Raw genomic sequence first — 144,179 nt, forward strand, 5'->3', positions numbered from 1 at the left:
GATAAGACAGTGTTGGCGAACCTTTTTGGCATGAGCGGGGGGGGGGAGCACCAGAAATTGGAAGAGCAGTTCCCCAATGCGCATGTTGGGAAGCTGAGCTCCAATTTCCGCTATGCGCATCGGTCACCTGATCTTCCGGTTTGAAGATCAGCTGACTGGCACGCATGCGCATGCCGGAAACCAGAAGCTTAGCTTCTCAGCATGTACATTCATACCAGGGAGCTGCTCTTCCGGTTTCCAGTGCCCCCATTCACACGAAGACCACATGTCTTTGCGCACGTATGCGCTGGAATCCAGAAGAGCAACACGCAATGGCTGGCGAGCTCAGAGAGATGGCTCTGCATGCCACTCCCAGCACGCGTGCCATAGGTTCGCCATCACTGGGATAGGAACTGAGTATGGCAATGTGTTCAACTCCAGTGAAAAAGGTCCCATAAAGATGCTGATCGCTGCTGGAATGAAACTATACTGTCCAGGATAGCTTTGGGCAAAGACGCCTCTGCTGTGTGCAGTGGATTTAAACTCTGCAGCCTGCTACAGCCCCATCCTCACCATGGGAGTTTGTGATTATTCTAACGATTATTAGAAATATTGTTTGGCAGTTGGTCCAGCTATTCCATCTCTTAGCCTGGGGGGTGAAATTATACGCCCCACAGAGAGGGTTCGCAATTTGGGAGTCCTCCTGGATCCGCAGCTGACGTTAGAACATCACTTGTCGGCTGTGACCAGGGGGGGGCCTTTGCCCAGGTTCGCCTGGTGCACCAATTGCGACCCTACCTGGACCGGGAGGCCCTTCGGATAGTCACTCAAGCCTCGTCACCTCAAGACTGGATTACTGTAATGCACTCTACATGGGGCTGCCGTTGAAGAGTGTTCGAAGACTCCAGTTAGTCCAGAACGCAGCCACGCGAGCGATTGTGGGTGCACCTAGGTACACCCACATTACACCTATCTTCCGCGAGTTGCACTGGCTGCCCACTGGTCTCCGGACACGCTTCAAGGTGATAGTCGTTACTTTTAAAGCCCTGCATGGCATCGGACCTGGCTACCTGAGAGACCGCCTCCTGCCGATTACCTCCCAAAGACCGATTAGATCACACAGACTAGGCCTCCTCCTGATTCCATCTGCCGGCCAATGTCGGCTGCTGACTCCCCGGGAGAGGGCCTTCTCTGTTGCAGCTCCGGCCCTCTGGAACGATCTCCCGTTGATATCCAGACCCTTACTACCCTTCCGGCCTTCCGTAAAGCAACTAAGACCTGGCTGTTCCGGCAGGCCTGGGGCTGTTGAATCATCCAGCACCATTTTAAGTTATGAATGTTGCTGTAATTTTAAATTGTTTTATTGTTTTATATATTCCCACTCCCTTTTTTATTGTAAGCCGAGTCTTCCGAGAGTGGGTGGCATACAAAACTAATAAACTAAACTAAACTAGTTGTTGTTGTTTTAATAATGCTATGTGGCGCCAGAGAACTGGGTAGAGTAGAACAACGGACCTAATATTTAAAGCCGGGCTCATTGAAACGGAAGAAACGATGCAGTCTCTGACTACGTTCAAATTCTCACTGGGGAACTGTGGAGATTAAGGCACCTGACCGGAGAGAGATGCGGCATCCCAGCTCGGCGGTAGCCCGGCCCTTCGCGCTTGCCTTGCAGCCGGCCGACTAATCCGAGGCCTCAGGAGTCCGTCACGAGTCAGCGACAAGGGCGGCTCCGCCTCTGCCACCCGGCGGCAGCGGCGCTATTCCAGAGCCCTTGCCAGCCAGACGCGCTTCGGCTGGGAGCTGCCGCTGTCCTCGCGTGAACCCGGCTCGTTGGCTGCCGCAGAGGGAGCCGGGGGCGCGCAAGGCTACGGGAGAGAGGGAGGGAGGGAGAGGAAAGAGCGAATGAGCGAGGCAAAGAGGCAGATTGGCAAACGCCCCCTCCCTCCTTGGAGGCATATAGAGGAAGGGATGCTACGAGCCTTGCCTTTCCAACCCCCCCGCCCCCCCCCGTTTGAAGTGGGGAGGAGGGAGGGAGGGAGCCCTAAATAATCATTCCGCAGGGAGAAAGACAGGCAGCCGGGAGAGGTAAGAATCCGAGGGAAGCAAAGGAACTAAGGGGAGGTAACAAACCCAGACAGAGGGGGGAGGGGAGGGGGGAGCCCTCGAAACGAGAGGCGTCGAGGAGGCGAGCTCAGGCGGCCCGATCCCACGCAGAAAATTACTTAGGCGGCCTCAATCAGATGCATTTCCCCAGTAAGTAAAGGCAAGAGGATTGCCAACTCGCTCTCGTGTGTTATGGGGAGGGTTAACACTGCAGAGGTCTGGCCCTCGGGGCGCCCCGGCTTTCAAGTGAGCGGGAGCCGAAAGGTGAAAGGAGGAGAAAGAAGGGCTGGGGCTCTGTGGTGAAGAGCCTCGAGCCCTGGCCTCCTCCGCGGGACGCTTTCCGCCACTTTTCGATTAGGCTCTGGGCCAGACTCCTGCTGAAAGTGAATGGAAACCGGATTTAAAGAAGGAACACTTCCCCCTCTTCTCTTCTTCTCCCCCCCCCCCGCCCAGGAAAGCAAAGCCTGAGCCACGCAAACGAGCGCGCCGGTATTTTTTGCTTCTCCTCCGGGGGGAGGGAATGTGGAGGTGGAGAAGGGGGGCTGGTACGCCCTCTTTGTTCCCGGTGTAAACGAGTATGTTTCGAGAAATGAAGGCCCTCTGGTCACCCTGCGTCAGTGTGGAGCAGGCCGCATTCCCTTGGCCGAAAGGTGTAATTATTACCTAATGATCTAAACAAGCTTATCCCCGATCAACCATGAAGAAAGGGGGGGGGGAGGACCGAAGCGGCTGGCGCGACGGAAGGGGCGGGGTGGCAGGCGTCAAAGCGAGCGGTTCCCTCGCCTGCCCTTTCCGCAGAAGTCGCTACTGTTGCCTGTTCGTGCCGTTTCCATCAGGGCAATGGCGCTCCGAGAGCGCACACCCACCCACACCCCGAAGAGGTTTCTCGAGGAGCCCCGGCCTCCTCCCTTTTTTTCTCCCCTCGGGTAATTGTGTCAAACTTGCCCTTTGTGCGTTTCCCTTTCGCGAGACTTTGCGGCTCGTCCTCTCTCGGTTGCCTCCGCTCATTTCGCGCGCTTCGACTTCCACCTGTTTAACTGCGAGTCATTGCAACAGCCGGTTCCAAGATCCTCCCGACTGTGGCTCGACTTCCAATCTCTTCCGGCTTGTCTTTTGAACGCTGGCGCGTCGTGCTAAGCGCCGTTTTACCGGAGAAAGTGACGCAATCCCAGCAGTCATCTACACACGGAGGACCAGATCAGGGATGCTGGATAATGAAGAGTGGCCGTGGGGGCAATTTGGAACTGATGGATATTTCTAACCTTTTGTGTAGCCCTTTCATTGGGAATGGTGCTTTCCCTTAATCTAGCGTTTGATACTGGGGAAACACAGATAGATGGGATGATAAAGAGATCTAGAAAGCCTGTAGGAAGCAACCCTAGGGGTTAATTTTGCTCATAAGTAAATATCCTGGTTCCAACAGGAAGCAAGTGGCATAGGGCCACTTTTGGGGGGGGAGTGTAAGTGGCCAGTTAAGGTGGGCCTAGGCCCTAGTCTAGCCTGTGAATCTTGGATGCCTACAAAGAGTTTTTTCCTTGTATTTTTGCTGTCACCTAGAGGTCGACCTGATTCTTACAACCTAGATAAGGTGGACCTGGTGCAGCAATGATTTGAATCGTGAGGTGGTACCGTACTTGCTTGGCCAGTTTTCTCACTAATTAAAATTATTTATGTTAATATCTTCCTGCTGCTGCAAGAGCTTCAGTACGCAAACAGGCTCAGTAGAGACAGTGGAGCAAAAAGATTTGAAATTACAGGGACATGGGTGCGCCAACTCTTCCCCAAGAGAATAAAACTCAACAGGAGCTTATGAGGAGGGATAAAGGTCATTCTGTAGTGAAAAATTAAAGACATTTATTAGGCATAATAAAGAGAAGCATGAGAAAAGCCAGACATGTCCTGGATCTTGATCATGTGGTCAAAGACGAATAGCACTCCTAAATCCCATGACTTTCAGTGATGGCTAGTGAAGCCTGGCTTAACAATTTTTAGCTGCAGCTTCAAAGTTATTAATTTATTTAAGAGTACCAATAAAATAAATATATTTGCAGCTCAGGGTTGAAATGAGAGGTCCTTGATGTTCTCTGAGCTTATTTTCTTGCAGACGTTTCATTAACCAATTTAAGTAACATCATCAGCGCTGATGTTACCTAGTTTGGATAATGAAACGTCTGCAAGAAAACAACCAGTCTCAGAGAACACAAGAAACCCAACCTTGTTCAAGAGCACGCAACTTTTTTCTGTAACCCAAACTCTCATCAGCACCTTCCACTACAGGACAGTTTGCATTAATATGCCTTGCTCTAATTTTGGCAGTACCATTAAGAGGTGAATATCTTCCACAACTCCTACAGACCATTTGGCAACAAAGATTGTTAGTGTGCATTCCGCATCCCATAAACATGGAACCCTATGCATAGGATTGCAACCACTGTATCCGAGGCATTGCATTTGACCATTGGGTTATAAATAGAATGCATGTATGTGTAGATTGGCATAAAATAAACTTCAATAACCATCCAGCAGAGATCTATGATTCTAAATTGAATTATAGGGAGTATATCCCATCCCTGGTCCTGCACATGTCTACTCAAAAGCCCCATTGAGTCCAATGAGTCCCACTGCTAAGAAAAGAGAATCAAAACACGCATAGACCCAATATATTAGCCTGCCACCCGTCTAATTTCAAGGATAGAGTCTTAGGTTTTTTTTAATCGTTCCTTTAGTTTCCTGAGACAGACTCCCCCTCCGCCGCCGCCGCCACTCACCCCCAAGCCCACAGATGAGGGAGAATTGCCCCCCCTTCTGTTGGGCAATGCTTACTTGCAAGGAGTTAATCAACATTAAGCTTGAGAAATAATGCAGACTGTCAAGAGTCCTGGCTTGCTCCGCAGGGAGAGAAAAATTGACTCAGCGGCGTTGCAGCCTCGGACCGCCCCTGCTTGCGAAGCGGGAGAAAGGAGGCTGGGCGAGAGCCTACGTAGCTCTGCCTGGGATTATAAGGACTTTATCCTCAGATGACTCGGTTGCCGCCTCCGCCTCCTTCTCGCCGCTCTTATGTCTCGCTCTTCTCCTGGGGCGCTCGCGAATAGGATTTTGAAACTCCAGCTGAGCGATGTCTTGAACCGCCGTGTTTGGGGGAGATAAGAAGGGGATTTTTTTCCCCCTGAATCATTTCAAACCCGTCCTGCCCCCGTTTCCTTTCGGCCCCCCACTCAGCCCCGCTCCCACCCCTCCCCAAAACCCCAGTCCCGGGTTGATGGAGAAGCTGGACTCCTCCACTTCTAACTCTCTGGGAGGGGAACCGGCAGCTCGTTTATGTTTAGAAGCGGATGAAGCTTGTTCAAGTCGCTTCAGGACAGGCGCCAGGCATCCTCGTTCCCCTATGTTTCAGGACGAAATGCTGCGCGAAGTATTCATATATTCCGCTTCGGCGCTGCAAAATTCCAGGGTGGTTAAAAAACTTGCATGCTTAATAAAATCGGAGGGACGCATCCAGTGATGCTCCAGCCTCCCGACACTTCAAGCCGAGAAGTGTGTAGAACCTGTTACTCTACCTGGGAGTGAGATTCATTGAAATCTATAGGGTTCACGTCGGGTAGATTCCGAGGGTGGATTTTTTTACCCCTCGGCCAACAGTGCCCGATTCTTCAGGTGGGATTTTGTCTTGAGCGCCGTGGCCCTCACGCTTTTAGGCTCTTACCTGCGGCAGCGCAGCAAGCCCCATTAAGACCAACGGACGTTATTTCTGTGTAGACAAGAATAGATTTGCAGGGGCAAGGTGATATTTAAGGACCTAACACGCAGCGCGATCCTGTGCTGTTGCTCGTTCTCTTTCCCAAGTCAATCATACTTGGGCCTAAGTAGCTGCAGCCTTATTCCCAGGAAGGAACGTTTAGGATCGCAGCTTTATTTTGGGTTGGCAAACACCGATATCTTCGGGGGTGGGTGGGAAAGGTTGCTTTGGACTCCGTGAGGTCGCCGCGTTGAGATGAACTGGGCGCAGTGCCGGGAACGGGAGAGAGAGCAGAGGCGAGGAGGTCTCTTTAAAAGCTCGGCGATTCGAGAGTTCAGCTCCTCTCTTAGGCTCCGAGGTGTTTAGCCTCCCCGTTCTCATCCAGGGGAATTTCTTCAAGCTAGGCAGGAGGAGGAGGTCCTATTGCCACCAAAACCGCAGGGAGAGTCATCAGAAGTCGAATTCGACTTTGCTTTATACCCAGCCAAATTTGTGGGCCTTTTTATAGCCGCACCTGTGCAGCTAGATAATCACTACCCCGGTTCCTAACCATTTCCTTTAGTTCACGTTCCCCCTTTTCTAAGGATTCTGGGAGGGAGGGAGGGAGAGGAGGACTGGACGTCCTCTCCACATAGTACACATACGCGCACGCGCGCGCATTCTCCCCGCCGCGAGGGAAACAGATGCATCTCCCCCAAAGGCTTTGTAGAGTGTGTTTGGCATTAGGGTTATGTTCGACATTAGAGAAGGCTCAGCTTCACTTCCTAAGGGCGGTTCCTGAAGGCTGGTCCAACGGCCAGAAGGATGGGAGTTGGTTGATTTAGCTTGATCCCTCCCACCCCCCTTCCCGGGAAATTTCCCGAAAATTCGGGCCTCCGCGGGAAAACCGAGCGGCAGGTTTTGTGACACTTGGCGTGTCTGGGAAGAAGTAAGGAGTAACCGCTACCTGCATACCACCCGGAAGGCAGGAGCTGCTTGCTGGCAAAATCAGTTTCTGCCAGCTTGAAACCTAGGAATGAAGTATATTATATAGCATCCGATTCAGGCTAACGCCAGTTTTTCGCTCGTAGGGGCCGTTCTAAAGGACACTTCCGCAGCCCGAAATTTTTGTTTCGGGACTGAGAGGAGGAAGAGGACAAGGACAAATTTACAGAAGAGTTCCGATCTGCTCCGCGTTGTTATTTCTGCCCGGAAACTCGCTGTGCCCTAGTTGGGAAACTCGTTCTGACGCAAACGCGTTCAATAAACAGGGCATCGAATAGTTCGCTTCAACTGCCAACAAGGGATCCAAGAAAATTGCGGGGAAGCCTGACTCGCCTCGCATTCACCTTGCAATTGAGGGACGAGCAAGATAGGGCGCGGTGGGAGGGGGGGAGTATAAAAGGCTACGACCCTGAATAGGCTACCCTACACACGTCGACAAGAACTACATTCAGGGAAACACCCCTCTGAGGGCAGAGGGTTAAGACTAGCCCGCTCTGAGAGCCCCTGCTAAACCACCTGTTTCTCTTACTCCCGGTTTTTAGGCAAACCGCTATATTGGGGAGAAGGTTAGCTCCATGCAGCAAAACAAACGTCTACAGGGTGTGTTGAAGACAGATACCCAGTTCACTCTAGCCCATTTTTACTGTACTGGAAATAAAGCCTGTTTTTAATTCCCAAACGAAACCCTGCAGTATATAGTCTTATATGCGCCTTTACAGCGGAACTGCCCCCCCCCCTCCAAACCGCCTGAGTAAGCGCTCTGAAGAGTTTAACCGTAGGATGCTACGCCCTTTTGAAATGAATAAGAGCGGGTCACACAATGCATCTGTTATGTGTTTCATGTGTGAGTCGCCGCGGTAATCTTCTAAAATCTGAAGTCAGGATGACTCACCACAGAATAAAAGTATTTTGCCGCTGCCCGGAGGTGACCACGGGTGGCCACCCCCACCCCTTCTCGACGGCTGCTGCACTCGGACATCTAGTTAACCGCGGGTTGTGTGTGTGTGTGTGTGGTGCGGAATAACTCCGATTTAACGGTGTCCTCTAAGGAGGATAGGGGAGAGGGGAGGGGAGATTCTGGCACATGTTTTCCCCCAGATCTCTCCCTAACTCCTCCACATCCCTAGGTGTGTTTTGTTTTGTTTTCTTCGGTCAATTTATTCCGTTACTGGCTTTCCCCCCCTAGCCTATTATGAGTGCTTTTCACCCATCCTGGCATCCAGTGCTGATAACAGAGTATGCAGGTCGGGTCAAAAGCGGATCTGTTCCGAATCTATGTCGGTCATAACCACAATATACCTGGAGCAGTAATATTTTATGCCTGGGACTCGATTACCCAACGTTTGCCCGACGTTTTCCGCAAATATTGGCAGACAGGCCTTTCCCCCTCCCCCTTAAAAAAATTCTTACAAATCTTAAAGTGTTAATAGGATCCGAAAGAAAGCAGGGAAAGCATCCAGCGAAAGGAAGGGAGTGGGCTAGATAAGGATGCCACGGGGACAAAATACTAGGGACGATTCTTTTTTTCCATGTAACTCTCTTGAGATTTCCTCGTGGTCTCCCATCAGGCAAGACTAGACGCTAGGCAGGGCAGGTCCGAGTGTGGCCAAATATCTACCTCCTAGGAATGAGAAAATCAAACTGATTCTTGCTCTACTTCTATCTTCACGCTAAACGATTTGTGTGGCAAAAGTTTGGGAGAAGGGACGTAAAACAACGGCTGGCTTTCTAAAATAAAGAGAGTTATCAAGTAATAAGGATGAAAAGTGTGATAAGGGGCCGGGAGCCTCATTCATTCGGTAGTTAACTATTCGCTAAAAAAAAAACAGACGGAATACCCAATTACCATAAACCTTATTTCCTCCGTTGTGGCTCACACCCTCCTTTAAAGTTTAAAATCGAAGCCAGCGCTGCCAGATGAGATCAGGAAAAGTCAGATTTGGGGGTGGGGGGGAGTGTTGATGGAAGTGAAATTGCTTGTGTCTGTCCCCTACAACTGCCGGGAGGGGAAACTTAATCCATATCAGCCTTTAACAACAACGCGCTCCTGTTGTTGAGAAAATAACAAGCACAACGAAGTTAGATCTCAGGAAAATCGAACGGGTTGAGAAAGGAAGCCGATCAAAGGGCCACGATCCTCACATGGCAGCGGGTGTGTCCGGCCCGGTGGGTGTTTCGCGTGAAGCCACCGCTTTCCCTATCATCCCAGGAAGGAAAATACAGCCGAGAGACCAAATAAAACAGCAGCTGTGTGAGGGAAGCCTGTCAGCTAATTGGCAAAATAAACGGGCCCGGCCAGGGGAACATGACCGCAGCGATGCACAATGCCCAGCTGGGGAATGAGCAGCAGCCCCAAAAGGACCCGTCCTGATCGTAACGCGTCGCTCTTTCCCTTCTCCTCTACCCGCCCCGTCCAGTTATTTATAGAAAGACCAAAAAGGGAAAACGAAACGCGCCGCTTGACACGGGAACGTTCGAAATCAGAACGTCCGGTGACTCTTTCCAATCGACGCAGAACGCGACGCTTCAGCAACTAACTAAACAAAGAGAGTGTAATGGGGGCGTTAGTCGAGCGTCGGCGGGTCCTGTCACCCGCGACGTCGATCCCGAAGGTTCGCGGAAACGTTTCCCGCCTTTTCTAATCCTCTCAGGTGACACTTGGGATGGTCCCTTCTGACTTTCCAGGGAAAGCCCCCGCTTTTTTGCCTTGATTGGTTTTGTGTTGCTTTAGTAATTTCGTATTTTATATTTATGCTCCGCTTTTGTTTAGTTGGTTAGTTTTTTGCCTTCTGAATTTGACCCGAGGAATCTTTCTTCACGTGGTATTATGAAATAATAAGATATGGGAATCATAACAATAATCACCATCGCCGCTTTGGGAGGATTTTCGTTTGTATATACCATATATATTTGTATGTACAGTATTTTGTTTTAGATTATTTTATGACTTCCCGAGGTCCCCCCCCCCCCCAATTCAATCATGTCAAATTCTTAGAGAATGACTGGACCAAATCCCTTCAGTTTTCTTGACAAGGTTTCTTAAACGTGGTTTACCATTGCCTCTTTCCTAGGGCTGAGAGAAAGTGACTGGCTCATCGTCCCCCCATTTCATTACATTTATTCCATTTTAAGAGAAAGTTTCATTGCAAATGTTTGTATTTATTTAAAATAACAATGTTGCCATTTCCAGCTGGATGATTCCCAGCAAAATCAACTGGGCTATTTCAGAACAAGAGCCATATTGATTTGTTGCAGAATATTTAAAAAAGAGTTTGGGGCACCTGTCACATGTTTTGTGTGGTGCCTCATAATCCAGAGAAATGAATCCAATATCATATTCCAATTTGTTAAAAAAAAAACCAGATATTTCTATAAAACTTCTATTCTACTCTACTCTACTCTACTCTATTTTATTTATGGGACTTACTCAGAATCGATATTCAACATTCTTATTGCAGTCTTTGAACGCTTGAGCTACAATAATATTTTTTCTTCTGATTGGAGTTCAGCTGTGTGTTGCATCTGACAAATATGGCATAGGTTGGACAGAGTAGAAACTCCAAAATTATTTGTACAAATTTTTTTTAATGGTAATTCATTCTGGTTCTTTTCTTAACCCAAAATAGTGCCTTGGTTGCTTTAAAACTTCACATGGTTTAAAACAAAAATGGGAAGACTTCATTCTTAAAGGAATATATTTGTTTTGCATTATAGGGCTATTTTGACAACAGAAGCTATGGATGGCATATATACAGAGACAGAGAGGGGGAGAAATGGAGGGGGGGATTTCCAAAACTGAATGTAGTACACAATTCATCCAGTTGAAACTTTATTTGTGATTGTTCCACACTTTAATTCAGGAAAGAATGTATTTTGTTGCTAGCGTGTTAGGTAGCCTACTATAAAAGTCAAAAGAGTAAATGACTAAATTTAGATTTTCCTGCTGTTCATAAAACCTATGGACATTTGCATAGACAAAGATATATTTTTCTTTTGCTGCTGATTAATTTTTAATTGGCATTTGTCCATTTTAAAACTTATTAATAACAGGCTTTCTTTCTTTCCTGCCATGATTACTATCATGCATATGAATACAAAGTATTTTAACTAACTTTAACATAATTTCTTTCAATTTTAAAGTTAGTTCACTTTCACTTTCTATTTTGCATGCATGGATATTCACAAGAATTAATGTCTGCATCAAAAGCCATTCAGACATCTTTATTTTAAACTTCACTTTTGTTCAAATTAAAATGCATGGTTGGTTTTCCTCTATTAAGGGTTAATATATGTATTTGCTATACATACATGGTGTCCTCCAATTGCACACTTATGACAGTGTAAAAAATACTACCAGTCAATTAGCACAATACTTTCTTAAAATCAATGGTGAACACCCTTTATTTCATAAAATCAAATCTTTCTTATGGTCATAGACCAGAATAGCCCTTTACACAGTTAGTGTGGCTATGGGATATCTGCCATAAATGTTGCACACTTTTGTCCCAGAATATGGATAAAACCTAGGTTTGTGAAATGTTAGAAGACTTCTCTCCACATAACTTCCATTTGCTTTTAATGACATGGGATATACACTAGGATAGAATTATTTACATGTTTGAGATTCCAATAGTTGAAGGATTTCCTCTCTGTTCATATATACTTACCTGAAACTTCAGTAGAGATTTCCTTTTTAAAAAATACTTGCTATCAGAACCACTTTAGAAAAGTCAATCTGAAAGAAGTAACTAATATCATAATAAAAGTGAAGATGCTGCCCAGGGAATTACTGCCCAGGAATCTTTGGAGTCCTTTAAAACCGGAAACCATTCATAGGATGGTTATTAAAATGCTATTTTAAGCTCTTTGCTGTTTGTCAGAGCTAAAACAAGTATCACTTTTCTTATGATTTTGATGTGCAAATTAACTAGCTCTTTCTGAATCAGTGTAAAGCAAAGTGAATTGCATTCTTGTGTGAGTTATCCAAAGAACATCCCAAGACAAAAGCTTGTTTTGCTTCCAAATGTAGAAAAGGCAGCTGCATTTGAGCCATAAAAACCTCAGTTTCTTTCAAGAAATTTCTTGCCTCTCAGATGTGAAATGGAAGCTTGCTTACTTTGGTAGGCCCCATCACAGCTGTCTTGACAAATTTAAGAAACAGAAAGTGGGAGGCTTCTTTAGACATTTTTTTGGAATGGGGAGAGGAATTGATGTATTTCAATGGAACAATTTTTCAGTGACATTTAAAATGGATGTTTAAATTACAACCCTCTTGACAGAATTAAAAATCAACACTCTTTTTCTTAAAAAAAAACAATTTAGATTTTGGAGTTATAGTTTTCTTCAATTGTTAAAAAAATATCTTTCTGAAGGATTTATTCTCCATAAATGAAAAGAAATGACAAACAAAAGTGTTTTTCCCTAGTTCATTTTGCCTTCCTCTATACTGATCTTTCTGAAAGCTGGACCAAACCTTTTCCCTGAGAGGGAGTTTCCTTTTGTTAGGAAAGATTCACTCACACAATTACTCTTTTAAAATGCTGAAGTAGTTTGGGGGTTTGATTAAAACAGAATTCTCAGAAAGTCTAAAATTCTCATGAAATTCTGTTAAAATCCAGAATATTGAAGGAAAATGAATTATCAAGAAAACTTGACATTTGATATCATTCTGTGTTTTTACTTTGTGCTAACAGTTGTTAACAGTTGTTCATCTCACAAGTATTGAGATACTGTTGGTCTCACCTAATATAAGATTCTGTATTCATTGAGCAACTATATACTTTATTTTCATGTAAATTAAAAATAATTCATGTGATGTGGACATAATGTGGCCATGTTTCATGACATTGTTTAGCTTTTAATGGAGAATCTTTGTATTATTATTATTATTATTATTATTATTATTATTATTATTTGTTATTGAATTACTAACTAAATCAATATTCATGCATCCCATGCCAAATATGATGACTCCATGGTTATGGCTTGCAAGTTTCACCTAGATAATATTGGCAGAAATTAAGTACAGAAAATCAAGAGATTCTGCCAGCATGGTTTCTATTAATGAGGACAGTTTATGCAGCCCGAGATGTAACCAAAATCTCAGAATTTCAACAGAGATGCTGAAAAAAATATTTGGGCTGCATAATAAAATACAGTAAAAGCTGCAATGAAACTACAGGTGAATTGGAGTCATTAGCAGATGATGCTGTGGGTCCCACATTGGGGAAGCCTTCACTAACTAATGCAAAGGTGAACATAGGAACCAGGCAGATGCCTTAGTGCAGGGATGTCAAACTGGAGGCCCACAGGGTGCTTAGATGTAGCCCGTGGGGCTGGCCTGGAAATAGTAAAGGACTGGACCCATGGTGCTTCTGCCAGTAAATATGGAGCTCGGGGGGCTCTGTTTTTTCTGGAAGAGGGCTGCAGAAGGTGGCCAAAAACAGGGTGCAGAGGGGGCACAGCTCCCCCTGGCAGAGGGCTAACAAAACAAATTAAAAACAAAACAAAAGGAGAAATATTTCCCCTTTTGAATTTGAGCATGCAAGAAGGGATAGGAAAGGGGAAAGGAAAAGAGGAAATACAAAGAAAAAGGAAAGATGGTAAGAGAGCAAGGAATGGAAAAGGAAAGAGGGAAATGAAGAAGGAAGGAAAAAGAAGGAAGGAAGGAAGGAAGGAAGGAAGGAAGGAAGGAAATTATAATGAGAGTGAGGGAGGGTCTGAGGGGAATCCTGCCTTAGCACTTGGATATCACAGGTGCCCCTCAACACAAATGATGTCAAGATGGCCACGCCCACCCCTGACCACACACCCCAGCCTTCTGAAGTCAAACATAACTCTGTTGCAGCCCTCAATGAAATCGAGTTTGACATCCCTGCCTTAGTGTATCTGGGCACCATTTGTCTGAAATGGTATATGGTCTTCTGCTCAAGCAGCGGGTTTGACTAAAAGACCTCCAAGGTCTCTCCCAACTCTCTTATTCTATGTTCTATGTTCAATCTGTGTCCAGACATATGTATGCCTTGTGCATTCTTCTATTAGACACCAAATTAATACACAGATTAAAAGATATTAAAAAGAAGGGGCAACAGGAAAAAATACCACGCAAAGGAAAATGAGGAATTAGGAAAATGTAATATAAAATAAAATGTTTTGAGTTTGATTTTGTATAAAAATAAAACAGATGTATAAAGCAAATACTATTGGTCATCCAATGCAAAGCAAAAGAAGGAATGACACTGCTTGGGAGGAAATTTCACAACTGAAATGTTGTTACTGAAATAATCCTGCTCTTATATTTGTCAGCTTAAAATTTTCATGTGATAGGAGATAAGAACATCAATTCCAATAATGGAAATTACAGATAGATTCATGTGAATGGAGGTGCCCCATTAGAAAGCCTGGCACTACATAGGTGAATTGTGCTTAGAAACTTTTTTTTCCAAGTGTTAACTGTTCCAATTCCAATGTAAAATGGGCTACTGGACTAACAAAATCTGTAGTGTAGTTTACAATCATTTTGTCTTTGTTGAAATTCAACCAATCCTAATCAAAATAGTTTGGAAATATTATATAATGTAAAATGGTGATGCAACAGCCTTTCCCAATTAGATAATTCCTAATATTAAACAACAGTCTAATATTAGGGGTTACAAGATTGAGGAAGGCTGTTCTATTGTATCTTTAATAATATCCAACTCTGAGCTAGAAAAGTTATCTTCATAGTTGAGTTGTCATTATGTCCAGTTCACCACACAGATGCCAGAAATATCTCCCCATCAAAAATGAAAGTATGCTGTAGATTGTTCCAGGAAAACAAAAGTTAACATAGCGTGTTATTTGTCACTTCTTAAATATGTGTCACACTCCTTAAATCCCCTTGAATCATTTTCTATAAACAATGTTTTGTGGGAGGTCTCCTCTGAAGACAGAGTTGAAATCTGTTTTATTTTGATATGGAAAAATAGATGTTTTAAAAAGTGTACTACATAATATACTTGAGAAGATAAAATGATATCTTTGATTAGATCAGCCTGTGGCTGGAAAGACAGTGCAAACTCTTTTTTTAAGCCAAGTGGAGTCAGAAGAAACATTATTGAAGAGAAAGTTTATCTAGTTAAAATGATCAAGCAGTTTTAGTGATGTTTCTCTACTCATAGTATCAACATATGTCCCATAGGGTCCCACAGAATATTTTTGGAAAGCTGTCCATGCACAGAAAACCATATGAGATGATGATACAAAATATGAGGGGGAAAATGGGTGGGTTTTTTTTTTTTTTTGGTAGATTGGTTTAAATTGCCACACTGGGTTGCATTTTACAATAATATGCTATTTAATTCTATTGCTCTACAATGTAAACCACCCAGAAGTCTTTTGGTTGGGGGAAGCCTATAAATAGCATATATAAATAAACAAAATCGAAAGAGTATGTGCTGCTTCTAAGTTACACGCAAAGGTGCATGATTTAGCCATTCTGTCATCCCACATGAGCAATCTGACTCTGATTTTTAGCAGAAGACAATCTGGGTTTTATTTCTTCCATCACAAGATGTTATAGTAGGAAAGTTACATTTCTGTAGCCTATTGTAATTAAAACTCGGAATCTGGTAGCTCCTTTTCAAAATAACTTTTTTTAAATAAAAAGGCTTAAGCTTCTTTGAAGCTTATTATTTGAATAATGATGATTTACCAAGGTAGAAAAAATCTTCATGTTCTCTTTTTATCTCAGAATAATCCTATGAATATAGTTAGGCTGAGAGGTAGTGCCTTTAACCTCAGTTGTCATTCCAGTTTTACCTCTCGAAATGAATTTTAGAATTCATTAAATTTTATTCATTTCTCAAGAGTTCAAGATATCATTTGCTGTAGAATAACTGTCAGTTGACAACCTATTGTATTCCAGTCCTGTGCTTCACTGACAGTTTAGTACTGATGTCAAGGTTGAAAAAAGTTCAAAAAATACTATATGCTAGCCTGGCTCCCATTTTAATTTAATTTTATTGCACTTCTACTTTATTTAGCTCTAATCTTGCTAATTTTGTTTGTGTAGGGGCAAAGTGTATCTGATCATGTTCTATTTATGATTATTTTGGCTTAATAATATGTCCAATTCACCTAGATACAAAATTGTGCGAAATTTATGCAAAAAAATATCACAGTGGGTTGAATGTTTGTTTAACGATATTTAACAGTGGTAACAACAGAAGGATTATTTTCTGCATAAAAATTATAATGCTGAAGTAAAGCAAACTGGGATGTTAGCAGCAAGTTTGTATACAGAACATGCACATCCTCCAGTTGCACATCTTAAAGACTCTGACACTGAGATAAACTGATCTAATTGAATGTCATCTCAGAGGCCCTGGTTTTCAGCAGACATTTTCCTAGTCTATTAAACTGACATGCCTATCTTTATATATAAATAAATGCAACCCAACATAATCTAGAATATTGTGGACTATTTAATATCTTATATGATAACTTTGTATGTGACCTTTTAACTAGCTGTTTTAGTTGATCTATATCTTCTAGCAATGTTTTCTAACACAGCTATATATACAAGTTTGTTTACTTATTAGATGTTTATCCCATCTTTATCACTTTATAAATAACTCAAGATAGTGAATACACATAATGCTTCTTCCTTCTCCTCCCCCCCCCAACCTGTGAGGTGAGTTGGGCTGAGAGAGGGAGAGTGACTGGGCCAAAGTGATCCAGCCAGCTGTTATGCTTAAGGCAAGACTAGAAATCACAGTGTCTTGGTTTCTAAGCCAACCTCTTAACCACTATATCAGACAAGTTCTGTTCATTTCTGAGGCTTAATTCCAATTCAGATATATGCAATGGGACTGGGTGGAATCCAGTGTTCTGGGTGGAATCCTCATTACAGGACAGTGACAGTATATGATCTGAGTAATAATAACCACAGAGCAGTCAAAAAAATATCAAGATGGCAGCCACAGCATGAAACTAAAATCCTGTCTGTTTTTACATGCATTATGTATTATGATTAATCAGATATTCTTAGTAAACCTACATGGATAAGATTGTTTCATAAATTTATTGGCTGCTACCAGTTGTTAAAAACATCTGGACTTTCAAAGCACTATACACATTTCAATGGCCACTGGACTGAAAGGAAGCTATTTTTTGAAATCCTAGTAGGGATGAACGTAAATACAATTCAGACTGCATCTTCTGTTACCCATATTATAAGACCCTTATTTTTTAATGCATAACCACAAAGTAAGCACACTTCGGTCACTTGGAATGAATGTACCCACTGGTTGAATTCATACAACACCTAACCCTCTATCCAGAATTGGATGAGATCAAAGGCAAAAGTGGGTGGATGACCAGCACAGGACACATGTTTCTTTAAGAGAGTATATGAGTGATTCCCCTTCCGAATTGTCTATCTCTGGCAATCAGCCCTTGGAAAGTTACTCATGTGAGAACATGGCTCTCTTAATGACAAAAAGAACCCAAAAGGGGACAAGGACAGGGATAGGGATTGGGATAGGGAAGTGATGAAAACAAAATGAAATTCAGTTTTTATTTTGCCACTGTTTTTGAGTGTGTCAACTGACCTAAATCAATTTACAAGCATGTGACTGTTTCTCTAGAAAAGATTACCCACTGCTGACATAAATAACAGGATCAAGAGAAGCTCTTGACAGCTCTTCTCTACTATACAGTATGTTCCTCCAGTTTATCTTTATGGCTGCATAGAAGGTCAGTGCAGGCATTCACCCACATGTGAATAAGTTAAGTCTGCAGGAAAGATACAAAGAAAGCTTGCCCCAGCATCAGCACATTCCTGGTTGGTTCAGGCATGAAGCCAAGACTGATCAAAGTTTTGCAATAGTGGTGGATATCTGTAGCTCGGGTCTAGGATGAGGGTGAAGTCGTGGCACGACAAAACCGCGCTACGCAAAATAGCGGAGATTAAATCGCGTCGCTAAAGTTGTGACGTCATCACCGCGCATCATCACCGCGGGGACAACAGCGCGGTGACAGAAGGGCGTTCTACATGCTTCGTTCTTTGCCTCCAAAGATAGCCCTCCTCCTCCAGCTGACAGCGGCAGCGGGCACGGGGCAAAGCGGGCTGCCCAGCAGCAGCAGCCTGCGGGAAGGGTCCAGCACAGCCATGGGGGGCAGCAGGAAGCCCACGGGGGGCCCGAGCAGGGCCGCGACGCTGGCGGCGGAGGAGGACGCAGCGGCGGCGGCGGCTGAGGCTCTCCCGGGGCCGGCGAAGCGGGCTTGCCCGGCAGAGGCAGGCCGCCCTCTTCTTCCTAAACAACATCTCCTTGGATGGGCGGCCGCCGCCACCGGCAAGCCCACTTCGCCGGCCCCGGGAGAGCCTCAGCCACCGCCGCCCGCCTGCCCTGCCTCTTCCTCCGGGGAGGCGCCAGTGGCGGAGGCCGCCCGTCCAGGGAGATGTTGTTGAGGAAGAAGAGGGCAGCCTGCCTCCGCCGGGCAAGCCCGCTTCGCGGGCCGGGAGAGCCTCAGCCGCCGCCGCTGGCCGCATCCTCCTCCGCTTCCTGCTGCCCCCCGTGGCTGTGCTGGACCCTTCCCGCAGGCTGCTGCTGCTAGGCAGCCCGCTTTGCCCCGTGCCCGCTGCCGCTGTCAGCTGGAGGAGGAGGGCTACCTTTGGAGGCAAAGAACGAAGCATGTAGAAACGCCCTTCTGTCACCGCGCTGTTGTCGTGGCGGTAGGGTCGTTTTTTCTTAGCGCTTCGGATGCCGCAAATTTGCCTCTGCACTTATGTCGGCGCGGATAAGGGCATCGCGGTTTTGTGGTGGAACCGGGTGAAGTTCGTTCTCCAAGCTTCCAAACATTTCATTACCAGGCTAGGTAACATATTCAGCAGAATTTAGGGGATGTCCGTGTCAGTCTTCTGTTCACAAGGGCTTCAGACTGTCACAAGACCCTCACTTGACATACCCACACCCTTATAAACAGAAGAACACTGACATTGATCAAAAGTCTCTTAAGTGGGTTTGACTAAACATGATGACATATTAAATGCCTTATCTGTTTCTGAAGGCCTTGAAAGAGGCGGGTGATGTCAGCAGTCTTGAAGGATGGTGCAGTCAGTGCATGACTCTAACAAGCAGACTTCCTAGGACCAAATCATATTACACTACTAGGTCGAACCTCCTCTTTTGGGAGAATGTCAGCAAGAAAACAATGGGTGCATCATTAGCAAAACATCCTTTCCCAGTCAAAGTTCAGGGCCCAGCAAGGGATAGGAACAGCATTTAGTTGCTCCTGGTTATGACTTGTTTCAGTAGTGCAATATTTCTATTACTATTAAGACCTCCCAAAAGCAAGTAGGACCATTAGTCCTACTATTTTTCTGGATTGCTTGCATGGGATAGGGTTTTATGGCATTGTTTTACAGTGATTCCACTCTATTTATTGGCGTAATTCTAGACACTGGTAATAGGAATGAAAGGTCAGCTCAATGGATATCTGTGGGTTGTCTGAGATTTTAGTCTTCTCCTTCCTACTCTATAATATCTACATGAAGATCCTGGGAGAAGTTATCCAGGAGACTGGGGAATGTATCATCAATGTACTGTTAAAAGTTAATTGTGTACTATGTATTTTTATCCTGATCTAAACTGCAGATATTCTAGAAACCTTGACTCTGAGCTTGGAAACTGTTGGGTCTAGACAGGGCAATAGAGATAGAAGGTGAACCTTAGCAATATGCATAGAAGTTCCATGTCTGCTCCAATATTAACTCTGAATGTGGAGGCATACCTCTGAAGGAGCACATCACTAATTGAGACTCTCCCAGAGGAGCAGGTTGTGTCTAAAGTCAACCATAGCTGAAATGCTAGATGAGATTCCACATGGAACAAGAAGTTAGCAGTGTTAATTCATTCTCATAGCATCACAGGTGTGTCATTGAAAGTTCAGTTCTGGAAGAATTAGCCACTGGTTATCAGCATGTAATGTCAATGTAATGGACCATGTATTGACTTACAACAGGTTTCTAGGTGGAATTCAAGTATTAGTCTTAGCCTGTAATGCTTTATGTAACTCCAAGTACCTTCAGGTATCTTCTATAAACAGAAATGATCTACCCAAGTTGTGTGTCCTAGGAAACAGCCCTCTGTATTAATTTATAGATGGTATAATAAATACAAAATTAAATCTGAACATGAGTAAACTAAATGTAAATAATAGAACTAAAAAGCAATTTTCATGGAAAAGGGAAAAGGAACAGATTAGAAAAAATAGATTTGGGAAACAAAAAATAAAAGAACAAAAAATAAAATTAAACAATTATTGAGCTGATTTTCAGATTACACTTACTAAAATACATGAGTCCAGCTGTATAGGTCTCAAGACCCTTCTGTTCCCACTTGCTTTCACAGAGGAAGATTCCCCCCCTCCCCAATTTCCTCCTCTGTCTATTCAGTTGCTTGCATTCTTACATCTAATGCCAGTAAATACAGACAGCTAGAGATACTGATTGTGAGCATCTTCTGGAAATTGTAGATGGACAGAATTAACTCAAGGAACAAAAACTGCCCATTGTATCTGTAATAGTACAACTATTATATCAGATGTATAATTATTATGAATATTTTGATATTGTCACCAAAAATTTTCCAAGAAAACCTGGCTAGATATTCCGCAAAAGAAGTATCCTTAACAGATGATCAAAGTAGAATGAACTAATTTTTATTATTGCTGCTATTTTTCTTCCTTTTGTGATTCATGTTACTGCTGAGAGCATCAGATGAGATCAGCTCAGATTTCTCTAGGCTAGATATCTGATCAGTGGCTGGTTTTGGCAATTCAGGACAAATAAACATAAAATAAATATAAGCAATGATGTTACCATTAAACAGAAAGCCAGAAAATTATTGAATTCATCTTGGAAGCAAAGTACTTCTATGTTTCATTTTGAAATAGGGAGCTTTAATATAATAGTTTTATCCATAATTATTTCTTTAACAAATTCTATTTTCCCTCTTATTTAGTACTATGAAATCTACTTAACACCTTTCTCTACATTTCTTCGATACTGAAACATTTCAATGTTTCAAATTCAAACTTTCAATTTTCCTATCAGCATGTCAATTCTAAAATATTAGATAGCAGGTATCTGGGTGAATTGGGCTTGCATTTATTTAGTGAAAATATAAGTAAGCAAGAAGAATCAGATTATATGCATGTCTATTGTATCCAACAAACAGACAAATTATCACATAAATGTCTGAACAATGTGGTACTTTCCCCCTGAGTTGATTCCAGATTTGAGGGGACTTTGATTGAAGAATGCCTAGTGGAGGCATGCCTACTGTTAAACCCTATATATTTTAAGAGATTAGAGTTGTAATCTCACAACCATAGTAGACAACCGCATAAAACAGCCATTTATAAGTGCCATGATCTTCCTGATAAAGCATTGCTCATAGCATGCTGGGACATTTAAAGAACATCTAGATCTGGTCATTCAGCATAGCTTGCAATTAAAGATCTAAAAATAAATTGAAGGGAAGAACAAGGGAGTGTCACATTGTGGGTCATAGTAGAATGCTGTCATCTAAGTCATTGTTTAATATATTGATTCTAGATTTGGCTTCTTCCCAGCAACATGCTTCCCAATTTGGGAGGGTGCCGCTGAGCTGGATTTTTATTTACAGAAGGCCATCAGTTCTCTGGTATCATCTGATTCACCTCCAAGCAAGGAGGAAATTCAGCTGTAATGCAAAAACCCCAGCTTGAACTTCTTGACATTCCCACTTCTCTCAGTCAGCTGGCCTGATGGTGCAATGCAAAAAGAACAGTAATTGACCCTATAGTGTCCTCGGTTATATTCCACAGTGTTTGTATAGTTATGGAAATTCTTTAACTATAAACATTTTTAAGCCAAACACCTTTAGTCTTTTTATACTTTTCTCCTATAAAATGTTGACTTTGTCGTGGGATTGTGGCCTTTGTTACTGGATGATTTTGCCACATGATCCAGAGTTTCACCGATGCATTTAGCAGTACTAATAAAATAAAATAATCTGAGACTAATGTCAAAGCTTAATCTATATAATCTATAAAATACTTGCATTCAGAACTTTTTTAAAAAAATCTAGATCCAAACATAGGTCAATTTTGTACCATTTACAAACCCCCAATTGGGGCATTTTCATGGATTACATAACTGGGCTACATTAAAGCTAATATTTTTGATGCACTTTCAGGGTAGAAGGATGTGATTCTTCATTCACATTTTACATTAGTCATCTATCCCATATTTTATCAAACTCACCAATGATAACTTGAGTGAGCTCAATAAAACAATATTCAGACAGAAACTAGAAAGTATAGTTTTCTAATTTGGAAGTATTCCTTGATATTAAACTCTTTCTGGATTTCAGATGGTGGTTCAAAAATTAACTCTGATATTTTATTTTATTGCCAGTATACTAAATGGAGTAATAAAATACTTTTGCTTTTTTCCCCCAAATATTGACACCTATTGTAAAATCCTGAAGTAGCAGATAAGATTGAGAAAGCTTACCGTCTATTGCACTAAAATCTTTCAAGCTGGGCAGGATCTGCCAAGAGCAGTTTCAGAACTGCCAGTTCTTTAAAAACTTTTTTTAATGATACAGTTCCACAATTTATTCATGACAGTAAGAGCTTCTCAACCTCACGTGGTGCTGCCTGAGGCAAATAGACGAACAGTCCAATTCCCTGGACAATCACAAGTAATCATTTTTTTAAAAACTTCATTGTAACATTGCCTGCCACACACACACACCAGCATTTTTTTTAAAAAGACGTCTTGGTGGTAAAAATAAGCTGAAGCAAGGATAGGAAAGTAAATTGAAATTTATTGGTAGATGCCATACTTTGCATTGGTGAGGTTGCCAAAGATGTTTAAAGATAAGTCAGCTAAATGATGGAAGTGCCACCAGATACCTGGGTCTTATCATATATGGTAGACATGTGTAGAAGTAAAAAATACTGGGCAAAAATACATACATGGTTGGAAAAGATGATAAAACAGCACATTGATTTAAAGCCAGAAATATTTCTGTTGGGGATCTTACTTGAAACGTATAGTAAAGATAATACATATTTAATCATTCATGTATTAACCATAGCTAGAATGGTATTTGCACAAAATTGGAAAAGTGAAGAGATCCCTACTGATGAGAAGGTGATTAGGAAAATATTAGAATGTGCACAAATGAACAGATTAATGCTGGAAATTAAGGAGAAAGAACAAACTGAATATTATATGATATGGGAATTATTTTATCAAAGGTTAGAGAATAAAAATGGAAGTTGGAAATCAAAGAAGGAGATTAAAGAAGAGTAGAAAATATGTTAAGACAGAGATGTAAACAGTATAATAATTGTTAGTATTATGAAAAAGAGGATTATTATGTTTAGTATTATTAGTATTTAGTATTATTAGTATTTAGTATTATTATTATTATTATTTTCTTATTAGAAGATACATTAAGAGGGAAAAATGAACAGGTTTACTGTGCTCAATTGTTTAATATACTATAATTGTAAGATTAGAGCATTAATATCAATGTAGTAAATGATGTTGTAAATTCTGATGGCTATTGCACAGAGACATTTGTACCCAGACGACACACTGTTATTCTAAAAAATAAAAATAAAAAGTTTTTATAATGAGAAATTTGCAGTTTACAAAAATAGGAACAACACCAGTGTTTTTCTCTCAACAATTAAATGGCTGGAAAAGTTACATGAGGGAAAAGTAGGAGTGGATTTTGGCTTGGGAAAGACTCTTGAGCAGGGGGTCTTCCTGATATCCAGCTTCAGAGAGGGAACTTCAGAAGGGCAAACTTTCTTAGGACCAAAGCAGGAGAGGAAATGATTAAATCAATTCTTCCTCATTTCTTGCTGCACCAACTCCAGTAAGAAAGATAGAAAACCACATGTCAATTCTCGACAATCAGCAGCTGCGAACTGTAGATTTCAGTTTAATTTAGATTTATACATTTAGATCAATCTACCCAGTGGTAGGATTCAATTTTTTTTACTACCTGTTCTGTGGGCTTGGCTTGGTGGGATTGACTGGGTGATCATGTGATTGAGTGGTCATGTGACTGAGTGGGCGTGGTCAACTCAACATCACTCATGTCGAGGGGCGCCTTTCCTCACACCCGCTTGCCTCACCCCACTTGCCTTATCCCACTTGCCTCACCTTCCAAGCTCTTCAGAGGTGTAGAGAACAAAAGATGACCTTGGCTTTCTAGAAAGGAATTATTTTGACAGCAACACATTCTACTCCTTATTATCCCCCTCCCAATTCCACACTAATGAAACAGGACAGCACAATATAGAGAGCGTGACAGGCCAAAGATCCTAAAAGGAATCAGCTTCAGCCTGACAGCTTTTTGCATTCTTCGATATTGATTAACCTCTTGAAATAATATAACTGATTAAGACTAATATGAAAACCCCTGCAGAAATTTCAATAAACTCTTTTCAGTTTGTAATGCAGATTACAACACCCAGTTGCTCCTGAAATTCAGAGGAGTTTGCAGAGTCTATCAAAACAGAAGAGATGTTTACTTTACTCTAAAATAACTGGGGAAAACCATTATAAATTTTTTCTATCTTGTGTTGTGCATGAGGGGGTTGGGAAGATTAGTTAAATCTTAGAATTGATTTAAAATAATGTGTGAATTATCACAGGCAATAAGAGACCTGTTTTTTTACATACCAGGTACAGAAATATTTCTTTTATAAATAGCCAAAATCAGCTTGAGCTAGGTTGCATACATATTCATGGAACCTAGTGAATTTGCAGAGGTTAAAAGAAAGCAGTTATTGATTCAAAATTGAAGTGTTTGTTATGTTTCATATTTGTAGCTATTATAAAATAAAAGGCAAATGAGGGTTTTGTTTATTTCTGCCAGTACTGCATTGACACAGGGGTAGAAGAGGGAGGCAAGGAGAACACAATTATCTTGCAAGATTGATTATAGCCTACCAATAAATGTAATTCTAGTCTTCCTGCAGAGTTAAGTTTGGGGCCTGATCTACCTTGTGCAGATGACACCATGGCATTTTGCAACTTAGTTATTTGTAAATCTACCTGTTGATGTGGCAACAAATCTGTAGCAGGTGCTCTCTAGACAATGGAAGCTCTTAACTAACAAAAAGCAAGATATTCAGGCTCTCCTGAAAGAGAATATGAAACTTGCAAGATTGATGCCAGCCTTCCTCCATCTCAGCTTCACCACAGGTCCTCAATTAGTGCAAATTGATGCTATTATCATACTCTAATACACTTGAAATCCAACAGTAATGGATCCAGATATATATCTTCTTTGGGATTCTTAGAAGCTGAAACCAAATCACTTTTTCAACCATCTTCCCTAAATAGGGACAGTTGGAGACTGTGGAAATTGTTCAAAATCATTAGGTCTAGCAATAGCATCTTGAGGAAGAGGCACTACAGTTTCCATTAAGGCTAAGAAGACAATCCCTTTCTCAGAGAAGATGTCTCTGCATGGATCCAATAAAACATCATTTCTTGATCAACCAAGAGAGATCTGATACCGACAAAAAGTTGGGTGAACCCACAGACTAGAGGAGCATGTCTATTTCCTTAAGAGACAACTATAAACTTGTTCCAGATAAGCCTACAAGACTCTGCCCATGGCACTTCTACTGGAGCTCTCCAGTTATAGTTCAACTTCAAGCAAATCTGAATATCCTATCTGCCAGATAGAAATCTGAGTATCCTATCTGCCAGATAGGATATGTGCTTTAGCAATGGAGGTAAGTCCTACATCCAGTCACTCCTCCAGCTATTTGTGGCATTCATTCAAAGCATCAGTAGTAGTAGTATCTTCTAGCTCTTCCAATTGAAGCTGCCCATGGCAGCTGGCCCATAAAGCCAAGAAACAGAGTTACTTGGTCATGGCCACAGACTGATTGGAATGTCCTTCAAAATCAGATCACATTGCAACTATACTAAGATAAAAATCAGATCTAGAGTGCATTATGTCTTCAAACTTCAATAATGTGGGACAGGTCATGGTTGTCATGGTAACTCACTTATACCAAATATTTTGGCTATACAAAAAAAACCCCTTTCATCATTACTATTCCAATTTATATAAAAGATCTGACATCTATTTGGAAGAAATAGAATGTTATCTTCAAAAGTAGAATTTACCATGTCTTACTGACACATAAAGAAACTTTATGAATGGAACAATCATAATGATGGAAATCTCACAAGTTATAAAAAATAAAGTTAAGTATTTATTCTAAATGTTTTGAAGATGAATAATCACAACACCTTCAGAATACAATAAATTATATTTTACAAGGAAATGGGATGCCAGAATCAAAGGAACATATTTTCTCATCCACTAGACACTCCATTAAAGCTTTCATTTTGCAATTTGTACAAGAGAAGCAGCTATGTGGGGACTGTGGGGACACATACTGTTTTCCCCCTTTGTTCTGGAGGAATTTTCAGCATCCCACTGATGTTTTCTGTGGTCACTTGCTGAAGAGAGGCTCAGCTCAGATGTTTGCTGCCAAGTCCACTATACCAGAAGTCCAGGCATATTTTAGAGAGGAGACATAGCTTGTCTTGCCAATACAAAAACGTATGCTTATTCAGATTTATTTTTTACACTTAATGACTGAATAACCATAAGTAAAATACATTCTGTTCATTTAGTTAGTGTAATTTGTTTGAATGAGCAAGAATAGACTGAAACTGCGGAGGGAGAGTTATTCCCCAGATTGATTCATTAATTAATTTATTGATTGATTTAATGTTTCATATTTCTAAACCACCCATCTCCATCAAAAAGGATCTCTGGTTGATATATAATATAAAGTAGCCAATAAATAGAATAATGTATAAAATTAATGTTATAATTAAATTGGGATTAAAACTGCTAGATAGGTTACTGTAAGCATATGTTACATCATCTCTTCATCTATGTCATATAAGTTGTTTTAGAAGATTTCTTAACTGAAGGCCAGGCTGAAGAAAAGATGGATATCATGTTTAGGGCTCTGCTTTTTTAATCGACTTTTCTCCTGTGATATTAGAGCAAAATAGACAACCAGAAAACTGTAGTTACAATGATCTTTCCTATTGTTTCTCGAGATTCCATCTTTCAACATCAGTGAATGGTTTCCTATTCTGAGAGAAAGAAAGACAGACAAAACAGACAGACCAAAAGAGAAAGACCATCCCTTATTAATTTTTCCACAGTAGAATAATTTATACATTTTTTCAAGCAAAAAGTTCAGTTGTTGAACATTTACTTTCTATGGAATCACTCCAATCCCTTGATCAATTTGATTGCCCCCCACGTATTCCTTTCTACAGTTCTATATGATTCTTTTTTGAAATGCAGCGAATAAAATTATATATTCTACAGTGTGGTCAGACCAATGACTAAGTGGATAGGTGTACATTTTGAAAGCCTTCTGCCAACAGAAGATAGCATCTTTCCATGATTCATTAAAGGATCCCAGTCTATTCCTGGCTCCTATATTTGCCTGAAGAAAGTGCCATTGGTTTAAAAGTCACTAACATTAGAAGTAGATTCTTTAAAGCAGTGATATAGTCCTTCCAGATAATGAAGAACCTGAAAAAATGAGGGTGTCCTTTAAATGAATCATTTAAAGGTACTGTGTTCCTGCTGAATCGTTTTTGAAGAATGCTTGCCCCTTATAAAAGTATTATATATTGTTTCTTTCATTTATTTTTACTCTTTTTTTAATAACTCTTAATGTGGAATTTTGTTTTTCTCCTTAGCAGCAGACATTGGGGTCAATAAGTCACAGAACTCAGTGATTCAGCCTGTATGGGCCATATGAGCCTAAGAACTGTCTTGCCAGATCAGACCAATTCAGTCTCTAACAATGGTCAGGAAGATTGTTTCTGGAAATAATATCTAGGCCACAAACCCAGACATTTCATTTAATTTTCCTATGATATATTTTGCCTGCAAGAATCTGCTAAAATGATTATGCTTATGAATTTGCTCAGGGGAACACCTGAATACTCAACTGGATGATTTCCTTCAAAGTGTCTGAGTCTTTCCTAAATAGATTGCTGTAGAAGTATTTAATTAAATAGAGGAAATTCTGAAATTTCTTTTCTTACCTGATTTATGTTTGTTTGTTTGATTGGCCAAAAGATATAGAATCCTTTCTGCTTTTTCATAAAAGGAAAATTTGGGAAGGAGACCCAGATTTATTTTTATTTTATTTATTACAACTATTTTTATGCCTACATAGGCTACATGTAAATCATAACCTATATAACAAACACACATAATTATTTTGTATTTTTTAAGTTTGATGACTTCTTATGTGCTTCATGCCCCTTCCCTGAGATCTTAGCAGTATAAGCTAGATAGAATAGGTATCCAGTCCAGAAGTGACCATCTCACCAAAAACTGTCCTCTTCTTCAATAGTAACAGGTTTAAGCTCCTCCCCAGTTATGTTCCAAAGCATTATCTGGGTTATCTTCTCAAGATCTGCCAGGCTAACTTCCATTCAAAATGAATCCAATTGACTTTATCAAGTTAATATTTCATAGAGGTCCTCTAAAACAATTTTTCAGGCCATCATATCCTAAAAAAGGCATAGTTTAATATGAAAAAGGATCCGTGACAGCACTCGACATATGCAATAAGGTTGAAGAAATAACTATACTTCACTGTCCTGACTACATACTATAAGTCACAGCTTTGACACATAGTCATGTCTAGTCAAATTCTCCTTTTATCTTCTATCAACTTCATTCAGATATCCTTCTGGCACTTCATTGGTTCATCGGACGGTTTAGGTCCAATTGGACCACCCAATGGCAAAAGTATCAGCTGCGGTCCTCGAGTATCGAGACCGCATGTCCGTGTCATCGTGGCGTTGGGTCATCCTCCAATTATTTTTTACTTTTGGGGAAAGCCTTTCTTCATTGTGAGTCTTAGCTTTCCTCACTTCCATCTTTACAGGATCGGGCTATTTGCTGATATTGCTTGAATGGGATCCACATCCCTATGGAGGATTCTGGTGCTATTTAACCCCAAAGTCACAAGAAAGTAGTCCTGCAACTTACATGTCCCTTTAACATCATATCACTGCTCCAAATAATAAATGCAAACAAATATGAATACACTATAGATTATTCAGGGAAGAGAAATTGAGACAGTTAGTGGTTTGGTAAGTAAGTTTTATAACAAAAAGATAAAAGAACTCCAGTAAGGCTGGAAAATATTAAAATAAAAGATTCTGTGACACAGAATGATTAGTGTACCCATTACCTACTACTTTACAAGGCAAAGTTGAGTCAAGTCAAATTGAATTAAGTAACAAATATCAAAATAGCAATACAATCTCATTAAACAAAGAGAAAAGGGAGAAAGGAAAATAATGAATCACAAACCATTAGAGTAGAGATAAATCAGCCAGCAGATATTGCCAAAGTTAAAGCCAAAACCATTTTAAGTATCATTGAATCCTCCCTCCAAGATCATAAGTAGTAATATGTTTAGCTTGGCTAATGTGCTCTTCTGCAAAGGATGGAAAGGAAATTATATATGTAATTCAGTAAGAACAATCTACCACTGAGACCATCATTATAATAATGAAGTGCTTCATTTTTGCCTTTCTCCAAATCCAAGTTAAGAATTTGCCTAGGATGGCCCTCTCAAACTGTGACAATGTCAAAATTTGGGCTCATAGGACATAATACTGCAAGCCCAAGATTATGCTTTTCTCCCATGAGAAATAAACTAATCATGCAGGATTTAGTGGGAGAAAGAACAATCTGAGGAAATTAATCTTAGCCAACTTTATTTGGAACATTCTTTCATATAGGCCTTCATGAAGTAAGACAGAGTTCCAATCGGAGAGCAAACATTACTTGTAAGAACTTCCAAGTTGCTTCCAATGTTTTTTGTCCTTAAGAGCACAAACCTGACTTCCATAAAGAAAAACTCAGCACATTGGCCCTGAAGAATTGCATTGCTCCATGGAGAAGAGTGAGACCGGAGGAAAGTTCATAGAGTTGGGCAAGCCAGAAAATATTAGATAGTTAATGTGCAAACCAAGAAGTAAATGACCCTGAGTCCAAAGAGGCTCTTGAGCTCATACTTTGGAAGAATTAACTGGATTTTTTTTTTAGAAATATGAAGTCCACAATTCTCATCTGACACAATAATCCCCTGCAGAAAAAAGGAAATACCATAGTTTCATTTTCCTCAATTTGCTAGTAATTCTTTTAAAATAAATTAAAAACAGCCTCACCTCACTAAAAAGCCAGGCCTTTGGTTCTCAGTTGCCAGCAATTTATTCTATTATTTTCATAGGCCACCCAGGCACACAAACACTACAACACATGCAGCGGCGGATTAAGGATCTTTGGTGCCCTAAGCACTGACAAATCTTGTCCCCCTCCTTTGTACATACTGTACAAATGAAGCCAAGCTTCATGGGTCTTTTTTTCTTTCTCAACTTTGTTGTGCCCCCTTTGTGCCTGGCACCCTAAGCACATGCTTAGTCTGCTTAATGGTTAATACACCACTGAACACAGGTATTCAAAGGAGAGAAAGGAAAGGCAAATACCAAAACATGCATTAGGATAATGCAAATGGACAGAGCTTGGCATCATGGTATTTCCAGATCTTTTACACAAACACCAAGGCTGCAGAGCATCATACAAACCCTCAGTTTGCATATTTATGGTGCACTCTTAGATAGAACAGGGATCTGGAAGCTTCTTATACAAGTATCTTAAAATCAAGAGAGAACACGCTAGGCTAGTTTCTAAGAATTGATAAATGGTAGGTAATTGGAAGTTAGGATTTATCCAAAATGGGTAGCTGTACAATTCAATCTTTAAAATTCAAAGACACAACTGCAGTGGATTAACATGTGCTTCGTCCTTTCTAAGCTTCCATCACTTTCAGTTTTTCATTCTCCACATATTAATAGCTTTAATGAGGTCCAATTAATATCTTTACAGTCTGAATTGTGGGAATTTATCATTTTTTGCTTCCTACAGCAGCTTTTCTAGTCAGTTCTGAAAATGGTTACATTCTTCTGACTGAGAAAATAATGACCAAAAGACTCCCACTGGCTCTTGCTGAAGCAGGATGGCATTGTGTGAGTGTGTATGTTTGATTTAGTTCCCTGAACTCTCACATTAGGGAAAAAGAATGGGAAATCGGATAAAAGTCTGATGCTTCCCGTAATCATTAACAGTTCTGAGACATTCAATGGAATGTGTCTGGTTATTTCAGTAAAAATGGAGCTGATGAACTAATGACTTACCCAAGTGCTGCTAACAGAACATGATGCTAGATGGGAATGATGTGACGTCATCTCTTGGGAGGCAGCCAAAGAGCTTCTAACCAAAGAACTTTCTTGCCAGTCAGAAGTAATTCTACAATTATAACAAAAGGATGTTCCAAAAATGAAACAAAAACAAACAATTGGTTTTTATGCAAACCAAACTTTGTTCTCTGAACATATTTTAACTACCAGGATTCAGTCTTGGAACACATGAAATTAGTTCATTATACAAGTATACAGTATACTGCAGTTTGAAGATGGCTTAATAGTGATTCTCTGGTGTTGCTAGAGGAGCATGGGAAAATGTCAGTACAAAATTCTCCAAACTGCGGTTTGTTAATGATGGGCAAATTATTCTTCTCATTTCAGTTTGAATAGACTCAGTATTTCTGCTTAGCCTGTTTTCTAAAAATTCTCTTTTAGATTAATAGACATATTAATCTATGTGTGCTAATAATATCATATACAGTATATGAAAGTTTATGTTATGCTGCAAAGCCAAAGTCTCTAGTATTGGCCAGAATTTAAAGAATGATCCCTTTTTTGCAAAACAAACAAGGAATAAAGACATCTAAGTGCAGAAGGATAATCAGAGGTTTGGAAAAAGAACAGAGAGTTGAAACCCAATTAAGATATATTGGACAATTGTTCTGCAACTTTCCTTCAATTGTTGTTGGGTCAAGTCTTCTGTTTTTTAATCTTTGCTCTAGCTTTTGAATCTCTTCCCTGTCTTCATGAAAAACTGCAAAACTAGTGCAATCTCAAGGATTTATATGAGATTTTAATAATGGCACAACTACCATCTCTCACAAAAGTGCTCTATAATTATTTGTAGATATTTAACTCTCAGATATATTCCACTGAAAAGATCTCAAACACCAGAGCTGGGAAAGACCTGTGCCCAAATTTGTTAGGTCTTCTTCTTTTTTACTTCCTCTTTTACTACTGGTGTCAAGGAAGGTATAAAGTTTTGGTTCTTTTATTTATTTCTTTTATTCATTTATTTAGTTTGTGAAACATGTACGAGATAACAGGTGTAAGTATAAACATGGATATGAACACAGGAAATGGGTATGAATAAATGGGGACAGTAGGACAGGGATGGTAGGCATGCTGGTGCGCTTATGCGCGCCCCCTTACAGACCTATTAGGAATGGGGTGAGGTCCATGGTAAACAAATTAAGGTTAAAGTTATGGGGGTTTGAGGATGTAACAACAGAGTCAGGTAGTGCATTCCAGGGATTGATCACTCGGTTGCTGAAGTCGTATTTTCTGCAATCAAGTTTGGAGCAGTTTACTTTGAGTTTGTATCTATTGTTTGCCCATGTATTACTGAGGTTGAAGCTGAAGTAGTTGTTGACAGGTAGAACATTGTAGCAGACAATTTTGTGTACTATACTTAGGTCAGACTTTAGGTAGCATAGTTCTAGGTTGTCCAAGCCCAAAATTTCAAGCATGGTGGCGTAAGGGATTCTATTGTGAGCAGAGGAGTGAGGGACTCTTCTCATGAAATACCTCTGGACTCGCTCAATTGTATTAATGTTCTTGCTCTTGCTCTTCTGGCAGTCTGAACTAATGAACAAATTGATGCTGTTGCAATGTGTTTTTGAAGTTGTGTCTCCATCTTCTTCTTGGTCTGTCTCGTGTTCTTTGACCTCAGTTCAATTTTATATGTCTAAATTATCTCTACAGTACTAGAAAAACTGTTTGCCTGGAAGAAGGGAAGCAACTATTTGGACTGGAGACATAAGAGGCATATCAGTAGAACTTCTTGCCATAAGAATGACATTAGGTTGTGTGACAAGCATTTTTCCCAGATGCAGTGTCTGTTGTTGAAAACTGTGGCTTAACTACCTTGAATGTGTCAGATGCAACATGCATTGTAAGGGTGTAGGGAATGAGCATACATAGGTTTTATCAGAAGTGGATAACATTTGGGGGGGCCAAGGCTGCATTTGGTAGCTTGGAAACAATTGGAACAATTGATATGTGATGACACAGACCAGGAAGAGACATAGAGACAAGGCTTAGCTTCATTTTTAAAACTACATTAAGCCATTTTTGTCTTTATATTGCAATTTCAAGAGTTTTCTTTATACAAATGACAAAAATTCAGGCTCATATGCGTTTATGGGGGAGGAGGATGTTGTTTTATGGAATCATGTCGTCTTGGAGCTCATGATTTATTACTAGTTAGCCATCAATTTGGCTGAAGATGTCCAGGTGATTAAAAAGTTGTCTTTAAATGTTATGTGTTGCTTTTACTCTACAACTAAGGTATACACTCAAAGGTAAATCCCAGCATGTAGTAATCATTTCTTAGCATGGCCAGCTTTACTTTGTTGTTCATCAAGGACACATTATGGTGGACTGAAGGTCCTTCTATGATATAGCAAAAAAGATCAGGCTTTAAAAGATAAATATCTAGCCAAAAGTTCACTTTGGAAAAACTTCCCTGTGCAATTTTCTTAAGGAACCGTAGAAAAGTATGATTAGCTTAATTTCAGTATGACATTTTTGCTGTTATGGACAAGTTCGGGGTACCTTAATAGAGCAGGATTCTGTGAATCACCTAGGCAACAGCTTTAGGCTTTTAGTATTTCTTCTTTTATGTACACGCATTGAGTTGGTCTTTGTTGACTGACTTCAGAATGTGTCCCTTTTCATATACCATTAATTTGAGATCTGGAAAGACAGTTAAAGGACATTAAAATAAAACAATACCAAAACAGAACATAAGATTGTTCAGGAGATACCTATTACACAGCTCTCAAAATCACTGAGACATTTCACAGGGACCAGCCGAGTCATGGCCATTTATGGGTTTTCTTGATAATAAATAAATAAGTTCTCAAATGGGAATGTGTCAAGGCACTTCCCACAACCTAATACTTTCTAATCAATATACAATAAATTGGGAGTCTAACACATTTGTAGACCACTAGTTTGGGGATAGGGCATATCCATATACCTTAGTAGGTAGCACACAGAGGTCTTAGAAAAGAGTTGGAAATTTCTGGATCCTTCTAGAAGAATAAGATCAACTTCTATTGCAGAAGCCCATGTAGGATGTGTCAACTGATGCACTAGCCACAGTCATTCTAGTAGTACAAGTATTAGCTTCGAGTTTTGTATTTAATTTTTTCCATTGCAATCTCCCCACTCTGCTTCTGAAGATTGGGGAACCATTAGAAAGCACTAGACTCAGGGGAGTTAAACTATGAGGGTCAGAAATCAGGTGGAAGGATGTTATATTAAAGGTTCTCAAGAGTAGCCAGTAAGGATTGCAGGCGACTACAATTGGCAGAGGTAGGAAAGTCCTACATCATAGTTGCTTCCTTTAGTCTGGAGAGCAAGTAGTATTTTAAAGGGCTTTATTGTTACCACTTTAGAATAAGAAAATGGGTCTATGGTTCTAAAAATAGCCACTCACATTTTGTTACCAACATAAAGAACATTGCAAGTTAGATAACACTGTGTGCATGTTGATTGTTATATCTTCAGAAGTTTCTATATTTTTTAAAAAAATACATACCTCCAATATTTAAAGGTAAGCATTTATTTTAAAAGAATACTGCAAGAAGATCATACTTCAGATTATAAGAACTGATGTTTTCAGAATACCAGCTAACTTCAGTTTTGTTTTCTTCTGCTGACTTTTTGTTATTGTGGGTGGTGGTAGTAGTGGTATTTCTTCTTTTCTGATAGATAACTAGAGGCTCTGGATTATCTCCATACAGAAACTCCTGTATACTGTCCCGAACCTATTAGAGGTTTGTGATTCATCACACCAGCAACTCATAATAATATGTTCTCTTACAATGGGCTTACAATAGGTATCCTTTAAATAAGTTTATTTGGGCTTGCTTCAAATTAAACATTAATTCACTTTTATGTTGAATTTCTTTCTGAATTAATGTCTTACTGCCATTTCCAGTGCTTGTACTAGGGTATAATAAGATTCCGTAGAGAGCAGGGGTGGGTTTCAACTGGCTGTTACTGCTAGTTGCTCATGCATTTACATGCGCAGTTCAATGGAAATTGTTCTGCGTATGTGCAGGACTAAAAAAAAAGATGGTGACGGCGGCAACCAGTAACTGGTTCGGGGGTGTGGCCAGCCTGGGTTGCTGCCAGTCTGCTACCCAGGCTGGCATACCCTACCTGTTCGGCTGAACTGGGCCAAACCGGTAGGAACCCACCTCTGGTAGAGAGTAAGGAAGAGGACCTTGTCAGAGATATGCATTATCCATTACTAGATCAACAAGGTCATCTTCATTGCTCTATACAAATACCCCAAAAGGTCTCAGATCATGTTCTTCTTACCATATAAATCATTAGCTATGTGTAGTCTAGAAATTGGGAAGCTTGAACCACATAGTGGTATCAATGTTTCATGGCCCAGTACCAGTGGTGGTTTCAAAAATTTTTAGAACCTCTTCGGTAGGTATGGCCTGCTTTGTGGGAGTGGCTTGCCAGCCATGTGACTGGGTGGGAGTGGCTTGCTGGCCATGTGACTGGGTGGGTGTGGCCAACTTGTAAAATGTGGTGAAACTCACTCAACAATACTCTTGCTTAGCAACCAAAATGTTGGCCCAGGAACTCTGGCACTGAAGTGTGCAAGTCTGAAAGCTGTCAAGTTACAAGACCCTTGCACCCCTAACCCTTTAGAAAAAAACCCCCAGGAGTGTTGAAACTTGACAGCTTTAAGACTTGTGAACTTCAACTCCCAGAATTCCTTCTCTCGCTCTTCATCTTGATGATGTGCAGACAGGCAGGGGGAGGGAGCTGGAACCAGTTCTAAATGGCATTGTAGATTTGTGGAACCTCTTCTATAGAAGAGGTTAGAACTGGCAGGAACCCACCCCTGCCCAATACATTCCTTCATCATCCATATCACAAATCAAGCTTGTTCCATGCATTTAAAATGTTTTAGAAAACAGGCTGGTTTGTGGCCATGTTGACTGAGACTTCTTGGACTCTTGAAAGTAGTAGGTTGTATAGAAAGTTTAATCCCAGAATTAAAGGACAAACCTAAAAAAATTACTTTCTTTTGCCTAGAAAGTAATTATTGGGATGAATCATTTGTGAGTCAAAAATATTGTCTGAAGAATGCTTACTGTATTTCCCATAACTCAAAACTGCTTTAACAAGCTGATGATTATAACCAAATTTTTGGAAGACTTAGGAAGGGAGGGAGAGTTCTGCTTATCAATGATTCATGGATTGCAAATCACACATGTTGATATATTAGCTTCACAGTGATAAGGTTTAGTATCATCACTATCAGATCATGCGTGGATAGCAGATACGTAATTCAATACTGTTATACTGGGATGTCTATATGCTCCCTAAGCATTAATCAGACAAATAGTTGTGTCTCCCAAATGATTCATTCCAATAATCATTTTCTAAACAAAAGAAATTACTTTTTTAGGTTTGTCCTTTAATTCTGGGAATAGATCCTGCCTTTAGTTTGTTTAAACTTCATTTTTTTTCCGATTTTTGAACCTACTAAACTCTTGTTCAAGTGCAAGCTCTTACATATACACCCAATTCTTGGGTGTTGGCGTTGGGGTAGGGCAGTGGTGGAATACAACCATACACCCCGGTACGGGTGTACCGGTACCTTCTGGGAGCACCAGGTACCTTTCTGGTACAATGCTCCAGAGGGCCCACCCGCCCACCCATTCTCCTTAACTCTATTTGAGCTGACTGGGACATTTGCGCACACACATGGGCGTATGGTGCCTGCGCAACACTCCGCCGAGCATCTGGAGCATCGTGGGTAGTGGGTATGTATGTGCATGCTGTACACATGGTTAACGCCCGGATCCCGTTGCAGCATACCAGTTGCAGTGGGAGCTGGAACCCACCACTGGGGTAGGGGGACAATGCCTGGAATGTAATTGAATGTAGCTGAATGTATTCCTACTCGAAAAGTGGAGATAACCTTCATATTTAAGATTTAACTCATATTTGCAAAGAAAAATGTGAACGACTGTTGCTGGATTAAGATTTTAATTAATGTTATGCTTGAAGGGCATTAATTGAACTGGTATTTCTGTTTTGCTTTATGCAAGGCAAATCCTCATTAGCATTCTTCATTTTGATGTTCTCCAGAGGCAATAGACTACAGTTTCAAGTCTCCTCTCTCAAATTTCAGTCAGGGTTTAAAAAATCATATGTTTAAACTGTATGTCTGATGTTTTAATTATATTTTCCTTTTTATTTTATTTTCTATCTACAGTATGTGATTGCAAGAGTCAAACATAACATAATAGCACATAATCATTTTCCTTTGATATTTGATACTGAATTGTTTTTTTTTCATTACTCCTGCTAAAACACTTCATATCTTTGTATTAATCATGTAAGTGAAATTTGGAGGTCAAATAAGATAAACCCAATAGATAAATAAGATAAATACAAATTTCAGATTTTGCTGCATGGCAACATGACATATAGCAAGCATAGTTATTTAACATTGAAGGTTCAAACATGACTTCAGAAAATTTTCAGTCATGTAATGAATTGTATGACATTATGATGTTATGCTGAGCCAACAGTGATGAAGGGACTTACAGAGGGGCAAGTGCCCTGGGACAAGGATGAAGGTACTGGAACAGAGTGCTGTAGATGGGGATTCTTTTTCTTTCATGGTGGATTCGTGGTGGTTGGGATTTTGTTGTGGGAGAGGTAGGGCTGGGATTGGGTTATGACAGAGGGAAGGCCCCAGGTCTGTTTCTCAAAGGAACAGCCAGCTTCTGATGATATTAATTCCCTGATTCTTGTTTCTCTTTGAGAATCTTCCAGCTCATTATTACTTTTTTAAAAAGTGATAGATTTTATACAGGGAAAAATGAATAATGACAATTTAACAAGAAAAACAGACACAGCCAAGGATGGAATTTTCATAGTTTAAATACTAGGCTGGTAATTCGGAACTATTGCTGGTTATATGCAGAAATGATCTAAATCTTCACAGATGTAAAACATCACTTTCCAAGTCTTCAAGCTATTTCATTCTTCATCTTTAAATGTAATGATTGGCGGAAAGCACTCCTACAATCAGTTCTCAAATTTTAAAAATCTGGAGCAAACAGCTAATAGGGTTGCAAGGGGAGGAACTGCAAGAGAAAATTTGAGGGGAAAGGAGGTGGATTTACTAGCTCAGAGTCTTACGTTTACTGTAGAGAAGGCATTATATTTGAAAATATACCTTGCAACTTAGGAAAGTGTGGAAAATACATCTGTCAACCTAGGATCTCTGAGGGAAATGGGCTAAAATAGATGATAGATAGATAGATAGATAGATAGATAGATAGATAGATAGATAGATAGATAGATAGATAGATAGATAGATAGATAGATAGATGATAGATAGATAGATAGATAGATAGATAGATGATAGATGAGAGATAGATGATAGATAGATATAGATAGATAGATAGATAGATAGATAGATAGATAGACAGACAGACAGACAGACAGACAGACAGATAAAGCAGTGTTATTGATAGATATTATGTGATAGGTTGATACGGCATTTTCAGATATTTTTAACCAAAGGAAAAAGCACAGGGGAGGTAGTAAAAATAGGACACAATGTGCAGGAACATCATCTATTTTAAATCATCTCTCTACAGATGAAAATGTATCTTTTCATACAGTGTCTTATCAAGTTTGTTATGTATAAAACAAACCAGCTATTCAAGCAGATGCTGGATCAGCAGGAGTCTCCAGTGTAATTTCATGTTGAGTGCCCCAACATTTCCATTTCCTAAGTTGGAAACCTGTTAGAAAGGTTGCCTATTTGTTCTCTTGTTGGTCTGAGTAGCTGTCTCACTAACAAATCTTCCAACACATCATAAATATTGGGGGAAATGCTTAGGTGAGCGAGCAGATAAAAAACCAACTAATCAGATCATATGCTCCAGCAGACATAGGATAGCCAGCACAAACATACATTGCTTGATTCTGACACACTGGTGTTGACACTGTTGTGTTTGAGCATGCACCAAACAGGTGTAGCAATTAATCAGGGAAGACAAGGTTATACATAGGAATGTATAAAATGTTTCAGGCTCAGAACAAAGTTCAGATCTTTTTGAATGATAGCATTTTGTGGTTTCTGGATAAAGAAAGAATATCTAATTATGACTTCCTAACATGTAACATGTTCTGAACTCATGTATATGACGGAAAGTTTTGTTCTGATGCAAAGCCAAAACACTCCGCTTTGAGTTTTGTTCCGGCATAGCAGAGCCAATTTAGACTATTCCAGCAAGATGTTTTGAGGAGACCATTTTGTCCTGAACTCTGAAAACGTCATTGACTGTATCATACAAGCTCCTAATTCTGGAGGTTGGAACTATGTAAGCTATGATCAGTTACTTAGTGTTGATTTATAGTCATCCAGTTATTACTCTATTTACATAACAGGACAAGCTTTATATCATGTCAGCAGTTGGTATAGGACACTAGATGACGCTATAACCAGTAATGGGAAAATTGACTACACACTATAAGCTAATGTTTTTCCTCTCAAATGCTGTGTCCTATCACCTGTACTGGAATAAAATTCAAAGGTGAACCATCTGATTTCTGAATATGGAATGAGAAGAGAGTATGGACCATCTCATTCTTTAGTAACAAAATTCCTTGAAAAAAACCTGATTCATTGTGATCATTTTCACAGCACTCCATTCTGTTGGCATTTGGTTCCTTCCTTTGGAAATCTGTAGCCAAAAGCTTATGACTTGCACTCAAAAGAAATGAAGATAGTGATCTAATCAAATAATCTCATTATGAATTATTTTCTTATCTTTCAAAGCAAGTCCTCATATCCACTAATATCTGGTGGTTTAGGACATTAAAAGGCATTTCGCAGCCTGTTATTTCCACAAGTGTTGGGACCACAACTCCAATAAAACTATTAAATTAAAGAAGTTGACCTACTTGAAAGGGCTTGCCCCAAATTTGTGCTGAATGAATAATGCTGTCCTACCTCCAACTTTCTAGGAAGCTTTTGTAGTAGGAAGATGTAACTGTGGAACTTTATTTTATATTCAGGAAAATGTGTCACTTTATTGTCTCATATGCTTAGATATAAAGTAAAGTCAAGCACGTATACTGCTTGTTCACACAATACACTATTTGGATCAAAGCCCTGGCACTTTACTTACCTTGATACAATGCCTAGCTACTGCAGGTTTTGTAGAAGTAAACAGCAACATTCTACACAGAGCACATATCCTACTATGAGTTATGGCCTGAATGGTTATGAGCTCGAAATAATAATCTGTCAAATTATTTTGCAGGACAGAGGATGGCGGCAGTGAGCAATAATAATCTTTCCAGATACCCACATTTCCTGACAAAATTTCTTTTTAGATTAAGAATATTTTGTAGGCATGTATAAACAAACTACTAAATTAGAAACAGAACTTAAAGCAGGGATTCTATGCTGGTGTTGCCTGTATCCCAGGCTCTAATAATAATAAAAGCAAGCTGTTTCCTCACTGTGAGAAGTAAGGGATCTTCCTAGCATAAGGTTATTGGCACAGATGGACCTCTCACTTTGTCTCAATGTTATGTAGCTTCCAGTTGGATCGTGCATTTGCCTTGCCATTAATCTTGCATTATATGGAAAGAGAAAACTTTCTGTGCTGGTCTGGATTCTATTAGAAGGTGGAATTTCCTAGTACACCATAACTCTCTCCCTCATGGTTGAAACCAGCAAACTAGAGCCACAGCAGGCTTTGAGCATATTCAAAAAGTTGCTCCAGAATCCCAGACATTTAATCCCAAGTGATACAAAATGGCTTCCTTCCAGTCACGATGTATTGTTTTTTTAAGGAACTTTGCTCAGTCAGAAATTACGATACTTCATCTGAATGCAGAATGACCAGCAAATAAGACATTGTTCAGCTTCACTCCTTGCTTACATTAATAATTCACATCACATGTTAATGTTCCTCAATACTTTCCAAATAATTAAGTTTCTCTGATGAGATTATAATAAATTATAAAGTTGCATATTTAAAGATGAGCAGACTCCTGAGATTATGGATTTTTAAACCCCAAATTATTGACAGCAAGGGACACACAGAATGTATTAAACAGAAATGTTCAATTTAAGTGAAAAATCTAATATTGTAAAGAGAAGCTGCATTTGTTCACTACCTGAATATCCTTCTCAGTAACCAGAGCAGAGATGTGCAATCACTAGAGACAGGGGAGGCGTGGCCTCACCAGTCATGAGGAAAAGGAAAGAATTTTAAAGAATTTTTTTTAAATAATTAAAGCCAAGGTAGTTGCTACCAGATTCTAAGTCACAGTGACTTGGAACAGTGCTTAGTGTTAACTATAGGAGGAGGCCAGAGAACTAGGGGCCTCTTTTGCATAAGGAATTTTTCACCTTTTAAGAGTTAACCAAGGGTTAAAAAGTGAAGAATTCCTTATGCAAATGAGGCACCTGTTCTCTCGCCTCCTATAGAGGGCATTTTTAGAGGCTTTTTAGAGTTCTCTGGGAGCAACTAGCTCAGTCTGACTCAGAGCTCTGGCCTTTCATGAGGGCAGAGTTGAAATCCTCTCTGAAACAGCTGGAAAAGGTGCGTGTGTGAGGGGAGGAATTCAAAAAGTTTGATTGCATGCAGAACCCACGTTGCCTTTTCAAACACACACACACAGAGACACACACACACACAGCTGGATAAAAGTATATAAGCCCAGCTTCACTGAAAAGGCAACGTGATTCACCTGCAATCAAAGGCTCCGATCAGAAGGCAGCAGGGGAAGGGGGCAGTATGGCAGAGGAGCTGCTTTCAAGCCTTTGGAAAATATATCCAATCCACTTCTGTGTTTGTGTTTGTTTAAGAGTGAGAGAGGGATCCAAGTTCTCCATGTGCGTGTGTCTGTTTGAGAGAGGGGGGGGAGGGAGGGAGGAAGGAGGGGGAGGGAGAAGAAAAAAGAATGGGAAAACTTATTTTGCAAGGGGGAAAAAATGCTGTCACTTTAAATCGGAACTGAGCATGCCTGGCTGTGGAATTCTGGGAGTTGAAGTCCACAAGCCTAAAAAGCTGCCTCACCAGCCATAAAACTCACCACACGTCACTGAATCAGAGTATAGCATATGGACCACCAGACTGTTAACCAAGTGCTGCTTCCTTTTATTCAAATCATAGAACCAATATCTTACTTTTATTTATTTTATTTATTTATTAAATTGGTTTGCTGTCCTTCTGTGAGGTGATAAAAACTATATCTGAGAGAGAGAGAGAGGAAAAAAATCATAAAGTTGATACAGATAGATAAACACTAAAATTATAATAAAAATAAAGGTTATAGCTAAAAGATGGGGAAGGAGAGCAGAATGTAAGGGGTGGGATCTGATATTGCCCATCAACCACTTCCGGCATGATAGTCCCCCATTGGGGCCTCAAGGCTCTTGAGGAAGGTCATGAGGGTGAAAGCTAATCTCACCTAAGGGGGCAAGATATTCCAAAGGGCCAGGGACACAGCAGAAAAGATTCTTCTCTGGGACCCAGCCAGCCAGCTAGAATTCCCTGACCAACCAAACCGTAGCACGTCTCCTCTGCCAGCACAGGTGGGACAGGCCAGTCCCAGTGCAATGGGATGGATGGTTCCTTAAGTAGCTTTACACTTTACCATAAATATGAGCCATGGTGGCGCAGTGGTTAGAATGCAGTACTACAGACTACTTCTGCTGATTACGGCCAGCAGTTCGGCAGTTTCAAGTTTCACTGACTCAAGGTTGACTCAGCCTTCCATCTTTCCGAAGTTGGTAAAATGAGGACCCAATTGTTGAGGGCAATATGCTGCACTGTGAAGTGGTGTATAAGTTTAAGTGCTATTGCTATGATCTTATATTGAGAAAATGTCAAAAATAGTCTAAAATAACTATTTTTTTTAAAAAAATGTAAATACATACATTGTTTTTAACATTTTAGCTGTAAATTATAAATTATAAATTATCTTAAATAACCATTGGTTTAAGATAAAATAATCTGCATATAACAAAACATTACATATCAATAAAACTGAAAGCGTTTCAAAGCAGACAGAAAGCCTCCATCTTCACACAATGCATGATTCATTGATCAAATCAATTTCCATGAAATCTTTCAAAGGCCAATGGCTAGTTTGGTATAGAATGGAAGGATATGAGGTGAAATAGATCACAGATGAGTCATTTGTGCAATGGCTGCTAGCAAGGGTGGTCCTACACTAACTATGAGCAGCTGTTGCCCTAAGCCAGTGGTTCCCAAACTTGGCAACTTTAAGACTTGTGCAGAGCTGGCTGGAGAATTCTGGGAGTTGAAGTCCACAAGTCTTAAAGTTGCCAAGTTTGGGAACCACTGCCCTAAGCTAACCATGCAGTTGGTGCCCCACCCCAAACTCCAAGAGTGCCTTCTTTTCCTTGAAATTTGGTGCTCTGCTGAACCTGGAAGCCTAGGTGAATGGATGGGACAATGTCTAGCTACTAGTCAAAATGAATGTGAAACTTTTCCTTTCAAAGGCAATCTTTCACTGAACATCACTTATTGAAAAGCAGAAGAGGGAAATATTCGCATTGGCTCTTGGAATTATTTTGCCTGATACTAAGCAGCAGTGTGGTGCCTCCATTACATACCAAAGTGAATGTCCATCAAAGCCATTCATGTGTGCCATTATTCTAGCACTTTCTTTCTTTTGCCTGCTGTGCCCCCCTTCCCTTTCTCCTCTCCCCCCCACTGGGAGCCCCATCCTGCTCCCCTCTCTCTTTCCTCCTCCTCCTCTCCCCTTTCTTCGCTGGCTGCTGCCTCGCCCCCCGCCTCCTCCGTCCCCACCACTGTGTCTGATAGAGGTTTCTCGCGTCTATGGTGGACATAAATGCAAGACACCTCTGTCGTTGACAGATGTGGGGACGCTGCTTCTCGCCGCCGCCACGCTCTTGCTTCACTAACTGTAAACTTCACCGCAACGTCACTGCAATAGACATTCAGAAGTCAAAGACACAAAGAACAGATTTTCCCCCAAAGCAGGAAGTGTAATTTTAATCCTATATATCTTTTTCCTTGGCAATCAGAATTATGCAAAATAATAGCATGCAAATTGCTTGATTAGCCTATTTTTCATTGGTTGCCATCATCCTGTCCTTTAGCTAACCTCTTTTTGTTCGAACCTGCTCTTCTCTGTACAATTTGACACTCCTGATAGATACCGGATGTGATTCTACTGCCTGTCAATCGCAGGATACAGAAAACCTGAGTGACTGGCACAAGTGTGGCATGCTTCATTCTGAAGTAGTCACCTCACTTGAACTTTGTCCATTGAAATATGGGGGTGGAGTACCTCTTCCATTTAAATAGTAACCAATGCCAAACTTACAAATCCTTCACAGTTTTTGCTCAGGTTCTGTTCAGAGTAAATGTGCATAAAATTTGCTCCTTTTGCACTCATTATTTAAATCAGTGAACTAAAATAATAAGATGAAATAAAAAGATTATTTAAATAATAAGATGAAATAAAAGATTTTTAGCAATGCATTTTTTTAGCCTGTAGGCTGTTTTGTGGCAGATGTGTCTAACTAGTGTCTTTTATCAGTTTCCTTCTATTAACTGTCAGGCTACTGTAAGATAAATAGAATTTCTGTCACTTTGCACTTTCTTTGCTTCCTCTAATGGGAATAGAGATGGGAAAATTGGAAAGGGATAAGGGGAATGAGAACTACCTTTAAATAAAAATATGAATGCATGCTGAACAATCTTCCAGAATCTTATTTAAGAAGAAAAGGGGTTTTTTTCTTTCTTCTTCTTAGTGTCATTCTCTCTTTCCTCATCTTGTCCCTAAATGGCCCATGCTGGAAAAAAAATCTGCTAGCAGTTGCTCAACTGGAATGAGGACAAGTTGTTTTCAGTGCCCCCCCTTCCAAATGCTTGTGTTGTAAGTTCTGTCATGACTAGCCTCTAGAGACGTATCTGAACTAAATTGATGAATTTAGATCAGATGAACCTTGTATGGTCATCACTTAGCAAAAGGCAGTAGAGACAAAGGGTGGGTTGCTTAGATAGAAGAATTGGGTTTTCAATGAGCTTACAGACCAGATAGGAAAGTGGAAAGTCCACAAGGTAGATTGAGTTGCAGGTTGGAAACTTCCCAGTCCTGTGCAAAATTGTCTTTCTATGGTATGGGGCTGAAAGGACATGATATGCTAAACCTAAACAACCAAATCTTGTTTGTTAGAGTGGTTCTTCAACATGTTATCTTGAGCTTTACAAGCAAAGTTGGAATATACATGCAATGCAAAGAAAAAGCTTCAGCATACCATTTTGGAACAATATTCACAAGCAGCTGCCAAGGGAAGTGTGAGCATATTTTAAAGTTGAAAAAGACAGCTACTATTAATTACACCTCCTACAGCTTTCCCATCAGCTGCTGAAAAATCTCCTTAGCTAACCTGAGAGTTTGATTTTCTCTCCTTCGCGTATAGCTTCAGGCACCAGATCTAATGAGGTTTTTTTTAATCACTCTTTTGCACTATTAATCAAAACCACATGTATTGCAACAACTTGCCATTTTTCAATTTTAAATATTGCTAAAAGCTTTACTTACTGGGTTCTACATTTGGTTTTGTACCCTTTGTTTTACAACATTCAGTGACATCTATTTCTTTACAGATCCACTTTAAGCAACTTCTTTGTACTTTTAAATATTTTCTCCTTCTTCTTTTTAATTTGTGTTGTCAGTTATCATCTTTCCTTTGCCAATACCTTCCTCTTTACTATATCTCATTAATTTTTTTAATCCTATTCCCCCTGATTTTCTGATATCTGCCGCTTCTTCCCCTTCTTTCCTTAAAGCACATTTTAAAATATGCTCTTTGATATCTGGTTTCTTCTGTTTCTCTCTCTCTCTCTTTCCATATGGTCTTGCCAGTGCATATATGTATTTCCTTATGGTCACTTTTTTTTCTTTTCTGAACTTTTATTATTTGTACTCCTTCAGTTGGTTTTAGTTTTGTTAAAAAACCCAGAGTTGCTTGGCAAGTGAACAACAATATAAATGGAATGAAATAAAAAAAACTTTTGGTGAAAATGTATTTTTATTTAATCAGTCTATATTCTATAACATCCAGTCATATTGCTCAAAATTATTGTAATATTTTTTTGGAACATGTGTCCACCTCTCTCATCTTTTTCTTTCCTTTTGCATGTTCTTTCTCCTTATTCAACACAGTTATAAATTTTAGTTTGGAATGCTAAACAAAAGTATTTCATTTCTGTGTTGTAATTTATAACTACAGCATTCTATTTTTCTGAGGGCCAACTAGTAGGGCTGTGAACATATAAGTGACAGCTGCAGTCTACCCACAAATTGCATCCATGCAATCAGGATCACATTTGTTTAGCCCTTAGGGATGATACAAGGAGTGGCAACCGCAAAGACAGGCAGGAGTTCAGGAGTACTTAGGGTTGCTTTTAATTCACATTTTTCTTATAATTCCATATTTCCCATCATTTATACTGTTCTTTTGAACTTGACAGATGGTGCCAATCTCCACAACCAGTAGCTTCCTATCTGACAGATGGAATAAGCTTCCTTGTGGTGGGCCAAATATGTTTGGATAGACCATTGCAGACAACAAGCTCAGTTTTGGCAAGGTAATGAGAACTGCCTGGTCTTTTTGATGATGTCACTGAAGGTTTAAAACCTAGTAATGCTTAAATGTAATATAAACAAAGGGAAAATGAACTTCCAAGAAACACTGGGCAAAATGTTTGATTACACCAAGACTTGCAGAACTCTTTGGATGACTAGCAGAGGTGGTATTCAGCCAGCTCTGACAGGTTCTGGAGAACCGGTAGTGGAAATTTTGAGTAGTTCAGAGAACTGGCACATAGGCTGTAGTGCCACTGTCTCCTCCCAGCTGATCTTCTTTTGTTGCCCTGAACAGGAGAATGGATCTGGAAAGCAGGTTAGTGGGGTGGGGAGGGGAATGAGAATTTGCAGTAACCTTCCCCCAGGAGTGGGAAGGGAATGGGATTTTGCAGTATTCTTCCCCTGCCATGCCCACAAAACCAGGCCCACAGAACCGATAGTAAAAAAATGTGAATCCTACTATTGATGACTCAACTTTTATATTAAAGAGTGGGGACAAAACTACCAAGACCTGATATAATCAACTGCCTGTAAGTGTGGTCCATAAAGCCTCAAATTAAAATGTTACCACATCATCTAGACTTATCAGTCATAATTTTATTAGTTTCAGACTCTGATTTCAGGATAATCATCTCCTTTGTAGGATTATATATTACTAGCATAAAAAAATAAAGTAACATATAGGACTTCTTGCATTGAAGTGTGAAAAAATGAAAGTAACATATAGGACTTCTTGCATTGAAGTATGAAAAAAATGAAAGTAACATATAGGACTTCTTGCATTGAATTATGAACTAAATTATGATTTAGCTCCAAAATATCCTAGCATGAGCAAAACATATTTAGGTTTATGCAAAAGGAATCACACTGCTTTCCACCAAGAATACATTCTATTGCCCAGAAAAAGTACAGAAACTCTTTTTAGCCATGAGAAGAAGAAAAATCCAGAGGTTCTTAGTGTGTAGAAACTTTGAGAAGGCTTCTCAATGATGGAAGTCTTTGGCTTTTCAGGTTTATCAAGGCAAGCACTGTTGATGTATCTTTCTGTCAAGCTGCCAAATCAAGTGGAAACCAAATCCTAATGCAACTTTTGTTCATCTTTTAACAAACCTGTTTTGGTTTAGTATTTTGCCATTTGCTTTATTTCATGCTGTTCCATTTGACTCTTTATTTCTCAGGGTTTTCTTCCAATGAATAGCTGCCGGTAATGTGCATAACTAGTAGTAAAGCACTACATACCATCTTTGTTTTCTGTTGTTTTCTTTTAAGGATGTTGTTTTCTGGTGTGTGGGTTGTGTTTCAGCAAATCCTTGTTGATTTTAGCATTGTTTTCCCTTTAATTCTGAAGAATTCTTTATTAGAAGTAACAATAGCTGGTTTGGGTATTTTTTTTCTTTTTTAAAATTCTCTACTGGAAATTCTCAAAAAAATATAGATGTGCTAGATTTAAATAAACCATACATCCTCTGTATTTCATATTGTCTGCTAATTTTAACATACACATGTACTTCAACTTGTTAATAACTTGAATTCTTGAACCAATTATAATTCTGTACTTGAAATTCTTTAAACAGATGTTTATTTTTACCCCATTCCAGTGAACAAATTTAATCACAAAGATTGAAAGAAAACCAATAATAATACAAAATCAGAAATAAAGGGCTAATCACAAGCAAATTATAATTATCTGAACCTTCAAATTAGGGAAAACAAGGGAACACAATTTGGCTGACCTTTCAAAGTTCTTCCCAAAATTTCAGGGTACAGAAACACCATAGTGGCTTATTTCGATTTCTTCAGAAGGAGGATAAATTATTTGATAGTTAGCAACAGTAGGATTGCATTACAAACAGGAAAAAATCTCTCATAATGTTCTCCTTCAACATAAATTATGTTGCCAGAAAAATTTCATACTACTGGAAAGAGATTTATATAGTGAAGCATTCACATATCTCTTGGCTACATCTCCCTCACTAAGTTAGCCCAAGTGTACCATACTCCTTTCTTGAGAATTTCTGTGAAATTGTCTTCTTTAAACAAATTTAACAGCAACTTTCTTTTCAAATTAAATGAGAAAAGCTTCAGGAGAATTTTTCTATTAGACACTATTCAAAATATAATTGAAGGACCACACTACTAATTATTTAATTTATCCTTACATAACTTTTATGTGCGTACTATACTGTCATGCAGCATAAGTTAAAATTTCTAATTTGGGTGTCAGAATGTTACAGGACACTTCAGTCAGAAATGAGTCATAATCAAGCACAAATCTATGTTCCCTTTCCCTTTAATTTCTGTTTTACAACCTTGATCCCTTTATTCCAAATTCTATCTAGAATAAGATAGAACAACTTAAAACAATAATTATATTGTGTTAAATTTATAAGCACAACACCTGGGTAAGAAAATCATTTTTAGAACTATCCACATTAGGATGAAGAGCATAATTAATTTTGGAAAAAATAGCATTACAGCTTTTTGACACCAAGCCTAACTTAAACAACTTTTTTATCCTCTCGAGAATCTGCTTTATTTAGACCTTCAGAGCTACTGGTATTAGAACAGACCTCACTCACTTACACCCTCAGTGACAGGATTGGTTTAATTATTTTATAACAATTCCTGAAAATGTGGGTTCTGCTCTGCGTAATTCTGGCTCAGGCAGTTATACAACAGCTTCTGGCAATTTACCTCTTTGTTGAACAGGCCTAGTACAGCCCTGCTGAATATTTAACCTAAAACTTCCCTTTCTTCTCAGTCCAATTATACTTGTTCCACCCTCATTGACTAATGAGAATAATTGATCCTTGTCCTCTTTATGACATTCCTTTATGCTTCCTGTTCTCGTGGGCCCCGTCCGTTCTTCTACTGAACTTGGCAAGGGACGCCAAGTTATCTTAACCTTTCCTCTTGGATGACATGCCTTGCCAAACACTTTTAATACCATCTCTCTTGCCTTCTTCCAGAATCCTTTGAGCTCTTTACATGATTGGCTAAATTGCTTCTTTTTTTTTTTCTTTTCTTTCCTCACAAAGGTTTAGAGTCCAGATCGGATTGTTGCTTCCTTTGTCATGTTAAGCTCTAACAGTTGCAACAATTACTTCAGCAAAATGACTGACCTCCTACTAATACCAAAACCCCAATTACTGCCAAAATGTTTAATAGGCATACGAAATTGTACTCAGAATATTCTAGAGGAGGGGACAGATTCACTCAGATGAAGCCATAATTATTTTATTTTATTGCCTGGTATATACTTTTTTCCATGGATTAAAATTTTACTCATGTACAGCACAGCTGTGTTGCTATACCTCGCTTTTATTTCACCCTGACTTCCTTCCTACTTGCTTCTGTTGGCCCCTTTTCCACATCAGTGACATTTTCCAAATATTTTCCAACATTGCTAACATTTGTTTGGCAGTGAGAGTACTGAACGTTTTACAGACCAAGATTGAACATGTTTCCTCAGAAATAAAATCCTATGCAGTTCAACAGAGCTTACTTCCTAGTAAAAAAGACTATAATTTGAATCTTAAAGTCTTTTCATCCTGGTGCTTTGGGGTTAGGCTGGAAGGACTGTTGCAGCCTAACACACCAAGGAGGTGCCAGGTTGTGTCCTTCATTTCTTATGTGTTTATTGAAACAATGTCATCTAATGGGACCTAGGATGTGTGCCATTTCTGCTATGAAGCCTGTCTTGTGGAACAGCATCCTCCATGAGATTAGATGGTCCTAATCCTGCTGGTTTCATGACCTGGCCTTTCTCTTGGGCACTGAGTTCAGGATGCTACAGGGAACTGATAGCAATGACTTTGTTTCACTTGGTGAGGTGCCTTAATCATTTTAAATTAGTGCTTTCATTTGTTTATATTGTATTGTTGTTGTTGTTGTTGTTGTATGTTGTTAGTTATACAATCTACCAATAGTTCTAACTGGAATTGCTACTTTTGACTTCCCATAGATCCTTTCCAAACATCTACAATAGTTAAAGATATTTTTATTTATGTTTTTATTTATTTGATTTTTATAGCCACCCATCTCAGCAAGTGTCTCTGTAAGATTCTCACAATACATGTGCTAGTCCAAGTAATAAACCTTTTGGCAATTGATGAGTTGAGATTCTCTCAATTTCTATTATTTTAAAGTGCTTTTGCAGATTTTCTTGGTGCATTATTGTTAGTCATACAGACAGTCAAAGGTTTAGATTGGATTTTGTATTTTTATCATCTTCACAAGGAACTGGGATAGACAGATGTTGTTGTTTAGTGGTGTTAAGTGTATCGTTTGTGTTAAAGGGATCATTGCAGGATGTACGTTCCAACTAAAGCTTCCTTTTGCAATTGATTGATTGTGATTTTGATTGCCATTATTTGCAGTTTATATAGTTTTCTTGCAACAGCTAATTGATAATCCACTGTTTCTTCAGCTTCTTTGCAGAGATTAAATTTGCTGTTTGCCTTCTCAATTCCGGCTTTACGTGAATTTGTTCTTAAGGCTTGGTCTTTTCCAGCCTAAATTTGCCCATCTGCCTTTTTGTTCAATTTTCCTGCTTTTAGCTATTCCCATGTCTTCTTGTTATTTGTTCTGTCTCCTAGTTTTTTAATTTACTGACTATGTAGTGGGTTGCCTTGCCATATCTCCTTTATATTCTTTCCTGTAAACCATTTTGGTTTCTGGGGCATTCAATAAGCTTTCATGATGTACTAGCTTCAGTGGATCATCTTCACTGTCCTTCAGATACTCTTCCAATATTCTTTTTTCTTCTTCAACTCTATGTGTACTTGAAACATTCTACACCCACCAATTTTCCTTGGTAAGTAGAATCTGTCAACATCACTGCATGAGGTTCATCATCATGATTTTTCCATCCTTCCTATTTAAAGGTTTTAGTTCAGCTTGAATCCGGTCTGCTGTTCAGGCTATGTATCTAATGACTGGAATTGTCCAAGTGTTAATTTCCTTGATGGTATTTCCTCTACTTCGACTTTAAGACCTTCACTTACTTGATATACTCACTTCTAACCTTCTTCTTGACTTCAGTGTACTTGGTGTTGTTGTCTTGAAGGATGCCCAGATATTTATAGTGATCTCCTTCATCTAGACACTTGTTGTTATTGCCATAGAACATCTTGATTCCTTCGGTTCTATTATTTTTCCCCTGTTGAGGCAAATGTGGCACATTTGTCCAGTCCAAACTCCATTGCAATATCTTGGCTCTATATTCAGACAGGATTGAGCAACGATACTATTTCAGATGATGTTTTTACATACGGCTTCAGATCATCCATGTAGAGGTGGGGTAGTCTGATACATGTTTTTGATGTTTGATAGCCATGCCCCAACTTATTCAGGATTGATGACAGACAAATGAATGCAATGACAAATGAATAGCAATTATGTGTTTCCTGTTAAAAATTTCTCTTTTGATATTAACCTCTCCCTGTCTATCAGATTTGACTAGCAACTGTGTCTTCCATTCTGTCTTTGTATAAAGTGTATGATGTTTCTATTGACTTTTCTTATTTCTAAGTACTTGATTAGCTCATCATGTGGCAGGGAGTTGAACACCTTTTTGTAATCAATCCAAGCTACATTCAAATTGGTCTTCCTTTTCTTGCAGTTTTCCAAAATCATTTTGTCAGTTAGGAGCTGATCTTTTGTCCTTCTGCTATTTTCCCCTCTACTGCTTTGCTCAGGTGGAAAGAGCTTATTTTCAACTGGATGCTGTTTGGACTGCATCAATTACAACACCAGTTACCATTTTGAAAGTTGTTAGTGTGCAGGTAATTGGCCTGTAGTTGCCTGGTGCTGCACCTTTTTGGATCTTTCATTGTCAGATACATTTTATAAGATGTTAGTCAGTCTTCAATTCCACCTCTTTGAATATATTGCTAAATTGTTCGGAAGATGCTTCACCCCAAAAAACATGTAGTTCATATTTGCTTGATCTTCCTTGCCCTTTTCTCCATAATCATTTCAAGGTATTTCCTTTCAAAAAAATTTCTTCTCCTTCATCCAAGCTGCATTCTTATGATATTTGTTTTGATTGTCCCAGAACTGCACTATTTCTTTCCTTTGTCAGGTGGTACTTGGCTCAATAGTCGTAACTGCAAGAGAGATTTGGGAGTCCTAGTGGACAATCACTTAAATATGAGCCAGTAGTGTGCTTCAGCCACCAAAAATGTCAGCACAGTCCTAGGTTACATTAATACAGATTTAGAATCAAGAATGTAGTGCCACTGTATAATGCCTTGATAAGACAACAGTTGGAATGTTGCATACACTTTTGGTCATTTTAATATAAAAAAGATGTTGAGATTCTATAAAGAGTGCAGAGAAGAACTACAAAGATAATTGGGGGACTGAAGGCTAAAACATATGAAAAACAGTTGCAGGAATTGTTATATCCAGTTTAATGCAAAGAAGGACTAGGGGTGGCATGATAGCAGTATTCCAATATTTGAGGAGCTACCACAAAGAAGAGTGGGTCAACCTATTCTCCAAAGCACCTTAAGGCAGGACAAGAAACAAGGGATGGAAACTAATCAAGAAATAAGGAGAAATTTCCTGACAATTAGAACAATTAATTAGTGGATCAACTTGCCTCCAGAAATTGTGGGTGTCAAACACTGGAGTTTTGTAAGAAAAGATTGGACAATCATTTGTCTGAAATGGAATACGGTTCTCTGTCTCAACAGTGGGTTGGACTAGAAGGTCTCTTCTAACATTTTCTGTTAAGGTATTGGCTGGTTTGTTGCAGTTTCTTTATAGATAAAGTGGCAAAAAAGTTTCTGATCCATAACTTCACATCTGCTGATCTTCTTGGCTATAAGCTGTTATTTGCTGCTTCATTCCAGTCCTTCTTTGTTTCTAGGTGTGATATTTCTTGATTGGGTATTATTCAGCTTCCTTTCTTTCATCTGTTCCAGCTTGCTTGCATCTGATCTGACCTTATTTTCCAACCTCTTATGTCATGTTGGTGCACTGTTTGGGTGTTGTTGTTGTTGATTTGTTGCTGTTGTTATAATTGCAATTGAATGTTTCTTACAATATTGGCATCTGTTATTACATGCTAGCTTTTTCTTTGGAACAAGTCTCTATTCAGACAATTTTATCCTGTTGTTTTTTGCTGTTCTAGATAGATATTCTTTGTTCCAGTTTCTGTTGCTTTTAATTTTTAGTTAAAGGGCTTTGTTCCTTCTGAGGACAAAGCAGAGAGGATGCCTAGTTTGGGAATGAAATGATTCAATAGCTATGTTGGCTTCCTCTACTATCAACCCCACCTGATTTGCCATTACAGTTGAGCTACTTCTGGCAACTCTTCAATTCCTTTGCCATGGATAGATCTTTGCAGTTCTTCCAATTCTGTGAATCCTTTATTTTTATTATTAGTTTATACAACTTGTTCGTTAAGATGGTTGCACATAAATCTGTTAAATAAATAAATAATAAAGTCACTTCTTATTATTATTATTATTCTGTTTCTTTCTCCTATAATATTTCATTCCAAGTCTCTACAGCTTTCCTGAAGTAAAAAAACAAAACAAAACAATGGGAGGAATCCAGCATGATCTCTGTTAGATTTTGATTGCTACACTCCAAAAATAATTAAAAACAAAACAAATGTGAAGGAGCAGGGGAATCCACAGGAACAATCCCCAAAAGACAAAATGGCGGCTGTGGATACCATCTTGACTACTAGGATATTTCTGTGGAAGAGGGTTGGTGGGCTAAAAGAGGAATTGGGTGCATAAACCTTTATAAGTCCTTTAAAAAGACCCACAAAATAAAAACAGAAAGATTTGTGGAGTTCTAACCAATAAAAGAGATCCTGGGGAGTTACCTGAAGTTACCTATAGGCCAGATTTTTTAAAATTCAATTAATGGTTTTTAATGATTCAATAATGGAAAGTCTATTGAGATAAGAACAATTATCTCAATAGATAATTGAGCAAATATGGTTTTTAAACCTGTCCAATATAACATTGGCAGATGTTTTGGGAGCTGCTTGCATTTAGTTTTATTAGTAATTTCATCATCACTATTATCACTAAGGTTCATCCCTCAGTCAGCTAGATATTCAGACTGGATTTGGTGCTTTTGTCTGCCTATCAAGTTTTTCCCAAGGACCTGGGATAGGCAGATGTGGGTATGTGATGATGTTACAGATATGTATATCATGGGATAGAAGCTGTTCCAAGTAAAGCAACCTTTTGCAATTGACTGATGGTGAATTTGTCAATGACGTTGTTCAAATGGTGTTCCATTTGTTTTACAATTGCAGCCAAGGCACCTGTTACTATTGGTCCTGCCTTTGCTTTCATTTGCCACAGTTGTATTTCTATTTACAGGTCTTTGAATATTGTTATCTTCTCCAGTTCCTTCTCTTCTGTTCTGCTGTCCCCAGGTAATACCACGTCCACTATTCAGACTTTTTTGTCTTTCTTGTCGACGATTGAGAAGTCTGGCGAGTTATGCAGCAGGTATCTGTCTGTTTGAATTCTAAAGTCCCAGGGCACTTCAGCTTCTTCATTTTATATTACTTTCTTTATTTGATGGTCCCCCCAGCTCTTGCTTGCAGGCAAATGATATTTCAGATCTTCCAATGTGCTATTATTTCTACTTTATCATGTACCCAGACACACTGTGTTCACTTAAAATTATTCTGCTAAGGAAACAAAAATGCAGTCTAAGTAATTGAACTTTAGTCGGTAACAGCTGCATTTTAAGTTTCAAGTGGGTGCCACTCTGAAATAATAACAGAAGATGGCTGGTCTTTGTTGGAATTACACATGAACTACAATCCATGATTGGTAATATTAACAATTTTCTTCAAGATGTGGAATATATGCTATTCTAGTCTAATGTTTTCAATTGTATATGGTAACTACAAACTAATTGTTGGAATTATTCTTTATTTAAAGCAGCAGAGAAATTAAGTTTTAACCAATCTTTAATGAAATTAACCCAGTAATTCCAAGAAGAAATTGTTTTTTAAAAAATTTCTCTATTTTCCCTCACCAACGTTTTTTAAATTTACTATAATTCATCTAATACAGGGGTGTTAAACTCGCAGGTCATGGGCTGGATGCATCACACACTGGCCACTCCCACATGATATGTCACATGGTGACGACATGATGATGTGAGTTTGACACCCCTGATCTAATAGATCACAGGTAGGATTTGTATCTTATTTCACATATCAACATGCAACTTCCCCAACTTCTCCAAATCCACCACCTGTGCCATGGTGCCTCTTTTAAAACTTTTCATCTGCTTTCAGATAAAGTATATTTGGGGTATGTTTTATCTGAAAGATAAAGATATATATGCTTTTTAAAAGCAAGGGAGGGGAGGGAAAGGAGAGAAGGAAGAGTTACCAAACAAGAATTTACTTGCTTGTTTTTCATTGGATGGTTTAACACTTTTGATTAAGATGAAATATTCAATTCCATTCATTCTAAAGATTTGTTTTCCTGTATATATTTAACTGTAATCCATTATTTGTTAGTATTGCTCCTCTAAGCACATCTGCAGATTAAATTCTCTGAGAACATAAATGACTATTATACTTTAAATATTATACTGGAAGAGATTGTTTCTTACTGCAGCTCTGGCACTATTCCAAAGACAAAATGTGTGTAGCTGGTAGAACTAATATAACATTTTATGAAAAGTTATTAGAGTCAACAAGAAAGAAGAAAAAGTTAGAAAAATAGAATAACAGAAAAAAGATACTCTTGAACCTCCGGAAGGAGCTGTTGTCTAGAGAGGCAAGGTTAAACACTGAATTGGAAGTCTAGACCATTTTATTATTTTATGAAGAACAAAACTGTCTGGTGTTTTGAAAATAATTTTAAGGCAGCCTTTTCTAACACAAATACCCTTCAAATGCATGAATCCCTACTTCCCTTACTCCCTCAAGGTCCTTGCTGGCTAAGAATTCTGTGATTTCTTCTTTCACAACTCCCAAAAATTATATAATATAGAAAATAGAAAAATACTCTCAACTCCTAGTTTACATCCTAGTCAGTAATGCTGATGACTGAATAAATATTCGATTGATTGATCCTTATCAATGCCTCAAAATATTCCTTTGCCCAGGATCACAACAATCCATTGCTATGCGAACAAGAGTTGGGTTCAGCCTTGTGGACAGGCTCAGAAACATATTTGTCAGATCAACTGGTGAACTAAGAGCTTGAACTAAGAACCCCTACTTCTCATGTCTGAGCTGTGATTGCCTGGGCTGGTTCCTGCAACTTTCTTGGCAGGATTTCAGAATTGGTTTCCCATTGCCTTCTTCCTACAACTAAGAGAGATAGATTACCCAAGATCTCGCAACTGGCTTTGTGCCTAAGGTGGGACTACAATTGAGTTTCCTGGTTTCTGGTGCCTTAGTCACTATACCAAACTGCCTCTCACACCCAAAGATGCTTCAGAACTGAAGAAGCCTCTTGGATGAGAAGCAAAATGTTTTCAAAGAAAAAAAACCAAGAAAATCCAGTTGCCTTTGAAAAGCACCTTTGAGCAACCATGACTTGGATGATTGAGAATCCCCATAGAGATTCTGCCTTTCATATCTTATCTTATTTTACCTTACCTCACTTCAGTTTATTTCAGAGAGGAGACTTTCCAAGCCTAAATATATAGTAGATGCTAGATCTCTTTGTGCTAACTACTTTACTGTGCTAAATTATGCCTCATAGAGGGAGTCAAACTTTCCCATTCTAGTTTCTATCTAAAAAAATAAATTGTGTTTACAAAGAAATGAGCTTCCTTACTGGAAGGAAGCAATACTGCAATAGGCAAGCCCTGCCAAAAGGAGGTTGTATCATTTCCGCATTAGTGACTGTTGAATCATTAACACATCCTGTTTAAATACAAGGCAAAATCATGTACCCCCAGCTGATTGGAGGAAGACAGTTCCAGGTCAATGACGCTTTCAGAATAGGTAACTTTCACATAGGAAAAGTGTTGCACTAACTGTAATGGGTCAATTAAGCACTTCTGATGCAAGGACAAAACAGAATAAAGGTCCTGCTGTAGAAACACAGGAAGTTGTTTTGTCATTAATTCATGTACATTCACGGAATAAAAAAAATGTTGAGATTCTAGAAAGAGTACAGAGAAGAACTACAAAGATAATTGGGGGACTGGAGGCTAAAACTTATAAAGAACGGTTGCTGGAATTAGATATGTCTAGTTTAATAAAAAGAAGGACTAGGGGTGACATGACAGCAGTGTTCCAATATCTCAGGGGTTGCCACAAAGAAGAGGGAGTCAAGTTATTCTCCAAAGCACCTGAGGGCAAGACAAGAAGCAATGGGTGGAAACTAATCAAGGAGAGAAGCAACCTAGAATTAAGAAGAAATTTCCTGACAGTTAGAACAATTAATCAGTGGAATAAGTTGCCTCCAGAAGTTGTGAATGCTTCAACACTGAAGTTTTTAAGAAGAAATTGGACAACCATTTGGTGTAGGGTTTCCTGCCTAAGCAGAGATAGGACTAGAAGACATCCAAGGTGTCTTCCAACTCTGTTATTCTATCCTGTCCTGTCCTGTCCTGTCCTGTCCTATATAACTAAGTGTGGTTTACACTGATTGATGATAGTTCTATACAAGGATCTTCCAAGAGGAAATCACAAATGAAACCTGGGGCTTTGGGTATCCAAAGTTTATGCATTATTACAAAATCATCACCTTCCAAATTCTACCATTCTCCATATTCCAACCACCCCCTATTCCAGGGAGCAGGGGCTTCCACTAGTTTGAACTGAGCAAGCCAGTTTTCCCCATTGTCTTCAGTGAAGGAAGACTTTAAAAAAGAAATAAAACGTAAAGAAAGAAATAAAAAAGAAAGAAACGTATGCATTCAAAACTCCTGTCCTGAGAGGACAACTTTGGGAGCAATGGAAAAAATTATTGAGAAATTATCATGGAAGTCTACAATGCATTTTTTTTTAAAAATCAGGGCAATGTTTTAGATTGATTATTCATTTCATTTGGGATAAGAAATGTCTAGAGAAAATAAAAGATTTTCAACTAAGCCTACTTCTTGGTAAAAGAGAACATGGCTTAATTTATTTTAAACATACACATGGTTTTAATATATTGTTATTAAATAAAAATATCAGTATTCTACTTTTTGATATTATAATCTGCTTTTTAAAAAAAACTATTCAGCAATAATTAGAAACACACCACCAAAACAATAATTGCACTTAGAGTTTAAGAAAAACTTACATAAGCAACATTAGTAGGACAAAATGTGAAGTAATTACAAATTAAAAGCAATAAAAACAGCTCCAATCTGGCTGAAACAGATGGTTATTGTGCCCAGTTAAAACAAGAATGGTCTAGCACAGCGTTTCTCAGATTTTCTGCAATAATGGACCATTAACTAAATATTTTAAAAATGCAGAACTAACCAATTAAATAATAGTCCATCCTCACAATTTTGTGTTTAAGTCCATGGGAATTCAACTTTTTAAGACCCTTACTTGGTATCAAGTTCCCCTAGCAATATGCAGAGCCCACTGCAGTTAATTATAGTAGGGTTTTATTTATCTATTTTATTTTGTAATTCTTGGCCACCACTCCAAATCTGTTGAAATGACAACTTGGCCTCTGCATTATCTGGATAGTGTATGAAACAATCTCCTTAAGTCAAATCCTATCTCTTCTGGAATACATTCATAATAAACAACATTTCTTTTCTACCCAAGCTACTTTAACTATAACAGAGGCATTTTTAATGTCAAAGGACTTTGAGATCTAATGTCTGAGATGACTGTTATATGTTTCTGTCGGCAGAAGCCTTTTTTAAACTTTTCCCACTTAGAATGACCAAGACTAAAGAAAGATGCAAAAGCACTGGACCCTGGACAGTTGGGTTTTTTTACATCTCCTTATGAGGGTTGAGATGTTTTATTTTGTAAAAAAAGACAACAGTGATATGTGTTTTGTCTTGCTCGGATGCTATCAGGGGTGGGATTGAAAATTTTTAGCAACCAGTTCTCTGCCCGGTTGCTGGGTGAGCGTGGCCATGGGAGTGTGGCCTAGTCGGCTGCATCACAGCTGGAGGGGGGCATTTTCACACTCTCCAGGCTCTGGAGGTTTTCCTTGAGCCTACAGGAGAGCGAAAACAGTGTGCCCTGGGCTCTGGAGGCCCTCCAGAGGCCAGAAACGGTCCTTTTTCTGGACTTCTGGTACTTCCAGTAGGCGCATTTTTCTCCCTCTTCATGCTCTGCGCAGGCCCTGCACTGACCTGGCATGATGAATGGGCCACATAAAGACTCCTGGGAGGGGAGGGGAGGAGTGGAGGGGAGGGGGAAGGGGAGGGGTGGGGAGAGGAGGGGTCAGCCATCCCACCCCTGGGCGCTATGCTTCTTTACTTCTCTTTTGCACCATCTTCTCTTCCCAAAGTAAAAATTCCTTGGTTGCTGCACTCTGTTGGTGTCCAAAACACAAGTCTTGTCCCTTCTCCTCCCAGGTCCGCACCCTAAGCTTGTCAAGGTTGCAGCTTTATTAGCTACCTTTGCTGGGAAAACGGCCCAAGCAGAAAAAAAAATAAGGCAAAGTAGGTGCCTACCATTTTATTCCTTTCACAGATGGGGAAGTTGTAAAAATATTTCACCTGTATTTAACTTAAGGGAATAGAAGCAACCAAATAATATCTTAAGCAAGAATTTGGTTACAGTATAGAAAAGTATTGCTTTAAAATGACAAAAGGGTAGGACAGATTTCAATGCACTTTCAAGTGTTTCTGCAAAACTTGAAACTATGTTTTCACTCCAAGCCCATTGGTAAACTTCCTATTCTTAACAATACCTTGTAAAACTACTGTGTAGATTAACAAAGGCAAGGCAGCACTTAAATAAATATATTTTCTCTCCAAGGACTGGGTGCAGTAGACTTGCGTTGTTTGTGAACGTGAAGTGAACATATTGATATACTTCTCAGTTAAATACCAAGGTCCTTGGATAAATATTTTTTTAAGAATGAAAAAAAATCCAATATGTTTAACAATCTCATAAAATGGGGAAAAAATAAAAAAAGCATGCAGGGTAGATAGAATCCTGGTAGTTCAGTTTTCTCTCATGGACTTAGAGACCCCAGGGAACATGCAGAAGACATTTTCCATGTAAAATAATTGAATGTAATACAAAACCCATAATCCAGGCATTCTGTTTATTTTTTATTTATGAATAAGTGTAAATATGTCATTGGTAAATACTTGGTTGTCTACATGGCTTTATTTGCATTCAACATGAGTTTTTCATCACGTGCATGCCTCTGCTATTACTTGGCCATATCACTGTCAGGAAGCACTGGCTTCCATTGTCAATTATCCCATTTAGGACAGATTTCTCTTTCTTTCAAACTAAGGCAGCGGTCCCCAATCTTTGTGGCTTGGTGGCCCAGCTCAGGGGGACAGGGGAACTGGGTCATGTGAGCGATGGGCTAGTGTGCATGTGTTTGCACACTGGCCCACTGTGCAAGTAGAACTGCATGTGTGCACCCTCCCGCCTCTTGCGTGGCCGAGTTCTGAATAGGCCATGGTCCAATAATGGGCCATGCCCAGGGGTTGGTGACAGAGGTGGTATTCAGAAGGTGCTGACCAGTTCTGGAAAACCGCTTGCAGAAATTTTGAGTAGTTCAGAGAACTGGTAAATGCCACCTCTAACTGGCCCCACCCCCATCTATTCTCTGCCTCCCGAGTCCCAGCTGTTCAGGAGGAAGTGTGGATTTTGCAGTAAACTTCCCCTGGAGTGGGGAGGGAATGGAGATTTTACAGTATCCTTCCTCTGCCACGCTATCAAGCCACGCCCACAGAACTAGTAGTAAAAAAAATTGAATCCCACCACTGGTTGGGGACCCTTTTAACTAAGACATTTCAAAACTATGGTTAATGAATCTGGTTAATAGAACTATTCATATCCCTGAATCAGTCAATGATACTGAACATTATTTGGTTTAACCATTGTTTGTTGATTAAACCAGAAATAAACAGTCAATCTTGCAGATGAGCAAGATAACCATTGTTAGTTTATTTATTAAATGTATACAACTCTCCATCTCACAAAAAGGAACTCTGTAACAAAAAAGTATAAAAAGATAAGTATGACAGTCATTTTAAACACACACACACACACACACACACACACACACACAGGAAATTTGATCAGCAACAGAGCCAGCAACAGAGCCAGCTCAAGATCTCAACAGTCTAACCAAATTCTCTCTTTTGCTTTTTCTCTTTTTTTAGTTACTCTTGTCTTGGAACTATATAGATTGGTTGGAAACCTGGACAGGTATTACCTAGGAAACCTCATCAAATCATCTGTCCTTGTTTCTGAATCAAGGTTAACTACAGTTATGGCCAGTAACCAACAGCAACCATGACTGTCTTGAAATATGTCATAATTTCATAAGCAACCCCTGTTTTAAGTTAAACTGTAACTTAGCATGATGGATGAAACCAAATATTCAAAGAACAGAGCTAGAAGGGACCTTGGAAGTATTCTAGTCCAGCCCCCTGCTCAAGCAAGAGACCCTATACCATTTCAGACAAGTGAAATGGTATAGGGTCTCTTCTTAAAACCTGCAATGATGAAGCACCCACAACTTCTGAAGGCAAGCTGTACCACTTGGTTAATTGTCCTCACTGTTATGAAGTTTCTCCTTAATTCCAGTTGCTTCTCTCCTTGATTAGTTTCCATCCATTGTTTCTTGTCCTGCCCTCTGGTGCTTTGGAAAATAAATTGACCCCCCCTCCTCTTTGTGGCAGCCTCTCAAATACTGGAGTACTGCTATCATGTCCCCCTCCCCACCAATCCTTCTTCTCTCCAGACTAGCCAAACTCAAATCCTGCGACCGTTCTTCATATGTTTTAGTCTCCAGTCCTTTAATCATCTTAGTTGCTCTTCTTTGCACTTTTTCCAAAGTCTCAACATCTTTTCTGCAATGTGGTAACCAAAATTGGGTGCAGTATTTCTAGTATATAACTAGAAATATCTTCCATCTTGTCCTCCTGAATGAATTTTGTTTCTGGAAAGCAAAACAATTGGGAAAAAGTGGTAGGAGAAAGCAGAAGAGTAATAGATGATGGATGACATACTCTGGACCCCTCATAGAATCCCATTATTTGAAGTAACTTAACAAAAGCCTGGTCTGACAATATCCTATCACTGTGAACTTGTTCTCCGTAACCTTGGATAAACCTGGCATTATGACATGTTGATATATGCAATCAAACTGCTTGTGTTACATAAGCAGTATAGACAGAATTTAGTTCCCAAGGAGATTATAGTCTAAATGAACAGCTGGGAAACAATAGAGGGTGGTAAGAGCAAACAGGCAGGGAGTGCAATGCATGTTAATGATTGCTATCACTCAAAAAAGGAATCATCTGCAAAGTAAAACATTGAATTAACATCACCAGAACATATTACTTTCAATTAAAGAATGACATTAAAATGAACAAGATTTTAAATAAGCATTGCATAAATGAAATGTAGACTTAAGATTTCAGATTGTATCCCTGTTGCATTGGAAGAAATGAGTAATTCTTTGAAACAAAAGTCATAAATATTGTTCCCGAACCTTCAATTTGAATATATCCCAAGTCTTGAAAGATGATAAAACCTTGCAAGATTCTTATGATTTTACTTCCACAATTGCATACATTCTCAATAATGGAACACTGAAAGGTCTTGTGTACAAACACCCAAGCATTTCAAACCACTTGGTGATTACATGATCACACTTATGAATCCTAATGATGATTAGGAAGCTATTGATAGACTAAGAAACTGGGGGATGCTGTGATCCCTATTGGCAATGCACCTGAGAATCCTTACTTAAAATCTGAAATATAATTTCAGGTTTCAAATAAATTCTTAAATTGGATTTCTTTAAATATATTGTAGGACCCCTCCAGATTAGAGATAAAATTTGAAAATAGTTTTGAAATCTAGTAAGGCAGTGCCCTTACTTTATTTTGCTTTGGCATCAACTCTTCTTCACAGATCACACAAAATGAAGCTGTGATTTCAGCCTCCTCAGATTGTATTTATCAGGTTCTACAACATACCAATAAATCATTGGTGTCATTATAATTAAGTATCAAAGAAAAACTTTCAGAGCTTTACTGTTGCTCACCAAGAGAAGACATAAGAAAAGGGAAAAATAAGGCAAACTTAAAGATGCTAACTTCTTAAGTATTTCAATATGCTGACTCTGCAAAACGCTTAGAGAGGGCTGAAAGCCCTATGAAGCGGTATATAAGTCTAACTGCTAATATGGAACTTTTATGTGAATGACAGATTCATTTTTAGGGCAGAAACAGTAGCTTGAATAGGGTATTTACGTACAATTTTTCAAATATGTTCACTAGGCATTTGGCTAGGTGGCTCATGTAATAAGCACATTACTCATTTAATGCAACCAATGAGCACAGAGGGAGGCTCAAGCAAGGGAAAGAAGCAGGAAGTTGCAGAGCAAAAGACTAAACTGTGGTTGTAACTATAAGTAGGAGAAAGATTAAGAGTGGATGGTTCTTTGTCTCTGCCAGGACCCTAGGAAAGCTGGGTTTCCAATGTTTGTGTTGATTATGATAATAGGGAGGGAAACCTTGGGTGAAGGTTTCCCTCTGGTCCGCCTGTCAGACTGAAAAGACTGGTGGTTTAAAGTGATAGGTTCATATTACAGGTGGGAAATTCAAGAGATCTCAGTGGCTGAGCTGTCAGACAGCTCCCTTTAAAAGAGGGAGCTGCCGGACAGCACAGACACTTCTGTGTAATGGTCTACCAGATAAAGAGCTGTTGTATTAGCTGAGCATCCTGCCACTTCACTCAACCCATAACAGTTTGACTGTCCTACCTTCAAATGTATGGGGATTTTGCTGAGTCTCAAATCATACTGAGTTGCTTCATATTGCTTTGTTAGACAGTGTAAAGGGGATCCCGCTGAGGTAGCTAAACCTAAATTGCAATTTCAACTTTGTATGTGATTATTTTGGACTACTACAGAAAGCAAAAGTATCAGCCACAAAACAGAGCATCTAACCCAAACCCTTCTAATTTTACTTCTCATTTCTCATTTTATAAAATGGCAAAGAGAAAAGGAAAACAAGAGTAGACATGATTGTTCAATATCTCTTCTAATCAAAGGGAACACTTCATTGGCAGTTCTCCAATCAATATTGTCTAATATCAAAAATCTATGCTTTCCTGTTTTTTTACTGTTTTTTTACTGTTTTTTTAAAGAAAGTGTTGAATTTATAACTATTTCTAAACCCTGGCAACTATCATCTGAAATTTAGCGCATTTTTTGGAGAATAAGATGCACCTTTTTTCCTCAAAAAAGAGGCTGAAAATCTAGTTGCGTCTTATACATTGAATACAGCATTTTTTGCCTCTGGAAGCCCCTCCCCTTCACCAAAATGGCCGAGCATACCCTTATGGAGGCTTTCAGAGAGCTCCTGTGGGCTGCGTAGGGCAGAAATGAGTACAAAATGGGCCATTGTTTGCCCCTCCAGCCCCCAGCAGCAGTCTATAAGCACCCCCCCCGCCAAGGCTATTCATGCCTTTTTAGAAAACGGGCCAGTTTTTGTGGAAAATGGGCCATTTTTGGGAGGTTTGCAGAGTGCAAAAACTTTTTTTCCCTTTTGGAAAGCTCTTTAACTGATTGATGAGAATTACATTGATCAAGTGTGTGCCAGCAGAAACAAAGTCTTAGGTGCTGCAGATTGTCAGCGATTTCCTTCTCCAGCACATGGATAAATACACCTAGAAACATCTATCTACCTACCTACCTAATCTCTCTCTCCCTACCTACCCACCTACTGTATCTCTCTCTCTCTCTCTCTCTCTCTCTCTCTCCCCCTCTATCTACCTAACTATCTACCTACTCTCTCTCTTTCCCTACCTATCTACTGTATTTCTCTCTCTCTCCCACTCTATCTACCGACGTACCTACCTACTCTCTCTCTGCCTATTATCTACTGTATTTCTCTCTCTATCTCTTTCTATTTCTCTCTCTCTATCCCTCTACTTACCTACCCTCCCTCCCTCTCTCTCCTACCTATCTACTGTATTTCTCCCTCTCTCTATTTCTCTAACTCTATCTATCCTTTTATCTATCTACCTACCTACCTAACTATTCTCTTTCTCTATCTATCTATCTATCTACCTACTGCATTTTTCACTCTTTCTCTCCCTCTCTCTCTCCCTCTATCTACCTACCTACTTTTTTTTTAATTTGCCTCTTCAAAACCTTGGTGCATCTTATACTCCAGTGCGTTTTATACTCCAGTACGTCTTATACTCCAAAAAATATGGTAACTAATATCTTACCAAATGACATATTTAAAATGCCTGTAGTTTCCTAAATGTTGCCCAGTGAGAAAAAGCAATTAGAGAAAATTCCCCTGAATCTTTAAAACTATTCTTACACACACACACACACAGAGAGAGAGAGAGAGAGAGAGAGACAGACAGACAGACACACACACACACACACACACACACACACACAGACTGTATTTACCTATACCTACAATTAATTTTTGAATCCTAGAAAAAGAGTAGCCATGATTGCAAATCTCATTCAATTATCTCATCTAACAAAAATGTGATAATTATTATTTTTAAAAAACAGAATGTAAAAGTACTTGAGTCTAACTCCTGTGCACCTATTTCTTAATAGAAAGATAATAAAATTGCTACCATACATAGAGCACAGGAGAGATCGACACCTACAATGTGAAAAGGAAGCAGTTATAATACTATAAAATGTCATATGTTGACATTAGGCAATCAGTGACCTCAGTATTGATATGAGAAACAGTGATGAGTAAACATATTGGCTCCAGCAGGATCAGAACCAGTATGCTTCCAAGTGATAAATCATAAAAAACATGAGGGAAAGATACTTATGTGCTTAAGCTTGGCTTAAGAGCTTCCTAGACACATCAACTCACTGTTCTGAGAACAAAATACTGGTAGCTTTTTATGTTTCTATGCAGCCTGGCAAAAATTGACCCAGGGACATTATAGCTCTGTTAGCAATCCTCAGAATACCCCAGTATGAAAAGAACCAAAGCAGGCCCATTTTGAATCTAAAGGATTAAAAGTAATGCTTTATTTCTTATCCATGCTTTTAAAGCACTGGTCTCACTTTTAAAAAAAACTTCTGAAGCCCCTTCCCAAAACTTTGTTAGCTTTGTTTTTATAGTGTTTCATGTTTTTAATACGAATGATGATCATGATAATTCTTTTAACATTTCATTGCTTTAGCTTTATTGTACCCTGCCCAGAGTCACTTGTTTTATGAGATGGGGGACTGTATAACTTGGAGAAATGAATAAACGAAGTAAAATAGGCCCTGCTGACTTTTGGAATGTGCTCTTGATTTACTACACAAAACCTGATATACCCCTTTGGCCAAGGGCAGTGGTGCTCAGGCAACAGCATTACAGCCATGCAGCTGGACAGAATATGGCTTCAGATGATGAGTAATGGCCATAAGAGCCTTTTTGAGGACAGGGGTGTATTTGCCACATATCCTGGCCTCAGCATCTTGGCAGAAAGAAGGGACGTAAATGGAATAAATACATTTTGAGGAAGCTATATTTGACCTGGTGTAAGTGACAACGGTTGGCTGAGGTAACAAGGAGAAAAGAGGTTTCTTTCTGTAATTTATGTCAAGTATAAAAATTGAACCCTCACTCTTTCTTGTTGTCTGTCCTACATTCTAGTCCAATATACTTTCCCTGAAGTAAAAATACCCCCTCATATCTTCCTCTCATGAGTCATTGTTCTTACTTCTTTATTTAATAACTCTTCTACTCTTTGGCCTCTGGTTAACTCTCCCTTCCAGCATCCTGACCTCTTCTCTATGAGCAGACAGTGTAGCATTGCAGTGCAAATTAGTCATAAAGAATGAATTCTGTGGTGGCAGCCATAGTTATAAAACCAAGTTTTGCAGGCGTAGGCTGAAGCAGCCCCCATGGGTTTCTGTGGCAATTCATAAATCTGCAGTTCCAGGAAGACTTCGAAACTTTTATTTTCTAAGGAATGTCCATTATGTAAAAACCTGACAGGCTGGGTTTTCTTGTTGTTATTTTCACCTTCTTAATCCTTAGTTCATTGCAGCAGGAAGGAACTCTGAAAGTCACATATCATTTTCACGGGTATGTGGATACATGGGTTGTAGTATCACTACCCAGCTGACTGTTGGGACAGGTACAAGGGAAGATGAAGTCAGTGCAACCACACCTAAAGGCAAACATTTCATGCTAAAATGCATCTTTGTATTCCACAATTACCATATTAGCCTTTTGATTGGACACCCCCAGGAAATACTAGAGTTACAGAGTAGACTAGGATGCTGATGGGGAAATCTCCAATGAAGGCAATGGCAAGCCATATGTGTACAGTAGCCAAGAAAAGGACATGGGTCTGTCTTTGATGCAATCAAAATAATTGAAGTTGAAGGAACCTTCGTTTAATACATACATAGAGCATCAGCCACTAAGGCAATATTTTAATTACTGTGTATGATCTGCTTACTACATTCCCCCCCCCATCTCTTCCAAATTGTACCAAAAAATTCAAATGTCTATATGGTAAACCCTTGATTTAATGGACTAATGGAGCAAAGGAGCATCCACTGGGAAGTAAGTCCAAATGAATATTTATGCTTACATGTTGTATGCCTAAGATTGAAAGGGAATGGAATTTGATATTTGTATGTGTGTTAAACATTTTATACACATGTAAACTTAAAAACAGGATGTGCAGAACTCAACAGAATATGGACAGACTTTGTCCATCAAATCCAAAGTCCATTAAACCAAGTTCATTCAACCAAGAATTGACTGTATATTTAAGAAAAACTCTCTGAGTAGGCAGAGAAGTACGAATGCTTTAGCCCAACCAGTGTCCCTTATCCCAGAAAAGGTCAACCTTTTGGTTGGCCAGAGCCTCTTTGACATGTGGGACAGAGACTTAAATTGGGTGAGGCCACATGATACATCTGGATGAGGCAGGATTTAGAATGACAGGTTGAAGTGGTGGGGAGAGTCCTTTGCGTTAATTATGTGTTTATTTTCCATGGTGGCACAATGGTTAGAATGTAGTATTGCAGGCTAACTCTACACACAGCCTGGAATTCAATTCTGACCGGCTCAAAGTTGACTCAGCATTCCATCATTCTGAGCTCAGTAAAATGAGGACCCAGATTGTTGTGGGCATTATACTGATATTTGTAAACCACTGAGAGTGCACTGTAAAGCACTATGGAGTGGTATATAGGTCCTATTGCTATTGATAATCCCTCCTCAGAAATAATAGATAATGCTATCTGTTTTCATTCATCATTACAGTATCAGGAAGACTTCTGAGGTCTGCAGACAAAGAGCTTGGGTTGTCCATACCAGTAGTGGGTTTCAAAAAATTTTAGAACCTCTTCTGTAAGTGTGGCCTACTTTGTAGGTGTGGCTTACTGGCCACGTGACTGGCTGGGAGTGGCTTGCTGGTCATGTGACTGGGTGGGCGTGGCCAACTTGTAAAATGTGGTGAAACTCACTTAACAATGCTCTTGCTTAGCAACCAAAATGTTGGCTCACAAACTGGCATTTGAAGCACGCAAGTCTTAAAGCTGTCAAGTTACAAGACCCTTGCACCACTAACCCTTTAGAAAAAAAACCCAGGGGTGTTCAAACTTGACAGACTTTAACTTGTGGACTTCAACTCCCAGAATTCCTCCTCTCGCTCTTCATCTTGATGATGTGCAGACGGTCAGGGGGAGGGAGCTGGAATCGGTTCTAAATGGCACTGTAGATTTGTGGAACCTCTTCTATAGAAGAGGTTAGAACTGGCAGGAACCCACCCATGGTCTACTCCCACTCTTAGCCTACTACATCTCACACGAGTTGTTTAAGGATCATATAGGAATGGGAGAACTCTTCACCATATGTTCTTAAAAGAAAAGTGGGGTGTATGTTTAATCATGTATAGATAATACATGTATTGTGTATGGAAAAAATTCTTAGTAGTGTGAAATAATCATTATTAGGACCAACCAAATGACACAGAAGCATGTTCAAGCTTTCAAGCTGCATTTATTGTTCCTAATGGACTCACACAACCATCCTTTTTTCTTATAAATGAATAGGACTCCCCTGTCTTAATCCACAACTAAGCATGTAGTGTTGGTTTTCATTTATATTGCACAAACAGCACAAGTACATGGGTGCCATATGGCATGCTTTTGAAGAAATAAACTCAGGTGAAATAACCAGGAATAGCCCCAGATGTTTTTTTAGAAATGAAATTAAAATTACTTTGAAATCTTTACCACTTATAGAAAACAATTCCAAATAAGGGCGATACTTAGTTTGCTCCACCAGGTTTCCAGATAAATATTTTTTTTCAGCCAAAATTTTCCAGGAATTAAAAATTCAGGGAATTCCTTGAAATGTGTGTGTATTTGCGGTGAGGAAGGGCTATTGCCCTCATGTCCTATTGGAGGGCTTCCCAAAAGGAATCCAGCTGGCTGTTATTTTGATATTTCTAAATCCATCTTCCCCAATATGATGCTTAAATCCAGACTGAATTGCAAATTGTTCTCAACAATTTAAAATGAGTGTTTTTTAAACTTTGGCTAAGTAAAAAAAAAAAAGGCTATGCAGACTCAGAACTGATTTGAGTGGGAAATCCTTAACACAAAAATGGAAAATGGAAAATAGATGGAAAATTTTAAAAAATTCCAGAAGAAGATTAAACACTTCCTGTTGCCCAGAAACCTGGATTTAAAAAAACAACATTAAAATTATTTCAACATTGAACCTAATCTTTTAAGTTTATGATTCAAAGTCCATTCACAATTGCACAGCTAAAGCCAAAATATGCTTTTTAAAAGATTTAAGTTCTTCTAAGAACTGCCAAACCGTAAAATGAAATATATTTAATAGAAAAAGTATAACGATGTAAAAATAAAACTTTGAAAAGAAGAAAAATTAAATTAATTTAATTTTTAATTTAATGAATTAAAAAAATTATTGGTTACAGGCACAACCTTTTTTTTCCACCCCTTCTTTTCCACAGTCTATATCATGAGCTGGTCTAATTTGCATTAAGTAACATATCAGCATCCCAATATGCCTTAGTTTGGCAACAGGCTAAATTGAAATATTTTCTAACCAAAGAAATAATTGCCAATTTATTTTCCCAAATTACCCTATAATATTTTCAAGTCCCAGCTGATCTCTGTACCAAACATCTGTTTGTTTATTTATTATCTTTATTGTTAAGTCATTAACTGTTTTAACAGGTTGGTCTTTTAGCAAATTGGAGAAAAATTGACAGGACAAAAAAAAGAAAAAACATTTCTAAATCACAGTTCAATTTTCTAAATAGCTCAGCATGAACATCTTGTATTTTAACTCTTCTTTCATCATATGGGATAAATAAATACATATTATATATTCCAAACTGGCTGAAGCCCAAAATCTGTGGTAGGTTGCAGGCAGTACACCCCGGTACAGGCGTACCAGATCCTGCCCGGAGCATCGGATACTGTTCCAATACAGTGCTCTGGAGGGCCCACCCACCCGCCCGCGCTCCTTACTGGTGCTTTATGCTGTTGGTGCTTCTGCGCACGCGCATGGCATGTACAGTGCCTGCGCTACGCTCCGCAGAGCAGCTGGAGCGTTGCAGAGGCTTGCGGAAGCATCATTTGACGCTAGACCGCATGTGCGTGCATGTGGGTAACTCCGGGGCCATTCCAAGCATACCGGTTGGAACAGAATCCAGAGCCACCACTGCCCAAAATATACTTGAGTTGACATTACTAAGTTATATGAAAAGGGAAGGTCTTATTATTTTTGAGATGCAGGAGATGGCGAGCATGGTTACCTCATGGTTGTTGCTGTGTTGCAATATTTTCGGGGAGGGCTTATTTTAGCTCATGCACTCAAAAGCTCAATCTCTTTCCCATAAACCTCATGAGCAAAGTAAACTACCATTGTAATCTTCATTAAAACAACATCAAATTAAATAATTCAGTAAGAGGGCCCTTTCACCCTTCATATGATTTGCTGCTTATTGTCTTATTTGTGCAGCTACTAAGAGTGCTAAAACCCAGGAATATATCAGGCTAATCATCATTTGAGGGTTGTTATTGTCCTCTCAAATCCCTTCCAACCAACTATCCAATCCTCATTAAGATGTAGAAATCAGCATTAGGTCTTCCAATTCTTCATTTACCAATCTTTTAGTCAATCATATTTACATCATTTTTTATAAAATGCAAGTATATCTTTCTGAGAAATTAGATAAAGTCAAAAAGTAAATTAGTAAAATTCTATGCTTAGATTATCAAAAGGTTAGAAAGCCCAAACATTGCACCACTTACAAGGGAATATTGCAGAAAAGTAAGAAAATGGGTGGATCTAGCTGCCAAAGTATTGTTTGGAATGCTTCCCCAAAGCCAATAACATTGTCATTTGAGACTTGGTCCTTGAGACCAGGACCTCTCAAATTGGAACTGTTGACTCATGGTGCCACCCAGATCAGGAAACAGCAATACTTTGAATGCAGTAAACCCAACACTTCCCCTTATTGACCTCTTTCAAACCTCATTTTGTTACTATTTTCACCATACTGCTACTCTTTCTTTGATGATTTCTGTTGCTCCTCATAAGGTAGTAGAGATGTCTCTGTACACCAAAGGGATGCTTGCAAGAATAAAAATGTTCTTCTTTACCAGTTCTTCTTTTTCCTGGACAAAGAAGACAATCTGTTATATGTAGACTGTAATCTCTTGGGTGTCCTTCTGAAAACCATGATAGTCCTAGAAGGGAGAGGATTGATTAAAAGGAATATGAAATGGAAGCAGGCAATTAATAATTATTGAGATACTTAAAGTTAATCCAAACCACAGTAGCAGGTCACAAGTTAGGAAAAATAATTACAAACAGAGGAGGATGGGAATGTGATTAGTTAGCGTAATCATGGACTACTCCTTTGGGAAGTTGGTTTTAAAAGCCAAAATAATTGAGAAGCATGGTGCCAAAAGCAACAAAAAGATGATCACAATTTAAATAAATAAAAACTAGAGCTTATAAAGCAAAGATGTGAAAAGACTATTTATTAAAAACAAAGTGGTTTTTTTTTGTTTTTTTATGTAGCTGGACCATTGAATGGTGCAGTGGCCTAGAGGTGAAGCTCTCGCTTTACAATCAGGAAGCTGTGAGTTCGATCCTAGGTAGCGGCAAATATTTGTCTCTCTGGGCACAGTGAGAAAATATCTGCAGCGAACTCCACATTGGCGACAGGAAGGCCAGTAAACACTCAGCTCCATTCAGTTCAGGGATGGGTTCCAGCCAGTTCTAACCTCTTCTATAGAAGAGGTTCCACAAATCTACTGTGCCATTTAGAACTGGTTCCAAATCCCTCCCCCCGCCCGTCCGCACCACACTTGCCCCGCTCGCCGCTCACTGATTGGCTGGCTCACCAATCGCCCCGCTGCCTCTAAGAGTCCTATCTAAACCTTAAAGTCTTAAAGCTGCCAAGTTTGAACACCCCTGGGGTTTTTTTTCTTAAGGGTTAGGGGTGCAAGGGTCTTGTAACTTGACAGCTTTAAGACTTGCATGCTTCAAATGCCAGAGTTTCTGAGCCAACATTTTGGTTGCTAAGCAAGAGCATTGTTAAGTGAGTTTCACCACATTTTACAAGTTGGCCATGCCCACCCAGTCACATGATTGCCAAGCCACTCCCACTCAGTCACATGGCTGGCAAGCCACTCCCACCTGGTCACATGGCTGGCAAGCCACTCTGACCTACAGAAGAGGTTCAAGATGAAGAACGAGAGGAGGAATTCTGGGAGTTGAAGTCCACAAGTCTTAAAGCTATCAAGTTTGAACACCCCTGGGTTTTTTTCTAAAGGGTTAGGGATGCAAGGGTCTCGTAACTTGATAGCTTTAAGACTTGCGTGCTTCAAATGCCAGAGTTTCTGAGCCAACATTTTGGTTGCTAAGCAAGAGTGTTGTTAAGTGAGTTTCACAACATTTTACAAGTTAGCCACGCCCATCCAGTCACATGGCTGGCAAGCCACTCCCATCCATTCACATGGCCAGCAAGCCCCTGCTGCCCGGTCACATGGCCGGCAAGCCACTCCCACCCAGTCACATTTCCAGCAAGCCACTCCCACAAAGCATGCCACACCTACAGAAGAGGTTCTAAAAATTTTGAAACCCACCACTGGCTAGAACCAATGGAATTGGAATTGCCGAGAAGCAACTTCTGATTGACACCAAGAGACAACTTTCTATTGATAAGATTTATTTGACAATGGAATAATGGATTTCTTATTGTCAGGATCTAAGCAGGAAATAAACAGGTTTCTATGGTGAATATTATGACATCCTTTATATTGCACAGAACCTGGACAAGATGACCTCAAAATCTCATTCCAGCTGTCAGTTCTATGCGGCAAACAGCCAGGAAGATGAAGTCACTTTACTCACAAACAAAGCTTTGTTACTTGTGAATCAGAAAATTTCCAAGCTTGAGACAAATCAGCCCAGAGGAAGTCTGAGAAAACATTGATATATTTTTCCTTTCGCTTGGTGGAGTTTCTGTTCTTTACTAACAATTCAACTGGTGACATTTCTTTGCATTGGCCATTCAAAGCTAAAGGCTGCCTTTTGTCTGGAGCTTTTGTTTGAGGCTCATTTTTCTTTTTTACAGACTGACCTTAGACACTTAGCCCTGACTTAGCAGAATTCAGTCCCAGCTCGGCAATCTTGCTGCATAAATCAAGTTTTTCTGATCTTTGGTGTTGATGCTTTGGTTTTAGGATGAGGCATTTTTAACCAAAATAGCCTTTGGATGTTAATAATGTTAATAATAAAAAGGAGATAATTCCACTGTAAACTTTTGTCCTAAGCATTTAAAAAATGTATATATTTGGAGAATTGGAAGCTTTATACATATAGTAGTATAACTGTATATTTGGACCATGTGAGCATAAATCCACTAGGGACAATAGTGAGACCAAGCTTTCAATTCCTTACCCTGAAATCCCTCAAGCCATCTCGAGCCCCTGTTTCTCTATTTGCTTTTTCACTAAAAGCATTGACTGACTCCTTAAATAATTTTCATCTTATGTGTACAGCCTATTTGGTTCGCAACGGTATCTTAATTTATGGCAGATGAAATCCTAACTTTCTAAATTTTTCCCTGGGGTCACAACTGTGGAAGCAACAAAATTATAAAGAACAAAGAGTGGCTGTTCAAAATGTCCCTAACTGGAGCCAGTATTTCTCAAACTTTGCAACTATAGGACTTCTGGACTTTAACTCCCAGAAATCCCCAGACACCAGTCCACATGCCTTAAAGCTGCCATGTTTGAGAAATGTTGAACTAGATAATGTTTAATTACAAACATGATGATGACACAAATATTTTAATGTTACCTAGTCATGTCCAGCCTTCCCTGTCAGCTGGCAAGCATTTTGCAACTTGATAATTACAGCACAAGATTTTATCTAGTACATCACAGGGGCATCCATGCATAAAAAACAGGTGGAGCTTTGACTATGGCCATTATTTTGATCATGCCCTGTGGACATCCAGGATCGTATCTATGCTTCTTGGATTCTCTTCACCATATCACCTCATCTGAGGTTAGCTCCAGCTTTTGTACTGTGTGTAATCAGTCCTTCTGGCTGTCACAATAAAGGTCAAGTAAGGGCTATAAAAACATGATGACTTTGAAGGCAAATTCCAGTTCCCTGGGGTGTGGGGTGGATTGGGACGTAAACACGATTAAAGTAGAATCTGAAATACTGCAACTTTGCCCCTAGACTGAAGGATGGAGGGGAAGCATGCAACAGTGTGCTTTCCCACAACCTTGCTGTACAAATGCTGTTCTTGGATTTCCATCCACTTCTTTATAGCAGTTAGACTTATATACCGCTTCATAGGGCTTTCAGCCCTCTCTAAGCGGTTTACAGAGTCAGCATATTGCCCCCAACAATCCGGGTCCTCATTTTACCCACCTCGGAAGGATGGAAGGCTGAGTCAACCTTGAGCCGGTGAGATTTGAACAGCCGAACTGCAGAACTGCAGTCAGCTGAAGTAGCCTGCAGTGCTGCATTTGACCACTGCGCCACCTTGGCTCTTTTCCACTTCTTTAGGCATTCTAAAAATTTGTATTTGGAGATACAGAAGAAGTAATCATGTCACATGCTGGTCTCAGTTCCACTTTTTGTAGACAAAAGAGCAAAGAGTCACATTGTGGCTGGTTTTGTGTGGAGAGAACAGAGAAACCATTATTAATCCGGGTTTATTAATGCATGTATGTGCATGCCCAACAGCAGCCAATACCACTCTTTATTATTTGTGTAGTATGGACAGCTGCCGATTGATTGTCAGTGTGGTTTTGGCAGCTCTACCAGAACATTTTATTTACCCCTGTTGACTGTGAAGAGTTTATGCAACTTATTTATCTCATTCTAATCTTATTAACCTTCCAGTTGCCTTCAGTGAAGATTGCCTTTATGAATCAGGATAACAACTCCTTTTTTGTAAATGGTGCTTTAGTACACAGGGCCAGTGAAAGAAAAGGTGTTAAAGCATATTTTTAGACACACAGAACAAAAAATAAAATGTGTTCAAAAGAATATAATCATCCTGTAATATGAGTACCAATGTGTAGATTGATATGTAGATGTGGATATTTAGCCAAAGGCAACATTTAACGTACTGTGGTTTCAGTCTGTTCTGGATGGGATTGTAGGATGCTTAAAAAGATCAAGCTAGCAGGTCAAGATTATTTTCATATTCATGTTTCCAGAAGGATAATTCTCTTTTTTCCAGTCAAGACAACAACATGGGGCTTTACAGAAAAGCCTATTCCATAAATATAAAATACATTTGTTTATCCTCAAGATGTCATCAGATTCTCTAAGGATTTCCTCAAAAACATTCTACGGTATGGAGCAGCGGCTATTCTGATGATAAATCACTAAATTCATATCAGAACAATTATTGCTGGCAGAGAGATGCTATAAATCTCTAGTTTGGAAATGCTTTTTGCTGCCTTTAAATTTTAGACATTTCTTGAAGAGAAAATAATCACTTCTGAAGTTTATTTTTTATTTCCAAGTTGCTTACGTGTCCGGATGTATGGCATGGTGGATGAGGATGAGGGATTTGTAGCTCAGCATATTTGGAAAAATATCAGGTTGGGAACTACTCATCCACTAGATTACTGGATTGTTATTGTAGATCTAACACAGGATTTTTAAATCCTGTGATTCAGTGGTGGGTTTCAAAAATTTTTAGAACCTCTTCTGTAGGTCAGAGTGGCTTGCCAGCCATGTGACCAGGTGGGAGTGGCTTGCCAGCCATGTGACTGAGTGGGAGTGGCTTGGCAATCATGTGACTGGGTGGGCATGGCCAACTTGTAAAATGTGGTGAAACTCACTTAACAATGCTCTTGCTTAGCAACCAAAATGTTGGCTCAGAAACTCTGGCATTTGAAGCATGCAAGTCTTAAAGCTGTCAAGTTACAAGACCCTTGCACCCCTAACCCTTAAGAAAAAAAAACCCAGGGGTGTTCAAACTTGGCAGCTTTAAGACTTTAAGGTTTAGATAGGACTCTTAGAGGCAGCGGGGCGATTGGTGAGCCAGCCAATCAGTGAGCGGCGAGCGGGGCAAGTGTGGTGTGGACGGGCAGGGGGAGGGAGCTGGAACCGGTTCTAAATGGCACTGTAGATTTGTGGAACCTCTTCTATAGAAGAGGTTAGAACTGGCAGGAACCCACCCCTGGTTCTAGCCATGCCGACCCGGGGTTTTGGTTTTCATTTTATCAGGCTAGTCCTTACCCAGTCCTCACTGGATTGTTTTTAGAGAGGGGAGTTTGTCATTCTGCAAACCTTGGGTGTTTCAATTCAGCATGCTTGTTTCTCCTTTTGCTCTCTAAGTAGCTCTACTGGTCTGCATGTTGCTAGCAATACAGTCTCTGAACTCTTCCCTCACACATGCTATTGAAGTCAGTGGAGAAGTTGCTTCAAGCACGAATGTGTCTATTTCCTCATTGCTCCATGTGTTTTAACAGTTTAACTATGAATGTACCACGAACTTTACATGCATGGGTCAAAGAGCCTTGGTGGCACAGTGGTTAGAATGCACTATTGCAGAGCAACTCTGCCCACAGCCAGGAGTTCGATCCTCACCGGCTCAAGGTTGACCCAAGAGTTCTATTCTTCCAAGGTCAGTAAAATGAAGACCCAGATTGTTGAGAGCAATATGCTCACTCTGTAAACCTCTTAGAGAGCACTGTAAAGCAATGTGCATATAAGTCTAAGTGCTATTGCTACTTATGGATAATTTAGTCTGTGACAAATGTGTTAAACTCTTTCATCTCCGAGTGATGCCTTTCAGATACGTTAGGATTACATCTCCCAAATTTCCCACCAATCTCTAGTCCTAAAGATAAGCACCACAAAGCTAGGAAAGATAATCCAGAAACAGGAATAAAAATACAGGGAAATGTTGGTTTTGAACCATGGACTATCTTTTTATTAACCTGGACCATATTGCCTTGAATGTAGAATGAAAGAAGCTTCATAAAGAAGCATAATGGGAGATGCGTTCAACCCATTTGAGAAAATATTGTAAAAAGTTGTTATAATATAGTAAAATGTGTTTTGTTTGCAGCCACTGTTTTAGTTGTTTCTAAGAGAACAGTCGAATTACTTCCTGAGTTGAGCTACATCTCCTTTATTCTCATGATAGCAGACAAGATCCTACTTTCATCCCACTTCCATTTTCTCTTGAGAGCGGTATGACTGTCACTGTTTCAACTAACATTGAACTAATCAAGGTTAGGCTGCACCCAATGAGTTACCATAGGGATAAACAAACTGGAGAAACTTTTTTTAATTAAAAATGTGTTTAATTAGGTAAATGTATCATTACCTTACTGATGAGGTCAGGCTTAAACAGGCACGATCTAATCAACTTGATCATCCTCTTCCTCAGAATCTGGCATTGAATATAAAAAAGGAGGAAGAGAAAGAAGTGAGCAAATAAAAAGCTAAATAAATTCTGACTGTGGGAATTTAATTATGAGCAAGATTGAGTTTTATAGCTTTATGCTGAGCTGATACAAAAAGAATAAACATCTTTTCCTTTGAAAGCCAAAATATGTGTATGTGTGTCATTTGTATGTAAAACAGAACTCTTCCACTAAATGCAGAAGAGTTTCAAGCAACATGGCCAGCAGAAATGAGTTCTCTTCATCCTCAGACAACAATGACAGAACGTGTAGAAATTTTGAAAGATACTAAGGTTGGGTAGGTTAGAAGAGGTGTAGTTTAACTTCCAGTGCCTATATAGACACTGTCCATGTTGTTTTCTTGTGATTGCTTATTCCTTTGACTATATAGGATTATGGTTTAATCTCAGTATTCATTTACTTGGGTGTTAAGACCATTGTCTTCAATCTATACTTAGTGCGAGTAAAAACTGCTTCATGTCAAGCTTAATTCTTAATGGCTTTATGTATTGCAAACAATATAGAAATGATTTGCCAGTGCTTTCTTCTGGAATATTTTTTTTCAGTTTCTCAGGCTAGCATACCTTTATTTTTCTGTAGAAAGATTCTTTTTCATCTTTGCTTGCAAAGGAGGGAGGGAGAGAGAATGATTAAATATCGGGAAGTTGATCTTATTTTCAGTGAAGCGCCACCACTTTGGATTTTTTCAGGATTTGCTGAGTTTTGTGAATTTCATTTTTCTGGTGCTCTGATCTGTGATTGTTTTACTGTTCTGATGTTTTTAATGTGAACATTGTTTACTTTTTGTTGTCATCAGTGCCCTATATTCTAACATTGGGTGGTTTATACCACCTTGAAAATACATTAGGACTACATTAAAATATAAATATTTTAAATAAATGAACAAAGATATTTAGATAATAGATGATACTGAAAAAATGCAGTTCTCTTGCAATTTACCATTTTTAAGGTAGTATTGATATATATGTATTCAGAAGAATAATGTACAAAATGCATAATTTTATATAAAATGGCTTCCAATTGCTGTCTACATTAGGGAAATTATGAACTGAGACATATATGTTTTGGGGAACTATCCACCCAAATAATGGACATTTTAATGCAAACTTTTTAAAATGCAGACCTGAGAAAAATTGAAATTGGCACATTTGTCTAATCTGAATGCTAAACGTGCGTGTTGAAAACCCACAAACAAATGGGAGAAAAGAGTATTGTTTTTATCTTGAACTTAATATTTTGTTCACTATCTAACCCCAACTTGATGCAACTATAACCAGAAAGGCAAGGCTGACAGCATGGAAAAATATAGCATATTTTCCAAGGCCCAACACAGGTCTATTCTTCCCTGTAACAGAACAGCCAAGTAAACTGAGTTGGACTGGAGAAAAATACAACTGGAAATATATAATAATACCCACTTAATTCTGATCTGTTAGAATTATACTGAAAATATGAGCTGAACATAAAAAGGTCCTGAAAAATTACTAATGTTGGCCCTTCTAGTTATATTTCTCAGAGGAAGGGAGAGACAGACACAGAAATTTGAAAAGTTAATGTAAGACTTAGAACAAAAGTTCCAGTGTTCTGTCTACTTTTTATTAAGCATTTCCATCAAAGTGGCATTTTAATGGAAGAGCACAAATCAAGAAAAAATATGTGTTATCTTGGAATACAACTGTCTTTTTTAGAATCTGTTCTTTTAGTTGAGAGACTTAGACTTAAAATAATATTTAAACAACTCTTGGAATTAAATAATGACAAAATTTGAAGGATTTAGGTTGAAGCATGAAAAACCTATGGCCCTCCAGATATTCATAATGTGACTTTCCTATTATCAACAGGGTCAGTAGGAAGAAATGCTAGAAGATATTGTTCAGAGACTATCTATAACTCTGTTTCTCAACCTTGGCAATGTTGAATAAAGAATTCTGGGAATTGAAGTCCCCAAAATGTCAAGTTGCCAAACCTGAGAAACATTGATCTAGAACCGTGGTGGCAAACCTGTGGCACACGTACTAGAAGTGGCATGCAGAGCCATATCTCTGGGCACACCAGCCGTCACCCATTACTTTTATGGATTCCAGCATGCACATGTGCGCCGACTAGCTGATCTTTGCATATCGATGTGCACCAGAAACTGGAAGACCAGGTGACCAGCACGCATGGGCACATTGGAAAAAGGAAGCTCAGCTTCCCAGTGCGTGCATGCACAGCGGGGAACTGCTCTTCTGGTTTCCAGTGCTCCCACACATGCAAGCCAGGGAGCTGCTCTTCCAGTTTCTGGTGCTCCCCCGTGCACTCCGCACTCCCATTTCAGCACTCAGTGCCAAAATGATTCGCCAACACTGATCTAGAAGATCACAAGTTCCTCAATTCTCATATATGGATAGGCAGAAACTGCACTAAAAATATTGGGGAGGGGAAGACATAATATCTGCCCAAACTCTTTAGATTAAAGATGAGAGGAAATGGAAACAGAAAGAAGAGATACAGTGGAATAATAATCACAAATCTGAAAAATAACAATAACTCCTACAATGAATACCTCTGACCAGGAAAAAGTAGAAAACTTAGACTTTAAATTTTGTAATTAGTCTGAAAGGACATGTAAATGCATAATAGAGAGGATTCACAAAGATTATTTAATTGAGAAAAATAAATAGAATATAACAGCATATAGTTGTTAATGAACATTTGTAAATGAACCACAGCATCTCCAAGAGAATGCAGAATAAAAAATAAGAACCATGCAGTTCCTGTGCAGTAATACCATTAACAGAAGGTAAGAAAATACCTACTAAATAATACCAAAGAATCAGTTAACCCAACATTTTGTTTCTCCAGAATGCAAAACCAGAAGTCTTCTATGTTCACAAATAGAACATCAAAGCATAATCCAACCTCTTTAATTGTTTGAACTCAAGAGTCATAGCACACATTGTGTTTAATACAAAAAAACCAGTGTCCTTTTTAGTTGTTTTATGCAAAAAATAAATTTAGTAGAAGCTGATCCAGATCAGAGTCACAACATTTTAAGGACTTTAACCCTTCAATTAGATCTTCCAGCTAAGCAGTAACTACCAATATATTTCTCATTACAAAAATAAAAGATTTGGGGAAAGCGTATGTAAGTAATAAACCATTAAGCAATTAAGAGAATTAAAAATATAAACCTATTGATTTCCACAATGTACTAAGTACTAAGAACAAAATGAGGAGCAGAAAGAATAAGAAATAAGTAAAATGTAAGGCAAAAGAAAAAAGATTCATCAGTCTTTCCCAAACTGGTAGCATATCCATTTATTGAAATACAGCCTCTCTCATCTTCAGTCATGGAAATGCTGGCCAGGGTAAAATGAGTGAAAATCTCAACATGATTCCACTGTATTATGGAATTCCAAATGGCAGAGAGCAATAGTATGACCATTGGTTTTGCTATTTTATAGGAAAACCAAGACTGATATTCCAAAAAGAATTGCTTAGAGTTGGCAAAAGTTGAAAATCCTCCGTGCCAGTAATTTTGACTTGCATAAATTTGGTCAAAACTTTAAAATATCTGGGAGACTATGGAAGAGATCAATATAGAGGTCATCCAAGTGACCTTCAACTATCACATAGTTGAAGAAATTAAAAATGTGTCATGGTAAAAATAAAAGGACAATGAGATAAAATGGGAGGGGGATTACATACTAAGAAAAATTGGTCAATGGGGAAGATAGTTAATTTTTTAAAAAGACAAGTAACATAGTTAAAAGAACAAGCTAAATAATATTGGCCATACTCAATCTTTTATCTTCCAGATGTGTTGGACTTCCAAGTCCCATCATTCTTACCCTGTTTAACTAGAGAAAACTCCTTTATTCTGTTTGTTGAAGGACAGAATCTTGGGGGAAACTGCTTTGCTCACACATCCAGGATACCAATTTGGGAAAGGCTAGATTAAGGATTTAAATAAAAAGGGCCAGGAAGGGCAAAATCTCTCAAGATGAGAAGGAGCTCCAAAATGATCATATCTTAGAGACTAGATGGTTGAATGAGTTTGATACATGAATTATGTAGAAGTTTAAATACCTATGAAATATTAACACAGAAATTAACTAGATCACCATCTTTAAAAGCAGGTTGGGATAGCATAAGGGCAACAAATTCTTTAACATGTTAAGCATTAAACACGACATAAGCTAATTCAAGAATACTATGTTTCATTCCAGGGGTGAAATTCAGCAAGTTCTGGAGAACCAATAGCAGAAATTTTGAGTAGTTTGGAGAACCGGCAAATACCACATCTGGCTGGCCCCAGAGTGGGATGGGAATGGAAATTTTGCAATATCCCCTCCCCAGGAGTGGGGAGGGAATGGGTATTTTGTAGTATCCTTCCCCTGGAATTGGGAGGAAATGGGGATTTTGCAGTATCCTTCCCCCAGGAGTGGGGAGGGAATGGAGATTTTGCAGTACCCTTCTCCTGAAGTGGGGAGGGAATGGGTATTTTGCAGTATCCTTCCCCTGACATTGGGAGGGAATGAGGATTTTGCAGTATCCTTCCCCCAGGAGTGGGGTGGGAATGGAGATTTTGCAGTATCATTTCCCCTGGAGTGGGGTGGGAATAGAGATTTTACAGTATCCTTCCCCTGCCATGCCCACCATCCACACCCACAGAACCCATGGTAAAAAAAATGAATTTCACCACTGATTTACACATATAAACATGTTAATACTGTGAATCCCCTAATTCTTAAAAAGAATTGCAGCACCTTCCTATGACCTTTTTGTGAGAAACCTGGTTAGCCTTTGGACTGTAATCTTCATTGTATTTCAAAGCAGGCTTTTAATTAGAATTTTCTCTTCTATCTCTGCAACTGGCAATGATTATCTTGCTGAAAAGTGACAGCTGCTTTGCTTGGCACTGCAGTGGCTGATATTATTAAATCAATATTGCAACAGATTGAATGTTATGTATTGTTAGTGTGTCTCCATGATATCACTGACAAATAAAAAAAATATATACTGCAGGATATTATAATTTATTCTGGTAGCTAATCATTACCAAACATTTCACTAAGGATCCAGTTTTGAGAAATTGACCACTTACGTCTAGGAACATATCTGGAATTTAATGTTTATTATTTTTTTCATACAGATTACAACGTAATATTTAGAACAAAAGAAACTGAACACTGGTTTAATTCCCATAGCTTTAATTTTCATCAATCCCATGCAGTTTCCTCACATTTGCTTATTTTTTATTTCAGCAAACAAAAATATGAAATTGTCTTCATATTAAATGATACGCATCAGATCTCTCTGGGATCAATTCTACTTCTTCATATTTGAATTTCCCCTGTTCATCCAAGATTAGATAAAAGTAGTTTTCAATTAAATTCCAACTAAAGATACAGTTAGGTGGAACCTTTAAAGTAGACCCAATTTCATGTGACGTTTAAGTATGAAGAGTTTGGATCAATCCATGATTCTGTTTATATATATATATATATAGTGTGTGTGTGTGTGTGTGTGTGTGTGAGAGAGAGAGAGAGAGAGAGAGAGAGAGAGAGAGAGAGAGAGAGAAGAATTACGTGATTCTTCTCTTGTGTAGCATTTGACTTGTTTTATTTGCATCAAAGATTTCTGCATGGCTTTTCTAAGTTACATGTGAAGAGGCTCTGGGCATGCCCTGTTTGGAAACTTCATTTTATTTTTTGTATGTGCATGCAATTAAACTTAATTGCTAAACTTTCCAAAGTCAAGAACTTTTACAAGCACAGATAGACCTACAGCTCTTGTTCTGAAGAATGAAAGAAAATTTACCAAAAGGCCCATTTAATAAGAGGAGGCAAGGTGAATGAAGACACTTACAGTGGCAATGTGCACTATTGGAAGGCCTGGAGGACAAGGTTAGGACTGTGACTTGATGTTTGTGAATTGAGGTTATATAGTCAATTAAAGTTGATACTTGAGAGACCGCCTTCTGCCAATTACATCCCTGCGACCAATAAGATCACATAGATTAGGCCTCCTCCGTATACCATCGGCCAGCCAGTGTCGGCTGGCAACTACAAGGAGGAGGGCCTTCTCAGTAGTAGCCCCGACCCTTTGGAACGAGCTCCCCGTAGAGATTCGCACCCTCGCCACCGTCCAGGCCTTCCGCACAGCCTTGAAGAACTGGCTCGCCCGTCAGGCCTGGGGACAAGGATAGTTCCCCTCCCGAATGATGAATGTATGTTGTTTATTATTTTATTATATGTCTTATCTTAATGTCTGTATCTCCCCTTCCCCGATTTTATGTGAGCCGCCCTGAGTCCCCTCAGGGAAAAGGGCGGCCTACAAATATTAATAAAATCTCTAAATCTCTAAATCTCTAAAGTACCAGGAAGATATGAGAAGCTCCATCTGAGGTGCTTGTAAAGGTAAAGAATGAACTAGCAAGACAGGGACTACAAATGACTATTCTGTCAATACTGATGAGATGTTCCAAGGCCATTAAGAGAACAGGGAGTATCCACTGGGTTGGAAGGGTTGGAGAGAAAAGCCCACCACTTAAACCTTGGAGTACAGTTTCCCATACAGACCTTAATTTCTGTGCACTGCAATAGTGGAAATCTTATCTATGCTTATGGCTTCATTCTTGTCTGCAAGGAAGAGTCACATCTCACCCAGCACTGAAGATAAGGCAGACTAACCTACACAATAGAAGCCAGGAAACACCATCATCACATTGTCATAGACTTCTCCTATATCCCTAAAAATTAGCAGCAACTGACAACCAACGTAGAAATGGAAATGCGTACACATCTCAAGAAACATTGGTGGACAGGTTAGGTGGATAGGTCATTCCTACATTCCATTACAAAGGGTGCTTCACATTAGCTTTTGGATCAGCAAGTAAGGAAAAACTGGGGAGGTTTATTTATTTTTATTTATTAGTTTGTCAAACATGTACAAGATAGCAGGAATAAGTATGAACATGGACATGAACAAAGGAAATGAGTACAAATAAATGGGGACAGTAGGACAGGGATGGTAGGCACCAGGGGTGGGTTTCAACCAGTTCGCGGCAGTCCCCGCGAACCGGTTGGTCAGCGAACCCGGAAGTAAGTAACTTCCGGGAACGGCGAAGGGCCCACCTGCCCGCCCGCACTCCTTACCCGGTTTTGACGAGTTCTGCGCTTCCACGCATGCGCAGGATGCATACAGCGCCTGCGCGATCCTCCAGGAGCAGCTGGAGCATCGCACAGACGCTAGTACATATGCGTGCACTGTGCGCATGCACGAGGACGCTGCCGGCCCCGTTCCAACCGAATCAGTTGGAATGGGGCGAGAAACCCACCCCTGGTAGGCACGCTGGTGTGCCTATGCATGCCCCCTTTACGGACCTCTTAGGAATGGGGTGAGCTCCACAGTAGACAGTTTAAAGTTGAAGCTGTGGGGGTTTGAGGATGTAACAATGGAGTTAGGTAGAGCATTCCAGGCGTTGACCACTCTGTTGCTGAAGTCGTATTTTCAGCAATTGAGTTTGGAGCAGTTTTCCTTGAGTTTGTATCGATTGTTTGCCCATGTATTATTGTAGTTGAAGCTGAAGTAGTCGTTGACAGGTAGGACGTTGTAGCAAACAATTTTGTGTACTATGCTTAGGTCGGATCGCAGCGGCTCAGTTCCAGATTGTCCAAACCCAAAATTTCGAGCCTGGTAGCATAAGAGATTCTATTGTGAGCAGAGGAGTGGAGTACCCTTCTTGTGAAATACCTCTGGACCCACTCAATTGTATACAGCGTGGATTCCAGGCAGACAGGTTGTAGAAATGAGGAAAACTAATGGCAAAAGGTTTACGCGTTCCTTCTGATATCTTGCTCTTCACAGTAGATTTGCTGCAGGCAAGTACCTTCCAAATTTTCAGTAACCAAACACTGGAAAAGCCTAACCCATCAAAAAAGTCAATATCCAGGAACAGCTAGTTGACAAACTATTTTCAGAGTTCAGAGTGCTAAACAAGAATTACCAGCTTTTCTATCCTTGGGGAAGGTTACTCTGTAAATTTAACCTAGAGGCTAAGTTATCATACCCCTCTCACGTGAGTTTCCCGGAAGTCCTTCACAATACAAAGCATATATGCTCAGAGTACGTAAAGTCACTAACAGTAAAAGTGGAAGGAACCTGCAGAACTTGACTTTTATGAAAACCCACAGGTATCAGGACGTCTTTAGCTTAGACTGAAAACAGTAAGAAAAATAAACTAGTTTAAATTTAATTAGCATAAGGCCAAAAACCTCACACATCAACTCATTTCAAGTATTACCTCCATACCATCCTCCAATCCTACAGTCTCAGTAATTACTGCACAAAGCAAGGGCAAAATCAATTGAGAATCATTACTTCTATTTCAAGCACTCACGGGGTTTTATTGGTTAAATCCAAAAACGCTAATAAAGCAATGTTGTGTTTATCAATGTTAAATTCTCCTGTGTGATATTCACCTCCACGTTCAGATGGCCCATGGAGACATACTGTAATTTAGTGAATAATAAGATTGATTTGTTAGGGAAGTTTAGTTGTCAATTAAGCCAGGGATGTCCAACCCCTGAGCTGTGGACCACTACTGGGCCACAAGCCATTTGGAACCAGGCTATGGAAGCAGCACGCGAGGGCATGGGTGCATTCCCACTTGCCTGAGCAGTGAGTGAGCATGTGCCGCTTGCTGGCTGCTTGCAAGAAACCGTCCCCTCTCCCCCCTCCCCCCCCCCCACACACACATTGGTCTGCAAAGCCAGAAAAGTTGAGGAACTCTAAATTAAGCAGTAGAACGAGGCTGAACTCATGTAGTGATAACCTGAAGAACTGCAAGTACATTGTTAGCTACAATATTTGGAAGTAGATGGAAAGAATCTTTAATCTATAAAGCGAACAATTACTACAGATCATCATACAGATCTATGTGGTCTCTAGGAGTTAAAAATTACTTGATGGCATATAATTAATCAATCACTGGTACAAGATGTAGCTGGCTGGACAAAAAAGTATCTTCTAAAGCTGGCTTTTTTTCCCCTGGGAATTGGGGAAATATGCAATCTTATTTTCATTAACCTCTAACTGAAATGTAACTTGTTGTTCAATAGTGAATGTAAACAGCCACATTCTTATGGCCTCTGGTCTATAGGTTTACAGACTCTCAAATGGATCCATGGTACAAAAAAGTTAGAATTCTGTTCCAACGTGGTGGTGGTGTTGGAATTGTATTTTGGAGAATTTTTCATTTGCGGTGCAAGGAAGACAACTGCACACCTGAATCAATGGCAACAGTTTTTCAGAGCTTAACCAGAACTTTTTAAAAAAAAAACTTGTGACCTTCCAAAATGGCACTTTTTATTGATTCTAGGTAAAATGGCTAACAGCTGAGAATAACAGAAACTGAAATCTAGCCATAATGGGGGGTCATGGCTTCCCCAGTAACTGTATTGGCAGTTCTCTCCAATCTAACTGGGGAGGAGGGGGGGGGGGCAGTCTGGAAACATTATGTGATTAGAAGTTTGAGATGGAATGACGCCAATTTTTGCTTTGAATGTTCAAAACAGGCAGGATTGTTAAACTGGCAAAGATCTGAATTGTGAGCATTTCTTAGGGGGCTGCCCCCTTCGTAGGAGTTTTAATTGACCCTAATCCTACAAAAGAGGGACCCTCATCTCTACCTCTGAAAAGTATTCTTTTTCTTTTATAGCAATGTTATGTTCCAGCAAGGATTACTAATTTATTCTCTGTGGAGCAGCATAGGACTCATTGAATGCTATGTAACATTATCAGTGTGTGAGAGGCTATACATTTTCAGCATGCTTTTACTTCAGTTTTGTTTGATTTTATAAGTGCCAAGAGTAAAAACAGATGTTATGCTATTCAATGTTTGGATATCGAACCCTATCCCAATATAACTTATATGTCCCTCAAGGCATGTGGATAATCTAGTAGGCTTAGGGATGGATGAAGAGGCCAGAAAATGCTTGGCTTCAGGGTTTTCATGCCTTTTTTCCTAAATGCTTGACATTAAATATGAATCAAATCAAGACTTCAAAAATATAGCCAAGTTGAGGATTCAACTTTGCACAAAAACCCAAGTCAAGATTGATCTGAAATATCAGTAACTCTTACAGCAAGTTTATGTAGGAGCATTTCCACTAAAATCCAAAAAGCAAGTTAAGCATGCATAAATACTGCCTGAGCAATTGAGGCTCAATCCCTTTTGATCCATAGGCATGGTAAGAGCAGTAACTGAAATTTCTTTCAAGGCTAAAATTCTATTATGGGCACGTTACATTTCCCATTGCTCAATTCAATGTAAAATTACAAAATATAGCACAAACAACCACTTGTTGTTAAGGAATTAAGATCAGGCAACAAGGTCGCAACCACAAATACATTACAGTACATGTACTATGTTCTTTCCGGTCTATACTTCTTGAATAGGAAACATGGACGTATGAATGGTTTTAAGGATAGAAACATCAAATTTGTGTGGGATGCAGCAGTACTAGCACTAAAGAGACCCAATACATATTCTGGGGAGGGGGGGAATCTAGTTCCTCTTGCTCACACTTCGTATTTCAGATTAAACACAATAAAGTTACAAATGTAAGAGAGTTATGTAAGAGAAAAACAATCACAGTTCAAAAACAATACCAACAACAAGGGAGAAACCATTGAATACCAAAGAACATTAAGTTTATTTATGATGAAAAGTTCTAAATTTGAGGGTGCCTTAGAACCAGGGGATGCAGTGGCTCAGTGGCTAAGTCCCTGAACTTGTCAATCAGAAAGGTCAGCAGTTCAGCGGTTTGAATCCCTAGTGCCACGTAACAGAGTGAGCTCACGCTACATGTCCCATCTTCTGCCAACCTAGCAGTTGGAAATCACATAAAAATGCAAGTAGAAAAATAGGGACCACCTGTGGTGGGAAGGTAACAGTGTTTGGTGCATCTTCGGCATTTAGTCAGGCCGGTCACATGACCACGGAGATGTCTTTGGACAGTGCTGACTCTTCAGCTTTGTGACAGAGATGAGCACTGCCCCCTAGAGTAGGGAATGACTAGCATATATGTGCGAGGGGAATCTTTACTTTTACTTAGATCCAGGGGTGGACCACTATGGGTTTGCCTGGGTTCGGGAGAACCCGTAGCTAACATTATGGCCAGTTTGGAGACCTTCCAAATCCCAACCCAGCTGGCCCCACCCACCCCACCCCGGCCTCCCAGGAGTCTCCATGTGGCCCATTTTGGATGCGAGGTAAGTGCAGGGCGTGTGCAGAGGCTTGGGGACAGGGAAAATGGGCTTCCTGGAAGTTCCAGAAGGAACTTCGGAGGGCCTCGAGAGCCCAGAAGAGGCAGTTTTCACACTCTCAGAGGCTCAAGAAAGCCTCCAAAATCTGGGGAAGGTAAAAACGTCTGTGTGTATTCCCCACCCCCCACCGTGATGCAAGAGGCCCACCATGGCAACCCGCACCCAGCAACCAGGCAGTGAACCTGTTGCTGAAATTTTTGAAGCCCACCCCCGCTTAGATCTTTGTAAAAAACTGAGGGACATAAAGTAATAGAATAATAGAGTAAGTTGTGGAGAAAGATAACAGGGAAAAGCTCCTTTTCTTCACAAAGTGCATAGCTAAGTATCGGATTTTTCCATAGATGATCCAGGCCAGCTTTATCTTCCTAAAGTGGCCAATAAAATGTTTCTGGAAAGTCCACAAGCAGGTTAAGAGTACAATATCCCAGCATTCTCTTCTTCAGCGATGAGTATAAAGTGGGATCTTCTCACAATACTAGAGATAATGTTCTAACGCACAACTATGAGCCGTTCCAAGAGCAACTGTCATGAACATGTTTAACACGCATACACCTTTTATGGTTCCTGCTACCATCTCTTGGAATGGCAAATTCCATAGTTGAAATATGGGCTGTATGAAGTAGCACTTCCTTGTCTATCCTGAGTTTTCCACCATTCCGTTTCTTTGGTGGTTTAGGGTCCTAATATTATGAAAAGTACAGTGCAAAACATCTCCTAATATCTTTCTTGACATTAATATTGTTGTTGCTAGTTGCAAAGTCGTGTCCGACCCATCACAACCCCATGGACAACGTTCCTCCAGGCCTTCCTGTCCTCTACCATCCTGTGGAGTCCATTTAAGCTCACGCCTACTGCTTCGGTGACTCCATCCAGCCACCTCATTCTCTGTGTTTCCCTTCTTCTTTTGCCCCTCCATCTTTCCCAGCATTAGGCTCTTTTGCAGTGGGTCCTTCCTTCTTATTAGATGGCCAAAGTATTTGAGCTTCATCTTCAGGATCTGGGCTTCTAAAGAGCAGTCAGGGTTCCATACTGTAATTGTTTGTAGTTATTTCATAACTTCTTGCTCAACTTTTTTTTTCTAAAATCTTAATAGGTGTAGATATACTATGCTCTTTTCCAGGTTCTATCATTCTTGGCCACTTTTAAGATGGGTGAACTCTTAACTCCCAGAATTCCACAGCCACAAGGAGAGCCAGTTTGATTTGATGCTTAAGACTGTGAATTCTAGTTCTAGTCCCACCTTAAATCATGAGAGCCATCTGAGTAACCTTGAGCCAGTCACTGTTTCTCAGCCCAGCTCATTTCACAGGGTTGTTGCTGTGGGGAAAATAGGAGGAGGAAGGTATGCTGGATATGTTTGCTTCTTCTTCTTGTGGCATATCCATCATCAGATGTTGGCGATCCTATTTTTCTCAACAGCCGCATGAAAAAGTGCTGCCGAGTTTTGTTCAAACCTGTCCCTTAGATTTTGAAGCCATGATGTTCTTCTTCTGCCTGGACCTCATTTGCCTTCAATTTTTTCCCTAGAGGATTAGGTGAAGTATGCCATATTTTTCTGGATGTCACATCACATGTCCTAAATATTCTAACTTTCGCTTTTTAATGACTTGGATGATTTCCCTTTGCTTTCCCAGGCGGCTTATCACCTCTTCATTTGTGATTTTATATGTTTTCTGTCTAGAGTTATTTGTAAAAATAATAAAGATGGGATATAAATAGGTATAAAATAAAAAATAAAATTCTGCTTGAACCCTAAGAGGGAATTCTGGGAGTTGAAGTCTACCTGTCGTAAAGTGGCCAAGGTTAAGAAATGCTGCTCTATTTCCTTGAACATACTCACTCTCTTGTACTTATTGGTCCTCTTGTCATCAATAGTCTCCAAAGCCAAGTGCTCAGTAATGTACAAGTGTTCACTGATCTCCAGGGTCTCCAGAAAACTGGTTGGCTGATTGAAAGTAAATTAAAGTCTCCAGCTTTGGAGTTTTTAATTTACTTTGTATCTGTAGGGGGAGGATTTTTTTCTTTTTGGGATCCTTAGATCAGGGATAGGCAATCTAGTGCCTTTCAGATATTCTGGACTTCAATTCTCAGGTTTCCCAGCACAGCTAACCACTAGAGATTAAGAGAGATGTAGCCAAACATCTGGAGAGTACTACTTAAATCTACTTTATTCCCTATTTTGAAATATGGAACTGTCTCCTTTTCTAGAGTTACTGGAAAAATTCCCAAATTAAAATTGAAATTAAAAACCCACACCACCTCTTAATAGGAGCAAAGGGTTCGTTTTTATGAGTTTTTATGCTGATCTTTATACTTTTATTTTTCTTCATAAAATTATGCTAAATAAGATGGGAAGCTATCTAATGTTTTAAATACGTATTTTTTTTTCTGTACTGCTTTGCTGCCATCCACTGGCCATCCATATTCTTACATCCCAATCTGATAGTGAACCCTTACATACAATACAATGCAATGCAATGCAATGCAATACAATACAATACAATACAATACAATACAATACAATACAATACAATACAATTTGGTCATTTTTGGTCATTTAAGCAGATTTGGTCAGGGGCACTCACATCCTGGTCACTTCCCATTTGGATTACTACAATGCACTCTACAAGGGGCTATCCTTGATAACTACCCGGGAATTACAATTGATCCATTCTCCCTCAACATTTTATAACCACCAAGTTACTAGAAAAATAGGATCCAGGATTGGTTCTTGTTTTGGTTGGTTTATTGTATTAGAATAGAATAGAATAGAATAGAATAGAATAGAATAGAATAGAATAGAATTTTTTATTGGCCAAGTGTGATTGGACACACAAGGAATTTGTCTGGTGCATAGGCTCTCCGTGTACATAAAAAGATGAGATACATGCGTCACAAATCATAAGATACAATACTTAATGATAGTCATAGGGTATAAATAAGCAATCAAAGCATACTAGGAAACAATCAATATAAATCATAAGGATACAAGCAACAAAGTTACAGTCATGCAGTCATAAGTGGGAGGAGATGGATGATAGGAATGATGAGAAGATTAATAGTAATAGTAATGCAGCGTTAGTGAATAGTTTGACAGTATTGAGGGAATTATTTATTTAGCAGACTGATGGTGTTTGGGGGGGGGGACTTTTTATACATTATACAACAGGTGGCTGTTAAATCCAATATACAGTGTAACGTTATCCAAAATTTATCTTGCATGAAAGATATTAGAAGCCATGATTCAGACATACCCAAACACAAGACCTCTTATAGCATCAAAGCAGCCTGATATTTTAAAGCAGGGGTGTCCAACTTTGGCTACTTTAATACTTGTGGACTTCAACTCCCAGAATTCCTCAGCCAGCCATGCTTTAACTTTAAGCTCACAAGTCTTACCAGCACGAGTTACTAAGGTTAGACACTCGTTTTAAAGCTTGGAGCCTTAAAAGGTTGCTGCTACCTTAAGGACTCCGTTTATTAAGACAAGCTTTAAAAGCACCAGGTCTATTTTTTCCAGCTTGCACAGAAGCTTGAAAAAGAATGGGCTCCTTTAATAAACAGCAGGGAAGTGCTTGTGCATGGTTCAAAGCATAACTCTAAATCGTTTTCAAAGTATTCTACAGAGCAAAGCTACAGAGTGAAAGTCCTGTTGCGTAACATTAATGTGTTGCTGGCATGAGAGAACTTAGTTTTGTTAATAGTTTACCAAAGGCATCTCCAGCTGAAAAAAGTATGCTATCAGCTAAAGGGAAAGACTTCTGCTTAATACCCAGAAGAAACACAGTCCCCCTTGGAACAGAATGACTTCTAATGTAAGGGGGAAGTGTGTGCTTGTATGCAATGTCCCTGTGTAACCAATGAATCCTAAAGCTGTTTAAGGACTCATAATTTCAGAGGGTGCATTCATTCCATCTTGTATACCATGCTGAACTTTATACCCTTTGGAGATGGAGTTAGTGAACACCTTTGGCTTTTTGTGCTGCTAAATTCCAAATATTCCCAGTCAAGTCGGTTAAAAACGGGAGTTTAGACATATTACAAATTACAACACGCGGAGGGCTCCGAGCTACCGATTTCACCCTTCGGCCAACAGCTACCCCTAGCGGCGGCTGCGGGAAGCAAAACATATTATCTCGCGCATTTAAAATCTCGCTGCCGATTTCGCCGCGGTCAACAGGTTTAACCAGCGAGGTAACTCCGAGACGAGGTCACCAACCAAACATTAAACTCCCGGGTTCCCGGATAACGACGCGTCTATCCTTCCCCGACCACGTGGACGGCGTCCCAGAACCCGAAGGCCCAAAAGAAAAAGGCGTCCGTTTCCCAAGCGAAGAAAGACCGAGCCAGGTACTTTTGTTTTTAACCAACTAGCCCATCGCTTCTTGCGTCTCACCGCTGGCAAAGGGGGACGGGCGGGCGGAGGCAAAAAAAAAAAAAAACCCTTGAGAGGAAGGTGGGGATCGAGTCGGCTCTTCCAAGACTTAAGACAAAGTTTGGCGACGCTGCTCCGCGTGAGAGGTTTGCTTTCCGAGGCGTTTGCGTGCACCGGGTGTTTCACTCTTCGGGATAATTTCACTTCAGCCTCGCTTGCCATCGACGTTTGGGGGGTTGGGGTGGCGAGCGCGGGAAAAGAGAAGAGGCAAGAAAGGGGCGACTACTTGCCCGAGGGCGCTTGGGAAGGGAGGGGGTATCCGGTATTGGTCGCCGCGTCCCGAGCGTTTCATTGATTACTTTCGCTCGCTCCCCAAGTTTACACCCAAGTGAGCAATGTTGGAGGAGGAGGAGAAGGGAGCCTGTTGCGTCGATTATTCCCGGCACGCCCGACCTGCCCGGGAAAAGACCCGGACATGCCCTAAAGCTGCCTGGCCTGAGAACGGCCGTTCCCTGCGCCTTGGCACGTCCCCCCGTCCTTCCAAAGCCGGGTTGGGGCTGGCTGGCTTGCGCGTTCCCTCGGTCCACACCCCCCACCCCAGTGCCTCTCTTGGCCAGTATATTTTTAGGTCATTGGAGTGGAGGGGTAGGTAATCCCCGGGCTCAGGTTCCAAAGGAGGCGGGTTCCGGCCGGAGGTGGAGTCACTTTTTCATTTAAATCCCCGACTATAAAATGGGTTTAAGGAGAAGCGGGATCTCATCAGCTGAGGCGCCCAGAGGAGCTGGTGGGAGTGAGCGGCGGGGGAGGCGAGCGGGAGGCTCGGGACCACAGCGTGGGTGCCCAGCAGAGCTGCCACTCCTGCCGCGGCGATGCTACACTCCGTGGGCGCCCAAACCTTGCAAGCGCTCAGCCAGGTGGCCGCCGGCGTGCTCCTCCTGCCCCGCTTCCTCCTGACCGCTGTGATGCTCTGGCTCCTGGATTTTCTCTGCATCCGGAAGAAACTCTTGCTGACCGCCGCGGCGGCGGCGGCGGCGGCACCTGGTGAGGAGCAAGAGTTGGCGGCAGAGGACGACGGCGACTCGAGCGACGGGACCTGCCCGCCGGACGACCCTCCGCTCTGCGTCTCCGACTCGAACCGCATGTTCACGCTGGAGTCGCTCAAAGCCGTGTGGCACGGGCAGAAGCTGGACTTTTTCAAGGCGGCGCACGTCGGCGCGACGGCACCCAACCCAGAGGTCGTCCAGCTGGACGGGCGCACGCGGCTGCGCATCCTGGACTACGCCCGGGGCAAGAGGCCGCTGATCCTCAACTTCGGCAGCTGCACCTGACCGCCCTTCATGGCGCGCCTGCGCGCTTTCGAGCGCCTGGCCACGCGCTTCGTGGACATCGCCGACTTCTTGCTGGTCTACATCGAGGAGGCTCACCCTTCCGACGGCTGGGTCAGCTCGGACGCCGCCTACGACATCCCCAAGCACCAGTGCTTGCAGGACCGGCTGCGCGCGGCTCAGCTGATGAAGGAAGGCGCGCCGGGCTGCCCGCTGGCCGTGGACACCATGGACAACGCCTCCAGCGCCGCCTACGGGGCGTACTTCGAGCGCATCTACATTATCCAGGAGCGGAAGGTGATATACCAGGGCGGCCGGGGCCCCGAGGGCTACAAGATCTCCGAACTCAGGCGCTGGCTCGACCAGTACAAGAGCAGCCTCCGGGCCGGGCCCAGCACCGTCATCGTTCAGGTGTAAGGAAGACTCCCCGGCGGAGAGCAAAGGGGACGGGAAGGAAAGAGCGCAGCTCGAACTGCTGCGCTCGCCTTTCCCGCCCCTTTCCATAACTCCCGAGAGACTCTGTGTGAGTTTTCATGCGAGACGTTATTCAAATCATGTTGATTTGCCCAGCACTTGTTATTGACATCCATTTCCACGTGCAGTTTTGTTTCCCTTTATTTCCGGATTGCGTGCGTGAACGAACAGTTCTCGCCCTCTCTCCCTCTCTCTCTCTCTTGCGGGGAGGGTGGGGGGACGCGCTTCCTGGTTGTTTTGGAGGGCCTGTTGCTGAGCGTGTGCGTGCACGTGCGGGCTTCGGGTGTACGTGTGCGCGGGTGTTTCCGATGGGAACGGTCTTCTGCCCTGCACGTGTGTCTGTTGGGGAGAAGTTTCGCGTGCCCGAGCGGCGCGTGTTCTCTCCTTATTGTTCCTCTCTCTCCGCTCTCCTAGCAAAAACCTTGGCTGGGAGTTCTAGCGTTTCTTTATGATGACCGGTTTCGAAATGGTTTTGGAGCGCCAGGAAACCGAGTCTGAAATTGGGAGATGCCAGAATTGCCAGTTTTGGTTTTTGAGGAAAGCAAGAAAAGAAAAAGAAAAACCAAAAAAAAAAAAAATACACCCCACAAGTCTATTTATGTGATTTCTGAGCTGGTGGTATATTGAGCTTCTTTTATCTTTTTTTTTTTTTTTTTTTTTTGTAAAATACCTGTTTTTTTATGAGCTTTTTATAACATTATTAATAAAGATGATTGAATAAAGTATGCCTCATTTGGATCTTTCTAACCGAAAAATGGAGGAGATTAAGGCTCCCGAGGTGCAGCAACTTTCTCAACTTGCTTCAATGAGGGTCCCAACAGGTGGGGAGAAAAAGCAGGAGAGGGACCCACCTTGATAAAACATGTTTTACACTACCGTATGTATATTTCGTGTAGACTAGCAGCCATTTGTAAAGGAGCTTTGAGGAACATTTCCATGGTGGCTCAGCCGTTTGATTTGAGGAAGTTGCTCCCAAACGGGATGTGATCAGAAGCCACTTTTAAACAAAGGAAAAGGTGCCTTGTTGGATGGGAAGGGGTCGTGTTCCACCACTGCCTTTGGGGGGGGGACACAACTGTGGGATCTGGCATGAACAGCCTCCTCCAGTTTGCCTTCTGATAAGGTGCGGGAGTTTTGTCTTATCAGTTCTACAGAAGATTCAACTGCCAGCCCCCAATTAAGAAATATGTAGGTTTATCCACCTTGGAAGACAGAATACCTGGAATCACTCTGGATATGGTGGGAGAGACAACTCTATATTGTGACATGAGCTTTTAAGGCTTTGCCCGTTGTGCTAAGCCATTGTTTGTTTTAACCATAGTTTCTTAACTCAAGTAGAACTTGCTGGGTTTACGCAGCACCCTGAGTCATACAAACAATGGGTCACAAATCACAGTCAGTTTACACTTAAACCAAATATTGATTTATTTTGTGAGACTCTTAACCACTGTTTTATGAAGTCTACAGGGGCTTAGAAAATGAAATAGAATCCCAAAAACATTCTCCCTCCCCATTCAAGGAAAGTTTATGCAACTAGAATTCTGCAATTGTTATGCATTTGAAACCCACTTATCATGCAATATAGAACTTGGGGTTGCAAGTCTAGAAATTAAGTGCCCTTCTTCTCTGTAAAAGTTGTTTATTCTTAAGGCATTGGGGGAGGATAGACTTCTAGGGTTTGCTACTATCATCCTATATACTGAATATGTAAATGTGTAAAGAAAGAGCCAAAAATATCCTCATACACACCAATGTTGGGTAAATTTGTTAAGGGAAAAGATTGTGATTTGTAAATCATTTGAACTTGCTGGGTGGGCTGGGCCAGAGGAATAGTTGGATTCCCAGACAATGCCTCTAAATATCTGGGCTATTTTCATTCCCCCGCCCCTCCTCTCCCAGAAAAGAACTACACACATCAAGTAATCCTTGAGGCTTAAGTTACATCACATCTTATCAGCGTATTGTCCTTTGTGGTTACTGATGAACAGTTATCTGCTCCACAGATTTCTGGTACTAACATGAGTAATCTTGGGGGGGGGGAGAGAAATGAGTAAAAGTGTTGTGAAACGGCAGCTAGCTTAACTGCATGGAAGAGATCTGATGCCAAGAGATAGGAAAGGACCTTTTATTTCGGAGCAGTTGCACTGCTTGTAAGCTTTCTCTGTTAAACCCTTTGCCTGCACAGCTATGGTTTGGATAGGTCTTTTAATCTTATGCCACACAACTTCAAACGTTGGCATGCAGTTTCAAGTAACTATAATATGTTGCATTGTAGCAGGGAATTGTTTTTAGCTCACATTGCACATACAGGGATGGTCAGCAGATAGTAAAGAGGGAAAGAATAAAAATATATGATATTCTTACCTGTTATCCCCACAAAGGATTGCCTCTTGTGATATACACAAAACCTTTAAAAATGCTCAGCAGTTTTGCACTTTTCTAGATTTGTTATGTAAATTTGATCATTATTGGTTTTATTAATGCGAGAAATATGCTTGCTTTACCATAATTTTCCTTATCCCATGTAAAAAATACTGCTTTAGTCCAAGCAACATGACCTTAATAAATCTGGGCAGGCAACTGCTTACAGCTGGGCTATTACCAGTACTTGTTTCACTATTATCTTCAGAGCACTTTGTTTACTTGAATTGAGCAAAGAGGTATTACTCAAACCCAAGTGCTAATTTATGTATTATTTGTAATTATTGTATAGTTAGACCTTATATAATAAAGAATACCAGTCAAATACAGTCAGACCACCAACAGAACTGCAATGTTTGAACATGTAAGCTATAATCCAAAACTCACATTTCTAAACATAGTGGTAGGTTATGTGGCTTTTGAGTCACCCTGAATTCTCATGCGGCTGCTGGCTAACCATTTCAGAAATCGGGTTGTAACCTGAAAAGATTGAGGTAGGATCTTCCTGGAATCAAGCTCAGTTCCTGGGAATTACATGAACACTTCCCTTTCATTTTCTTGGCAACAATACAGAAGTGGTTTACTCAGCAGTGTCCACGGGAGCCAGGGATCAAAAAGGGACAAATGTAGCATTGCATGTACAAAAGGTTTGGGGCTGGGACTGTGACACCATTTCCAACATTTTGCCTCTTTGTAACATGCTGGTCCAGGGATGCAGTGGCTCAGTGGCTAAGACACTGAGCTTATCGATCAGAAAGGTCGGCAGTTTGGCGGTTTGAATCCCTAGTGCCACATAACGGAGTGAGCTCCCGTTACTTATCCCAGCTTTTGTCAACCTAGCAGTTTGAAAGCACGTAAAAAATGCAAGTAGAAAAATAGGAACCCCCTTTGGTGGGAAGGTAGCAGTGTTCCATGCGCCTTTGGCATTTAGTCATGCCAGCCACATGACCACGGAGACATCTTTGGACAGTCCTGGCTCGTCAGCTTTGAAACGGAGATGAGCACTGCCCTCTAGAGTCAGGAACGACTAGCACATATGTGCGAGGGGAACCTTTACCTTTATCTAACATGCTGGTCACCTGTAGAAATGGCTTTCGTAGGGGATAGTTCACATAGTGTAGTCCACGCTTTTGAGTAAATTACTCAAAATTAGATAAGATGGAGTTTTCTTGGGATAACAAGACATGAATTCATTATCTAATCATGACAGCAAAATTTAAATAAAAGACTATGGTAAGCAGCTTTGGGGTAAATAAGGAAGAAAAGAAGCATTGGGCTAGCCTTAAACTTCGTATAGGTAGTTCTCGGCTTATGACAATAATGGAGCCTGCTCATCACCATCATAGTTGTGGTGATCATAAAACAGGTCACCCACATGACCAGCCCACTTTTACAACTCTTTATTGCAGGAGTCATTAAGCAAATCAATGATTGGCTATGGGCTGGTTTTCCCCCCCAAAATGGAAACAAATGTCAGTTTTCAGCAAAAGCATTGTGAGATATGTGTGGTCACATGACTGTAGGACACTGCAAACAGCTGTAAATGAGGGCCAGTTGCCAAACACCTGATGTGGTCACGTGACTGTAGGTGGAGGCCTGGCCTTCAGAACTGGGTCATAAGTACCTCCAGGGAGGTTTATTATAACTGGACAGTTACTAAGCCATCAGTCATAAGTCAAGGACTACCTGTACTAATTTCTGTTGGTCTCCCATGCAGATAGAAACCAGATCTGACCCTGCTTAGTGCTTTAAAGATTAAGTAAAGGTGAGGTAATGCCACATTATGTCAGGCTCCTGTGCCAGGATTTGGCAGTGAATCACAGATCTCGTGACTTCATAGGGCTTCACATGACTCCTAGGTGAGGACTTGGCAGAAATCTCATAGGCATGGCTCAGCTACAAAAGATTGTTTACTGCAGATATGAATGAAGCAGATATGAATGAAGCACATTGCTTGTGCTTTCCCTGAATAGCAATGGATGGTTGTCGTCTTGCACTTTACAATGCCTTAAGCCCATCATTTTTTCCCCTGTCTTTTCCATAAATTAATAGAGTCGGCTTGGCTCTTGATAGGGATTGTGAATATCTACATAGTATTTGGCCTGAGAAATGCTAACTTGCCCAACTCACATACAGTGGCTACATGGACATCTTGTTTGCTTTGCAACAGTTTGGAAGTAGTTATCCATTACCTTCTTATAAATACACTTTTTAAAAAAAAAATCTATCTAGTTTAACTGAAAAAGGTCACTGTCACTTTAAAATACCACCCTTGTAAATCCAATAGCTATGCTTGTTCTACCCCTTCCCATGCCATCTGAAAACAGCACAGACTGGTTTGTGTTTTTCCAGCTTCATGTTCTGGCTCATAAACCTTATATGGTGGCCACCAAGTGTGACAACCCAGTGCAAACTTTCTTAACCATTGTATAGTTTATTAAGAAGCACAACTTTTATCAAAAAAAGTACATTTAAAAAGTAACCTTTGGCCATAAAATTAAAACAGGGATATCTAGGTGGAATGTTTAATTTGTCATTTAGAATTTAATCAGAAAGTCAGTGATAGTTACAAAATAACTTAATTATTAAATATATACATTGTTCTAGCATCAGTCCTTGAATCACAGTAGGCCAAAATCATGATTTTTGCCTTTCCCTTGATATATTCAAGGATCTTTATATAGTCCATAGATTATGTATTTGGCTTTAAACCTGACTAAGGTAGACATTCTGGATTCTAGCTTTATTCCAGCCTACGAAATTTGTATTCAGGATCTTCGTTCATTAATTCGTTATAACTCTACTCAACTGATATCATGCCGATTTTTCTTTCTGATGCAGTCACTGTTAAGCAGAAAGAAGTATGCCACTCGGCTAGTTAATAGCACATCTGAGTAAGCTGAAATGAAATCTGCACTTGAAAACAGCATTCAAGCAAATCATCTGTCGATTTCATCAATGAGCTCAAAAGCCAGGGGTGCCACTAAATGTATACATCTCTGACCTAAGCTAGTGCCATTGGGGGGGGGGGTGTTGTTGTTGTTTTTTACCAAAATAGATGTTGAATTTGCATGGGCATGCTTTAATTTTCTTTATTATAATTGTATCTCTAAATTTCTTCCATAGAATCCAAAGCAACACAAGGACTCCTTCCCTATGAAGAAGCATCCCAAAGATTTTGTTAGACAAATTGGACTTATAATATGGCAAGGGGAAAAAAATATCCACATGCCTTGTGTTATTTCCAAATGTTCTATTTCCAGCATGTTTCAGAAAACAATTTTAAGAAATTTAATATACGGTAGTTTTTCTTAATTTATTAAGGAACACACATGGTGGACAGTGCTTTAATCCCCATTGTTTTTTTTCTTTTATTAAGAATGTGACTAGCCCAGACACGTTACCTCCTAAATAAGACCTGAAGGAGGACATGTATTGATTTTGGTATCTTCCAAATATATTGGATCTGTGAGCTTCAGCAAGGCTGGTTCTGAGAATTCCGGAGGTTGAAGATCAACAGATCCGGTATATCCAAAGGGCAATAAATCCAAGAAGGCTGCTGTAGCCATAAACCACAACCCACTCAATTGCATTATTTCTGCTCTTGTGGAGGAGAAATTTTACTTGAAATCAGGCGTGTCCAACAATTTGGCTTGCCTAGGCTGCATTGAATGAAGAGGAATTGTCTTGGGCTGTATATAAAATATATAATACAGTGAATGTGTGTTATGTGTAAAGTTTATGATCTTGTGGAGCAGCATTATTAGCTGCCCAGGGCCACCTACAGGCCACGGGTTGGACCCATTTTCTTTAAATTCAGAGAACTCTCTCCTGGTTGGTTTAATAATACCACACCAACCATAATGGCTTGGTAGGGAATCTGAATAACAAAATTGTGCTGCAGAAACTCAGGAGCTGTGTTGTAACGTAGCTGCTTCCTGCAAAGTAGCTGCTTCCTGCAATTTCTAGTTACATCTCCAATACTGAACTAGAAGAAAGAACAGAAGTCCAGGAAGAATTTCTGAGAAAGCATAGACCTACTTGTCTATGGAGGTCATGGTTGTCCCAAAGATGCTCTTGAAAAAGCTCCCTCTTGAAAAAGACCTACTTCCAGTATAGATATAATTGTACTCATATATTTAGCAAGTACATGAATACTTGATATTAAATAAACAGATACAACATGTCTTATGACCCCTGTTTCATATCCAGCCTGCATCTATTGTTTTAAAACATTCATGAACTATTAATTGAATGAAAGATACTACATCTGTTTTAGCCCTCAAAGTAGCATTATTTATCTGAATTTATTAGAGCTACTCAGTTCCATCCTGTTGAAGGATTGATGGAATAAATATTTCATCCAAAAGGCTTGCAACAGAGTCATGTTTTGTTGCAATGGCTTTATATTTTATCAATGCCAAATAAAATACCATTTTACAACCCGGTGTTTGCAAATGTTTGGTTTACTACTGATAAGGATCCCAGCCATCAGGGCAATGTAGAAATGATGGCTGTATGAGCAACATCAGCAGTCTTCCATTGTGTGGCATTGGAACATTTTAGTTTAGCCTCACTAAGACTAGCAAAGATAGTAAGTCTGGACTTCTTCATTATGAGCATAGGATCTCATAGGATATTCTATGTAGAATATAGAAGGCTGGGTGTTAACACTTCCAAATCCACATGGGATTATCCTGTCTTGATTAGGCCACATTGTTATTTTAGTTTGGAAATATATTTAAAAGCGAAATAGTGTCAGTTTGTCATCAGTTGTGGTGTGCTGTGATATCCCTGGCACATTTGCTGAATCATGATTAATGTTAATTCATGTGTAGAGTGTCATGCCTGAGCAATAATTTCTAATAATGCACTGGGCTGCCATGACACCCAGCCATAATACCATACAACAATTGAGAAATGCCAACATAGCAATCATACTGATTACTTTTGCAATTTGATATTATACTAGCTAGTTTCGCACATCGCATAAAGTCGTGGCTTGCTTAGCGTATAATGTTTGACTGAGTTCATGCTATGTACTAAATGAAGAACAGACCACATGATTTACTGTGATTTATCAACCCAGTTACCAGGGAGCATCTAACCTTTTTTATTTTAGTACAGCAAGCCTCTGCTAGAAAAAGACATGAGAAGTTCTTTCTCCTTCACATAAACCTTTCAAAACGCCCTCACTTCATTTTTAGGATCTGCTAGATAAGCAAGTATAAGCAAAAAGCACCAGCTTAGCACATGTATCTATGGATAAAAGCCAAAGGTTTCAACACAACAAACATGTGCCTCATTGGTGCATTTCAGTCTTTTATTGACAGCACACACATCCAATGAGCACAATAACACATCAGCATTAAACCTTGTTTTCCTGAAACAAAAAAAAATAAATAAGAGCTTTTTGCTCCATATTAAAAACATGGTCTCTAAATACAACATGAAGCCAAAATTTCTATTGCTAAGCAAAACATTTTAAAGTGAATTTTGCCCCATTTTATGACCTTTCTTCCCACTGTTTGCAGTGAATCACCGCAATTGTGAAGTTAGTAACATGGTTGTTAAGTGAATCTGATTGTTCCGTTGACTTTGCTTGTCAGAAGGTGGCACAAGGTAATCACATGACCTTGGGACACTGCAACTGTCATAAATATGAGTCAGTTGCCAAGCATCTGAATTTTGATCATGTAACCATGGGGATACTGCAGTGGTCGTAACTGTAAAAAATAAGTTACTTTTTCTGGTGCTGTTATTACTTTGAATGGTCATTGAACAAACTGTTGTAAGTCATGGACTACAGTATCTGTTTTGAGATGAAGAATGGAACCAAAGTACTTAAATATAAGATTTATATAGCATATTTCTAAGAATCGGATGCATTTAATGGATACCCATCCATTATGGGTGGCTGGATGGATTTCAATGAGCCAGGTGTGGCAGGTGCTGTCCTCCCCCAATTTATCTTAATCATAACCCTGAATAGAAACAACTTAAATTAGATTGAGAGACTAGATTTATAAACTCTGCTTAGACTAAGCCCAATTAATAGATTATTCCAAGGGAATTCCGCCACATGGTTTACACAATATTGCAAACCATTATATGTTTGGTTTTAATTTTGTCACCGTTTTGTGTTACCAGAGCCATTGTGCATATATGTATCTGCAGTATATGGTTGAATGTGACGTGAATTTATTTATTTTATTCCTCACATTTATATAGCCAAACAATTGTACTGTAATCAGTTTGCAGAAATTAAACTCTGCCTTGGAATGATGTATAAATCAAGTTAACATATTGGCTGCCAAATACATGATCTCAATGAATTCCGCAACATTAAAAAAATAAATTAGATCAATCTCATATTGTTGATGAAAGATAAGATTAAGAGAAGGATGGATTAACTAAGGCCACACAGTGAGTTAAATCAGCAGAAAAGAAGCAGCAGTTTTATAGCTTATATACTTAAAATACCTTGACACGGAAGATTTGAAGCATATTGGGTTTTATTCATGTATGTAAGGCAAAATTGCCAGTCATTGGTTTAGGTCTAAATATCACTTCATGAATAATATGTAACCAGCTACCTTAAAGAAAAATTTTTCCAAGGAGGTGATGTTTAAAAGCATATTTAAACTGTTTTTAAATTTTTCAGAGAAAATCATGGAAGAAACAAGCAAAAAATAAATCAAGATTCTTTGTATAAACAGACAAACAAACAGTGTTTGTATATTTGTTTTGTTTAAAGCTTAATTAACAAGAAAGGTTTTCTTATGTGGCCCTCAGGGTAAGGAAAACACTCCAAAGGAGATTTATTTGGTCCACACTCTTCCAGTATTTAGGAAAATTATGAAAACTCATATCTTTCATCAAACTCGTTATTGTTGAACTGCTTGTGATTTCATTCTTTTTATTATGTTTTATCATTTTTAGAATATGCAGTCTTTCTTGAACATTGTATAAACAGATACATGGAGTATGAATGTAATATATAATTAGGCAATTTGAAAACTGAATAATGCATTGCAACTTCATCTTTAATGCATATTTTTTTACAAATGGCAATTTATTGAAAAGGAAAGCTCACCACACATATGTAGTCCTCAATGTACGACCAAAATTGAGCCCAACATTTCTGTTGCTATGAGACATTTGCTTTATCTGCAAACTTTAACTTTCTCATAGCAAAGAGTTAAAATAACAGTAAACTTAATAATCAGACTGAATTACATGTATTTTCTATGTCCAAATTACTTGTCCCAGTCTCTGAACATGTGATTACCTTACTAACCTTTGTCCTAAACCAGAGATTTAGTTCGTCCTTGTTTTTTTATTGGCTGATGTACTTCAAAGTTTGGTAATTTAAAAGGCCAAACATAAACCTTAACATGAAAAGAAGGACTACGGGAGACATGATAACAGTGTTCCAATATCTCGGGTATTGCCACAAAAAACAGGGAGTCAAGCTATTCTCCAAAGCACCTGAGGGTAGAACAAGAAGCAATGGGTGGAAACTAATCAAAGAGAGAGGCAACTTAGAACTGAGAAGGAATTTCCTGACAGTTAGAACAATTAATCAGTGGAACAGCTTGCCTCCAGAAGTTGTGAATGCTCCAACACTGGAAGTCTTTAAGATGTTGGATATCCATTTGTCTAAAGTGGTGTAGGGTTTCCTGCCTAAGCAGAGGGTTGGACTAGAAGACCTCCATGGTCCCTTCCAACTCTGTTATTCTATTCTAAAATACAGAAAACTTTGAAACGATTTAGAAGAAAATACTCAATTTGGGGGCCAAAATTTGGAAGAATAAAGCTTCCAAACATAGTGTTTTTGTTTTGACCTCAAAACATCAATACTGTATGCATTTTTACAGTACTCAAAAGGTTTGACAGCCAACTTTAAAAGTATTCCATTGCCTTCTAATTTAAAATATAGCAAGTATTTGTTGACTCTTCATCAGGCAAGCACCAGGTAAAAGTATTACTGAAACTACACAGGGAGAATTAGGTAGAGATACCTAAATAAGAATGTGCATTACAGTAATATCTGGAATTAGGGATGGCCATAATTTGTACTCTTCTTTGGTCTTGCAGAAAGTTGCTTATCTCAAGTCAGATTATTAGTCCAGCTCCCTCCTGTCTACCGCAGGAATGAGCAACCCCAGCAAAGTTGGTGCTCCTTGACCTACTTTCAAATGGGCTCTGCAAGTGAGCAATTCCAAATACCCAAAGAGCTTGTTTTCCACAAGTAACAGAGAAGAGGGTAGAGTAAGAGGAGTTCCAGAAGAGGGAGGGGGAAGAGCACCAGAGGTATTTTTGGCTTCAGTGTGACCTACCTTGCCTCTTCCTGCAAAAGAAATGTGACCCTTGCAGAGAGAGAGAGAGAAGTTTGCCATCCTCAACCAGTACTGACAATAATCAATCATTCCAGGTTTCTGTCCAAAAATGGCTAGGACTGAACCTGAAACCTCAGCATAGAAAGGATGTATGCCGTCATACAATTACATAAAGACCTTGGAAGCATGCTGGAACAATAGCCTTCCAAATCCTAGCAAGATAATTTCATTGGAGAGGATAGTAGCACCTCCACGTGAATGGCTATAAGAACATTATCTACAAAGGCCCCAAATAAAGGCTGATTAATACAGTTGTAAACAATAATGGCTTTGCACGAAATCTGGAAGGCATTTCATGTACTAATATAGCATTTATATTCTGCCTTTCTGCATTTTCCCTCATTTTGTCCTTTCAACGAAGCATAAGATGAGTAGAGAGGCCTATTTATTGATTTACAAACAGCATCCAATCCAACATCTAGGACTGAGAGACAATAACAGGCCATACTCAATCCAAATTCAACTTTCAATATCTAGCCACTATATCACTCTTTTGCCTTTGTTCCTTTCATGTGGAAACATTACATTATTAATTTATTTTATCTACAGTAGGCCCCCATATTCATAATAACAAAAGTCCCCACATTTTGTAGCCTGGGGTGTAGATGTGGTATAAGAATGATGCATTAGACAAAAATAACCACTAATAAATAAAGTTCTTCATTTGCTAGCATAAAGCCACCACAAGTTTGGTGGCCATGGATAAGCAGTAATAGATTATGTTGGCTACAGTTTGAAAACTAGGTTACAACAGTAAAATTCACAGATCATGTGAAACCACGAGCCCTGTTTTATAAATCATTCAGCCTGAGGTGGACCTTTAGGCCGAAATCAAGACAACCATGTTTCAGAATAATGCATTGCATTAAGCCATACCCAGCATGAAACATCTCTTTTGCAAATTTAAAATACTGACGTTTGTCCAGAAAAAAACATTGGGTGCATTTTTCATCATGTCTTGCGTCATATTTAGTAGGTCCATGAAAAACAGCAATTTTGTATAGCCTGAAGCTCACTGCTTGTCTAATCCTGTTAACAGATTCCTTAAGAGTCAAATATTTTGATTTTATTGACTACAAAATGTTTCCCATCCGTGAAAAAGAATTAGCTGAAAAAACTTGGGAAATTCCCTTCTCTACGCAAATAACTTTGTTATCTGACCCCAGCCTTATCTCAGCTTCTTCTCCAAATGAATCATCAGAGCAATTTCACTAGGCATTGGGCATTTTTAAAGATCAGTTTTCAACATGATTAGAATGAAGGGCTCTAGGCCTGACGAAATTCTGCACACATTGCGAAGTCTTTCTGCAAATAAGGAAATATTAAGATGTCTCTCAGTATCAAAATTATGTTTTGTTTCTCCTTGTCTTTTTCTCCCATCTACAACTTAAAATAACATGTATAATTTTTACATTCTGCCATTTTAATAGTTAGATACAGAACAACTTGCATCTATATACTGGTAGTCCTCGACTTACAATCACAAATTACCCCAGAATTTATGTTGCTAAGCGAGAAATTTGTTGAGTGACTTTTGTCCCATTTTACAACTTTCCACACCACATTTGTTAAGTGAATCACTGCAGTTGTTAAGTTAGTAACACAGTTGTTAAGTGAATCTGGCTTCCCTATTGACTTTGCTTGCCAGAAGTTTGCAAAAGTTAATCACATGAACATGGGACACTGCAACCATCCTAAATATGAACCAGTTGTCAAGCATCCAAAAGAAAATCACCTGACCATGGCGATGCTACAACAGTCATAATGTGAAAAATGGTCATGTCACTTTTTTCAATTCTGTTGTAACTTCAAATGGCCACTAAACAAAATATGCTAAAATATACACCATGCAAGGAATACCAAACAGTATCAATCAGATAGTTATTGATAAGTAACACTGTGTTGTGTTTTGGCATGATTCTATGCATGTCTATTTAGAATGAATCACTTTTTTAAAGACAAGATCAAACCAATTATTTACATTTATTTATTTCTCTTCTTATTTTATACTGCACTACCAAATTAAACAACACATCCATAACAATAAACCATCATAAGGAGGCACTTCCTTCCCACAAAGATTTTAAGTATTGGAAATTCTGTTCACGAACCTGCTTTATCTTCACTCCCTCACCCCAGAGGGAGTGTTAGATACATTCGCCACCTTGAGTTGTTTATAAAAATAATAGGATTGAAATGAAATGTCATAAATTTCTACAAGAAGGTGAAGGTGGTTTCACAGCATCAGGGTCATCGCAGAGAAATATTACTTCTTCCCCCCACACACACACTAAATTGAAGTCCAACATGGACTTCAATTTCAGGCCAAAAGCAAAAGTGGCCACAGCACAAATGTTCACCAAATGCAGAAGCTGTGTCCTAAAGGCAGCCAGGCAGGCAACAAAAAGGTTTCTAAGCTACTTTTTTTTAAGAGCTGAACTTTGAGGAGGGAGTGTTTTCTGTCGTAACTTTGAACAACCATTAAATGATCTGAGGACTAACATATCTTGAGGACTACCTGTAATCTACATTAGAGATAACAGGTATAAGCCTACAGTGCTTGGTTTTATTTTCTAGGTAGCGGAAAGTGCACAAATACATTCTGACAGCTTATACTGAATTGTCCCCAAATATCACCACACGTAAAGAAGGGTGAGAGATAATATGTATAATAAGCATGTCTCAGAGATACTGCGGGTTCAGTTCCTGACCAGAGCAATAAAGTGACTCGCAATAAAGCAAGTTACAGTTTTGTGTTTCCTAATGCATATAAAATTGTTTATAATATAGTCTAGTAAGCATGCAATAGCATTATGTCTACCCCCCCCCAAAGTACATACCTTAATTTTAAAAAACACTTTATTACTTAAATAAATGCCAATCATCATCTGAGCCTTCAATGAATTATAACTTTTTTTTGCTGGTGTAGGGCCCTGTAAAAAAATGAAATATCTGAGGAGTGTATTAAAGCAAAGTGCCATAAAACAAAGTTATGTCTATCGTTCTGATCTTGTATCGTGGTTTTTATTCATTAAATTCACACATTTTATTGGGGACATTATTTTTCCTATTTCATTGCCAAAAAACATAAGGCAATGAAAATGAAAAGGGGAGGTTTTAATCAAGGGAATGGAAGTAGCGGGAATATTTGACAGAAAATGATTGTGTAGGAAAGTGTTTATGGGAAAGATGAACCTGAAAATTTTATTTAAATTATGACAATAGAGTTATGATGTTCATAACTTTTGGCTTTATCACTGGAAAATTTTCACTTCATTTCTTTATTTAATCCAATTGAACAAGTCCCAAACCATTATGGGTGCAATTAAAAAGTTATTTTATGATATCTTAGCACTGGGGTTTGGTTATTTATTTATTTTAAAGATTTGTATTCTACCCAGACTATAACTGAGTAATTTAGCCAATAACGTATTTGCAATATTAAAGACTGCAGATCATATTTAAAAGAATTCAGAATAGAAGTGGTACATTGACTTTGATTCATATCATAAACATGTTTTGGAATAATCATTATCTAGAAACTGCAGATAAATTTGTTTTTTCAATTCATAGACTAATAGGAGTATTAGTACTGCAGTTATGCTTATTTCCAATCAAGTTTTTTTAAAACACCCAAATTATTGCAAGAGAAATTGGGATATATAAGATTAAGGGATTGTAATATATCCAATCAAAACAACTTTTTATTTCAAAGGTTAATCCAATTGCATTAGCAGGATCTAAAACTCCTGACTACTGTAAGCACTGAAATGTGTTCAGGATTATTCCAAATTTAAAAAGTATTGTTAAAATGCACATGGTATTTGCAAGAATTTTGGAATAAAAAATTGAAATTTCTCATAATAACAAACAGGGATTAAAGTCTTGTCTAATGTTTGTTTCCTATTGTCTTAACATGACATTAAATCAAAAAACATTTTCTCATATTTATTGGACAATTTAGAAGATGTTTTAAAATGAAACACATATACTGGAAGTAAAAAGGGGGGGGGGTCTTGTGCATATGGACTTGCCACACTATGGTCCCATTTTGGTTTCATAGCCATAAATTCCTTAATATTTTGCAAAGAGTAATATATTTTAAGATGTGAATGTGATAGACAACTATGGATCTATCAAGCATGAGATATAGAGAAAATGATAATAACAGAACAGAATAACAGAATGTTCACTTGATAACAGAATTGGGAGGGACCTTGGAGGTCTTCTAGTCCAACCCCCTACTCAAGCAGGAGGTCATATACAATATCATTTAAAGATAGTTCAGGTTTTACTGTTTTATAATGGAAAGACATTGCTATAATCTTGGATTGATATGTATCCATGCCGTGCTTGCAAACTGGCTTTTTATGGATGTAATGGAAAGACTGATCAATACTATTGAATTTGATCAAGGTTTAATGCAGTGATTAAACACCTAGGAGCTGTTTTCTTTTGTATGTATGTTTTTTTGTCCTATTACCTTTTATGGTATTTTTGGTACAACATAATTTTGGAAAGAAATCATGAAAAGGGGCTCATGATCCATCAGCAGAATAAGTCTCCCCAAACTGAACACAACAGGATCAAATTTGATGTGTGTGAAAGCCAGCAAAAGAGATAGCAAGGTCAAAATTGATCCTGGATCTGGCTGAAAGTGCAGAGGAAATGATTCCTGGAGGAAAATATACTTTTCTACATGCCTAAGGGGGAAGCTGTTTGGTACTAGGTGGTATGGGACTTTTTAAAGATTTTTTTTATTCTGCTTTTATTATTTTTATAAATAACTTTTATTTTGTAAAAATGCGGCAATCCTACCTAACAGTCCTCACAGTCTCCTGGTTTCTAGCCTGGTGCCTTCACCACTAGAGCAGACTGGCTCAGTTTGTTATATTGCTAATGCAGGAATGTCAAACTTGATTTGGGCTTTGTTTCACCGGGGGGGGGCAGGGAGCATGGTCAGGAGTGTGTGGCCAGCTCAATGTCACTCTGTTTTTGGCCGTGATGGCCTTCTGTAGCCCTCTGCCAGTGAAAATGGAGCCCAGGAGGGCCACACCTAGCAGAGGGTTGCAGGAGGCCATCACAGCCAAAAATGAAGCCTGGGAGAACCGCACGTCGCACTCCCAAACTCCACTGGCAGAGGCACCATGGGCTGGTCCTTCGCTGTTTTGAGGGTGGGCCCGCAGGCCAGATCTAAGCATCCTGAGGGCTGGATCCAGCTCGCAGACCTTGAGTTTGACACCCCTGTGCTAATGGTTCAGTCCTACTCCCGATTTTCCTCCATAGTCATATGATCCACAGCAGTGGTGGGTTTCAAAAATTGTTCGAACCTACTCTGTGGGTGTGGCCTCCTTTGTGGGAGTGGCTTGCTGCCCATGTGACCGGATATGAAGATGCCGACGACACTTGTCAGAACGACCTTAAATTACCTCACATACAGCACTGGCATGCATAATAATATGATGTAAACTTGTTTTTTAAAAGGCATCTTTGGTTTGCATTAAAACAACTTCAACACACGCAATGTTCTGATTGCATCACAAACACAGTAGTCATCCTTACCTTTCACAGAGGCACTGAGTTTTATAAATATGAGCATGATAGTGTAGAATAATCATATCCAAGGACCAGTGGTGGGTTTCAAAAAATTTTGGAACCTCTTCTGTAGGTGTGGCCTGCTTTCCGGGTCCACTGGTGGAACCTCTTCTAACCGGTTCGGTAGATTTGATGAACCGGTTCTACTGAATAGGTGCGAACTGGTAGGAACTCACCTCTGATCCACAGTGAAGTGGCAACACATTTGCACACGGATTAAATCTACATTAGAGGCAAGACATATGCAGGGAGGGGCAGCATATATGTTTAATAAATCAACTTTCCTCTTTCCTTCCTTCTCTCAGACACACTCACACACACAGAAGCAATATATTACTTTGTTAAATAGAGAATCTGGTGCTGGTGTTGCATGCCAGTTCCTCTGACTTAATCAAAAAAAGGGGAGCGGGATTGGACCATTTCCTGGAGGTCATGGGAATCAATGGTTATTAGCTTTAATGCCATCTGACATTCATTGTGCAATTGGTTGGCCCTCACTGGACTAGAGAGGCCAAGGCTCCGAGGCAATTCTTATCTTCTTATGTTTAAAAAAATACAGATGCCTCCGATGTCCACTGTGATAAAGGATTTGGAAATAATCCTACAAGCCTGTTTCTCTATTTTGTTATTCTTTCCACTGCCTTGGAATGTTGGAGAGAAATTACATTTGTTTATTATCTCTGTCTTTCTGTCTATCAGCAGGATAACTTTCCGAAAACCACAGAGTGAGAGAAATTAGATGTGGCAGAAGAAGACAACAAAAGAAATGTGGAGTGTGAAAATAAGCCAGATCAATCCATTGACTGCAGAGGAGGAAAAAATCCAGAAAGCATTTCTATGGAAGAATGTCTATGAAGAATGCCAATGATCCAGGTCATGGTTGTCCCAAAGGTGTTTTTCCAAAAGGCAAATGGACTTTTGGGTTTTTTTTTTCCTTTGAAAATGTTTCGCTTCCCATCCAAGAAGCTTCCTTAGTTCTGAAGAAGCTTCTTGGATGAGAAGCGAAACATTTTCATGGGGAAAAAACTCAAGTCCATTTGCCTTTTGGAAAAACACCTTTGGGACATTTCTATGGGAGACCCAGTTGAGCAGCAGCTGGAAATGTTGCTGACTGTTTCATTCTAAACTCTCTGGTCATCTTGACTCCAAGTAACACACACATCTTTAGCATTTGTAATGTGTACGTACATAAACATCTATGCAAACGTAAGAAAAATATACAGTACACACTAATATATGCCATATTTATTTCATATTTATTCATTGCCCAAAATTTTAAAAAATGATACTTCCTAGGTAACTGCTGGTAAAGGGGGTTGCACACTTCGACTACATTGTTTTCTGTTTATTTTGGTTCTGCATTTTTTTTCCTTTTATTTCTATATATTAAAGCTTTTTAAAAAAAAAATCATGTAATGATGTAATTTTTTATTTAAAGGGCTAATTAAAAATTAAACAAATGGAAATAATCTTTCTATAAGCCGCTCAATGAAGAGAGAAGAATGCTAGCAAGCAATGATAAAAAGGAAGAATTAGTGAACTCTTATTTTTACTTTTCTCCAACAAAAAGGTACATTTCACCTAAATAACCATAAAGGCAAGATGAACCAGTTCTAAAGCCAGAAATTCAGAGAACCATGCTCAGGTCTTATCTGAGTTAATTTAAATCTCTCCAGAGCTAGATAAAGGAGGAATGCTTTCATGATCCTAACAACCTTCTATGTATTTTATTTGAAAAATGCAGAGGACCTGGTAATGCCGGGTGATTGGAAGAAGAAAATTTTGTATCTTCAAAAGGGCAGAGAAAGGAAAATTTGGAGAAAAAAACAATACTCTTCATCTGATATCAATACCTGAGAATCCTGTAAAGTTAGATGATAAAAATATTGCAGTATAAGCATCTTGAAAGGAGCCTGTTAACTGTCAGTAATCTACATGGATTTATCAAGAATAGATCTTGACAAACTAGCCTGATTTCAGCTTTTTTGAATAGGTAACTTCTAGGTGAATGTTGACTACATGAAAAAAATCTGATGTCATCAAAGTGTCAGAGATCTCTTAGTATTCTGATAGTGAAGCTCATTAGTTGATATTTAGAAATATTTTTAAAATGTTCATCAATATTGCTCATCGAACTGGAATGAAGTATTTAGTGGGGTGCAACAACTAGCACCCTACTTAATATTTTTCACCATTTTATTAGATTGAGGTAGAAGGAGTGCTTATCAAATATAGAAGGAATCAGTAATACCTTGTAAGATAAAAATAACATTCAAATGGATCTTGACAGCTTAGAGAAATGGCAGAAAATTACAGATGGCAACTTAACTGAGACAAAGGCAAAGTTCTTCAATAAATGCATAGAATTTAGTGTGGAGGTATAGATGGGGATGTTTGATTTGGTAGAAGAAGTTGTAAAAAGGACTTTGGATTAGTAACTAACTGCAGGACAATTGTAACTCAGCATTGTGAGATAATTGCAGAATGGAGAAATGCAATTTTAGCCTGAATCAACAGATTCAACCAAATCATGAGAAGCAATATCCCACCCAAGTGCAGGATTGTGGCAGTTCATGGCACTGTAGCTTAAGGATATAGCCAAAGTGGAATAGGGCAGTAAAGATAATTAGAACAGTAAGTAGTCAAGAAATTTACTACTTAAAGAATTCACTAGAAATTAAGATCTATGAAAAAAGATTTTAAGACTCAAAGAATACTATGGACAAAGAGCTGTATATATTTAGCATTGAGAAGTGCGGCGTTAGAGGCAAGGTAGAAAAGGCATTTTTGAAATACCTGAGTGGGTATCAAGCAGAAGAAAATCAAGACCTGTAATCCATTGTTTCATAAAGAAGAAGAACATGCAATGAGGGACATTTGTTATAAGAGAGCCGATTCCAGTTGAATGTTAGAAAATAATGACCTAATAATAAAACCATTTGAATTGCCAATTACCCAGAAAAACAATGGGTTCCTCTTCACTAGATGTGTTCAAGTGGAAGTGTTGTAATATAGCTCCTAGGTGTGGGTCACCCATGGTCCAGTTCATACCAGGGCATGCAGAGCCACGCTGAATCACACAGGAGAAAACAAACTCCTAAAACGCCATAACATCCTGATAGTGAATAACATAACATTCTGAGATGTGCCCTATCAATGACGTCCAGGATTTGACCATATATAGACAGAACTTCCCTGAGCAGTAGATTAGAAATTGTACTTTTACAGGTTGTTTTTAATCACATGCTATTGCTCCTCCTGCCTTTGTCCTATCTCAATAAAAGGGGCTCTCAGACCCCCAATCTGGGTCGCTCCATCTCGAGAAAGTTCGTGTCCTGTCTTTTCTCAACATTGGCCTCATGAGCGAACCACGGGAACATTACAGGAAGCTAGACAGTTATCTGAATTTCTACTCTGAACAGGAATAACTGGCTCCTTCCAACTGTATAACTAATTTGCTATGAGGTCATGCAGTCAAAAAAAAAATCAGTTGTGTAAGTTTTGCCCAAAATATGTGTATGACTGCAGTATAAGCCTATTTACCCTTCATTCTATTAAGCACAATGGGTCTTATTTCTGGGTAAACATTAAAAACTATTAATTATTATAATACCATTCTATATGCCAACAAAAGAATATGCTTTCTCTGAGGATCTTACAGTCTACATTTTAGCCCTGGGGAAGATCACGAAGAGCAAAGTTAAAAGAGGACAAGATTAGAGGCAAAAACGTATTTAGCCATACTTAGCTGAATACTGCACTGAATCCATGGGGATTAGGGACATTTAAAAAACCTTTTAAAGAAAAATAATAAACACTGGCATGCCGTATGGAACACTTGATTGATCATCTACAGAGACTTCACTTTCCACAAGTGTCATTGGTCAGCAGTTCCTGACATGTTCCTAAACCTATTTATGGTTTCTCCAACATCTACTTAACTTGGCTATTACTAGCAATCTTAAACCTAAATGTTTTCCAGAATTGTGGATTTTTGTGTGCTCTCCCCAAAACTGAACCACTGGGTAGTTTGAGGTGACTTTCTTTCCCTCTGATTTACTAGGCTTATGGCAATGGATAAAACTGTCCTAGAAGTGATGTTAGATTGAAAGGAGAAAATAAGTTCTTCAAAAATCTCAAGCTATTTGATTGCAGATTTGTTATGAAGGACATCCAGGAAGTACAAGGCTGTTCGCAGCACGTGGACAATGGAGAACAGCTTGTACCTCAGAGACATGAATACAATTCCAAACAGCAATCAAAATAAGTCCAAAAGTAGGAAAGGCAGAAGAAGTTATGCTTATTGCAAAAGGAACAATTTATTTGGGAAAGCAACAACTGCTCTCAAATTGAGGAGACTTAGGCATATATTACTGTTGTCCTTTTTTCTTGAATTAAAACTTGTAAATGGAAGAATGAATTTTTATTATTGGGAACTAATTTTCTTCAGTTTGATGCTCTCTTGATTTTCAGTTAAGGGAGGCAATGCTCTAGTTGAGAATTATGAAATATTCAATCTATTAACATATATAGGGTATCAACTTTCCAAGGCTGGTAAAAAGTTGATTTTGTAGAAGTTCATAAGAGCTAGAATTATCTGATTTCTGTCTAAAACACTACTTCAGTCAGAGTTCTGTATTAACCAGAAACAGGCAACCTACTGCCACGAAGACCAGTGACTCCTCACATACCTGCTTTTATGCTTAGGAGGATTGTCCCTAGTTTCTAAAAGGCTTTTAAAAAAAATATTGTAATAAAATGTGAAATAGGAAGCTGATAGGCTGCAAAGTCAAGAACCAGCTTACATCAGCCTAGAACCGTGATGGCGAACCTATGACATGTATGCCACATGTGGCACGCAGAGCCATATTTGTTTTTTTTTCATATATTTTTATTATTATTACATTTAAAACAATGCAGTACCGTGAAGTCGAAGTGACCATATATTCACATTATATACAGCTAGTCTCAACCACTGACAATTAGCCTACTTAATACATTATCAATCCTTCTGTCCAATCACAATATATACAGTTTGTTCCAGTCTTGTCACCTTGTCTTATACCAGTCATAAAATCTGTTCCAGACTTCAAAATATTCTGATTCCCCTTTATTTTTAAGTTCAAGAGTGAGCCTATCTGCTTCTGCACAGGCCAACTCTTTTCTGATTATATCTAGCTCTGATGGTGTCTTTTCTTTTTTCCAATATTGTACATAAGTTATGCGCACCGCAGTTAGTACATGTATAATTAAATGAAGTGTATCTTTCTTAAACCCCTCCAGTATTATACTTAGGACAAAAATTTCCGGTTTAAACAAGATTTGGTCTCCCACCATTTGTTCTAACCATGATTGAATCATTTTCCAATAATTTTTTGCCTCATTGCATGTCCACCACATGTGATAAAAAGTGCCTGGTGTTTTTTTACACTTCCAACAATTTGGGGCCAGATTTTTAAACATTTTGGAGAGCCGTGCTGGAGGGAGATGCTATCTGTAGAACATCTTATAAAGATTTTCTTTATACGCTGTAGCCATTGTTAGTTTCTGACTAAGTATCCAAAGTTTTCCCACTTAGCCAATTCCACATTGTAACCAAAAATTTTCACCCAGGCGACCATAGTTTCTTTGACATGCTTGTATTCCAACAAAAATCTATACAACACTTTGATCAGCCTGTTTTCTATCTGTATCAAAAGTTTATCTAATGATTAGTCTTTGGCAATACCTTCCTTCTTCCTATCCTGTGCAAACCTTGACTGTATCTGTAAATAAGATCACCATTCTACTTGTACCTCTTGTGATGTCAATTCTAATCTAGTTTTAATCTCTCCCTGTCTGTTCAATAATTCTTTATATGTAACTATATTTTCCATATTAATTAAATTTGGATGTATGTATGCTTCCATCGTAGATAGCCAAATGGGTATTTTGGTGTAGTGGTCGTGTTTAATTTTGTTCCATATTAATAACAGGGACTGTCTGATATAATGTCTACTGAAATATATATGTGCAGGTCCTTTTTCATACCAAAGGAAGGCATGCCACCCTACTTGGAGGTCATGATCTTCCAATTTGAGTAATCTTTTATTTCTCAACATTATCCATTCTCTTAGCCATGTTAGAGTGGCCGCAGTATAATAAAGTTCCCAATCTGGTATGCCAAATCCTCCTTTTTCCTTAGTGTCTTGCATAGCCTTGAGTTTTATTCTAGGTTTTCTTCCCTGCCAAATAAATTTCGAAACCAGTTGATTCAAATCCTTAAAAAAAACTTTTTCTAATTTCATGGGAACATTCTGAAATAGGAAAAGAAATTTTGGTAATACATTCATTTTTATGACTGCGATCCTACCCATCAGGGACAGTTGTAGGTTTTTCCACCTTTCTAAGTCTTTCTTAGTTTTCTTGATCAAATTGGTATAGTTACCTTCTTTGATGGTCACACACCTTGCAGATAAATGTATACCAAGATATTTGACTTTTTTGACAGTTTGGTGGCATGCCAGCCATCAGCTCCTGCATGCATGTGCATGCTGGCCAGCTGATTTTTTGTCCTTCCGGAGGGCCAGGAGAGGCCATTTACACCTTCCCCAGGCTTCAGGAAAGCCTCCAGAGGCTAGGGTGAGCAAAAAACATCCCCAACAGGCCAACCGGAAGTTTGGAAATGATATGTTTCATCACAATCCGCCTGGGGAGGGGTTGCGTGTGCAGGTGGGCAGGGAGATTGAGTGGGCACATGTGCGTGCACAATAGCATGTGCGCTTGCAATTTTGGCACGCCGTAAAAAAAAGGTTCACCATCACTGGCCTAGAGCATCAGATTTTTATAGCAATGCCTTTGGTTCTTGTGAAGGTCATACTGAGATAGATAGATCCAGCGTGGGATACTAGTTCGCCTTCCGGTAAGAGTGTTGTGTGATTGACCCTGCCAGAGGTGGGTTCCTACCAGTTTGCACCTATTCGGTAGAACCCGTTCGTCAAATCTACCGAACCGGTTAGAAGAGGTTCCACCAGTGGAACCGGAAAGCAGGCCACACCTACAGAAGAGGTTCCAAAAAAATTTGAAACCCATCTCTGGACCCTGCCTATCACAGCAGTCTTTGTGTAAGCTCTTTTTCTCAAAAGTCCTGTTATGTCCCCTCAAATCTGACCCAGATTTGACAGGATACATCAAGATTGAAAGTAATCAGTTTTTCCTTTGCACAAATGGCTATCATCCATATCTACCTACCTACCTACCTACCTACTTACCTATCTAATATTCTAATTTACTTACTCAGCTACCTCCCTATCATCTCTCTCTCCCCCTCCCCCTGTCATTTATCTTCTTTTTAATTGCTCTTCTTTTTAATCACTACCAGCACGCAATTGTTATGGGGTACAATTGTTGCTTTTTTTTTTACATTGTAAGTAGCTGAGAATCTATGTATGACTATGGCAAGGTATAGATAAGATTGATCATTCAATACTTGATTGGAGAGCATTCTTGCTTCATTGGATCTCTGCTAATAAGCATGAGTCCAACGATCAATGAGACAATCAGGAATAAAGCCTACAAAACAAGCATTACATTTATAGTATAAGGAAAGCATTACTTATTTCAGTCCTCTCTCATTCCAAGATCTTCTTTAACAAAACACCTGTGCACTTTTAAATTTTTATTCCCAAAGCTTTGCCTGACTTTTCCATTTCGCACCTTGCAATAAATGAAATTTTCCAGAATATCTTACCTTGAAATATTAAATATGAGTTCCATGATATTCTTCAAAAAAACAATGGGCTAATCTGAAAAATGGATCTTTTTTCTGTAAAAGTAAATGTAAAGATGTCCTGTCCTGTACCCTGAGCCCTTTGTCAATCGCAGGATTAGATTTCTGACACTTTTCGTGGGATATGTTACTTCTACAAAGTAGACCAGACTAAAAAACAGATGCCATGTGTGCCTCAAAATACTTTTATTCAGATTAGTGATAGTAACAGAATCTTGCAAGTCTGAGTTAATTTCTCATCCTTTCTCTTTTATCATCATGTAAATTTAGGAGATGCCTGTCTGAGACCCTTCCCCTCACTTGGGCTTCCATAATATTTATCTACTTGTTGTCTTGGTAATAGGTTTCCCTCTTTCTGTCACGTTTGTCCTTTTTAATCTCTACAGGATATGATCCAATTTATCAATGTTCTTTTTTGGACACAATTTTTCTTAACCAGCACAGAATGACTCAGGAGGCAGGAGGAAGAGCTTCAGCCTAGATAATTCTGACAAAAAAAATCTGAGCCTGCAGGAGGAAGGATGGTGAAAGCATCTCAGAAGGCATCCTCCCTAGCTTTCAGAAGAGTAAAAATGAACATAGGGTGGAGTACTTTAAGATTTGCAAGACTGTTGTGAGCTTTGTAATGTAGTCCATATAATAAAAACAACCAGGGCTGCTACCTTACATTAATAGAATCTTACAAGTCTGAAAGTGACTTACATATTCTTAATTTCAACAACCAATGGAAATAAAGGGGGAAAGTTGCATCATCATGCTGAGAAGAAGGGGAAAGCTTATATTCTGCTCCTGATTTTCTTAAACTCTTAAATCTAAGGGGCCTTAATCCAGGGGTGGGCTTTAAAAATTTTACCATGCAGTTCTCTGCCCAGTTGCTGGGTTGGCATGGCCATGGTTGGCGTGGCCATGGTGGGCATGCCCTAGTTGGTCTCCTGCACCATGGGGGGGGGGTTGTCCTCTCTGGGCTCCGGAGGCTTTCCTCGAGCCTCCAGGAGGGGGAAAGTGGCCTCCCCAGGCTCCAGAGGCCCTCTTTCCAGCCTTTCCAAACTTCAATGGTCCATTTTTCACTCTCCCAGAACCTCCGCGCGTGCTCTGCGCTTACCTGCATCCAAAATGGGGCACATAGGGATTCCTGAGAGTGGAAGGGTGGAGTGGGTAGGGCCAGCCAGGAGTGGGATTTGGGGGTCTTCCGAACTGCACAGAATCTTAGCTAGAGGTACTCCCAACCCCTGCAAACCCCCAGCGGCCCACCTCTGCTAATCCAATAGAACTGAAAAGTACTCCTCCAAGCCAAAATGTTCAGGCTTGGCTAGGCAAAGAGAGAAGTAAGGAGGCAGTTTGAAATACCCAGTCTGTGAATAGTAAAGAATTAGTTGGAGCAGGATTGGTGCCCTTGATTCCATTTTGAGCTCTGAATCTTCTGCAAAAGGATGAAATGTGGCAGAGCTTTGATTTATTTTATTTTTCTCTGCTGTTCTTGAGGTAGATTTTCAGCTTCTGACTGACTAGTTTACCTACTATTAATTGTTCAGTAAAAATTATGGGTTCATCTCGGTTCCAGCCTAGATTATAATTTCTACATACTGTATTCCAGGTTAGAGTTATAGGCTTAAATTTCTTTTATATATGTAAAAATGAAGTATTGTTCTAACTTTTGTTGTTAAAAAACAACAATCCTGTGCTTTAACTATAAAATCTTCGCTGATATGGCATCAGCTGGAGAAAATGCAATTGTCCTTATGGCTTCATTGGAATGAAAAAGTTAGATCTAACTATCAAGAAAGAAAATATTTCGAACCTTGAGATATCTCAAAGTCAGGCCTCTTAATCCAGATTTAATTTTCTCAATAATGCCATAATTGGACTATTTTTCAATTAAAACAAAAATATGTCAAATCCCTTTAAATGCCATCAGAGTGGTAGGTACTAAGCTCCAGTGAAGAGCCTGTCAGTTTTTTTTCAGTTGTCTAATCTAGAGCTGATGAATTTAAATTTATCAGATTTCAGGGGGGTAGTAAGTAATGTAAGTAATGACAGGAGAGATTTGAAACTTTGGTGGCCTCGGTGTGTGTTCATTAGTTCCAAAATAATAATTTGCTATTAGCATTACTTTCTCCCAGCTTACAATGATTGCCTTTAATAAAAGGTGCTTAAGTCAAGTATTACCAATCTTTAAACCATGAAAAGTTCAGAAAGTTTTAGCTGTTTTGTATACTAGGAATATTTTGCAAGTCTGTGCAGAACAAAGTGACTCATTTACTGATGTTTGAATGGATACTCAAGTTTTTTAAATTTAGTCATATTGGCTATACACTAGGAAGGAAGGAAGAAAGGAAGAAAGGAAGAAAGGAAGGAAGGCAGGAAGGGAGGGAGAAAGGGAAGGAGAAAGGGAGGGAGAAAGGGAGGGAGAAAGGGACATATGAGAAATACTTTAGAAGATAGTATCAGAATATTCAGGATAATCTTCATGCACTGGCAAATGGAATAAAAACAATCATGATGAATTTCAACAGAAATAAATGCAATGTCCTAAATTTCGGTAGGAAAAATCAAAGACACGAGTACAGCATAGAAAAAAATCATAGAGTATGAAGCAACTATACATTGAAAAAGAATACAGATTTCTTTGTGAATCATAAACTGAACATTAGCCAACAGTGCAAAGAGAGAATTTTCATAGTCAAGAGATATCATCTTGATTGGATTGGTCTGGACATCACAGACTAGGAAGAGCACTGATTGATTGACTCACTCAATGAATTATTTGTGCCCATCTGCCAAGGAAAAAGATGGATTTGATAGTAAATATTTTGGGAGGACTAAAATATAGCATGGAATAAGCATTTCACCTTCAGATCAAGTGGTGTTTTGTACTGGCCAGATATCATGGAGAAAATCTATCGATATGATTGCTAGAAGTCCAAAACAACATGATAGCACATAACCAGTCAATGAACTGAAATTGGCTACATCAATGTTGCTGACATTTTGTGAATGGGCAAACCTCTCCTAGTAAGTCTAGAGAAACTGCAAAGCTGTTCACAGCAAAGAACATTTTCTCCAAGTCCACGTAGTTCTCCTTTTAAACAATTCAACCAACAATTCAGTGGCATCAACTCAGGGAATTTAAAAGAGTTACGCTATTTCTTATTGCAATTATCATGCAGGATTTTAAAAAAAATATCACAGAAGATGTTTGTTTTATGCCAGAAAGTGTTTGTGGAAAGGGAAGGGGAAACAAAAAGGCAGAAAAAGAAAAACATAAGGAACAGTCACATTCATAACAAACTGTAATAAGGGAACGTGATGTTATTACACAAATGTCATAATTACGTACTTATCTATTTGTATCAGGTTTTGCGACATACAGTAAGTTGCAGCATTTGCATGATGAGGTCATCATGCAAATGTTGTCATTTCCCTTGACGCCCACTTGATGCCCAGAATACAAATGCAAATATACAAGCCACAGGTATTTGAAGGTCAAGCCTCTATTGCAGACTCTCTGCAAGGCTTAGAAATGAAGGCAATGAACAACTTCAGGTTCAAAGAGTAACCGGTTGCCTGCCAAAACCAATGTTTTGCTTTTAAAGTATCATATTATTGTATACTAAGTATAGGCTCTTATAAGTAGCTTACTATGAAATACCGTACTACTAGTAATACATATTAATGTACCATATTTTTAAAAATAAAACATACAATTACTTTGGGTTTTTTGTGTTGCTATTACTAAAATTTTAAATAACTAAAATTGCTGCCCCGAATTTCACATTTCCTAGTGTAGGAAGTTAAAACCCACCTGTCTCCTAGAAAAATGAAATGTCTTGGGAAATATTGAAAAGGCAGAATATTACATTTCCCTGGATAAGAAATGGAAAAACATGTTTTTAGGTAGAAAACAGACTCACTCTTCATAGCCCCCACCTTGTCAATGGGTCATTAAAAGCCTGAGTTAGTCTATTCTACATACCAAAGATCTCCCCACTTCAGCTCCAGGGTGATGGGGTTAAGGCATGATAGTATTAGCCCTTTACCCATTTCACCACTGGGCAACTGGGAAGAAGCAATGCTCAACTGAACTTGGACTCAAAACACAGCCTACAGAGTTGCCCCTGCATGGCCCCATGGGAATCTGACAACCAATCAGAACACAAGCTCAGGTTCAAAGGCCAGAGAGGGCATAAAACCAGGGACTTTCAACATCTCTGCCTCTTTTCTTCTTCACCCAACATCTGGAAGCATGTGATCCCCCTTTTCTGTTCAGGAGCTCAAGACATGTGATCCTGTCCACCATTAAACCATTTTTCCAAGCAGCCTCCATGTTTCCAGTGTCTTTTCCCTCACTTGGAATTGAGCCCAGAAAGACATTTCTTCCAACATTAGAGTTATATTTTTCCTTTAAAAAATAAAAAAATATCCCTTCCAGGGACACTTTCACTTGACTTGTCCACCAAGAAACATCTGAATGTCTGCCTTGGAAGCTCTCTATGTGTGAAAGGGCTGGGACCCACAGTTTGCATTCAACCCATTTTGCCTCCTTTTTGCATCACTGTGTTCATTTCTTTCTGTCGCTTTCAGAGTCACTCCCAAATTATTTCCCCCTCCCAGTAATTTTCTGCCCTTTGCCCACCGGGATGAGTTCTCTAAATAACTCCCCTTGCTAGCATCACATACTGATGTTAATTGCAGTATTGGCTTCAATAGAAGCAAGGGCATCTTGCAGGAGTTGGTCAGAAAAGGTTAAGACGTTAATGAAAATCCCTTATTAAGGATCTGATGTTTTTATGACTAGTGATGGCAAACCTTTTTGGCACTTAGTTGCACATGCAAAGGGATCACTCTCTGGAAAAGCTTAACTTCCGGGTTCTGTCACACAAGCACACCTGACGATCAGCTGGTCAGCACACATGAGCATACCAGTTTTCGGCACTGCCTCATGTGCAAAGGACAGTTGATCATTGCATGCACATGCACACCAGAAACCCGGAAGACAAACAGGCAAGGCCACATGTGCCGGGCAACATAGCTTCGCATGCACTTTGGCCACACATGCCATAGATTCGCCATCATGAGACTAGACCTTTATTCTTCCAATATTGGCAAATAACATTTTTCAAAAAAGAATTAGCATTCTGACAACAGTCTAAGATCATATACAATAACCTTTCCAAATCTGATACATTGGGAATAAATTGGAACAATAATTTCCTCAAATTTTCCAACCACAGAGTGGTTATTCCACTCTTATTCCACTCTGGAATAACCAACATATCTGGAGTTGAAGTGAGCAATAAACATTAATAGCACAAATATGATACAATCCAATTCCTGGATATGAGCTAAGGGGCAGCAACAGGAAAAACAACCTTAAGGAGTGTTGAACCCCAGCTCGCAATACTAAATTTAAACTACACTCTGCTGATACTTTTTCCAAAAACTTTTTATTGAAAGACAGAAGTCTTCACAAGCTGTTAGTTGGGAAAAGGTGCTTCCAGATTCCTAATTTGAGGCTACCATAAACTTTTGAATATCCTCCTACAAGGTAAGCTAGACTATTTGTCAAGCTTGTAGTGCTCTTTTCAGATGAGCCCCTGGAAGAAAAAATCTAGGTAGTGCTGTAATTTAAGCATGTAAACTATATATTTCAAACTTTTCCTTCTTGAAGAAAAGAATGACACCTGCAAATTATATTTAGTCTAGCCCAGGAGGGATAAAAAGCCTTTGTTAAGCTGCAATTCTTATGACAGCTATTGTACTTGGTGCTCTCCAAGGTTCTTCAATTCCAGCCTAATTAAGCCACAATTAGTCATTCATCATGCCCCGTGGGCTCCCACTTGTGGCCAAGACAAGATAAATCACCATTTGTCTAAAAATAAAAGCTTGGAGGAAAGAAATCTGTCCAAACCCGTGTCTACCTGAAAAAGCTCCCTCTCTTCTAACCTCAAACTTGCTAATATCTAGAAGGAGTCCTACCAAAATCAAACCAGATATTGTAAGAAGATTTGCAAGATGACATTCTTGGTAAAATCATTTCCTGTTTTCAGATTGCTCTCACTTTTCAAATTCTTATTTATACTCATTCATTGTGTGGTTCTTCCTTCAAAGGCATACAAAAGACAAAAGGTCCATCCTCTCAATTAGTTTGAACAGGTAAAGAAACAAATGAGAGGGTGCTTATCTCAAATCATCCTTCCACTGGAAAGTCACCATTAGGAGACAGTTAGAAATTCTGTCCAAAATCAACTATTTCATTTATTTATTATATATTTCATTTATTATATTTATATGCCGCCCTTTTCCCCCGAAGGGGACTCAACTAGTCTGAACTAGTCAACTAGCAAGAGATTATTTTACTTTAAATCCAAGATACAAAGCAAGACGTGAAGATGAATTTATCCTGCAGAAGTCCATGTAACACCAAGATGTTGGATTCTTGGAATGCCACTTCCCACATGAACGACAACAGGGGACATGGGGAAGTGCATTTTCCATGTATTACTGCCCACAGTTTTATTTGATAAATCAACAAAGGAATGGTTGATTCATCTTTTGGTCTTTGGGACTTTCTTCTCCAACATGTTTCAAATGTTTTATTTTATTATTTATATTGCTGTTTTTCTAATTGCTATTTTAAAGTTACTCTTATAGACTTATATATATAATATTATATGCCACTTTGAATACATAGAAAGATGTGTCTAACTACCCTGTCTCCCCAAAAATAAGACTTCCCCAGATAATAAGTACAATTGGGCTTTTGAGTGCATGCGCTAAAATAAGCCTTCTCCCCAAATATTTAACTGCATATGCAGCTAGTCTCCATCATTTCCTGGAGGTGGAACATGCCCCATTCACCCCGCATGCACCTGCCATCCATGCGGAACAGTCTTGCAGAGGCCGCTCCTGCAAACCCTAGTTACCACGCCCCTTCACTTAGTGGCGGCCACAAAAAGAGGCCCAGTGAGGCTAGGGCTGGCAAGAGTATAACAGAAACAGATACAGAACTTCCAGTCTTCTCTGGATCAGCTGATTTGTGGGCCATAGACCGAGTTTAAGGGGCCTCCTGCATCTCAAAAATAATAAGATCTCCCCAAAAATAAGGCCAAGCACTTATTTCTGGGGTCAAAAGAAAATAAGACCCTGTCGGGGAAACAGGGTAATTAATGTAAGTGAATCAGAACTGGAAGAAGCTACTGGCCATCAAATTCAACACTCTGCTGAGTGTATGAATTCAGACTTAAGAATTCTTCAGAAAAATTATCCATTCTCTACTTAAACACGTCTAGCAAAAAGAAGCTGACTAAGCAAGAGTAAAAGCAATGCTAAACACCTCTGTTTTCTTGCCTTCTTACCCTGTTGGTCTTTCTTCTCCCATAATTGATAAAATAAATGAACTTGTCTGGGAGAAAATAGCAAGACAGATTGCCTGGGCATTAAAAGCTAAGTGCACAGCAGTAAATTCACTTTAAAAAAAATATACATGAAACAAGCAATATGTTTAAAAACTCATGATATTTATGTTGTTACTTACCAAGCAAATTGAAATTATATTAAAGTAACCAAAATGTCTTTACAGTCCCCAAAGTATGTCACAACTTTTGAGCATCCCTAATGTTTTCATGCAGACATGTGCAGGGGCAAGTGGCATTGCATTATGGGTGTGGGCACATGCACAATTTCAGCACGTGAGGAGAAAAAGGTTAGCCATCTCAAAATTACATTTTTAAATGGTATAACTGACTACATTCCAGCTATGTAGGATGTTGGAAAGCAACGCGGTTTGAGCAATGTGATTATTTCTGGCTTCCGAAGTTGTAACAGAATGTACATTTATCCAGCAGAATCATCCTTTTATTGCCATTATTGCTCATTTCAAAACCTGTAACAAAATCAAATTCAGGATCCCATAGACTAGTAGCATATTTTTCGGATTATAAGACGCACCGGAGTATAAGATGCACCAAGGTTTTGAAGAGGCAAATTTTAAAAATAAGTAGCGAGGTAGATAGAGGGATAGATAGGGAGAGAAATAGAGAGAAATACAGTAGGTAGGTAGGGAGAGAGAGGGTAGGTAGGTAGGTAGGTAGGTAGGTAGGAAGGTAAAGGGATAGAAAGAGAGAGAGAGAAATAGAGATAGATAGATAGAGAAACACAGGTAGGTAGGGAGAGAGAGTGTGTGTTTTGGTAGGTAGGTAGAGGGATAGAGAGAGAGAAATAGAAAGAGAGAGAAATACAGTAGATAGGGAGAGAGAGTGAGTAGGTAGGTAGGTAGATAAAGGGAGAGAGAGAGAGAGAAATACAGTAAATAGGTAGGGAGAGAGATAGAGTAGGTAGATAGGTAGGTAGAGGGGGAGAGAGAGAGAGAGAGAGAGAGATACAGTAGATAGGTAGGGAGGGGGAGAGAGAGTAGGTAGGTAGGTACGTAGATGGGGAATAGGGGGGGAAATACAGTAGATAGGGAGGGAGGGAGGGAGGGAGGGAGAGTAGGTAGGTAGATAGATGTTTCCAGGTGTATTTATCCATATGCTGGAAAAGGAAATCACTGACTTTGTTTCTGCTGACTTGATCAACGTAATTCTCAACCATCAGTTAAAGAGCTTTCCAAAAGGGAGGGGAGTTTTTGCACTCTGCAAACCTCCCAAAAAGGGCCGCTTTTTGCAAAAACGGGCTGATTTTTTCCCCAAACAAAAAGGCATGAATAGCCTTGGGGGGCTTGCAGAGTGCTCCTGGGGGGTTGTGCCAAAAACAAGCAAAAAATGGCCCATTTTTGTCAAAAAAATTGCACGCATAGCCTTATGGAGGCTTATAAAGTACTGCTGGGGCCTGAGTGGGCAAAAAATAGCCATTTTTTTACTTATTTCTGCCCTCCCAGCTCCCAGGAGCTCTCTGAAAGCCTCCATAAGACTATGCACAGCCATTTTGGTGAAGGGGCAGGGCTCCTGAAGAGAGGTGTTAACAATCCTCTGGAGCCAGCCTCGTGTCACTTCCCTGCTGGTCGAGACCAGCCAGGAGGGACACGGGTCCAGTAAGCAGGTGGAGGCACTCACCGCTCCCATGGCCTTGTCCACTTCCTCAGGAGCGACAAGCTGGAACTCGCTCCAAGAAATCCGATCAAGGCCCTCCCCTGGCATCTCGGCTGGTACTGTCCAAGTGGAGTCCAGGTCTGTCCAAATCCGAGCGACTTTGTCCAACAGAAACTGAACAAATTCCTCAGCTCTTCCCTGTAAGGGCTCTCCCGCACCCCTCCCTTTCAGGAGGGAGCGGGTTATCCTAAACAGGGTGGCTGGGCAAGATTCTGTGGACGCAATAAGAGTGGAAAAATGAGCACATTTTGCCGCCCATATCACCACTAAATAAGTCCTAATAAAGGCTCTTAGTTGTGTTCGGTCAGATTCGGAGTTACTAGCCCTCCAATGTCGCTCTAGGCGTCTCTTTTGGTGCTTCATCTCCCAGAGTTCCTCGATAAACCAAGGGGCCCTGCTGGATCCACTGCCGTGGAGAGACTGCAAAGGCGTGATCCGGTCCAGAGCCTCAGCTGCCGCTGTATTCCAAGCAGCGACCAAGGACTCTGCCAGATTGTGGGCAAGGGAGTCAGGTATCTCTCCAAGCGCCATCTGAAATCCCAAAGGGTCCATCAGGCACCTGGGGCAGAACCACCTAATCGGTTCCCCCTCCCCGCAGTGGGGGAGTAGTTTCCAAAAGTCAAGCCTCAGTAGGAAGTGATCTGACCATGACAAGGGCGAGATCTCAATGCCCTTCTATTCTAGATCACGTCTCCACTGTCCCGAAAGAAACACGAGGTCGAGCGTGTGACCTGCTGTATGAGTCGGACCCCGAATTACCTGGGTCAAGTCCATGGTTGTCATGGAAGCCATGAACTCCTGCGCTCCATCCGAGCATTCGCCGAGAGATGGCAGGTTGAAATCCCCCAGTACTATCAGCCTGGGGAACTCAACCGCCAGTCTGGCTACTGACTCAAGGAGTGCAGGCAGGGCTGTTGTAATGCAGCTGGGAGGTAGGTATGTTAGAAACAAGCCCACTTGACCCCCTAGGTCCAACTTCACCAGAAGGGACTCACACCCGACACTCTCCGGTGCAGGGATCCCACGAGGAACTAATGACTCTCGGATGATGGCAGCCTTCTCTGGTGTTGCGGTTGGTGGAGCACCTGAAACCCTTCTGGGCACATTTCTGAGAGGGGGACTCCTCCCTCGTGGCCCAGCCAGGTTTCAGTAATACATGCCAGGTCTGCCCCCTCGTCTAATAGTAAGTCCCTGACGAGGGAAGCTTTATGAATCACAGACCTGGCATTTAGCAACAGCAACCTGAGACCAGGGCCCTGACATCTCTTGCCACCTGGTCCTTGAGTTGAGCTATCAGGGCCGGAAGGAGAGATCATTGTGACATAGCGAACCCTCCTTCCCCGGCAATGGCTAGCCCTGTAACTCCTGTAATTGCCCTGAAAAAGCTTGTATTTTAAATTATGTAAGAAGTCAAAGAATGTCTCTTTTTCACATGTCAAAGGATTAAGAGACCACCAAAATTGTAGTACTTTAAAAAGTTGATAATGCATTTCTCTGGCCTTTACTATCTGACGTCAAATTCTTAAACACTTGAAATTCTTTTTGTTGGCATTTTTCTTTTTCTCTTCAAAAGAGACAAGTAGGAAAAAAGTTCCTCTACTCAATTTTATACATAATACATACAAGCTCTCAAAAACCATTTCTTTGTATGTTTTCATATACTTACACAGATAGGGCGATGATATTTTTATGATTTTGAATGGGGAAAGTATTGCTTTCGTTTGGAAGTAATTCTAAGTGTGTTAAAATGGAAAAGGAAAATCTAAATAATATGTTTGAGAGCATAACACTCTCAAATTCTTTAGAGTGTCCTTGGTTTCAAATGGTTTGAAAGTCCATACGTTTGTCTGAATTGTGAACTATAGGTATAAGAAAGTATGCTTACCTTAGATAAGTAGACGATACATTGCCTTGTGCAAGAGGGAGTCACTTTGGCAGGTTTTTTGGATTCAACATTACTTCCAGATGCTCAAGTGACTTAGAAGCTGATAGGTCAGCTAGCTCACTACCACCTAATCTGAAAGATGCCTTGCTCACTGCCTAATTAGAATCTAGCACGTAATAGCAAACATTTGGAAAGTACAGTATTGCAAAACATCATAGCCAACTTCCTTTCGGATTCTCAAGGTCACATTAATAATTGAACAGATTTTCATTTTTTTTTTCTGGGCCCTTTTAATGTACTGGTGATTTTCTAGATGCTTTCAACAGTTTAGAGCCAGAAAACATTAATGCTAAGGGATCAAAAGATATGTGTTTGGTGAGATCACAAAAGGTTGTTTACTTATTTTAAATGGCATCCCATTTTTTTTAAGATGGCATCCCAATTTTCAAATTCAAATTCACCCTCAATAAGAATCAACTAATTCTTTTTGCCTAGCATTGGCTCAAATATTCTGTCTCAAGCTACTCTAGAAATTCTCTTACGGTAGCCTAATATGCACTTGAGTAGTCACAGAAAGGAAGAATCAAGAAAGCCACAAGAATCAAGCAGAAATCCATTTTTGGAAGGAAATAGGTGGAAGGAACCCATGCACCTTTCTTCACCCTCCTATATACTCCCCCAACCAACATCACTCTCCCCATGTTCCTTCCCCAACCCATGTGGTACTGTTACATACCTACACTCCAGAGGTGGTATTCAGCAGGTTCTGACCAGTTCTGGAGAACCAGTAGCGGAAATTTTGAGTAGTTCAGAGAACCGGTAAATACCACCTCTGGCTGACCTTGCCTCCATCTATTCTCGCCCTCCAGAGTCCCAGCTGATCGGGAGGGAATGGGGATCTTGCAGTATCCTTCCCCTGCCACACCCACCAAGCCACCACCACCCCAAGCCATGCCACACCCACCAACCCACACCCACAGAAGCGGTAGTAAAAAAAAAATGAATCCCAGCACTGCTACACCCTCCCAAGTCAGCATTCCACATACATCTTCTCTGACCTGTGGGACATCTCTTAGACAACCCCACACAGCCTCCCTATGGTTGCAATCCAACCTAGTTTTACCACTGAGACATTTTGATGTGGCTATAGACTCCATTAGACAAAGTAGGATGCTCCAGTATCCCAGTGAAACCACCTATATATTGCTGGATAGGACCAGGAGGGTTGGAATTCTAATCTTTATTGGCTGCCATGTTTCAAAACTGTTACAGCTTATTATTACTTGCGAGAACATCTCTGAAAGGGAAGTTGCAAATATAAAGAGACGGAGTAAAAATTATTGATGCTCTTCTTTTCTTCTCTTTGCAAGAGATGTGGATTTTTAAAAAATATTATGAGTAATAATAATATTAGTTTTAAAAATTTCTAGTACTTGGCCACATAATTTATGATGCTGGCTGGAAGAATTATAGTCCTTTGGTTCCAAGTATTGCAGCTCTCTAGGCATTCCATTAGATTATTCTTTCAACAAGCCCTAGAGCAAGTATGTATTTTTAAGACTACAAAGAAAGGCATCTTAGCTTACCACTTAGGAAGCTTTTGAATTTTATATTAAACTAATAGCAGAAGGAACTTTTTTTTCTCTTGGAGAAAAGTTTATAAAATTTTTGTAAATTCTCATAAATACAAGTCAAGAATCTTTTTTAAAAACCGTGTCTGCAACAGAGTGATTAAGCTTTCATCACAGATCAGATTTCTGATTGGAAAAGTTGTGTGAGTATGTTAATCTTGGAATAATTTTTTCTGTGTTTTTTTTTAAATTGTGCTTTATAATGTGCATTTCCATGTGTTATTTGGCACATTATGAAATATTTTCTTGGGAGGAGCGGGGCAGGGCCGTATTGCTCTTCCATTTCTGAACGCTGCTGATACAGATATACAACTAGGATAACTATTTGTTGGTGGTGCTGTTTTCAGAGCTTTTTTAAAAATCAACCTGATTTTTGTTGTGCTGTATTGGGGAAGGAAAGCTACTTCATTAAGATAAACCTATGAATTGTGAGAATTTGTTGCAATAATACACCAGTAAATGGGTTTTGCAAAAACAATGGGATGACTAATTTCTTCTGGAAAAATCACAACATGGAATTCACAGAAGAGCTCTAACAGAATATATTCCAACTGTTTCACTGTTATATTTCACACAATGGGTAGAAAAAAGAATGTTGGAACTCTGCCTCTGTGTGCCTAAGTATGTGAAAGCTATTTCACACAGGTTTAAAAAAAAAACCCAGAATGTGATGTTATCTAGATTAGTCCATGAAGGCCCTCCAAAGGACTCAATAGTATGAATAGCAGAAAAGATTTGTGCTATTTTAAAGGCAACAAAGCTTTATTTATACGCTTACGTGGATTACAGATCCATATGTGATGATCATGAAAAAGATTTGGGAGAAGTGCTTTGGGCCTCGTGCAATTGCAGCTTCTTTCTGCTACTCATTAAAGAACATTTACCATTTTTAAGGATTCTTTGTGGGCTTAAAATGAGTGCTGCTGCTTTAACAGTTGCATGAATTTTAATAGATTCCTGAAACTCATGGAACTCATGGAACCTTGTTTTCAGGACTAGATGGGAGCCAGAAAAAGACTGGCTTTGTAATGAATAGCAGAGAGCTGTTGTGTTCAAATTGTTTAAATATGGACAACTCTAATCAGCATGTAAAATATTTATGACTCTAATCATTTAATTGTGAAACATTAACCTGCTACTACTCTGGAAGGGACAATTTTAAATTGGATTGTCTTTATTTCTTTAGGCTCCAGGCTCCAACCTCACCCTATCCCAACCTTTCTGGAGTGGGGGAGCCAGCTTTTTACAGCCTTCCAGAAGGCTAAGAGGACTGGGACCTGCTGGATTTCAGAGAGAAGGATATTCCAAAAGGCAGCAATTATTACAGAAAAAAAACAAACCTTCTAGGTCCAACAAATGGAAACATTTAAAGGAAAAGACATGCCCATCTTTATCCAACTTGATGGAATGGACAGATGCCCTCAGAGAGAGGAAGTCCCACAAATAACCTGGCCTTGTGCCATGAAGGGCTTTAAAGATGACAACCAGCACCACAAAAAACTGGGGGCCATTATAGCTTGCACAATAGCAGTTAACAAGGGCAATTCAATTCTAATTTTTAATGAACCAGGAAGGTGTGGTATCTAGCAGCTTTTAGCTTTGTTACTATTGCTTTTCCTAGGTTTCTTGCTAAGGGTTGTTAGAATGGTCCTGTGCCCCTGCTCTAGTAAGCCTGAGTGTGGCACCTCTTGAGGTTCTACTCAGGGGTAGGCTTCAAAAATTTTAGAAAGGGGTTATCTGCCTGATTGCTGGGTGGGCGTGGCCATGATGTGGCCATGGTGGCCATGGTCAGTGGGTGTAGTCTGCCTCCTGCACCAGGGCATGGGAGGGGGACGTTCCTGTCCTCCCTGGGTCCGGAGACTTTCCTTGAGCCTCCAGGAGGGTGAAAATGGCCACCCCGGGTTCTGTAGGCCCTCTTTCCGAACTTCTGGTAGACCCATTTTTCGCCCCCCCCCCCCTGAACTTCCACGCACACCCTCCACTTACCTGCATCCAAAATGGACCGCATGGGGACTCCTGGGAGAGGAGGGGAGAGGTGGGGGGGGGGCAGCCGGGATTTGGGGGTCCTCTGAACTGCACAGAATCTTAGCTAGAGATTCTCCTGAACCCCTGAAAACCCCCAGCAGCCCACCCCTGGTTCTAGCAGAAAGAGACCTAGCAATGGGAGGCCGGCATGCGAAAGAGCTTTCAGTCTTCTGAAAATTCACTGTGGGATAGTCAGAGTGAATTGAGACTGTAGCCAAACTTGCATGTGAAGAGAGCGAGAGAAAAAATGTCTATGCTTAATGAAGGGTGTGTGTGTGTGTGTGCCCATCCTTGGACAAAGTATTGTTTCACTAAAAAAAACAAAGGGAAGAAAGAAAAAACGCAGAAATCAGATGTTACCTGGTTTGGGGACAGAGGCAGAATTTCAACTTTGAAATCCCTCATCCAGAATCCAGGACTTTAACTCTTAACAACATAAGAAGCAAAAACCTTTTAGCAGAAATTCTTGTAGAATCTTTTGCTGATGATACCAGATCAGGACATTAGTATTTGCTCTATTTCTCATGCAGTGGAAATATCAAACAAACAAATTCAATTTCTGTGAAATCTTCCATTTATTTGCTCTGTTGAGCTAAATAATAAGCAGTGTTTGTAATTCTTTCTTCCCTTTCCATTTTATCTTCACAGCAACACTGTGAGGGAGGTTAAGTTTGGATGAGAGATAAAATAAGGTTAGCATAAAGTAAGCCATCATGTGGTCTATTTGGTTTTGTTTTAGCACATTCCCTGAATTCAACCACTGTAGTTTGTAAAACATGGTTTATAGGCATATTGTTTGTTACAGAATATTGTGGGAAGCCACCCAAAAACCATCTTTTAAACAAACCATGACTTACTAGAGTGAGTGGAAAGTAGAATCTGAATTTCCTAATCTTAATCCAACACTCATAACCATTATACTCATTTATTCTCCTTTAATATTAAATTTCAACTCTGTTCTTTGGAAGAACAGATACTGAAGCTGAAGCTCAAATACTTTGTCCACCTAATGAGAAGAGAGGAATCATTGGAAAAGACCCTGATGTTAGGAAATATTGAAGGTAAAAGGAGAAGGAAATGGCAGAGGATGAGAGATGGTTAGATAATGTCAATAACACAATAAACATGACCTTGGCTGAACTCCGGGAGTCAGTGGAGGATAGGAGGGGGCTGGTGTGCTATGGTCCATGGGGTCATGAAGAATCAGACACAACTTAGTGGCCGAACATCAACAAATATCAACATTTGTATACTTTTAGCAGATTTTTAAAAACTGTTTATATTATGCTTACATCTAAGTGTGATAGTTCTTCTCTCCCTCTTCTGTTGGATTTTCACAGCAACATTATGAGAGGTTAATTTTGTCTAAGATATTTAAAAAACTGAGATTTTTCTATTCACAAAAAGTTATGTCCCCATAGTCCTTCCCCTGAAAAGATAATCCATTCTGAGTCAGAATGGTTTGATTGATTTGATTGATTTGATTGATTTTATTTCATTTATATGCCGCCCTTTTCCCCAAAGGGGACTCAGGGCGGGTCACAATTCAAATCAGGGAAGGGGGGTACAGACAGGAAATAAAAAGACGAAACATAACAATACATAATTTAAAAACACACAACAGTCATACCATTCAAGGCGGGGGGCAACAGCTCTTTAGCCCCAGGCCTGTCGGAACAGCCAGGTTTTAAGGGCTTTGCGGAAGGCCTGGAGGGTGGTGAGGGTTCGAATCTCCATGGGGAGCTCGTTCCAGAGGAACTAACCAGAATAGTTAGTGATATTTTATCTCACTAATTAAAATATATGATAAATCTTGGGTGTAATTGTTTAAAAACAAGCAAGTATTCTTTTGGAACCACTGGCTTTTGCTTATGTGGACAATCTTTTGCTAGAAGGTCTATTGGACTTTAAAGAAGCTATGCTGTGCTAATAGAACATGGATGCTTATTGGAAGTACCCTCAGGCTTTACTGTAAATTGTTTTTAACAATTGCTGCATGTATCATAACTCAGTCTAGTCATGCTGATGGGATTTCTGAAAATTTCCAGAAGTCCTAGCCAGCATGACTTCCAATCAATTTAAAAGGTGCCAGCTTGGAGAAGAAATGCTAGTACCAAAGACATATAAGCGTATGATTGCTATGTGTATTCATTCATTAAGTTACGGTTCTAATATGATTTCCAGTATTTTGCTGTCCCATCTGAGAATAAATTATGGTAAGTTTTGAAATTGGAATCAAGATGAGTCTTTCATTCCAAAGAGAATGTAAGAAAAAAAAATCTAGCTTAAAACAAAGTATGGCAGGCCTCCTCAAAAAACTAGTATTTCTGGGCATCACACTACAATTTAAACATTGCCAAGCATCCATCTAGCAGAAATGTTGTGAATGTAACTGGAATTATTTAAGGAAAGAGGGAGACAGAGACAGAGAACTTCTTAGCCTCAAATGAACTTTCACCAGTAGTATTGAGACTAACATTGCTAATAACTCAAGAAAAAAATAGGAGGATTTATATGAAGGCAGGTTATTCGGTAAAATGTAGAGAGCTCTGCGACTAGTGTGGTTAATACCTCTTTACACAAGATTAGTGAGTCACATTTTTAAATCCTATAGGAATTTAACTTAGAAGTTTGCTATGATATTTGTAAGGGGGGGGACATCAAGGTGCTGCAGCATGCATACACAATGACACTCACACACACATTTTTGCAAGAGATTTTCAAATGCATACTTTGAGGATCAAGTAGAAGAGACAAGGTAGGTGGTATGCATAAACGCAACAACATGCCTACCATTTCTGTCCTAATATTCCTTTTTATTCGTATTTAGTTCATGTATTCAAAATCATGTTTATACTTATATATATTATCTAATACATGCTTGATGAAATAAATAAAATAAAAAAATCATGCAAATTTAAGATAAATGACTTTAAAGAGATTTGGTGGTCAGAACGGAAAAGACAGAGAGGATAGGATTTTGAAGGACTTACAAGTGAGGATTTCTTAAATTATGGAATTACTCTGCTTCATTCCAGGGAGAATGCCCCTACATATATGGTAAAAACTCATCTGCTACTAGCTAAACAACAGCAGAAATAAAGAGTACAGAATTCTCATTTTCATGTGTAAATTTGGCAGTAAAAACAAATATCTTGATAATTCTTGTTATACCACTACAAGTCTTTTTTAATCTTAGTGTACATTCAACACAACACAATAATTTAATGCTTACAGAGCACAAGTCGTATAGGAACTGCAATAGCAGTTACAATTGCAATTAGTTTTTTAAAAAAAATACCCAACAGTTACCAACAGTTACCAAAAGAAGGGAACATTAAAGATATTGGGTTGCTTGGGGTATCATCTCTTCTAGCATAAGCACTGCACTTGGGAAGTTTATGTGTACTTACCAAAATGGCCAAAAGGTGAAAGAGGAATTCAGTTTAAAAATAATATTTGTTTGCTCATTAAAAAAAAAACTAATGACCATAATTGCAAAATGACTGAAAGGTTTAGAGGGCTTAAAATGATACTGTTGCTATTATTTATAATTAATACCAAACCATAACCTACCCTACCCTATCCAACCCTACCCTACCCTACCCTACCACACCCTATCCTAGTACCATACTCTATCTCCATGTGGCAAACCTATGACACGCATGCCAAGGTAGCACACGGAGCCATTTCTGCAGACACGCAAGCCGTTACCCTGTGTCAGCTCCAGCACACATGATGGCCAGCTGATTTTTGGCCTCTCCGGAGAGCCAGGGGAGGCCATTTTCTCCCTCCCCAGGCTCCAGGAAAGCGTCCGGAGCCTGGGGAAGGCAAAAAATGGGCCTACCAGAAAGTAAGAAATGGACCGTTTCCAGCTTCCAGAGGGCCTCCGGGGTGTGGGGGAGGAAAAAAATGGTCTGTTTCTGAACTTCCGGTAGGCCTGCGAGGCCCGTTTTTTGTCCTCCTCAGGTTCCGGAGGCTTTCATGGAGCCCGGGGATGGCAAAAATGGCCTCCCTGTCCCCCTGGAGGAAATACCACACTCATCTTGGCAGCAAGCAGCACACCGGCAGTGCAGTGCACGTAGGAGGTGTGTGTGCATGCATGGGCATGTGGGGGCGCTTTGCATTATGGGTGCCAGCACGCACATGCGCTATCGCACATGTGCGCTCACATTTTTGGCACCCAACAACAAAAAGGTTAGCCATCACTGCTCTATCATAATCTACCCTACTGAACCCTACCCTATCCTACCAGACCAAAGACTTTTCCTTGGTGGAGCCCTACAGCTGAGAAGCCCATTCTCATGCAGCCTGCCAACTCTTTTTATTTAATATCAGCTCTGAGGATAGTATCAGGAAAGTATTCTTAGAGCTTTTAAAGCCTGTGCTTGACTTGAGTCCAGAAACAGACAAGGCATTGGCATGATATGATCAGCCAAAATCTTGCACGTATATTTTAGATTTCCTGATGTTCCTGCCCTTGTAAAGTACTTATTTTGAGTTTGAATTTCCAAAGGATGGCAATTCTCAGACTTTTTGAAGGTAAAAGTAGGTTTTTAACCTAATAAATGGAGTCTACCCTCTGTAGAATTAAATTGTCAGTGCTGTGTATTGTGGAAAAAGTTTCACTGTATTTTAAAATCCTTTCCCATTGAAAATTTGGCTTTCCTCCAGATGTAGGCTTTATTTATTTAACTCAATAAAGATCAAACATTATTTTCATCCCAGGCAGACAAGCTAAGGAGATTTGCAAAAAAAAAAAAAAAAGACTAACATGCCTTCCAATAAACCAACACAGTCGGATGTCTACAAACAAGTCATTTCTGAAATTAAGAGAAGCTTATGATTCTTTCTAATTTTGATAGGTATGGAAGTATCTGTTAATTGATTCTTATGCCAGTTTATAGGCTCATTTTATTGAGTTAACTAACCATTATTTCTGGCAAACATAATGACTTGCCTAAAGTGAGTCTTGTCCTGGTATCTGGGAATGATTTGAACCTGTTGGTCTTGAGGAAGAATCCTTAGGATTATGAGCTCAGCCACCTGCTTCTGAGAACCATACCCTATCTACCTTGTGAAAGCAGATCAGAGAGAATGTCATATGAGTGGATTAGAGTGATGGTGAATTTCTTATTTTAAGTGAGGGGTTTGTTCCTTTACCTATTCAGAAGATCTTGGTCCATCCCCTCATCAAAGACATATCTGGAACCCAGGATCTTGAGAAATTTTTGTCCAGTATCCAAACCCCCATTTTTTGAGAAAGTGATTTAGAATATGATTGTGCAAGAGTTTCAGAGGATCTTGGATGAAGCAGATTACCTAGATTTGTTGTTGTGTGCCAAAAGCATGCGCGATAATGCACTATTGTGCCCGCACCCATAATGCAATGCATGCATAACACGCACACCCTCACCCTGACCCCCTGCACATGTGCAGCGATCCATTCCCATGCCCCACTTTGTACCTAGTAGGACTCCCTGCAGCCTCCTGGGACCAAAAACGCCTGGGGGGGGTTGCACCACACCCCCATGCCCCATTTTCGGCGTAGTAGGGGCTCCCTAATGCCCATGCATGCGCACACATCTCCTGCATGCATCCCGCCCTCCGTGCATGGGCGGCAGAGTCCCAAAAATCAGCTGGCTGGCGGGAGGCGCACGCACACGCATGGTGGAGCTGAGCTGAGGCGACAGCTCATGTGCCCCAAGTGAAGGCTCTGCGTGCCACTGAAATCAGATCATTTTCAGACAGGATTCAGTCTGGAATATGGAATTGAAATGATATTGGTCACATTTTTAACAATCTTTAGATCGTTGTTGTTTGTTGTGCATCCTGCCTTGCCTTACTTGATTTCTCATGGCTTTTAATGCTATCAACCATGGTATTCTTCTGAATTGACTCAGAGGATTGAGAGTAGGCAGTACAGTGCTGAGCTTGATCACCTCCTTTCTCCAGGGACAACTTTAGTCATTGGTGATTGAAAAAGAGAAATCTCATCTGTCTCCAGCCCCTTCTGTATTGGATGCTGCAGGGGTAGGTGATCTCCTCTCTACTTTTACATGAGATGGTTGAGTAAGCTTATCCATTGCCATGGGCTGAGGTCTTATCTGCTGTATATTGATGATCTGCTATATGCTGTGATATTCAATTGTACATCTCTATCCCTGGCAAATTAAGCAATGCTATGAACACCTTATCCTGATATCCAAAGGCTGTGAGGGTTTGGATGGGGAAAACAGGTTTCAACTTAAACCTGGCAAGACTGAGAGGCTTTGGGTTTTGAGACCTCCATCTTTGGTAGCAGATGGAACTGCAGTGCCTTAAACATACTCTGGGTACAATCTGGGGATCCTCCTGGACTCCCAATTCCTGCTTGATGAGCAGGTGGCAGGTGTCGCTAGAAGGATCTTTGCACAGTTGCATCCATTTCTTGACTGAGGTGTGTTAAGTATATTTCCTTTTGGAGACTAGAGTTGAGTAGCAGAAGTAGCAAGGAATGTGCCGCTGAACAGTCACACTATCAATCACATCCGCCGATGTTTAAACAAGGATAACTTTACTTGCATTGACAAAAATAAAGTAGGATAAACATTCTCCAAAACAAGCGATAGTCTTGAATTATATACACAGTCTATGATACAACACATTGGTTTACAGATGCTCAACTCATGATTCACCATGTAGATGGTAACTAACATACAGAATAGTCACCATCCAATATACAGTATTCAACTCCAATAACAAGCACAGAGAACATACAGGAACAACCAGGAACAAACAGTAGTAGTTCCTACTCCCTCTTATGGCTGATTAAAGCAACAGCATCCAATCGGATCTCACTTGAGCATTTAAAGTGACAGATACATTATTTCAATCATGGCTTATATATATTGCCAACCCAAGATTAGGATTACATCCCTAACAAGGTGCTTTACTCATGGTCTCTCATTCCCTGTTCATCTTCCTGGAAATATATCTGGAAACTTCAACTGATACAAAATGCACTTAGTATTTCTTGCAGGACAGACATTACACCTCTGCTCCGCAAGGTGCATTGGTTACTAATTTATTTCTGAGTCTAATTCAAGGTGCTGATGTTGATCTTTAAAGCATTTCATGCCGTGGCATCAGTTTATTTGAGGGGTTGCCTGTTCTCAATTTCAATTATCCACCCCTACAGGTTCAACATACAGGGCATATTACAGGTTCCATCATCTAGGGGGCTACATTTAGCAAACCCTAAACCCGTGATGGCAACCCTATGGCATGCATGCCTGAAGTGGCACGCACAGCCATGTTGCCTGGCACACGCAACGTTGCCCATTCCTGTTACGGATTTCTGGCATGCATGCATGCATGACAATCAGCTGGCCTTCGTGCGTGCGGCAGTGCCGGAAACTGGAAGAGCTAGTCTTCCATTTTCCAGTATAAGCAGGCATTCATTTTCTGGCACACACAGCCCCTCTTCCAGGTTGCAGCTCAGACGAGCATGTGCGCATGCTCCCTTTTTGGCACTCAATACCAAAAAGGTTCTCTATCACTGCCCTAGGCATTGGGCCTTCTCTGTGGTGCTCTGTGGTGCTTCTGAAGATCCCCCAAGACTTGGTTTGTCAGTAAATTCAAGAACTTCAGAGTGCCAGAGAGCTAATAAGGTGGCTCCACTATGGTTAACTTCCCTTTGTCTACTTGTTACTTCAGTTCAGTTTTTTAATAGTTTTTGATAGTTTCAATTGTTAATAATTGTAATGGTTTTTGGTATTTATTGATTGTTTTAACTTGTTGTAAACTACCAGAGTCACTTGTTCTGTGAGATAGGTGACTCTATACAAATTAGATAAACAAACAAAAAATCAATTTGCCAATGTTGTCACAAGATAGAATTTGGCTGTCTGGGCAGCAAATTGGATATTATGGCAACATACTTTTCGGTTGACTTGGGGTTGGGAAGAATGAACTTTTATATAGCTGTGAGGACTAGAAATTAGATTTGTGTTTTATGCACAACAAAAAACAAAGTTTGAATTGTGTAAGAACAAGCACTTGTCGCTAGAGGTCAGTGTTATGAAATATTAGTCTTGCAGCAACAGAAGAACAGAATATATGAAGCTCCGCGTTGGAGTCTCTGCTCTCTGAGCTTGGTTGTTTGCCTGCAAACATTTAGTTACCAAGCTCAGATAGAACCAATGACTCCATAATATTAGTACTCTATATTGGTTCTCTACTTATATCTATAAATCAAAGGAATTGGTAACTTACAATTTAATGCAATGACACCGAAACTCATTCTTTAATAGAAAAAAATGTCAAGGAAAGCAAAAATTAAAATATTTTAATCTAAAAACATGAATGCCACATGTGAGTCAGCCTCTATTTTAAAACTGCTTCTGCTATATTTAAGTTAAATGTTATTGTGTTAAAGTTGAGTTTCTCAGTCAAAGCTGAAATATTAGCTACTCTTTAATTAAATCCTCTGGATGAGCTATATGGCAAATAATATTTACTAATTATTTTGTCTGATGAAAATCCGGACAAATTTTACACAAAAGGGGGGAGAAGGGGAAGGAGTGAGAGAGAGAGGGAGTGGGAGAGGGAGAAAGGAAGGAAGAGAGGGTGGAGGGATAGAATGGGAGAGAGGAAGAGGGAGAGAGGATGCGTGTGTTTTGGAATTTTGGAGTTTTAATAATTAATTTTAGCAGAAAGAATAATATTTCCTTGAAAGAAGTTGGAGTACATAAACTAGTGGGAGTAATAGTTATTGTAGTACAACATGAGAAAGTATTTGTTTAGAAAATATTTTTATCAAGAGATATTGGACATTCCTCAGCAAGGAAATTACTGTAGTATGTTACTTTTGCCTTGGACACATGGATATTCAGTCTCAGTAGGAATTTCTGTATGTTGTTCTGATTTAGCTTTGGGTATATTTACTTTTCCTGAAAAGGAAA

At 39.6% G+C, this 144,179-nt stretch overlaps 1 protein-coding gene and 3 long non-coding RNA genes across 6 annotated transcripts; 3 read left to right on the plus strand and 1 right to left on the minus strand.

Moving 5' to 3' along the window:
• The first annotated feature begins 1,849 nt into the window (after positions 1–1,849).
• On the plus strand, positions 1,850–113,660 carry LOC116520204. Of its 3 annotated transcripts, none has more exons than XR_004256731.1 (3): positions 1,850–2,067; positions 46,712–46,828; positions 113,539–113,660. It is a non-coding gene; the product is annotated as an uncharacterized LOC116520204 (long non-coding RNA). The 3 variants fall into 3 exon arrangements; XR_004256732.1 differs by lacking the exon at positions 1,850–2,067 and adding an exon at positions 2,111–2,235; XR_004256729.1 differs by lacking the exon at positions 1,850–2,067 and adding an exon at positions 26,796–27,067.
• On the minus strand, positions 28,269–29,868 carry LOC116520218. The gene is made up of 2 exons (XR_004256733.1): positions 29,787–29,868; positions 28,269–28,442 (listed from the first exon to the last, which is right to left on the minus strand). It is a non-coding gene; the product is annotated as an uncharacterized LOC116520218 (long non-coding RNA).
• LOC116520223 lies at positions 93,327–102,723 on the plus strand. The gene is made up of 2 exons (XR_004256734.1): positions 93,327–94,597; positions 101,969–102,723. It is a non-coding gene; the product is annotated as an uncharacterized LOC116520223 (long non-coding RNA).
• Positions 94,635–96,999, plus strand: DIO3 (iodothyronine deiodinase 3). The gene has a single exon (XM_032234345.1). The coding sequence runs from the start codon at positions 95,492–95,494 to the stop codon at positions 96,362–96,364; it is 873 nt and encodes a 290-aa protein (XP_032090236.1). The 5' UTR covers positions 94,635–95,491; the 3' UTR covers positions 96,365–96,999.
• Positions 113,661–144,179: the final 30,519 nt, after the last annotated feature.

Source organism: Thamnophis elegans, chromosome 1, assembly GCF_009769535.1.
Source record: "Thamnophis elegans isolate rThaEle1 chromosome 1, rThaEle1.pri, whole genome shotgun sequence".
Taxonomy (NCBI): Eukaryota; Metazoa; Chordata; class Lepidosauria; order Squamata; family Colubridae; genus Thamnophis; species Thamnophis elegans.